The sequence below is a fragment of the Labeo rohita genome, chromosome 2 (assembly GCF_022985175.1).
Source record: "Labeo rohita strain BAU-BD-2019 chromosome 2, IGBB_LRoh.1.0, whole genome shotgun sequence".
Taxonomy (NCBI): Eukaryota; Metazoa; Chordata; class Actinopteri; order Cypriniformes; family Cyprinidae; genus Labeo; species Labeo rohita.
The window spans coordinates 24,156,831-24,285,932 of NC_066870.1; the positions used below are offsets into that span (position 1 = coordinate 24,156,831).

Below are 129,102 nucleotides of genomic sequence, written 5' to 3' on the forward strand. Positions count from 1 at the left end.
GTTGTGAGTAACAAAGTCAGAGTTGTGAGATATTGCCTCAAATCTGAGAAATGAAGTCAGTATTGCATGATATAAACTTGTTGTTGTGAGATAAAGTCAGAGCTGCGAGATATAAACTCAGAAATCTGACTTTTTCTCAGAATTGTGTGACAAACTCGCAATTGCGAATTTAAAATCACAATTCTGATGATAAAGTCAGAATTGCAAGATATGAACTCAATTCTGATTTTGTTTTCAGAGTTGCGAATTTATGTCATAATTGTGACTTTTTTTCTCAGAATCTTACTATTGTGATTTGTTTTCAGAATTTTAACTTTTTTTCTCAGAATTGTGAGTTATGATGTCAGAATTGTGAGATATAAACTCTCTATTCTGTTCTGAGAACATATCGGGTTTTCCTTCTTAAAACTAAACTTCATCTCACAATTCTAAGGAAAAAAAGTCAGAATTGCGTGAAAAAAGTCAGAATTGGGAGATATAAACTCGCAATTGTGAGAAAAAAAATCTGAATTCTGACTTTATAACTCGCAGCTGTGAGTTTGTATCATGCAATTCTGACAAAAAAGTTATAATTGTGAGATTAAAAATTCGCAATAACCTTTTTTTATTTTTTTTTTTTCAGTGGTGGAAACAGAATTCCATAGTAAACTTACCCATGTGTGACAATAATAAAAAGAACATTTTTAAGTGGCCATATTTATTTACCACTTGTGTACCAATGAACTATGCATAAGAATGATATATACTGTATGTTTGAAGTCAAAATCTGGCTACCGCATGTTTGCATCCTTGCTAAATAAAAGTATTCATTCCTTTCCGAAAAAAAAAAACACCTTGGAATGGTATACTTGTCAGTATACTTACCCATGTGTGACAATACTAAAAAGAACATTTTCAAGTGGTCGTATTTATTTACCACTTGTGTACCAATGAACTATGCATTAGAAATGATATATATGTTTGAAGCCAAAATCTGGCTACCGCATGTTTTACATTTTCCAGAGGGCTCTAAATCATTTACCCTTTGAGCGATACACATGTTTGAGGTCCCTACTGACACATCCTCAAATATATCATACCAGTTTCCTTTTGAATTATTGACTTATTTTCCAGTTTTTCAACACTAGTATTGAGATAATACCCGCAAATGAAATACAGCGTTCATCTGACACTCATTTTTCACCAACGGCCCTTTCTCTCTGTTTATTTGAGAAGAGGATCTTTGTACACTGATTAATGCGTTTGGCCGCCGGTTGTGTACAAGAATGCGGCAGAAATGTGGCGTGGCGTGAAGCAGACTTATGGCTTTCACCATGCATTTTATGAGGCAGAAGCTCAGCAAGAGTTCGTGCATTAAGGAAATAGGGAATATTTCAACAAAGACTACGTGAGAGGTCCACAGACTAAAAATTGGGGGGGGAAAGAAGAAGGAAAAATTTTGATTGCTGTGCTGGAGGTTTATGATGATGATAATTACTTAGCAATAACCCATAGCTTTAAAAACATACACATAATTAACTACATGTTAAGCAAACTCAGAGGTGTAAAAACCATCTCTCTTTGGTTGAAAGTTAAACTTATTACAGCGTGTTTGTTTTAAAGTCTACTGTAGAAACGAAGGGACTTGAGGCTACAAATACAAAGCCGCAAGGAAATCTATCAAAGAAAATTAAATCTCTGTACTTACACATATTTAGATGGAATGCTTCTGGGTTTTATTAGGCTGGTTTTGAAGGTCAGCCCCACCATAAGAGAACTAAGAAGGGAAAAAGACATTAAATCAAAGCCATAAGGTCTCAACTTTGCAAATAAACTTTCTAGCAACTCACATACATGTGAGACACATATCCAATATTCGATATCACACGCTCAACAGTAGGCTTTGGGTTATGTTATACATTCATCTGTCCGTCTCCAATGCAAGGATCATAATAAACCATAAGGAATGAAGGCTTTTCATATCAGAGGTAGAAAGCTAAGAGGAACCGAATGGGATGTGCTGCAATTCTGTTGTGCAGTTCTCTATTCACTGAACTGAGACATAGTTAACATTAACGATAGGAGAAAATGTGATCCTATACTAATAACAATTTGCTCTACATAAAGCTGACTGATGGCCTTAATCGCACAAACAGACTGAAGAAAGATTGTTGTTGTAACTCAAAGCAGGAATATGTATGGCAATAAACATACCAGCATGCAGGTGACCTTTAAGTTCAGCACAAAAGGCATTCTTCACATTTGTGCCATCTGACTGAATCAGACCTCTGTGATGCTGATGTACTTTAAACCCATGGCACGACTCTTTGGGACAACATGTTCCTAACCTGAAAAATATAAAAAAACTTTAAGTCAAAAGATTTTTCAAGGTACGTGACTTTTGATAGTCTTTCACTTCTTGAAATGAATACAGATGTGATGTAAATCCAGGAACAGACATCTGTATCTATAAAAAAAAAATCTCTGTTGAAGGGATACTTCACCCAAAAATTCAAATTCCGTCATCATTTATTCACCCTAAAGTTGTTCCATGCCTTTATACATTTCTTTCAGCTGTTGAAGACAAAAGAAGATATTTTGAAGAATGTTGGTAACCAGCTGTTGGCGGTAGCCATTGATTTCCATACTATGGAGCAAATACTATGGCTGCCGTCAACAATTTGATTACTAGGACCCTATGTAATCCATTTTATTTTTTGCAAGTTCCATTTTTTCCATTTTAATTTCTTTAGACTCTGTTTTAATGGTTAATTTTTTTAATTAAACTTACACAATTTAACAGCAATTTAACTTTAACAAAAATTACAAAAAATAATTTTAAGGCCCTGTAAAAATGTTTTTTTTTCTCAAATTCATTTTTATTTTTACCAAATTCTGTTTTAATTTAATTCCATTTTAATGGATTCCATTTTAATAGATCTCTAATTAATTAATTTTTTTTTTTAATTAAATATTACTACATTCCTTTTTTTCAGAAATACTAAAAGAAATACAAAAAAAAGTAATTAGAAGTATTATACATCATACATTAACATTACTTTTTTTCTCTCTCACCGTTTCTTCAAGTTAAACCGAACTTTTATTTTAACGGGTTGCTGTGAAGACCTCTAAGTTTCTGTTTGTATATGATACGATGGTAGTTTTTCTCATAATGTTTATGTGTTCGTGTACTCATATATTGAGGCAGCAAAGGATGACAATAGTAAATGAAACCGTGCGTCTGCGCCATTCATTCACACAGAGACACACAGAACATGCAGGATTCATATTTAAATAGGATTTTTGCAGCTTAATATTCACAGTTTTGATTTAAGTGTACTGACCTACTTTTGAGTTATTCTTCCAAAATCTGGCAAATTCCATGACATTCCGCGTTATAAAGCAAATGACTGGATTCCGCGAACCCATCCTAGGCCACTAGGGTTACCCCCATTCTTTAAAATAAATTACTTGTGTTTAGCAGAAGAAAGAAGGATGAGTAAATAATGACAGAATTGTAATTTTTGGGTGAACTATCCCATTAAGAGTATTGGAAATGCAAACAATAACAAATAAATCAATAAACTGCAAGGCAAAATACATTATGTGTAAAATATAAATGATAAATACATAAATTTAATTTTGACAAATGTTTTGGAAACAATTGTATGGACATAACACATTACTGTAATGTAAGGAAGCCCATTTCTGCCACTGAATAAAAAATAAAAAAAAACAAATTCTCAGAATTGCATGATACAGACTTGCAATTCTGACCTTTTTTCTCAGAATTGTGAGACATAAACTTGCGATTGCAGGTTATAAAGTCAGAATTGCGAGATACAAAGTCACAATTCTGATCTTTTTTCTCGCAATTGCGAGTTGTAACTCACAATACTGACTTTTTTCAATTGTGAGTTGTAAAGTCCAATTTTGAATTTTGAGTTTATATCTTACAATTCTGACTTAATAGCTCACAATTGCATGTTATAAATCAAAATGGTTACAAACTTGCAATTCTGAGAAAAAAGTCACAATTGCGAGATATAAAACGAGTTTATGTCTTGCCATTCTAACTTTATTTCTTAAAATTGCGAGTTTATATCACACAATGTTGAGAAAAAAAGTCAAAATTGTGTTTATATCTTGAAATTCTGACTTTATAACTCACAATTGAAAATGTTATATCATAATTCTGAGAAAAAAGTAAGAATTGCGAGTTTGTATCATGCAATTCTGAGAAAAAAGTCAGAATTGCAAGATGTAATTGCAAGAAAAAATCAGAATTGTAAGATAAACAGTCATAATTACTTTTTTTTGTAATTCAGTGGCAGAAATGGGCTTCCATAGTAATGGACCTTAGTCAAAGTAGACACCATATTTAATGAGAGCCTGAATTTGTTGTACATAGTCAGCCATGAATGAAACTACAGCACTGTTTACCCTTTGTCAAATGTAGTTCCATTATACTTGATTTAGCTGTAGTTGGACAGACAAAAAAGATCCTGATTGCATGTCTCCAGTCGGAAATCTGAGCTGAGCTCAGGGGCTGCTTAACAAGTAAAAGGAAAAGGTTTAATTAGTTGGAAAGAATATAGATCTTGAAAGGGATGTCAAAACTCTGCTTTAAACACTTACTGTTAAAAGCTTCTGACTCAATGTAAATGTATCATCTTAGCTAGACATGTTCAACAGATTCTACGTGGGTGGTATTCCTAGTAAATTTCACCAAGAATCGCAAAGAATGTTTTAACACTGTAATTACATGAGACAAACAAAACACCAACTTATTAGCAAAGGCCAGCAAAACATCATTCTACAGTAGCCCACAGGCATAAAAAGAGCTCAACCCTCTTCCAGAGAGCAACGCTTGTCTTTTCTCACCTGTTTCTCATTGGCCACCGAGGCTCTTTCCTCCTCAGATATAATGCAATCTAGACACTTGACTTGAAGCATGCTGTTTCAACCCTCACTGCGTGGCCCAAAAAAAAAAACATTCTTTCTTTATAGGCTAGCAGAGGTCAATTTTCTGTAAGAAGTGTCCCACATGGCGTTAGAAGCTGACAATGTTTGTGAACCGCTCGTTTTTCGTTGTTTTATGCGTTCCAGACAGACTGGAATCATTCATTGAAACGACTCTTACGAATACACTGATTCATTCAGAAAGCAAACAAATGATTCATTCGTTACTGATTCAGGAGGAACTGAATTACACTGACGTGTGTTACTCAGAGACTCATCGGTTAATTCTGCTTTGATTTTTTTTTTTTTAATAGACTATGATGTGATGACGCGTTTCAGCGGTCATCATCATCATAAATCCTTTAAAGTTTTTTATATTTTGATTTTTAAAAATATGTATGTACATTTATAACACCATAGTTGGCATTATATCTTCTTTTCATCAAGTTGCAAAAAAACTAGTTAACGCTATGCAAGGGTGATTCTAATGCCGCGTCTAGGGGAGGGACGGTAAATTTGACATTGTTCTCTCTTCTGACTGCCGATATCAGTCTAGCTCAATTTTTTTCCTTTGATTGAAAGTCGTGAAAACACTATCGTGTAGTTTTTCTTTTGCTATTTGAGCAAATGGGAATGCAAAAAAATATATTTGTGGTACTCTCACATTCACTGCTCTCGGATTTTACCCAACTATGACGGCTTCCACTATGAGAAACCCGGAAATGTGAGAAAGGTCCATTATGTTTGTTAATGGAGCAAAAATGTGAAATATCACGTCTAAAATGTACAATTTTTAACTACAGCTATTGATCAAAGACATAAATAAAAACATGTTAATGTGAAGGAAATATTGAATGTGACAGGACCACAAAACCAGTCATAAGAGTCAATTTTTCAAAAATACATCACCTGAAAGCTGAATAAATAAGCTTTCCATTGATGTATGGTTTGTTAGGACAGCACAATTTAGACTGAGATCCAACTACTGAAAATCTGGAATCTGAGGGTGCAAAAACAATCAAAATTTTGAGAAAACGCCTTTAATTTTGTCCAAATAGAGTTTTAGCAATGTATATTACTAATCAAAAATTAAGTTTTTATATATCTACAGTAGGAATACAATATAAAATATCTTAACAGAACATGATCTTTACTTAATATCCTAATGATTTTTGGCATAAAAGTAAAAATGATCATTCTGACCCATGCATGTATTTTTGGCTATTGCTACAAATATGAAGGAAGTTTAATTTGAAGCACAGAAGAGTGAGATATGATGAAGAGCTGCCCTGTCACTTCTAAAGATCAAAACACTGAGATCTGAATTCATTTATAATAATTGCAATGCACCACATCACAATGCCAACCATTTCTACTGACATTTATTAATCCTGTAACTATCTAACCTGTCCTCTAATCTGCTTTCCCAACAGACAATTATGACAACAACATCAACTTCAGATCACTGGCACTTCCTCAAAATTGAATAAATAAGCATGCAACACAATTAAATGTGTTTGCTGCCTCCTCCAGATTTGCCTTTACAATAAATGTTTTTTTTACTGTAACTGAAAGTTCTTTTGAACAACACTGTAGCCAGAGGATTGATTTCCATACAAGATCATGTGTGAAATGTTTCCAGAAGTCTAATCAAAAGAACTAAGTACTTCTCCAGTCACATTCTCCATGCTAAATTAGATATCCCCTACCCACCCACTCAGGTGGGTGCAGAAATACTACACTTCAGCTGTCCAGAACTCTACACATCCACATAGTTTAGATGTACCGTTGAAAATAATGCAGCATGGCATGAGCAAATCAGTCAAGCAATCTCGCCTCTAACGGCAGCCCTCCCCAAACGTCTATATATTAAATTTACCATCTTAGTTAAATGGTTAAAACAGGTCAGAAACACATGCTGACGTGCACACGTCAGGGCTGTTCTCTCTGCAGGCTATTCTCAATTACCTGACTCAATAAAAGAAGCTTTCGTCAAGTTTACAGACTCTGCTCTACAGTATTGTGTTGGGTTACTCTGCTCCACTGAGTGGAAAAGGGTAGTGGGTGCCCTGAGAGCACACTTCCTGTTAACCTTGGTGGTCCCTTTGAATGAATTCACAGATGGTCGTCCAAAAAAGAAAAAGAAAAAGAAAACTAAAGAGGCCTAATGTCCCAGTTATCATTTTATGTTTCATTTTGGATCCGTCTCGTCATAAACGTCCTTGTGCTGTGTTTGATGGGATTAACAGTTAGGTTTGGAAAGCGGGATCGCTTTGATTGTGATGGTTGGCCGTGCGAGGTTCATTCCCTCTGATGTCTCTATTTCTTAATCTAACGTCAAAACCAGACATGCATCGGGGACAAAAACGTTAATCAAATACTTGTCGAGCTTCTGTGCTGAAATTAGAGGTTGAACGTTCAATAAAAATGACACTGCTGGGAGTCGTTCTAGGAGCTCCTGTTTGTTTACCGAAATTGACGATCAACTTAAATGGGACTTCAGGATGGATGTTCACTCTTTTTCTATACATCAGCTTCAGCATCTGTTAAACAGAAGGACTGGAGTGTAAAACACAGATAAAACATGCACTGACCCATGGAGAGACAGAGGAAGAACAGGGGCTTCCGACAAAATATAGACTCATTCTGTGAGGGGTAGTCATCGGTCCCCAGCTATTTGATTGACACGGTCCTGAGGGAGCAATGCAGAACATTCCAAAATTCAAGAAGGCCTTGACCTCAAGTCCAAAAAAACTTTACCTTACAGCTGGAAGGCTGCCTGAAGTGTAAGCGCAGAAGAAACAAAAAATAATGTTAGGGGTTTACCACTTTCTAACCAACATTTTGCATAATAGAATGGTAGAATAGCAGTTCTCAATGATATGCTGTTGGAAAACTTTTAAAAAATCCGAAACTTTAAAAGCCAGTGGTCTAGAACGCTAGACCGTGGAAAACAAACAATCTTAAGGCTGCGTATGCAAATCACCTGTTACCACATATGGTAAAGAGCTCAGAACATGCATCTCCACACATGTGGAACATTTGAATTTCTTTAAGTGAAATTTGTGGGAACTTTTTGAAAGATGCTGCCTTTAAGTGCGCCTGGGGAGCTCCAAGTCGGGCATTCATTAGGACATGTCACGCATTCTAGTCAGAAGTAGCTTAAACAAAATCATTTATTATTTGAAAAATAAGTCCAAATACCAACATCTCAGCTCAAAAATACACATTCATATCATTTATTTATACATGGTTTCAATATTAAATGTTTGTGTTACATTGAGTAAACTGTGAAAGTTAATTTGTAGCCTCTTTTTACAGCTCGAATAATTAAACTTGTCATTTTAAGAATTAAGAACAGAGTCTTAAATTGTGTTTTAAAGTTTCAAGTTTTAAATGTGCATTACAGATATGCAGATATGCAGGACTACACTGTATACGCAAAGGATCTGTATTTCAAAGAGAATGAGTTCTAGCGAACATTAACCCTTTGTCACCGTCCCCTCTGTAGGACGCCTAAGTTTACTTCACTATATTACAAATAAATCCTAATCTAATCATGACAAACTATACATCGTTGGAAAGGTCTAAGACTCCTAAATAGATATTTTACCATATTTTTGTGTTAAAAATTATGTAGGAAAAGTAATAGATTAATATATGTCAAGAGTGCAACTTAAAAAAATCTACATCACAACATGAGTTCTGACCTCTGTCACAAAAGACTTTCTTCGTCGCCTTTTTCCCTATCACGTTTTAGAAATCATAAGAAATTATATATCAGTTCAAAACTTAAAATCTCAAAATCCTTCTTTTGAAAGGCATTTTAAAATCACCGAAAATGCACATTGAAATCATGTAACAAATTTTTTCTTTCATGAATAATAAAAATTTAAGTCTGGATAGTGCATTTTTATGTCTGTGTTCAAAAATGGGAGTGACAGTTAAAGGGTTAAATTGCTTTTGAGGTTCGAATGGCAGTACAATTAGAGATTAGAATGTACAGAAATTAAAATCTGCAAATAACAGAGTGTTTCCATGACACATCATCAATTGGCCATAGTGGTGGCACTGAACGTAAACGATGCCAGTGAACTGAACCAAACTCACATATTTAGCTGATTATTGCTGAAAATGATCAATTATTGTCTTGTTTTGGGCTGTACTAATCGGGAAACTGGGAAAAACATTTGGAGTACTATAGACTGACAAAAGTTCAAATCAAGGAGAAAAGTGCAAAAACTGTCTCAGGAACAAATGGTGTTTGTGGTTGGACTGAACCAGGATTCCAGGGCAATATGAATAAATATTGATATGAAATATGAAATATTAGGTTGATATCTTAATTAATACTGCTTGTACGTATCTTTACTACTTATAAACTTTGTCAAATTATTGCACCCTTTCCTGCTTACTAAGTCCTTCTCTATATGATTTAGCAGCTTCCACACGTTTTTTCCATGGTTTAGACAGCATAAATTAGAGTAACTGACCAAATCATTACGTAAGTGCAAACCCTATAAACCCTAAATAGAGTATACACTCTGAAAAATAAAGATGGTTCACGATGCCATAGAAGAACCTTTTATGTTTAAATGAAGAATAAATAATTTAATAATTTAAAGCACATTTATTTTTAAGAGTGTATGTCGAACATCACCTGACCAAACCCGGAAAACAGGTCTCATTGCTTCTGTTTGTCCTTCTGTTTGTCGAAGAACATATTAATAGCAATGATAAATAATGGTGATATCAATGGACTTTAAAGGTAATCAGTTGAATTAGCTAGCTGTTTTTATTGTTGACATTTTACTCTACTTTTATATAGCCTAGAAATGTTAGTGAAAAGAATAAAAATAAAAAAAATTATATATCAATCCACATATGTGACGCACATTGGTTATGATTATCTTTAGTGTCTACTTTTAAAAGAAGATCTCCGCTTCCAGAACAACAATTTACAAATAATTCACCCGTCATCCTTGTCATCCAAGATGTTCATGTCTTTCTTTCTTTAGTCGTAAAGAAATAATGTATTTTAAGGAAAACATTTCAGCATTTTTCTCCATATAATGGACTGATATGGTGCCCCGATTTTGAACTTCCAAAATGTAGTTTAAATGCGGCTTCAAACGATCCCAAATGCGGTTGTAAACGATCCCATCCGAGAAAGAATGGTCTTATCTAGCGTAACGATCAGTTATTTTAATAAAAATAATACAATTTATATATTTTTAATGTCAAACGCTCTTGTCTTTCAGTTGATTGATTCAGCTGATTAGTACAAAGTTGGCAGACATGTTACTTGCTTGTTCAAATGACATTTTCCAATGAAACTTCTTAGTTTGGACATACTTCCGAGACGTAATTCCGAAGTATGGTGAATATCAACACCGGTGCGTTGCCTGACAGCTCACACATACACAAACATTAGATTCATCCGCGCTGAGAAGGTATTTCCGCAAATAAATGCAATTGCAGGTTTCAAACAGAGGTGGCAACGAAGAGGCAAAACCTACCGACTTAAGCTTGATTAGGGCTGTCAGTCTTAATGACTGAGACACAGCATATAAATACCTTATAAAAGTATTCATCATAATTCACTACAGACTTGCTTTCCACTGTTTTCCGATTTTTATATAGAGATTTTACATATTTTACACCATGACAGCATGTATATTATGAATCAGTGTTCCCACAGTGTTTAAAAATTGCTTCATTCTCAACATGTATCATCTATAACTCTTGAGTTTCCCACTTGTAAATACGACTTTGCTCACGTCATTCATTTCCTCAGAACTTGTAATTACGATATTTCCAACTCTACATAAAAAAGGACATAAGAGAACTAACCAAAAGAAAAGAGAAAGTTACACATAGATGCTGAACAGCCATGTTTAGCACAAGGAGACTAAATCATTTTGCAAACGTTGCTCTATTTCACTTTCTCTGAGCTCATATTAAAACTAAAGTACCCACAAATGCTAGACTGCCAGCTTCTTTTCTGCAATGTGTTCAAATGCTGACTTTGCAAGGCCTAATATAGTGACGTCAGAACAAACAGCCCACACAAGTGGCTTATGAAAATGAAACAGGATATCGTAAAAGTGAAACGGATTAGAGCTCTTCATGATTTCATTTAAATGAACCAGTTTTGATGCTAATAAAGAGAATAGGCCTTTTGCATATGCAGATCTTTATTACAAAATGTCAGTTTCCAACTCATTTGGTTTCACATCATGCAAGTTTTCAGTTTTGTTTCTCATTTTCACATTCCAGTGAGAATCAATTGGAATGTCTGAATATGAATTCAGTGAAATTGAAGCCCTTCACACCAATATGTTTAATTCTTCATGTGTTAAAGAACAAAGCGCAGCCCGAATCTGCTTTGTTTTAGAAAGCATTGATCTCATTTAAAAGCAACTAGTGGGGTTCCGAGTGGCCTGTGAACAGCAGGAAATTTACTAAATATTTTTGAAGTCTATGCTTCAGAAATCTTTAGAAGATCAGAGTTGCAGATATTAGATTCAGCTTCAGATGAGTAGCACATGCATGACATTCTGCTTTATACTGGTAAGTTTAAAATAAACACAACTGTGCTGTTAAGTTTTTAGATCAACAACATTAATGCCCAGATATTTCCCAGGAATGTCCTAAATATACACTAGTCCAAAGTTTTTGAAAAGATTTTTAATGTTTTTTAAAGAAGTCTCATCTGCATTTATTTGATCCAAAATACAGCAAAAGCAGTAATATTGTGAAATAGTTTTACTATTTAAAATAACTGCTTTCTATTTGAATACCTTTTAAAATGCAATTTGTTCCTGTGATCAAACCTACATTTTCAGCATCATTATTCTAGTCTTCAATGTCACATGATCCTTCAGAAATCATTTGCTGTTTAAGAAACATTTATTATTATTTTTACCAATATTCAAAAGAGTTAAGCATTTTTTTAATATATATTTTTTAAAGAAATTATAGAAATGAATACCTGTATTTAGCAAGGATGCTTTAAATTGATCAAAAGTGATGATGAAGACATTTATAATGTTACAAAAGATTTATGTTTTAGATAAATGCTGTTCTTCTGAATTCAGAAACCTGAAAAAATTCTACTCAGCTGTTTTCAACATAAAAATAACAATACTAAATGTTTTGGGGTTTTTTGAGCAGCAAATCAGAATATTAGAATGCTTTTTGAAAGCTCATGTGAGTAACGATGCTAAAAATTCAGCTTTGAAATCACGGGAATAAATTACTAAATTATTTTAAAATATAAATAGTAAAAAAAAAAAAGAAAACATTTTTTTTTCAAATAGTACAAATATTTTGCTGTACTTTGGGTCAAATAAATGCAGACTTGGTGAGCAGAAGTGACTTCTTTAAAAAAAACATTAAAAATCGTACTGTTCAAAAACTTTTGACTGGTAGTGTAATTATTTGCGCAATGTTTTATATATTTGGTGTTCCTCAAAGTGTATTTTTCATGTGAAGATGGTTTAATTATGGTAAATTTAGCGATCTGTGGGATCTTTGTACATAGAAACTGCATTCCCAAAGATTCAAGGATTTTGATTTTTCTCTCTGGTCACTAAAGTTGCCAGGTAACCATCCAAAAAAATAGCTCATGAATTAAACATCACCACATGGCATTATTTCCAGCACGCTGTCAAAAGCTCTTCCTAAGATTGTCTGCTTGTACAGCAGGGGTTTTTGAAGTATTGTCACACCAAAAATATTTACAAAGGAAAAAAAAACATGGGTAGACCCTTCAGCAACTTTAATTGCCTGCAGGCTTAAATGGGTTAACATTATTTGTGCTCCTATTAATTTATTTACATTAACCTCATATCATAAAAGTTGGTTTATAGGGGCCTAACCTGGTGTCTAGACCTCATGAGATCTGTTTTCCATTTAAATTGCATAATGGATCTTTTTTGTAAAGTTGTGCAATTTGACATATGTTAGTATTTTTCTCAGAACACATCTCGTTGTATCTTTTAACAAAGGCAGATTGCTTGGGAAATTCTACAGGAATTTACTAGAACCATTTTTTATGAATGCCTCAGGGATGAACTCTAACCAATGTCATGCAGAGAAGTACATAACAAGCTGTTGGTTGTTATTTTGTTGTTGTCTGCTTTTTTTTTCTTTTTCAGTTGCATTGTTTTATTGGGGGGATTTATCCTGTGGTAATGACAGCATGGTAGATGAGTATAAAAAACGGCAAAGTAATCTTCATTTAGTATGTTATGGAGGCGCTGTCTTAAAAAAGAAAAAAATGTCAGCAGACACAAAATGAGCAAACTTACCTCTGACATCAAGCTGTGAGGGAGGAATATTAAAACAGAAGGTTCACTCTGTCCCCTGTTTATTCCTATAGTTTGTGGGCTTGTAATATGCTCAACAAATTTGCTGTCTTAACGTGCCCAGATTTCCTATTTGTACAGCCAGTCAACATTACAATCAGACAATTTTCTCGAAGAAAGCTTGTTTCACTTGTCTTAAACTGCTACTAACGCAATGCAGGTGCAGGATTCATGTGTCCAAAGCATTTCAGGTCTGAAAATGTAATTTGTGAAGAGGAGACTGTAAAATGTGAGTTTTCTGTTGCTGAATTAAAATGATTTGCCAATGATGCATGACAGGTTAATACCGGCAGGTCATCCTGCATCCTGATTGGTCAAAATGAAAGAAGACCAGGATGAGTATTACATATATCAGGTTGGAAAACCTAGTAAAAAAAACAGTGGAAACCCTGAAGAACATCCAGTTCCTTAAACTTCTGAAATAAAGGTTTTTTGGGGTTGTTTCCTGACGGACAATGTGAGGCCTTAGAATAACAAGGTTTTAAACTACTGCTTTAAATACATATGTAACCTATGTAACAGGGCTTTAAGGCTACACATCATACAGATTCTGTGTGACATTTCAAGCATGCTTGTTAGTTTAATCTTTTGAAATGTTTTATAGGTAATCTAGGGAATCTAGTGTTGTTGAATTAGTAGCGACATTCTGCCACTATCTGGCTAAGTACTGCAATTACACACAAACTCTTTTACGTTCTGATTTGTTTACAGATCATTGTGTCTTTTTTAGTTGGTGGCTGGTGATAATAGATGCTCAGAGTTACAATCCTCTGTGGACTTTTCAAAAATCATTCTGTAAATGTGACCTTTTTTTAAAAAAATATATCATCTGAAAGCTGAATAAATGCTTTCCATTGATGTGGTTTGTTAGGATAGAACAATATTTGGCTGAGATGCAACTATTTTAAAATCTGGAATCTCAGGTGTTTAAGAGTGTGGTTGGGGGGCGGGGGGGATTTATATACTGTACATATACGGTGATAAAAATGCAGATGAATGCCTTTCTTAGCACCATTTTTAACTTGGTTTAAATTAAATTGCTTGCATGTGTGTGTACTTACAGAAGTATCATTAAAGAAAGAATGTAAGTTATTAACTTTCACATGTAAAAATATAGTGTTTAATCATTTCTAAATATTTATTCAAATGAAAAACTTAGAAATAAGTAAGCAGGTATGACCTGCAATATTCTGGATACATGCATATTTAGTAAAGAGCCATACAGGTGCCTAGTGGGTAAACCATGGCATTACAAATGAAAATTATTTTTTTTCCAACCACAAAATGACTCTAATTTGCCTCTTTGCATTGGAACTTTTTTCTCTGTTTAACCTTAAATACTACACTAATTTTAATATAAGTAATAGAAATATTATATTATATATATATATATATACACACACTAATAAAGTCATTATTGGACCATAATTATTGGATATTTAGTACTAAATGATCACCTCAAAATATTAAATGAATATTACTGAACTAAAATATAGAACATTTATTTAACTGAAAAATAGCTGTATGGTCACTTTATAACTAAGCAATACCTGCGGGTTAAATACAAGAAAACCATATTAACCCTTACGAAAATTAACAATGGTTTTATTATAGTAAAAGTGTAGTAACCATGTTTTTGGCGCATTGATTTCCATTTGTATAACCATAGTTTTTCTAAATGGTTACACTATGGTTAGTGTAGCAAGACCGTGGTTAATTTGTGGTTACCATGGTTTAACTATAGTAACTATGGTTTTTCGGTTTTATTTGTAGTAAAACCATATTTAATTTTCGTAAGAGCTGCCTCTCCATCACTCTCCAGAATAAAATTATACTGTAAATGTCATCGACGTAAAAATCAATGCATAATATGCTGTCATGTTTACCAAAAATTGCTGCAAATACCTGTATAGTGAAGCTGTCGTCTCTGTCCTACTTAAACACATTCAAACGTACTGTCAACGCTAGTTTGTTTTGAGAGCTTCGTGAATCACGTGACCGCGTGGCGGTAAAAGCCGGCGAGATCAAAGCTTGTCGCAGCTCTGTTTTTCAACGGCTCTGGCGTTAACAGAAGCGGTACATTTTACGATTTACGCCACATTACGTGCGCCAAAACGGTATTTATCGTTTGAATTTTACTATTAAAACTTACAACATTTAAAAGCTGAAACTTTGTTTAGTTGCCAATTTGGCGTGAGCCTTAAATTGGGCAGAGTGAGAGCGTGAGACTGAGTCTGAAAGCGTGTGTCTCACCCCAAATGCATGAGACTTGGCAACCCTGGAATCTGAGGGTGGGAAAAAATCTAAATATTGAGAAAATCGCCTTTAAAGTTGTCCAAGTGAAATTCTTAGCAAAGCATGTTAATCAAAAATTAGCTTTTGATATTTACAGTAGCAGGAAATTTACAATCTTCATGAAACATGATCTTTACTTATCTTAACGATTTTTGGCATAAAAGAAAAAATAATCATTTTGACCCATACAGTGTATTTTTGGCTATTGCTACAAATATACCCGTGCTGTTTAAGACTAATTTTGTGGTCCAGGGTCACAAATATGATTGGCCATGAGAACCATCCAGATTCCATGCAAAGCCGAGAATATTGTCGGCTATAGCATATAATAAACAAGCATATTAAGCATATTATAAACAACAAAAACTATAGCATATCGTTTAAGACTACATATCTACTGTTTAAGAGTGAGGACAAAACTTAAATGCTTGAATGAACATTAATACGACCATTAGATGGCAGTAACGATATAGTCAACTCAATTCTTACCCTTCAAACCACCATCGAGGTTAGTGCTGGATCAACATGGCGGCGTGGAAGCTCCTCAGCACGGGGATGGGGTTTCTGCAGTCGTCCTTGCCGTTTTGTAGACAGGTAAAATCACCTTTAAAATTTCATATTTATAAATTAGAGCTCAGTTAGGACTTTGAATGCATTGTATTTGTGTTTGAATGGTGTTGTATTTAGATTGCGATCACGTTAAACACTGTAACATGTTAGACCGAGACACTCTGGTGACATTTATAGTTTACGTCAGTCAAAAAGCCTAATTTTTGTTTTATCATATGTCACCCTAGACCACAAAATCAGTCGTAAGTAGCACAGGTATATTTGTAGCAATAGCCAACAATACATTGTATGAGTCAAAATCGATTTTTCTATGCCAAATGTTATTAGGATATTAAGTAAAGATCATGTTCTATAAATATATTTTGTAAAATTTTCTACCGTAAATGTAAATATATAAGTAAGGCAGTTTTCTAAATAGTTGTGTCTTAGCCCAATATTGTTCTGTCATAACAAACCATAGAACAGTGGAAAGCTTATGTATTCATCTTTTCCATGGTGCATAAATCTCAATTTTTAAAAAGTTGACCGTTATGAATGGTTTTGTGGACCAGGGTCACATATGAGTTTTTGACTTGTAAAATCTCATCTGATGTTCTTCAGGCCTACAGGAATTCACTTGGAGTTGTGGAGCAGGTCAGGGGCTACTATGTTGACTGGAGGATGGTGCGGGATGTGAAAAGGAGACAAATGGCTTTTGAATATGCTGATACAAGACTGCGTATCAATGCCATTAGGAAGAATACTATTTTGCCAAAAGAGCTACAGGTATGTTTAAAGTCTTGCAGTTTCCATTTAGCGGAAGTTTATACTCTGTTGAGATTGTTTTCCATGTAAATAATTTTTTTCCCAGGATTTTAGATCCATTTACTTTGTTTTGACTTGCAATGAATGAATGAATGAATGAATGAAGTAATTAAATTTCTCTCATGATAATGTCTCTCATGTTTATTTTCACAGGAGATAGCTGATAAAGAAATAGCCGCACTACCTCGAGACAGTTGTCCCGTGCGCATTCGTAACAGGTGTGTGATGACGTCACGACCACGTGGAGTGAAGCGCAGGTGGCGTCTTAGTCGCATTGTTTTTCGCCATTTAGCGGACCACAACCAGATGTCTGGAATACAGAGATCAATGTGGTGATCAGCCATGGAATTGTGTAATGCTTGTTTTCTAAAACTTTGTCGGAAAAGAGGATATTCTTGCATAAAATGGAAAGACACTGAGCTGAAAAACCAACAAGCACCTGCTCAAATGCTGTATCTTTTTTTTTTTTTTTTTTTGTACTAAATTGAGTCAGATTACACTTTTTTTTTTTTTTGTCATCAACTGATGGTAAAATATGTAAGTTATTTTATTGCAGATACAATAAAAATGGTATAATGTGCTACACTTGTGTTTTGTGGGTTATTTTAGGTTTCTGGTACCTAACCTTTTTATGTTTTACTCTTTGTTTGGTGTCACACATTATAATATTTTATTTTTTGACCTTTTTTGAAAAATACAAAAAGAGGGATATATTATTTAAACTACACCTTTTATCAGCAGCACAAAGAACTTACAATTCATCATTTATTATAAATGCAAATGTAATTACTTGTTTGTGCATTGACAAATGAGCACTCCTTACATTAAGCAAGCAAAAACTAGTTCATTTTTCTTGTTAACTAGTAAATGTTCTGAGTATGTTAGAATATTTTCCTGTTGCTGAAATAAATATTGAAAGTTATGAGTGCGTTAAGATGTTTAAATTAAGTGTATATTTTTGTACTTTATTACACTACCGGTCAAAAGTTTGACCAGATTTTTAATGTTTTTAAAGAAGTCTCTTCTGTTCACCAAGCCTGCATTTATTTGATAAAGTTTTGAAATATTTTTACTATTTAAAACAACTTTTCTATTTGAATATATTTTAAAATGTAATTTATTCCTGTGATTTCAAAGCTAAATTTTTAGCATCATTTCTCTAGTCACATGATCCTTCAGAAATTCTACAATTCTGATTTGTTGCTCAAAAATTATTATTATGTTGAAAACAGCTAAATAGATTTTTTTTCAGGTTTCTTTGATGAAAAGAAAGTTCAGAAGAACAGCATTTATCTGAAACAGAAGTCTTTTGTATTAAAAAAAAAAAAAAAAACAAGTCAGGAATCTTGGTGTGATTCTGGAGTCAGACCTTAGTTTCAGTAGTCATGTCAAAGCAGTAACTAAATCAGCATACTATCATCTCAAAAACATTGCAAGAATTAGATGTTTTGTTTCCAGTCAAGACTTGGAGAAACTTGTTCATGCCTTTATCACAAGCAGGGTGGACTATTGTAATGGTCTCCTCACTGGCCTTCCCAAGAAAACCATTAGACAGCTGCAGCTCATCCAGAACGCTGCTGCCAGGGTTCTGACTAGAACCAGAAAATATGAGCATATCACACCAGTCCTCAGGTCCCTACACTGGCTTCCAGTTATATTTAGAATTGATTTTAAAGTACTTTTACACATAGGACCTAAATACATTGCAGATATGTTAACTGAATATAAACCTAACAAACCACTAAGATCATTAGGAACAAAACAAGTGGGAATCCGCCTTTAGCCATTATGCTGCCCGCAGTTGGAATCAGCTTCCAGAAGAGATCAAATGTGCTAAAACATTAGCTACATTTAAATCTAGACTCAAAACTCATCTGTTTAGCTGTGCACTTGCTGAATGAGCACTGTGCTACGTCCAAACTGATTGCACTAATGTATATCCTTTTTCCATTTTTAACTGTCTTAAATTTGTTTTAAATCAATTTTTAAATCATTTTAAAAGTTTTTATATTTTTTTTAGTTTTATTGTTGTGATTATTGTTTTTATGATTATTCTACTGCCTTTTTTTGTGAATTATTGTCTTTATTATTAGTTTTATGATTATTCTACTTCCTTTTATGTAAAGCACTTTGAATTACCTTTGTGTATGAAATGTGCTATATAAATAAACTTACCTTGCCTTGCCTTGCCTAAAAACATCTTTAACGTCACTTTTGATCAATTTAGAGCATTCTTGCTAAATAAAAGTATTATTTTCTATCATTTCTTTCCTTAAAAAATAAATAAATCAATCAAAAATTGTACTAATTAAGCTTTTGAATAGGACTGTATAATGTTACAAAAACTTTTTTATTTCAGATAAATGCTGATCTTTAATGCTTTTTGTTCATCAAATAATCCTGAAAAAATGTACTCAACTGTTTTAAATATTGATAATAATAATAATAATTAATAATAGAATGATTTCTGAAGAATCACGTGACACTGAAGACTGGAGTAATGATGCTGGAAATTTAGCTTTGATCACAGGAATAAATTAAATTTTAAAATATGTCACAATATTACTAATTTTTCTGTTTTTTGGAAAAAATGCAGGCTTGGTGAGCAGAAACAAATTCTTTAAAAAACATAAAAAATCTTTTGACTGGTAATGTACGTTAAGAATTATTTTACCCCAATAGGTAATGTAATACATTTGCAACAGTGTCATTTTTAGATTACTATTATTATGATTCCAAAGAATATTTAGCTTTTGTAAGAATTGCTTAGTCAAAGGTCACCAACATGCGGACTTTTATTTTGACATTACGTAACACGGAAGCAAGAATCCTTCTAGAAACAGCGCTTCATGCAGATCAACGGACACGCAGCGTCCGATTGAAAGCAAAGTTAATTTTCACCACTTAAATTAAAAACTACAGAAGACAGTTTCCTACGGTTTCCTCAAGGACAGCGATGGACATCAATGAACTGGTATAACAGACTGTTTTTTGTATGCTTTATTCATTTTAGTTCCATGTAATGAGTATATAGCAGTCCTGTTAGGTTTCGTTTTCATTGTACTGTAAAGCCTCTGATATAAAGAAACTACTAAATGTGAATGAAACGCATGTTTTACTAGAATGTTTAATGGGACAATATATAAATTGGGTGAATAAAGTAACACTCGGCTGTGAGATGACAGCTGCCTGCTGATCTCACCTGTGCTGCAATGAACAGGTAAACATGCTTCTTGATCTCAGATTTGACTTTGCGTCTTTAGATCACCGGTCTTGAGAGTGATCTTAAAGAGATCACGAGTCTGCTGGAGAAATGTGAACGCCAGCGCGTACGGGACGTGTTAACGCAAGAGCAGAAGAAAATAGAAAAAGAGCTGGCACAAAAACGACAGCAGAAACTGCAGCAAGCCAAGAAAGACTCTGGAGACAAAACGGACACAACACTCAAAGGATACACAGTCAAAATTAATAATTACGGTGCGTTTATATGTCATGATAATATAGTCTATTCCACAATGATATATGTATAGTCTAATACACCCGTCATTGTTTGTCTATCACTTAGGATGGGACCAGTCTGAGAAATTCGTCAAAATCTACATCACACTTAAAGGAGTACATACTATTCCAGCTGAAAATGTCGATGCCACCTTTACAGAGAGGTATGGTTTTGCATTGAATATTGGTTTATCATTTTTATTATGGTGATTTAGTGTTGTTTTTAATATGTGCATATTTAAATGTTTTGCTTTTCTGTTTTCACAGAGGTTTTAATGTTCTAGTCAAAGATCTGGATGGGAAGAACCATCAAATGACAGTCAACAATCTTTTATATCCCATTATTGTAGCTGACAGTAGTAAAAAGGTTTGTTACCTTTTTTGTTTTGGCGTATTTTGTTGGGAAAATGATTTGTTTTATAGATAAAATGGTATAGATAAAGAGCCTGTTGTGAAATTCATTCATTTACAGATAAAAACAGACATGGTCCTTGTTATGTGTAAGAAGAAGTCAACAAAAAAGTGGGACTGCTTGACACAAGTAGAAAAAAAGTCTAAGGATAAAGAGTGAGTGAAATGCACAAACTGTTAGTTATAAAAGTTATAAAAATGTATGTGTTAAAGCAAAACCTGTCTGTTTCAGCAAACCCAACTTGGATGAGAACGCCGACCCAAGCGAGGGGCTGATGAGCGTGCTGAAGAAGATTTACACTGATGGAGATGACGAGATGAAACGCACTATCAACAAGGCCTGGGTTGAGTCGCAAGAGAAGAAGGCCAAAGCAGATGATTTTGACTTTTGAGTCAGATTATTGATGCTTTCACACGAAGCACTAACCGTCAGCTGCTGCATACATGCCATTCCAATTTGTTTGAGTTGTTTTATGTATTTTTGTACTTTTTTTCTGTTAAATGCAGCTGTTACTGAAGGTTTTGTTTCATAATGTGTTTTCATTTCCATTGATATTTTGACTGTTCATACTTTAAAGTTGCTCCACATTGTAAACAAATGTTTGGTAAATGTTCAGTCAATGTTATTGCGTTTGATACCATGTACCTTAACTGCGAACAATGAAAAGAAATGAAAAAAAGTCATTTATTGCTTCTGGTGGTGAACAAATTAAATATTGCTGTCATGCAATATTACTATCATCATCATGGAGGTACCACAGTGTATCTAAGCTAAATAAACTGCGGATGTAATAAAAACCAGTGTTTGTTAATTATAATTTTAATATGGTCTAATAAATCTTTTAGATAACAGTTGTGCACATAAATGAGTTTTTGTTTATGGATAATAATTAGTCCCTGCAGTTTACCTATCAAGCCACAAGGAGGTGCATGTAACATCTATCGACACTACCAGTCAAACGTTTTTGAACAGTATTATTTTTAATGTTTTTTTTTTAAAGAAGTCTCTTCTGGTCTCCAAGCGTGCTTTTAATTGATCCAAAGTACAGCAAAAACTAAAATTTTGAAATATTTTGACTATTTAAGATAACTTTTTTCTATTTTCTACTTTATTCTATATATTTTAAAATGTTATTTATTCCTGTGATTTCAAAGCTGAATTTTTAGCATCATTACTCCAGTCTCTTGATCCTTCAGAAATCATTCTAATATTCTGATTTGCTGTTTAAAAAAACATTTATTAATAATATTATGTTGAAAACAGCTGAGTAGAATTTTTTTCAGGTTTCTTTGATGAAAAGAAAGTTCAGAAGAACAGCATTTATTTGAAATATACTACTATTTATAGTAGTACTATATTTTTTTTTTAAAGAAAAAAAAATTATATATATATATTTATATATAATACAAAATTTCAGATAAATGCTGATATTTGGGTCTTTCTATTCATTGAAGAATCCTGAAAAAAAGTACTCAACTGTTTTAAATAATAATAATAAATGTATCTTGAACAGCAAATCAGCATATTAGAATGATTTCAGAAGAATCATGTGGCACTGAAGACTGGAGTAATGATGCTGAAAATTTAGCTTTCATCACAGGAATAAATTACATTTTAAAATATATTCAAATGGAAAGCAGTCATTTTAAATACTGAAATATTTCACAGTATTACTGCTTTTTGCTGTATTTTTCGTCAAATAAATACAGGATCTATCTATCTATCATCTATCATCTATCTATCTATGTATCTATCTATCTATTTTATGGGTCTAAAGACTCATGTTCATAAAATGAAATATTGCTGTAAAGCAATATTAAGATGTATGAATGGAACTAAACTCAACTGTGAATTAGTGTTTGTCGATACAATCACGTTCACAGGATCATTTTCTAATCTAGCGAACATTATGTGCAAAAAAGTCCCCATAGTTTATTTCTTTAGCCACAAGGGTGCGCATGAAACCACGAGTTTATCATTTCACTTCTGTACAGCTGTATAGACAATGACGTAATTGGGCTCTATCCACATGATGTAAATACATCTGTGTATAGGCAATTCAAATATGTTTTAGTCTAATACATCTCTGAATGGTATGAAACACTATGATACGATAATATGATAACATGCATGACACAGTGTGATAAAGCGTAACTCAATCTGTAATATTTTGTTTTTACCCAGTAAGTGAATTTTTACAGTTAACCAATATGAACTAATGCAAAGCATATCTGATAATGCTAAACAAATGTTCGCATAAAAAAACCCTGCAATGGCATGTCGTCTCTTACACAAACCCTAAACAGAGGGGGGAAAAAGCAGCCAGTGCAAGTCATCCGGAGGTCCATAATCACGTCAACCATGATTGGATGATGCTCTTAGGTTTTCATTCACTTTTTCTCCAGCACTTTCATTTGCGTCTCTCTGATCTTTGATTGAATCTCCAGCAGCCAATGACGTTGTTTCTTTCCAGACGTCCCCGTTTTTCGCCCCGCCCACTGTCATGACGTCACGGAGAGTTTATATAGTGCAGGACTTCGGTGTGCGGGCATGTTTGACTCACAGGACTAGAGAACTTCGCCAGACTTTGGGACTTCGCATAAGGAGTTTATTTTCTAGGGCGAAGGATCTGTATTAATGAATGGATCCTACTTGTTTTACCTCAGCGCAGCGTCTTTCCTGTAAGATGATGAATCCGGATTTGTTCAAAGCGTCTCCAGCGGCTCAGCCGCCCGCCGCCAAGCCGAACCGGAGTAAATCAGAGCACGTTAAGACGGAGCTCGCCCAGGTGGTGGTTGACGCAAAGACCGGAAGATCGTACTGTAAAGGAAAGCTTTTGGGAAAGGTACCACTCTGATTTTACCAAGCTGGTCATTTTAATTATTTATGCGATTTGTCACTGTTGTCGCGTTTCCTGATGTGCTCAAACGTGGTCGCTGCGCAGTTTATCGGGTTCGGCTGGTTTTGGGAGATGGGTGCACCATAACCACTGGACCGCGGACCGCATTCCGCTCTGCCTGTGTTTTCCAGCACTGCGCCCTATGTTTCTTTCAAATATTATGCATTATGCATGATTTTCTGCAAAGACAGTATTTGCAGTTTACTATTGGATGGATGTTTAATGCGATTCCAGATTTGATTCGATGTCAGGAAAAGATGAATGGATGAATGAATCAGTGCATCAATGAAAATGATGCTGCATTGCCCAAGAGCATTGGAACCAATGATCACGGTCCCCGTTTTGTTACATTGTTTAGGAAACAAGGCTCTTCTTTTAATTAGACGATCGATTTAAGTCTAGTTAATCCTAATTCTAGTTTTAAAGTGCCGCATCATTGTGCGATGCTGTAAGGAGGGGTTGGTCAATTGGGAAAAGAATACGTCATTCCTTTGTACATGTGTTGGAACCAAAGTAAGAAATAAACTAAGGATTGGCGCAAAAACGCCCAAAATATTAGAAATGTGGAGACAAAGAAGTGATTTTTGGTGTTTCGATGCATGTTTGAAATTTCTTAAAGGAATCTGCTAACAAACATGTAGAATTTGGAATTTTTATTTTAGAGGATTTTCTGCAGATTTGTGATCCATCAAATGTGACCGATAAATCTTTATCAAAAGAAATAATGAATAAAAATAGCAGCTGCAAAACTTGAGGTGAATGGTAGATTGTTTTGCTTAAACAATTTTTTTTTTTTATAGACAATTGCCTTAATTTTGCTTCAGTTAAAGCACTTTAAAAATGGATGATACACTGTTTTTATGTGATGCAAGGGATAAAAATGCCCTTGAAAATCAATTACAGATACTAGTCTGGACGTATTGACGTGTCTGAACTCCATTTAAGCTGACTGTCTAGACTGCATTCTTGACATTAGTGATGCTGAAACGTGAATCAAATGGCTAACACGTTTGTGATGTCCAAATATGTTGACCTTATAAGCAACTAGCCAGTTTTTCAGTGAGTCGTTGAATTTTGAGACTGTTGTACAGTCACCTGCAGCCAGATGCTTGAGTTAATCATAACCTTCAGCATATTTTCCTGTTGAAACATTCTGAGTGACTGTACATGGCTTTTGTTTTAGGGTGGTTTTGCACGATGTTACGAGATGACCGATCTTGCCAACAACAAGATGTATGCTGTGAAAGTTATTCCCCAAAGCAGAGTCTCAAAGCCACACCAGAGAGAAAAGGTAAATTGACAATAGCCAAATACATGTGAATGTGAAAGTCATATTTCTAGCTGATTCAAGCTCTAATGTTTATTCATTGTGTCTCGCAGATCATCAATGAAATCGAGCTTCACAAAAGCCTCCAACACAAGCACGTGGTCAAGTTCTCCCATCATTTTGAGGACCAAGACAACATTTACATCTTCCTTGAACTCTGTAGCAGAAAGGTGAGTTGTACTGCCAACGACAGACTCCTCCCAGTCTGATTTGGTGAACGCAAGGCATTTACTCCAATCCTATGCTTACGTGTTTACAGTCTCTAGCACACATCTGGAAAGCAAGACATACGCTGACAGATCCAGAAGTACGTTACTACCTCAAACAGATCATATCTGCGCTCAAATACCTCCACAACAAAGGCATCCTCCACAGAGACCTCAAACTAGGTATTGTTTTTAAATGCTTGCTGTACTAGCATGACATGTCTAAGATGAGTGGTTTGCTAATGCTCAAATTTGTTTTTGCAGGTAATTTTTTTGTGAATGAAAACATGGATTTGAGATTAGGAGATTTTGGGCTGGCGGCAAAACTGGAGACCGTCGAACAGAGAAAGAAGTGAGTTTTCCTGCCTTCATCCTCATTAAGTTTGATTAAAATGCATTTGATCGGTGGGCTAAAGTGAAATACTTTCTTAAAGGACTATCTGCGGGACTCCAAACTACCTGGCACCAGAGGTCCTAAACAGACAAGGCCATGGGACCGAGTCAGATGTTTGGTCGCTGGGTTGTGTAATGTAAGTCTTATCAAATTTACTCTACAGTATGGTTTATGGTCATTGTGTATACCAGGGTTGGTTTGCGAGGCTGAGAATGAAATCATAATGTAATATTGAAGGTTTTAAAGTTAATATTTCAAGTAAATGTTTTTGAGCGAAGCGTTTCAGCTGACAAAAAAGATTGGGAATTCCTTGTGTACACTAATATAGGCCTATTATTAGAAGTATTTAAGGGGAAGTACGTAGTAAATATTTGATTTATGATGCATCAGATGTGACCGCCTTGATGACAAGTTCTTTTCTTGTCTGTTTAGGTACACACTCCTATGTGGGAATCCACCTTTTGAAACCTTAGACTTGAAAGAGACCTACAAGTGTATTAAGGAAGTGAGATACAGCCTTCCTCCTTCCCTCAATCCATCTGCACAGAAACTGATCTCTGCAATTCTTCAGAAAAACCCCTCTGACCGCCTTACGCTGGATCAGATACTGGCCCACGAGTATTTCACAAAGGTAAGCATATTAATAGCCTTGAGTTTAAGGGTTACTGGTCCCTAGGGTTGTAGATTCACGGATCAGTGATCTCCACGTAAAACTGATCGTACAGCGCAAAGCTTAAGTCATAGAGACTTGAAACTTGGAGGGATGGTACTCGCAACGCCTACAATGTGACCAAGGCTTGCCCCAGTCGATTCTCTGGAGAGTGAATCTCAATAATTATCAAAAAAAAATTTGAATTTGACTCACTGTTGCGTGCCAAAACTTTTGAAAGGGGCAGAGCTACTTTAAGTAATATGCCTATAACTCCTGAATGAAATGAGATCTCTCCACCAAACCCAGAACACTTATGTAAAGAGCTCAATCTGAGGTCACGGAAAAAAAAAATCAGAGCTTGGCCATTGGGTGGCGCTATAAAAAGGGAAAAAAAACATAAAAATGGCTATAACTATGCAACTGTTTGTCCTATCAACATGAAAATCACTGTGCATGGTCTTGGCCCGAAATGCCACAAGTGTCTACAAGGACATTTGTGTATCTCAAAAAACATGGTCGCCATTGGCTAGAGACAAATCGTAATGAAGCTCGTTGGCCTGTTCGACTTAAGGCCCCAAAGGTCTGAGAGAAATTTGAAAGAAGTCAGCCATTGGGGGCGATATCGCATTTTTCAAGGGCGTAAACAATTGTACGTTGCACGGTTCGAAGAGGGTCGTTTTGACAGGTGATTCTTAAAGTTTTGAGGAGATCGGACCACAGCTGGCGCTATAAAAGTTGTAAACGTTAAACATATTTTGATTGCCATGAATGCTTTAATTCATTCATTTGGTGGTTACAGTCATGCTAAACGATGTCTTTTTTTTTTTTGTGCTTAAATGCCTTATAGCGCTTGAACCCCGGCAATTGCTGCTTGCAGCTATATTCCTTTTAACTTGATTTAACTTGACAGATTTTTTTTATTTAAGTGTTTCCTTATTACTATCATTATTTTTCTCCTAAATTGACCTATTATTTCCTTCCCCTCAGGGCTTCACCCCAGAAAAACTTCCTCCTAGCAGCTGTGTGATGGTGCCTGAGCTTAATCCACCCAGCCCTGCCAAGAAGTTCTTCACCAAGATGGCTAAAAGCCTCTTTGGCAAGAAGAAATCAAAAGGTACGTACGTACTTCAATTACCAAAAACATTTTTTTTAATAGCTTTAGTTAACAATAACACCATTGGTTTGGATTAAAGCCTTAGCGTCTGACATTAGACATTGACATGTCATTGCAGCTGTTGAAAAGACACCTTGTGAGGAGAAAGATGACATTTCTAAACTGGTTTCTGGCATGGTGAAGCACTCCATCGGTCGGCAGATGAGCTACAAGACAATGGGAGTGAATGAGGTAATTCATCTTACATTTATGTGCATTGGCGTGTATTAATAGCTTCGCCTTAAACTTTCGCTCCACGGCTGACTCATGACTGTCGCAGAAAGCCAGTATGCGTGCTGTTTTTCAACATGGCTAAAGTGGGCTCTGTGGGGACGTGTTTTGAAAGCTGCTGTAGATGAATAATAGAGTGCAATAGTCCAGTCCAGCTATTGTGCTGAACCCAAAAATTGCAAAACATAACCCACGCAGTCGCTGAGTTAATCGCATGACAAATAGATCTTAAGCGTGAAACATTGTGCATTGCTTAAAACTGAGTATAAGGAAGTACTTGTGATTGTAAAAACAATATGACTTCCTCTTGATACTCAGGCCACTTCTCCAACGGTTCAACTGGCAAGCTCTGGCCCCCTGGACACCCCGGCAGAGGAGGAGTCCAGGAAGTCTGGGTCTCGTTCCTTCAAAGGCACCGTCGCCAGCAGCACTGATGGTAAGGAAGCGTAAAAGCGAATTCGCTCAGACATACAGCAAATAGTTTTGCATGCGTGTGGCCTATTTTAGGCTCAACCCCCCCGGCTTTTAAAAGCTGCTATTAGGAACAAGTTTGTCCAAAAACATCCTGGCCTAATTCGTTTGTTTTTTTTTTTTTTTTGCTGAATTTAGCAGCAAGGTGACTTGTCATTTCTACCCTTTGTAGATTTATATTTATACTACCAAAAATACTAAGCAGAACAACTTTTAAATATGAAATATTTTTTATGTCTTATTCAAGTAATTAAATCACTTTCAATTGCTCTCCACAAATAATTGACTTTGTCTCTCTTTTTTTCCCCCCTTCTCAGCTAGTGACGATATCCCAACCCCTGCTGCTGTGGCCGAATCTGCCATGAAGGTTCTCAACAGCTGCTTGTCTTCCATGCCAGCAGGTTTGTTCCCACACTCCAGTCACACTGAGGTGTTCAAGCAATGGCCATTTTCAAGGTTTGCTCTTAAGCCATTAATCATGTACTCAAATATTGTCCTTTCCTCTTCCAGCTTCAAGAAACCCACCCTGCCTTTCTAAAACCAAGCCTTTCATCTGGGTAACCAAGTGGGTCGACTACTCCAACAAATACGGCTTCGGTTACCAGCTCTCCAATCAAAACGTCGGCGTACTCTTCAACGAAGGCACTCATCTGAGCCTGTGTGACCAGCGGAGGTACGTCGGCTTACTTTCTATGCTCTGTAATGAGCGTCCAGTTTGGCATTTGGACTTGAGCTCTGATTGACCCATATAGGGTGCTTCGCTCTTTATAAAAGCTCTGCTTTGATTTATGTTCTAATTATTTTTTTTTCTTATTCTTCTGCAGGACTGTACGTTACTGTCTGACAAACAACAAACACTTTAGTTTTCCGGCTGATGCTTTACCAGAGAAGCTCCAGAGTCAAAAACACATAGTGGATTTGATGGCTAACTACATGGAGCAGAACTTAATGGAGGTAAGGCCAGAATTTAGCACTTAAAATGTATAATTTAAACATTTGTATTATAAGATTCTCTACCACTATTTTAAATGATATTTAAAATAGTTTATTTTCTAAAATGTATACAAGTAAAAAAAAAAATTAGTATTTAGTATATAAATATTTTTTCTTTGTATATAAAGCATTTTTATACAATATATATATTTATATAATATAATTTTTATATATATATTTTTTTTTTTACATATATTTTACATATATTTTTTAAATATATTTTATACAAAATATATTTATAGAAAAACTTATTTAATAAAAATGTAATTTTATTTTAAGTATAAAATGTAAATATATTGTATTTATTTACTTATATATAATGAATATAAATATAATGTATAATATTGTATAACTTTTTTTTTTAAACAAATATATATTTTAGAAATGTAAATGTATTGTATGTATAAATTATATACTATATTTTTATATAATTTTTATACATTAAATTTAATAAAAAAAAAAAATTATAATATAATATAATATCCCCCCCCAAATATTTTAAGTTTAGTTTATAAAACAAATTTTCTTTTTTGTAGGGTGGAGACGTCAACTGTGAGGACCAGCCACCTTCAAGCTCTTCTCCATTGCTTTTGCAGTGGATCAAAACTGATCACGCCTTAGTCATGCTCTTTGACAACCGAACTTTACAGGTAAGTCTCTGATCATGCAAAACCAACAGCTGAAACATTAACAATTTAAATTGCTTGGCCAAATCTTAACATTCCTTCTCTTTCCACTTCCTTTTCCAGGTTAATTTTTACACAGACCACACGAAAATCATCCTGTGCAAGAACTCTGACTCTTCGTACCTGCTGACATTCATCAGCAAGGATCGCGTCTCTTACTCCTACCCTCTGAACGTGCTTTCCGAATGGGGCTGCTCTACGGAGCTCCGGCAGCGGCTTCATTACGTGGTCCAGCTTCTCCAGCACTACACCAACGCATGAAGACTAAGAACTTCAATTCCAATTTGCTGCTTACCGCTTCCATTGAGAAGCAAAAAAGGACTATGACAAAAAAAAAATCAGGGGAAGCTTCCACGTTGCCACGAGGATCTCCTGTCCTTGGTCATCGGCTGGCCTCTTTGAACTATGGTGCACTATTTTTTTCTTTCGTTGTTTTTGCAACTGAGCCTACACCAACAGTATCACACTACCAGCTTGACTCACAGTGTGCACAACTAAAATTGGAGCCTGTTCGTTTTATTTCATTTTTTAATTAGCTGGACTGAAGTTGAGATGGCATAAAACTCACAGGGTTCTTAAGCATCTTGCTTTTGCTCGCGGTGTCCCGAACGCTGTGCGAGATGGGCTTGGCTTTTTATGCTCGATCACTTGGCTTTTTCTTTTAAAAAGAAGACATTTTATTTCACTAAATAGTACACAAGAGCTACGAACACCAAATGGTTATACTTTTAAAGAGATTAGTTTTAAAGACGGCAGAGGTGAATGGCTGAGGTGGAATTGTAATTCATGGAGGAGCAGTTAGGAGCGGGAGAGACTAAAGTGCCTTTCTGATGGATTCCTCTGTGCAATAATGGCCCTCAAGCTTAAGTCACAAAGGGAATGATATAGAGTCTTCATATTCGGTTTTCCAAGCCAATTAGGCAGGAGTTGGGGACGAAACACTACAAATACACACCTGATATAAGCTTTTTGCTGTTAAAAGTTATTATATCCTTAATGTCTGTACTTGAGGAGAAAAAAAAAAAGACTATGTATTCAGTGTGCCTCCAGCTTTGTTTACTTGACATGCTCCATCATAAGTAATCATAACGTCCTCAAAACTGTGACCATGGCTGTAAGTGTTACATAAGTGTTCAGAATACCAACATTGTGAAAGCCATTACCCTCAGACAAATCCTAACTAGTATTATTAATTAATTAATTGTGGCACGTGTTCTATTTATTTTTTTATTTATAGTTTTTTTTATTTATTGATGTAACATAATTGTACGGTGTCAACACTGGGAAATGTTCAGTATGATCACTTTTTATGTCTTGGGAGAGTGGGGGGGAATAAAGTTTATTGAAAATATACATTTTCTGTCTCTCGAGTTCATTTTATTATTATTTTTTTTCTTTCTGATTTGAAAGACAATTAAATGTTTTAATTTAAGTCTATAAAATGTGATTTCTATATACTATGGTTGAAAACTTTAGGCTTAGTAATTACTATTACTTTTTTTTTTTTTTTTTTTTTTTTTTTTACATGACTTGTTCAGTAAGACATAAATCAACACATTAAGTGAGTATTTAGAAAAAAAACTTAGACTTTTAGAAAAATTACGGCCCCGTTTATTTAATTTGAATATTTTACATATATAATAAAAACATGTTACTGCTTGTCTTAGCACTTTTTTGAATTCTAAAAACAAAGATATAAAATGACAATTTGTATATAAATTGTAATCCAGCTTTGCCATTACAGTATCGATGTACTGTTTAAGATGGATAAACTTTCTTTTACATTATTAGAGAATAAACCCTAATGACTTTGATTATTAAAAAATACTTTCTTTAAAAAATTGTAATGATATTTCTCTATATTGCTGTTTTTTTTTCTGTTTTTGATCAAATAAAGGCAGCCTAGGAGAGCATAAAAGACTTAATAAAATATATATACAGTTTAAGTCAAAAGTTAATTATTTTACCAAAATAACAGGGATCATACAAAATGCATGTTGTTTTTTTTATTTAGTACATATAGCCCACAAGAAAAAATAGTTGAATTCATAAAAATTACCCTGTTCAAAAGTTAAAACGGCTAAACTGCCCGCTGTTCTTGTTTTTAAACCCTTTTCAACAATGACTGTATGATTTTAAGATCCATCTTTTCACACTGAGGACAACTGAGGGACTCATATACAACTATTACAGAAGGTTAAATCGCTCACAGATGCTTCAGAAGGAAAAACTGTGCATTAAGAGCTGGGGGGTGTAAACTTTTGAACTTTTGCCTAAAAATCATATTTTTTTCATTTAGTACTGCCATTCAGAAGCTACAAAAGATGCTTACATGTTTCCCGGAAGACAAAATAAGTTAAATTTACCCTGATCTTCAAATTCCAAAAGTTTTCACCCCCCCCCCCACCTTAATGGATTGTTTTTCCTTCTGGAGCATCAGTGAGCGATTTAACCTTCTGTAATAGTTGTATATGAGTCCCTCAGTTGTCCTCAGTGTGAAAAGATGGATCTCAAAATCATACAGTCATCATTGGAAAGGGTTCAAATACACAAAAATGCTGAAAAACCAAAGAATTTGGTTTTTAGTTTTGGAAAAGAACAGCGGGCAGTTTAACTGACTCATGAACAATTATCACTAAACAACAACAACAACAACAACAAAACAGCTGTGGATCATTCAGATAACAACAGTATTAAAAATCATGTATGAAAACTTTTGCACAGGGTCATTTTTATAAATTCTTAAAACTATTTTCTCTTGTGGACTATATATAATGATATTTTATATCAAATATCTTATTCAGTTCAGTACTAAATACAAAAACTAAAAAAATAACATTTTACAAATTCTACAAGGTGTATGTAAACTTTTGACTTCAAATGTATATGTTTTGATGGTCGTAGTATATTATATGTGTTTGTCTCTTTAAGCATGTATTTTGTATACACATATTAAATGCATAATTAACCCAAAAATTAAAATTCCCTCATTAGTTACTCCTATGTCGTTCCAAACCCATAAGACCTTCGTTCTGATGTCACATTTCAACAATGTCCTTACTACCTTTCTTGGTCTTAAACATGTCAGTTGTGTTGCTGTCTATGCAGGGTCAGAAAGTTCTTGGATTTCTCGAATTTGTGTTCCGAAGATGAACGAAGGTCTTATGTTTTTGGAACGACACGAGAGTGAGTAATTCATGACAGAGTTTCTTTTTTGGGTGAACTATGCCTTTAAGAGCTGTTAATTTAGCCTTCATTCAAAGTACATCCCGTGCACTAAAGCCACAGCAAACAGTGAGTGATTTTGGAAAACAGCAGATGTGTAGTTGTCAGTGTTGGGGTTCATCAGGCTACGGCTGGCCACCCTTATGCCTTGTTTACCACTCTGCCCAACCACCACCTGGCACACGAGTTTATATCGTGGTGGATTGACATCTTTTAGCTTACTGAGAACTAGATCTGCTAACATTTGACACAGCTGGCTACAACTATCAGGGCTGTAACACACACCTTCCAAATAACTATCCAAAGTGGCCTGTAAGATCTGCTGGGTCCTGCTGGCACTGAAGTGGCACCCTGGTTCTGGTCCCATTCTGTAGGTGTTCTCCACATAAACCTCTTGAATAGGTTGTTGAAAGTACAGTCCAGAGAAGCTCACTCGTCCTCCCTGGTGCCAGCCTGCGAATGAGAATCGCTTTCCTATGGAAATGTGAGAATGACTGACGTTGGGGCTCAAGAATGATGACTCGGATGAAGGAACCGTCATGGATCTGAGGAACAGGGGTCTGTGGTGGGGATGGTCCTTGGATTGGTCTTTGGAACTTTGCCGAGTGGAGATGGAGCCCAAACGTCGCCTCGGAGGCCCTGAGGCACCTGGTTCTGTGGCCATGGAGCGATTGAACTGAGCTAAGGTCTCCTGAGATAGTGGTAGAGGCTGATTGGCCATGATGAAGAAGATCTGTGAGGACACACAACACATTGTATTTATCAATATGGCCTCGTTCAAAAAGATACAGTTTACAAATAAATACAATTAATTTAAAATATCTTTATCTATACAGTTGAAGTCAAAAGTTTACATACACCTTGCAGAATCAGTAAAATGTTAATTATTTTACCAAATACTGATATTTTACATAAAAAGACGTTTACATACAGTCCACTAGAGAAAATAATACTTAAATTTATAAAAAATGACCCTGTTCAAAAGTTTACATACACTTGATTCTTAACACTGTGTTGTTACCTGAATGATCCACAGCTGTTTTTTTGTTTAGTGATAGTTGTTCATGAGTCTTGTTTGTCCTGAACAGCTAAACTACCCACTGTTCTTCAGAAAAATCCTTCATGTCACACAAATTCTTTGGTTTTTCAGCATTTTTGTGTATTTGAACCCTTTCCAACAACGACTGTATGATTTTGAAAACTTTTTGAATTTGAAGATCAGGGTAAATTTAACTTATTTTGTCTTCTGGGAAACATGTTAAGTATTTAATGTAGCTTCTAAAGGGCAGTGCTAAATGAAAAAAAATATGATATTTAGGCAAAATAAGAAAAAAGTACACATCTTCATTCTGTTCAAAAGTTTTCACCCCCCGGCTCTTAATGCATGTTTTTTCCTTCTGGAGCATCAGTGAGCGTTTGAACCTTCTGTAATAGTTGCATATGAGCCCCTCAGTTGTCTTTAGTGTGAAAAGATGGATCTCAAAATCATACAATCATTGTTGGAAAGGGTTCAAATGCACAAAAATGCTGAAAAACCAAAGAATCTGTGGGACCTGAAGGATTTTTCTGAAGAACAGCTGACAGTTTAACTGTTCAGAACAAACAAAAGACTCATAAACAACTATCACTGAAAAAAAAAAAAAAACACAGCTGTGGATCATTCAGATAACAACACAGTATTAAGAATCAAGTGTATGCATACTTTTGAACAGGGTCATTTTTATAAATTCTTATGTTATTTTCTCTTGTGGACAATATGTAAACCTCTTTTATGTATTCAGGTCAGTACTACATAAAAAATAACATGCATTTTGTATGATCCCTCTTATTTTGGTAAAATAACATTTTGCTGCAAGCTATATATATTACACTAAACTATATATATATTACAATTTCAATTACAATTAAACAGTGATAAATAAGGATAAGCTTATTGACTGATACTTCAATGAAAAACACAGGTATGTTTTTTTTTTTTTCACACTACAGTTATCAGTGTGAAAACTGCTAAATAAAGTTAAGTACTATTCATTATATCAGTAGTAAGTCATTTAGGCACAAATGAGATCATTTCCTTGGAATTACCCACATTGTATATGTTAAAAAAAAATATGTGCACTTACAGGATGGTCAACTCTGTAAAAGAGGTCATGCGAGTTCAGTGGTTAAATTCATACAGTCACAATCAGGTAGGTATGAGACTAAGGGCCTTTCCCAGTAACACAAACTGAAATTATACTATTGTTTCCTCAATTGCACAGGTTTCTGAATTAGATAGTTATCTCGACTCAAAAACATTTATCTGAATCTAATTTAAAAGGTAATTGAGATTTATTAGTTATAGACCACAGTGCAAGAATTTGGCCCTCATAAATCTGTGCTTATAGAGTGTGGTACTGTTACTAGTTACTCTTTGTTATAGCCTGAGCTGCCATCAGGGGGGAACAACCAGGAGCATTGTCCCAGGCCCTGGGACTAGAGGGGGGCCTACTAAATCAATGCTTCTGAGTGTATGGGAGCTGTCTGGCCCTGTGAATTCAGCTCTGTGTCCAACAAAATCATTTCATAAGGTGTTAACTACATTGGTAAGACTAAGGAATTGTGAGAGTGACAATATGACGAGTCACAAATCCAACATAAGGAAAACAATAGTGTGTCAGCTTAAAGGAGAAGTTCACTTCCAGAATAAAAATTTGACAAAATTTTTACATAATGAGTGAAGATGTGCATGCACATTGCAGAGCTAGTGTAAGACGAGGGTTTGTGGTTAAAAAGTATATAAATTTCCATGGCTGGGATTATGTAGGGCCCTTTGTAGCTGCATTGAAACTTCAACACTTCAAACTCCTCTACGTGGAGAAAAATCCAAAGTTTTCCTCAAAAACCTTAATTTCTTTGCGAATGAAGAAAGAAAGACATGAACAATTTGGATGACATGGGGGTGAGTAAATTATCGGGAATTTTTCATTCTGGAAGTGAACTTCTCCTTCAAGAGGCTATAACACAGAATAAAGCTTATGTTATAAAAGAAAAGGTCCAGCTAAAGACCTGAATTTGAACATAACTGAGCCTAAAAATCAATGACCTGAGGTTGTTTGTGAAGAAAAAATGGGCCAAAATGGCATCAAGCTACCATTTGGAACTAATCCACTTGAATTTTAGATACATCCAATAAAATGACAGAGAAAAGGTTATAAATGCAATGATAAATACATTTTTATGAATCTCTTTGGCTGAGATTCTTATGCTAACATTTTATTATCAAGAGGATATAAATTTCAGTTTGAGCAGTTTATTTGGCCAGATTCACACAGCATGAATCCAGACCTAGATTAAGCTGCAGTTGATGATAATTCAAAACTGTTTTTAGCCTGGGCACCTGGTTCTTGGAAGCCAACCCAAAGAGTTTCTTTAAGAGAATGCGGTTCTTTTTAATATATGAAACTCTTCTTAAACAACACAGTCAGGGAAGTTCCCACCTGTCTGTGCAAGTTAGTTGTTGTTAAAGTCCTCAGACTGAGTCAACAGTGTACCGCACCTCAGGTTCAGTTCACCACTCTTTTTTCATCCCCATTCTTTGCCTCCACACCACTCTTGAGAGATGTTAATTTACATACCAAAACATTCACCAGAGTTTACCGGTCTACACACATGTAGAACAGTAACGGCAAGTGACGAGAGCACATGAAACATGTAAAAGTACAAGTATGGGTAGGACAGACAGTAAGAATGAGTCTTTCACAACTGAGTCACTAGAAAAGAACAGCAAGCGATTGTACATCCTCACTCAGATAAAATCATTTAATGAGCACATCCTTACTGTCATCTTCCACGCCATAGGCAGCAAGAACGAACAAGCTCAACTCTTGAGTCAGAGGTTTTACATATGCTTCAAAAATGAACAACATCTTCCCAGGTTTCTCTAAGGAGCACATGTGTTTTAATAGGCTTGTTTAAAATATATATTTAAAAGGATATTTGTGACCATGGACCACAAAACCAGTCATAAGTAGCACGGGTATATTTGTAGCAATAGCCAACAATACATTGTATGAGTCAAAATTAATTTCAAAATTATTTTCTTTTATGCCAAAAATCATGTTCCATGAATATATTTTGTAAATTTCCTACAGTAAATATATCAAAACTTAAGTTTTGATAATTTTTTGTTACTTTTTAATAAGAAACAAAGTCTCATCTTTCAAATTCAGGAAATCCAAACAAAATGAACAGAATTTGAACCTCAGTTCAACCGGAATGTGAGTAAATGCAATCATTTCCTTCCTCTTTTCTGCTGTTTATTACTAGTTACAGCATGAAATAAACATGAATGTACATCTCAAAGGAGAGGTCCACTTTCAGAACAACAATTTACAAATAATTTACTCACCCCCTTGTCATCCAAGATGTTCATGTCTTTCTGTTTTCAGTCGTGAAGAAATTATGTTTTTTGAAGAAAAAATTTCAGGATTTTTCTCCATATAATAGAATTCATTGGTGCCCTGATTTTGAACTTTCAAAATATAGTTTAAATGCAGCTTCAAAGGGCTCTAAATGATCCCAGCCGAGAAAAAAGGGTCTTATCTAGCACAACAATCGGTCATTTTTTTCTGAAAATAAAAATTTGTATACTTTTTAAGCACAAAAGCTCGTGTAGCACAGGCTCTGGGATGCGCGTTCACGTACTATTGAATCACGTCGAAAGGTCACGTGGAAAGTAGGCAGAACCACAGACCCAGTGTTTGCAAAGCGAACGCGCAAACACTAAGAAAGAGCAAGTAAGTCAAACGCTGTTTACAAACAAAAAGGTAAAACGATGTCAGATGATTCTGAAGTTGAGTTTTTCGACATACTCTACCTTTCTGAGCCGGAGTACACAGACGATGAACTTGTGGTGATTCAAAGACGTGATTCATAATAGTGATGGGAAGTTCAGATCCTTTTACTGACTCGGACCTTTGAGTCTCGTTCAGCAAAATGAACAAATCTTTTTTTGAGTCATTTTGTTCATTTTAGCAAAATCAGCATCACGTGACAGCCCCATAAGATGAACGAACGACTCGAAAAACTCAAAGACTCGAAACAGGTGAACTAATTCCAGTACAGAACCTAATAGGTTGTTGCGCATGCACGACTGAACGAATCACTCCCCGAGACGACTCGTTCTTCCCGAGTCACATTAAAGATTCGTTCAAAATGAACGAAACATTCAAGAACGACCCGTAGACGCACATTCCAGAGCCTGTGCTACACAAGCTTTTGTGCTTAAAAAGTATACAAATTTTTATTTTTCAAAAAAAATGACAGATCGTTTCGCTAGATAAGACCCTTCTTCCTGGGCTGGGATCGTTTAGAGCCCTTTGAAGCTGCATTTAAACTGCATTTTGGAAGCACCAATGAAGTCCATTATATGGACAAAAATCTTGAAAAGTTTTCCTCAAAAAACAAAATTTATTTTACGAATGAAGACAGAAAGACATGAACATCTTGGATGACAAGGGGGTGAGTAAATTATTTGTAAACTGTTGTTCTGGAAGTGGACTTCTCCTTTAAGGTAAGTTGAAAGATCTTGTGTAATTGCTTAATCAGTGTTTTAACCACAGAAAGACGCGGTTTCACTAAATATAGGCTATGCTCTATAAAGTGTTTTCACATCGTGTCCTCAATCAGCCATACTGGCGGCACTGAATGTAAACAATGCCACTAAACTGAACAAAACTTGCATATTTTGCTAATTATTGCTGCTGAAAATGGTTAATTATTGTCATGTTTTGGGCTGTACTAATCGGTCGGACCAGGAAAAAACATTTGGTGTACTATAGACTGCCAAAAGTTATAACAAATCAAGGAGAAGAGTGCAAAAAAAACTGCCTGAGGAACAAAAGACGTTTGTGGTTGGCTGAACTAAACCAGGATTTCCAGGGCAAGAATCTTGACAACATTAATGTTTGTTCTTATAATTTCTGGTCAGGCAGGTGAAATACTAGGCTAATATCTTAATTAATATTCGTCGTACGTATCTTTACCACCTATTAACTTTATTTTGTCAAAATATAACCTTTTTCTGCTTACTAAGTCCTATATGATTTAGCAGCTTCCAAACATTTCTTCCATGGTTTATACAGCATAAATTAGCAGAAAAACATATTCTGTAGTACATTAACCGTGCAATCCATACTGTTGTTTACATCCGAGTATCTCCAATATGGCCGCACATTCGGGTTACTGACCAAATCGTGATGTAAGTGCAAACCCTCTATATTTTACTTAACCTACAGCGATGTCTTGATTATTTAATGTGTTTAAAAAAAATTGTCATCAGAACAAGTTATGACAGCCACTGTGTAAATTATTATATTTCAACAAGGAACTAGAGTAGAAACATAATTTTATAATTGGATTTAGAAGTTTAGAAAACTGCCTTAAATGCAATTTACATGTTTGCTTAAAATCTTTGATTTAAGTGTTTATTATAATCAAGGTTGCCAGATTTTCACAACAAAACCCGCCCAATTGCTAATGAAAAGTAACCTAATCGTGTTTTGAGTAAAAACTTCTGGGGGATAAAATACACATTTTTGGCGGGGTTCCCCTGGTAAAAATACCATTCCAGAGGCTTAATATTACATTATTGGGGTCACTTCAACCCAAGGACATGAAAAACAACCCACGGCAACAGTGTTAAAGAAGCTCAAATCCGTGGGAAAATCGCAGACTTGGCAACCCTGATTATTATATCTAAAAATAAACAGCAACTGAATTGACTAGCTTTGGCTCTGTCGTTTGTAACCTTTAATATTACAACAATATGCAAGTTAAGGGCTCCAGTTTAAAGCATATAGATTTTTGTATCTTTAAGTAAATTGTAATTGTGTTTATTTAAAGACCAAGATGCAATTTGTTCAGTAAACCACTGTATAACAAAAAAATACAGTTTATACTGTTACACCCCTAATAGATAGATAGATAAATAGATAGATAGACAGACAGACAGATAGATAAAGATGATGTTATAAATTGTTTAAAAAAATGGTCAAATTGACACCAAACAGAAACCAACGTTACTAAACTAGACAGTAATGGCATTACTAAATAAGTGCATGCCAACATTGTAAGGATTTAAACTTTAATAGCAGCTGTCAAATAAGTTTGGAATAGGTTAGAGTCAACTAAATAAAACATTTAGAGTCAAATAAAACATTTTAAAGGGAAAGTAGTATTTATTAATATTATTTTTACCCTTACATCATTGAGATCTCTAAGACCTCAACAAGCCATGAGTGTTAATATGACTTCCAAAACCATTTTAAAAAATCACCAAAAATGTATTTAGTACATAGTATTTGGTATCGCCATGATGACAGGTTACCCCAAATTTCCTTACCCGTTTAGGAGCTAAATTAAATCTGAATATTGTTGTATTCCAGTGAGGCTCTTCTCAACTCTCTTCTAATGTTGTCACTAAGTGGTCCACGCTCACTGTTGCGAGTGCATCTCTAAGTAAAGAGCGGCCCTGTAAATTATTGTCAAAATGGGCTACATGGGCAGACACACTAAACAATGCCCCGCAAGCCAGGCAATCATTCACACAGGGCATTGAACAACCTGGATATCTGCCACGAACTTGCTTGTAGTCATGGAAAGCCTTTTATTTTGGCCTTCCACAGCAGCCTGATTGGCTTATCAACAATTATGGCTGACATCCAGTGCAGTCAAGGGTAATCAAGTAAAATATAATTTTTTTGGACACATGTTTTGGTCATTTTTGTATTTCAAACGGTGCTTTAGAGGTTCATCGCAAAGGGCATTAGTGTGTCACACTAATCTCTCGTACTTGAAAGAGAAAAGGTGCTGATCTCTGGTTGCCAGTGGGCGGTATCAGGCAGAGCCATCTGTTTCCACTGCAATCAAGAGGAAAAGGAGCACTGCAGTCACGTCCAAACACAAGCAGCTCATGAAACGCACCTCTGTGTTGAACCTCTGACTCACTAAACCAGTCTTAGCAATATCGGGGCAATCTGAAAAAAGAACAACTTGATAATCCATATGACAGAACATCACTGACAAATGCTTTATATCTAATGGAACATTTGATGTTTATAATGATGATAAAGTTTCCACCTCAAACTCTTCCCTTCTCTGTATTGTTTTTAGTCATGCGAAACATAAGGACATTTGTGAGGAAGTTGGAAATAAATGACAGATGCAGAAAGGTCAACAAGTTCCAGCATGTCTGGACATGCCTGGAGATGTATCAATAAACTAGTGGAGTTTAAAAAAGTGCTGTCAAGACAAAAACACAAACAGTGGAGGCAGTTGAAAAGGCAAGACCTTTGAGAGGGGAAAACCATAAATGGTGTTTTCATATAGACGAAGAACTCTCGGTTTTCCATAAATCAGTAGATAGCTGCAGTGCAGAACCGAAACTTTTACTTTCTGATGAAAAAGTAAGGTTTGCCGCGAAATGCTAACTGGAGATTTATAATCATGTTTTGGGTGGTTGCTAGATGTTGCTATGCAGTAGTTAGGGTTGGAACAGAGCTGTTGAAAGACATTTTGGAGTACTAACTTTCAAGCAACGCTGTGATTGTTTACTGAAAAGCTAAAACTGTTAAAAGTGGGGTTTTTTTGTCAGTTGAAATAGACTGACGTAAAGGATCAACCTGATCTAGTTCAATATGTGATTTTGATGCAGAAGGAGTTAGTAGCACACAACAGTACGAAATACAGCACCAAGGTTAACTTTTTTTTATCTGTACTCAAGCCTGAGGGCTCTAGTGTTACACAATTTAAATACTATGTACTTCAGGTCTAATGATGTCACCCATCTGAAACATTTAGAGGAGCACTTGATCAGCCTGTACTCAATCTGGAGCTGAGATAACAGAGACCTTTTCTTGTCAGGACACAAAGAATGAACTCGAACAAATCATTCTTTCTGAATTATAAATCGTTCACTTTTGAAACTTAATAGTCCCTTTAAACTGTCAGTGAGTGACATTATCTCATTAAAATAAAAGGTCAAAATTTTTGTTCCACGGAAGAAAGAATATCATACACCACCAGTCAAAAGTTTTTGAACAGTAAGATTTTTACTGTCTTCTGCTCACCAAGCCTGCATTTATTTGATCCAAAGTACAGCAATAACAGTACAATTTTGAAATATTTTTACTATTTAAAATAACTGTTGTCTATTTCAGTATATTTTAAAATGGAATTCATTTCTGTGATCAAAGCTACATTTTCAGCATCATTACTCCAGTCTTCACTGTTACATAATCCTTCAGAAATCATTCTAATATGCTGATTTGATGTTCAAGAAACATTTATTATTTTTATTATTATTATCAATACTTAAAACAGTTTAGTATTAGATTCTTTGATGAATAGAAAGATCCAAAGATCAGCATTTATCTGAAATAAAAAGCTTTTTTATTATACGGTATACCAGTCAGTATAATTTATTTAGCATGGATGCATTAAATTGATCAAAGGTGATGATAAAGACATTTCTAATGTTACAAAAGATTTCTATTTCAGATAAATGCTGTTCTTCTGAACTTCCTATTAATCAAAGAAAACTGAAAAAATTCTACTCAGCTGTTTTTAACATAATAATAATAATAGTAAATGTTTATAAGCAGCAAATCAGAATATCAGAATGATTTCTGAAGAACCATGTGACTGGAGTAATGATGATAAAAACAGAAAACAGTTATTTTAAATAGTAAAAATATTTTGACATTTTTACAGTTTTTGGATTAATAAATGCAGGCTTGGTGAGCAGAAGAGACTTCTTTATAAAACATTAAAAATCTTACTGTTCAAAAACTTTTCACTGGTAGTGTATGTTTGGAATGACATGAATATGCACTACAAAATATGAGACTGTAAAAATATAAGAAAGCCTTTTAAAGACATTGATCGCATACTTTAAAAAAAAGATGCGTATTCAGACCTGAATTGATATTTTGACCTATTATCATATCAAAGTATTCTGTTTCTCTGCATTATTCATCGAGATCTACACTGATGCATTTTTCATTGACTTTAATCACGGTGTCAGATTAACTTCTTTTCTGAATCACAAATAAATGCACAATGTTTCACACACAAAACATGTGGGTGTGCGTCGTATGGCACGCAGATGACACGACACAGAGATATAAGGTTTAGTAGATTTCATTGTTTTCAAAAGTGACAGTAAAGACTTTTATTATTAAAAAAAGATTTCTATTTCAAACAAATGCTCTTTTGAACATTCTATTCATGAAAGAATTCAGAAAAAAATTAAGCAGTACAACTATTTTCACCAAATAGTTTCTTGAGCACCAAATCAGCATATTATAATTACTTCTAAAGGATCATCTGACAATGAAGACTGGAGTAATGATACTAAAATACCGGAATAAATAAAAACTTAAAATCTATTAAAATAATAATCATGTGACATTGAAGAGTAAAGTAGTGATGCTGAAAATTCAGCTTTGCCTTTACAGAAATTAAAAAAAAAAACGTAAAATAAATTAAATATAAAAGAGTTTATTGTATTTCTGATCAAATACATAAAAGCCTGATGAGCATTTGAGACATTTTTCAAAAATATTTAAAATATGAAAAAATAAAAATAAAATAAAATCTGACTAAGTGTATCCAAATGTAGTCTAATTGTTAATCAAACTCTTTCCTAACTTGTTAACTGTGGTGAAAGTAAGAAATGAAACGCCTGCTTTTTAACCTAAACATAAGACTTTGTCTCATAAATATCCCACAGCTCTCATATCCTGACGTTGCAGTTGTTTGATGTTTTGAGTAAGCCTGCGTGAGTACAAAGTAACAGTAAAAAGCTGGGGTGCGTTTCTCACTCTGACTGAGCAATCCGCCGTCACCCACTTGCCAGTATTTCCAGAGGCAGTCTTAGAACCAGTGAATCACATTCGGGAACCACAACAAAATGGAGTCTGACGGGAGTTTCGTTTCCTTTTGACAGCTTCCTCCATTTCCTTAATACAAACTCATAGCACCCTGCTGTTCAGCTGGTGGGCTGAGCTGAGAGTCACTGCTGAGTAACACAAACTGTGACACTGTTGGCCAGGTCATATTACTTAGATGCTCTAGTGTAAATAAGCTGAGAGACCCTTATACAAACAAACGTGAATGAAACGGTCATCCCTTATTTTTAGACTTTAGTTTCGTCAAAATAATTAAAGGGGCAGGTCACCAAAAAAATTTAAATTCGGTCCTCATGTTGTTCCAAACCTGTATGACTTTCAAGCTTCTATTTTTGTCCATACCAGTGTTCATTTTGACAGCAAATTTTGATTTAGTCTTAGTCACAGTCTTCTGACTAAAATGCCATTTAGTTTTAGTTACAATTTAGACATCTGAACTGCTTTAGTTTTATTCTAGTGTTAGTCGACTAAATATCATAAAAATTTAGGCTAAAATTGAATGGGTTTATTTTAGCGCTGTCAAACGATTAATCGCGATTAATCGCAATTAATCGCATATAAAATAACAGTTTGAGTTTGTGTAATATATGTGTATGTACTGTGTGTAATTATTATGTATATATAAATACACACAAATTAATGTATATATTTAAACAAAATATTTTATTTATATATAAATGATGTAAAAATTATAATAAATACACATGCTTGTAAATATTTCTTAAATATATACATGTATGTGTTTGTATGTATATATACAGTACATAATAATTACACATAGTACACACACATATATTAGGCAAACTCAAACTTTTATTTTATATGCAATTGATTGGGATTAATCGTTTGACAGCCCTAGACAGCATAATGCATTTATTAAGCATTTCTCTAAAATGACCAAACTCATTGTAAAGGTTTGATATTAAGGTTGATATTTCTCTGCTCATGTGAATTTATCCATATATTGACATTTTTGAACGTTTTATGAGAGTTTATGAGTTCAAATGTACGCATGTAACCTCGTGACCACGCAGCAGATTCGTTCTGAATGAATCTCTTCCCAAATCATCCCTCCCTAACATTTTCGTCTCGTTTTTATTCGTTGACGAAAATGTCAATAGATTTGCATCCTAGTTTTTGTTTCGTTATCCCCTCATTTTTCAGCTGTGAAAAATTGTTGACGAAAATGATGAAAATTATTAATCAAAAAATTAACACTAGTCCATACAATGAAAGTCAATGGGGTCCAAAGTTATTTTGACTCTACAGAAGAAAGTCATATAGGTTTGAAATAACATGAGGGTGAATAATTCATAATTTTTCTGGAAAAGGGATAGTTCACCAAAAAAAATAAAAATTCAGTCATTAATTACTCACCCTCATGTTGTTCCAAACCTGTAAGACCTTTGTTCATCTTCAGAACACAAATTAAGCTTTCTAACCATGCAATAGACAGCAACGCAACTACCATGTTCAAGGCCCAGAAAGGTAGTAAGAACATCATTAAAATAGTCCATGTGACTGTGATTCAAACTTAATTTTATGAAGCTACGAGAATACTTTTTGTGTGCAAAGACTTTCTTTCAACAATTTCTTCTTCCGAAGATGAACAAAGGCCTTACAGGATTGGAACAACATGAGGGTGAGTAATTAATGACAGGATTTTCATTTTTGGGTGAACCATCCTTTTAAACTATCCTTTTAACTATTATTTGCTACTTACTATTGCAGGTTGTGTCAGGGGGCGGGGCATTCTCAAACTAGAGAGCATTTGATTAGAGCAAATCAGAGTCATCTGATGAGTCATCAAAACTTTTGGTCTGTTTTCCTATAAGACAAAAACACATATATCAAATACAGATATCTCATAAAGATTGAGTTTGTCAGATTTTCTGAGCGCATAGATCAGTGGTTCTCAATCTTTTTTGCTTCCAAGGGCTCATTTTGTCCAAGATGACTAAAATGTGTACTTCTGGTACTTGTTACAAAACTGAAACTCAATTATCAGTCTTTTTAGCATTTTGATGAAGATTATGTTATATAACTAATTTAAATAATTCGAAGACTTATTTAGGCCCCATTTTGAGGCCTTGTTGTGAACCCTGTCCCAAACCACTGGTATTGATGACTTTTAGAGTTAACAGAAGTGATTAAAATGCCACAAAACTCCATTTGGGATTTTATATGGTCTTTAAAGAAAACCTCATGGTAATCTACACAAAGAGGAAGTGGTCAAACCTATTGAAAGAGCGATTGCTTATGTTTAGCGACTGGTTTGAATTAGCAACTTCCTCAGTCCCACCACATGGCAACACTCTGAAGACCAAACAAGGCCTTGTCCGCTGGCTTGTTCAGTGTTTCCTGACAAAAGCGGGGATTGTATGGGTGGCGGATGGTGGGAGACTGTTGTGGACTTCCTCTGGACACCGGTACAGGCCCAGGGCAGGGCCAGATAAGCAAAGCTTTGTGTGTAGAAGTATTTTCAGGGAAAGCCCCCTAGTTTGCCTCAGCACAAAAATAATGAGGGTGTATTCGTTTGTGAAAGGGGTCTGTCATTAAAACAGAAACATTTACAACAAAGTGTGAATGAACTGATTCATGCGAAACTGGTTAAGGGTGGAATGGCGACTTCCTTTTCAGTCTGCTTATTCTTTATTGCACATGTGATGAAAGTCACACTGTGGTAAGGCAGACTGTTGTTTTGACTTTTAACACTGTTTTCTCAGTTTTTGGGTCAATACTATCAGCCTGAAGACCGATTTGTCTTACTGCATAGTTCTGCTTCGACTTTCAAGATGTGATGTGTCAGCAGCAGGCCAATTCGACAAAAACATTAACTAATAGGATCAATATTGCAGGCAGGATGTCTCTACAACAGCCAAGGATATGGACACCTCTTATTACTTGTTGTGTGTTGCTGCCAAAGTTTTCATCTGATTTTGTAAACTGAATGTCATATTATATCTGGTGTTAATTTACTTGATTAGTTTCCATTCCTGGCCAATATATAAGATAAACATACTGTAAACTATTCCCTTTAAATACCTAAATGTACTCAAAAATGTACCTCAAGGGGCAATACAATACATTTCCAATCTTAAAACACATTTTTGGTCAATGCAAAATGTACTTTTTAAAATATATTTAGGGCAACATAAATATATTTAGATGGAAAAAGGGAAAACTGATTTCTCATATGCAGATAGCTGACACAGTCCACCCATTAATAATAACATGTAATATGACACATGGATGGCTGATCTTTGCTTAAACTGTGAATTATTAATAACTTATGGTCAGTATGACCCGCTCTCCCTGCTCATTCACCATCTGGACTGGAAATGTATCATTGTGAAATAGAAATGGAATTAATATACAAAAACGCTTTTTAAAAATGAACATTTTGCCTTGTCCTTGTACTGTGCAAACAATCCAAAACCAGAGTTGGATTAACATAAATGAAAGAGGACAAATATACAGCTTTGAAAGATTTCAGACTAAAGTACAACATCTGTCCTTTGACTTAAAAGCTTTTTCATTCTCATTTTCTGTTTCTTTGAACTTTCTCTTTTTCTTTTTACAGGCCCGAATATTATGCCAGACTAATAAGACATTCCAAAGTAACAGATAGGGGGAATTCCCACAACATTCCCTGCTGATTATTATGGCAGCCTGGATCCCAGATGCACCTCACAGCAGCACTGAAGCCAAAGGCTTGAAGTCTAAGTATAAACACATCAGTGGATTTATGTATCTCCTACGTGTTTAGACAAAGAGATTTACTTCTGTTAGACACCACGTTGTACTTTCCCTCAAAGTTAAAGTACAAAGTTTTTGTCTGGCATACATATTTTATCAGTAAAATGCAGGATATCTTTTTAGGTGACCCAAAGCCAGGATAATCATATTGAATTTGTGTGAATAATAACAAATATTTTTTTCTAATCAGAAGCAGTGACGTTCAAGATAATAATAGTTTTCCAATTACTTCTAGAACAGATAACTCAAAAAAAAAAAAAAAAAGTTAAATAATCTGATTTCTATGGAAACCTTCTATGAAAACTTTTTATCTCACAATTCAGACATTTTTTTCTTGCAATTTTGAGTTTATATCTTGCAATTCTCACTTTTTGTTCTCAAAATTATTTGTTCTCAAAATTATTATTATAAATTATCTAAATAAATTCTTACTTTATTTCTCATAATTCTGACTTTATTTCTCAGAAATCTTACTTTATTTTTCAGAATTGCGACTTTATATTACATCATTTTGAAATAAAACTCTCAATTCTGACTTTATAACTCGCAACTGCGAGTTTATCTCACAATTCTGCGAAAAAAGTCAGAATTTAGAGTTTATATATCACAATTTCTCAGAATTGCGACTTAATTTCACAAAATTGCAGGTTTATATATCACAACTCTGACTTTATTTTTTAGTTTAGTTGTCGCAATTCTGACTTTGACTCGCAAATGGAAGCTTTTTATCTCGCAATTATTTTTTTCTCAAAATTGCAAGTTTATATCTCACAATCCTTACGAAAAAAGTCAGAATTTAGAGTTTATATATCACAATTCTGACTTTATTTTTCAGAACTGTGACTTTATTTCACAGACTATATAACTCGCAATTGCGAGTTTATATCTCGCAGTTCTTTTTTTCTCACATTTGCAAGTTTATATCTCACAATTCTGAGAAAAAAAGTCAGAATTTAGAGTTTATATATTACAATTCTGACTTTATTTCTCAGAACTGTGACTTTATTCCACAGAATTGCGAGTTTAGTTCTTGCAATTCTGACTTTATAACTCGCAATTGCGAGTTTATATCTCGTAATTCTTTTTTTCTCGCAATTTCTTAGAACTGTTACTTTATTTCACACAGTTCTGAGTTTATATCTCGCAATTCTGACTTTATTTCTCAAAACTGCAAGTTTATATCTCACAATTCAGACTTTATCATTTGCAATTGTGTTTAGATCATGCAACTCTGAGAAAAGAAGTCCAAATGTTGAGTTAATATCGTAATTCTGACTTCTCAGAATTGTAAGTTTTTAATACACAATTTCAACTTATAACTCTTCATTCTGACTTTATATCTCAGAATTCAGACTCTATATCTCTAATTCAGAGAAGCACAACTGTATATAATATATAATGTATACATATATACATATATCTTATCTTAAGAGACCAGACTCAATCTTCTGACCTCTATGAAATCTTACAAATTATGATCTCATTTTCATCTGTTTAATTAGAAAATATCTTAATCTGGATATCAATTTGAACTCAAAATTCTGAAGAAATTCAACCCATTCTTAAGGTGTTTCATCTCAAAATCATCTCAGCTTCTCTACCTCATGCTGAAAGCCGTTGGCTCAGTTCTAAATGAGACATGTTACTGTTATTAGCTATATGCTGTCAGTCAACTCTGAGTTGTTCAGTTCTGAACTTTTCTTTCACAGAAACATGTGGGTGTTTATGCTTGATTAGTTGACAGGGTTTTTCAGAGGTGACATTCAGAGCAGTAGGAGGTTAGAGTTTTGAAGGTGTGCAGCGCTGACGACAGTGTAATCGAGGGAGACGAGAGCATCACGCGCTTCACGCAGAAGCTGAAACAGAAAGACACCGAGGGAGGTGAGACGAAGGTGGGCGAAGAACAAGTGCTTCACTCAGTCAGAGGAAAACCCAAAATGGGCCTTTCCTAACAATAACAATAATAATAGAGACAAAGATGATGAAGACAATTGTGAGTATAAAGAATGTGAAGACTACAGTAAACCTAAAGATAGTGAAGATTACAGTAAACCAGTATTAAATCATTTGTTTTTCTAAAGAAACATCATCCAAAAGTGACATGATTGGATATGACTGGTAATGTTTTCGCTGTGGCTGGTTCATGCGATAAATGAACAATACAAAGGTGTTAATGCAAGGACCAATTTGAAAAAGTCATACTTAGATATAACCACGTTGTTACACCAAAATAAGACATAAAATGGCATGACAACATGACCTGTGGCAGATTTCAAAGAGTAATCCGCTTGGTAAAATCTAAAGTAAATCTTAGTGTCAGCAACCAATATTTACAGAGCTTTGAGGACTGATGATCCAAAAAAAAAAAAAAACTCTAAAAGTTCATTATTAAAAAGAATAGCTGAACATAAGTTCACACACAAAATATATTGTGTGTGAACTATTTTAATAAATGTAAAATGCTTAAAAACACTAACTCAATAAGATTCATACTTGGCTTTAACAAATAGAATATTGATTACATTGGTAATGTAAATATATGAAATAGAATTGTCTTTTTCTGATACTGGTACATACGTTTACATTTGATGTACAGTTTACAATTTCAATCAAAATTATTCAACCCCCCAGAGACTGCAGTACTTTACAAATACAAGCTTTTCTGAAGATCCAGCACTTTATAAAAATTGCATTTACAACAGTTTAATGGCATTTTAAAAGTGATAATGTCAATATATAATGTAATGTTTTTGAGTTATAGGATTTTTTAATAAAACAGCTATGTCACAGTGATTCAACCCCTATTCAACATTGCTGTTTTAAGTCACTTAATTTTATGGTGTGGGAACAAAATTGTCCTAAAACACAATTAAGACTTTAGAAACTCTATTAAAAATAGAATTAGCTTGGGGTGTTACACATACAGTTAGCCCATGCATGTGCTGAAGTTGATTAGCAAATATGGCAAAGTCAACAGAGCTCTCAGAAAAGCAATAGAGAAGAAATAGTTTTATAATATCAGAAAGTTTAAGGCTACATATAGATTTTCAAGACATTAAAAGTTTCTAGAGACACAGCTGGCAGCCTTATTCCTTAGTTTAAAGTGTGTTGTACCAGAAAACCTTTGAGGGTGTTGAACAAAAAAAGCACAATATCATAAAATGTTTGATCAGAGCAACTGAGAAAAACCTGCAATGTACAGCCAAAGACTTACAAGATGACCCGACAAAAGGGGGGAAAACATTTCAAAACAATGTATAAGAAGAACACGTAAGACAAGTATGGCCTTCATGTTGGGGCATCTTGCAGAATACCACTCTTGACCAAAAAGAACAAAAAAGGCCGACTTGAACATGCTAATATTCATTTAGATGAACCTGTGGAGTTCTGGAAGAATGTTTTAGGGAGTGAAGAACCAAACTTGAACTTTTTGGACCTATGGATCAGCAGTATGTCTGGAGCAAAAAAGGCTAAGCTTATAAGCAGAAGAACACCATCTCCACTGTCAAACATGGAGGTGGGCCAGTCCTGTTATGGGATTGTTTTACTGTAGCAGGAAATGGAAAACATGACTGTATGAAGGATATCATGGATTCTTTGAAGTATCAGGCCATTTTGGCAAGACAAACTGAAGCTAATGATCAATGGACTTTATGCAGGACAATCATTCTAAAGTATACATCCAAATTTACTTATGCTTGGTTCAGAGATCAGTCCTGGAATGTTCTTGAGTGGCCTGTTCAGTCTCCAGATTTAATTCTCATTGAAAATATTTAGTTGAATTTGTCAGTGCCGACATACAATGCCATTGCGCTCCGGTCATCCCGTGTTCGAATCCCAACTCAAGGACTTTTCCCGATGCCCCTCCCCCTCTTTCCCACTTCACTTCCTGTCAATTCTGATCTGTCCTGTCTCGATAAAAGGCAAAAAAAAATATATCTTTAAAAAAAATATTGAAATATTTAGTTGAATTTGATTTAAGCAGTGTCAAAATGAAAACCAAAGATTATCAGTGATCTGAAAGCTTTTTCAAGCGAGGAATAAGCCAAGATTACAGTAGCGAGATGACAGAAGCTTTTAAATGGTTTATCGGACGCATTTTCCACAAGCTGATATGGTTCTTTAAGGTATTAATGAGAAGTCTATAACATACTTTGGTTAAAATTTCTCAGTGGTAGTGTAAAAAACACCCATTTTACCTTATTAAAATCAGCTCTGTTCAGAGCGAGCCATTCTGTTGCATGTTTCTTTAAATGCTAATGAGCTCTGCTCACCCCGCCCCTCTCTTCCATGGGGTGATGACAAGCGGCAATCTCCCACTCTCTCTATTGAAAGCAACACGGGAGTGACTTAAACTGCTTTTCATCGACTGGCCGCTAGAGACTGGCTCCCATAGACACCCCATGTTAAAATGCCCAACTTTACAGCAGAAAAAAATATGTCTACAGCCTAGTACAAAAAGTGGTTTTGGTCTAGCTAATTATGCTCTTCATGTCAACTGTGAGGGGGGCGGGGGAGTTATAATTTGTCCGTTTAACTTATATTAAGCCTTAAAGTTCTGCATAATTTATGGTGTGGCCACTTGAGTGACAGGTGGCTTGCCGCTGCTGTTACCACCGTCTAGGCGGGCGTGGTTTCAGCAACCAGCTCCACCCATGTCCCGCCTCTTTGCCCATTTTCGATTACCCAGGAGTGACATGCAGTGACGCGATTCCAAGATGGCGACAGCCGATTCCCGCCCACTAAGAGTTTCAAATGCTATTCAGAAACCTACAGGTGACGTCACAGGCACTACGTCCATATTTTTTACAGTCTATGGGTGACAAGCCAGTCTGTTTACATCAGCCACGAAACTTGCTTACTAGCACATTATTAAGAAAGGCAATTTGCAAAGAAGCCTAAAAAACCCTTATACTCACTTCTGCTGTAGGTGAAGCTGCATCACGAATGATTCACGTGAACATAGATGCATTTACGTAGATCACAGGGTGCATTTCCTTCAAAAACAAAAGTAACGTTAATCCTCTGCATCTTCAGTGGCTCAGACGTCGGGAGTAAATGACAACTGCTATGATCATTATTACATCCAACAATAAAACATCTCAATCGCTCAATCAGAGACATTCTTGTCTTCCCCTGCACCGACGTTGAAACAATGGCGGTCGGACTGTTCACAGCTCAGTCAGGGCGGGTCTAAAGTAAGACGCTCGTGTCTTGTGTGGGAGCGGCCTTTGTCTGTGTGACGTCACACCGACTGATTTGAAAAAGGGGATATTTCTTATAAAGATAACATAAATACCACTGGGTGGATTTTTATCATAATAGGGTGGTTGTGTACACACACTCCCAACACACATTTTTGCTCAAACAACATGTAAAAGTGAGTTTTGCATCCGATGACTCCTTTATTGGAGGTTTTAAAGAATATAAGATTCTGCTCCAGATTTTACTTTTGGGGGTTGAATAATTTTGAACATGTACGTTTAGAACCAATTTAATGTTTTTTTTTTTTTTTTTATTTATCAACTTACATTCTCAGAATTACTCAAATGTGTATTAATAAACTTTCTCCAATAGTGTACTGATGCCTTTGTTGAATTGTTTTCATAAAATTTTGTTCTCCGCAGCAAAATGTCTTGCAGGTCAAGGGGGTTGAATAATTATGATTGCAACTGTATAAGAAGCGCCTCAGAAGCGTGGAATGCAAGACGCTTGCCATTCATCTGTCAGGCCGGGACAGCCCCGTGCCTGTCTCTCCAAAAACTCCCCTATTCTTCAGAGTCATAAACCAGACTTCTCTTAACTATCTGCTGCTCATTTTTCTAGAGTAAAGAAAGGAGTAAAAAAAAAAAAAAAAAACAACAACAAAAGAGAACAAGAAACTAGCTGGGGAATTTATTGCACTTTCTATTGTCCCAGACTGCTTATGAATAAAGCATGATAATGATGGGATATTCTCTGTCTGCTAATTTTTAAAAAACTACCACCACAGACTACTGTCGAAACCCAAACTAAAGTGGATGACCGATTAATGGATGTAATTTCCATAAACGCAGTGTACTAAATAGGTTACATGGGTTTTCCATGTGTATATTTCCCCTTATTAATTCCACTCCCACATTATGCAAAGCTATAAATGTTAGTATGGGTTTGTTTGCATGCGTTTGCATGAGAGTAAATACAAAACCCTGCGTAATTTTATCAAGCTGATAAGAATCGCAAAACTATTTATATTACAAATATAAGCCCACAGTAAACTAAAACTGAAACAACAGTACAACCCCCTGGTCCCACACAGTGGAAATGTCCATCCACTGACTGCACTGTCACCACACTTACCAAGGGGTGTTACTACACCCTGACGTGACATTTATGTGTGTGTCCCCTGACCTTATTACATTTAGTTTTTTTTTTTCTTAGGACGGTAGCTTTATGCTAAGCTAACAAAAATTCATAAAAGAAAGCATAATACCAAGGCCTAGTATTTTATACGTTTGCTGTCTAGACTCACTAGGTTATTGAGTTAATGTTTGAGTGAGACTGTCTATGCCTACACAATAACACTAGCAGCGTTAGTTCATTTCAGTAGGAGGTAGGTGGTACGTCTGGATTGTTGATGTCCTTGTAGTTGACCTTTTTGAGTAGATTAACCCAGCGTGAGGAGGCTCTGAGGTCAAAAACTGATTCCTACCACTAAGGGTCAACTGAACAACAACAAGGAAGTGTGTTTTTAGGTTATTTCCAAAGTTCTCAGGCGATGTGTGGTGAGAGTTATTACTTCAGGGGATTATCTTTGAAATACAAGAGCTCTTAAAACCGGCCAACAGATAAAATTAGTTTTTATGGGAGTGACAAGCGAAACTCCCTGATGTCTGTCTGTTGTAAAAACATAAAAATTGGCGGCATGCCTTGAGAGGGAATGTTTCATAGGAGGAACGATATAGCAGGAATTCGACTTATCTGTGCTATTACTCAGATATATTTTGTCTGATATGTCTGGACTCTCTCTGCGTTTGTTACTCAAGTTTGTAAAAGACACACCACACCTTTAATACATATAAATCACTGTCTTTCTCAAATCTACGCAGAGCGGTGTGCTTTCTCGCCTGGTACATAGGCAGGGTATGTGCTGTGATATGTGAGCACAGCTGAGATTTTATTCATTCAGGGATTGCATGAGTGCTCTGCTGATGGGAAGGACTCAAATGAGTCCAAACTCCCTCAAGAGAGTATCTCAGAGCCAGCCAACCACAGCCAAAAATGCTGCTGTGTGAAATAAGCTGCATTTCTGTTAAGAGGACACTGTTTCTTTTAGGTTTGCCGCCTGATAGAAGAGGATCTTATCTGTTCAAAATACAAAGTCAATAAACCACATGAGACACATGACATGTGAATGATTAGTGAATAAATCACGTTTGTGCAAAACATCATCATCAGCAACAAAATAATTCATGATTCAGTCTATGCGCATGCCAAATCTGTGTCTGAAGTTATCATGAGCTACAAAACGACAGGGTTGAAATGGATTCTTCATGGATTGCTGGTTATTTGAATTGCCTAGATCAATCCTGGTTCTGGAAAAACATTGGCAAACAGGGATGTTCCTGAAGCCTGTAGAATCATATTTGTTAGGATGATTACCCAACAAGCACAAATGTAATGCAAGATTTCACAATTGTGAGTCTGTGAAGCAAATATGATTCCTATTGCCTTTATACTTCCAGTTAAAGGGATAGTTAACCCAAAACTGAAAATTCTGCCATTAATTACTTACTCTCACCTCGTTCCAAACACGTAAGACCTTTGTTCATCTTTAGAACACAAATTAAGATATTTTTGATGAAACCTGACCTTTCTGACCTTGCATAGACAGCAACGCAAATGACACGGTCAAGGCCCAGAAAGTTAGCAAGGACATCATTGGTTCAATTGTAGCTATGAAGCTACAATAATGTGTAAAACAAAACAAAAATACCAATTTTATTAAACAATTTCTTCTCTTCCTTGTCAGTCTTTGACATGTGAATGTTGAACGAAGGTCTTACAGGTTTGGAATGACATTGGGGTGAGTAATTAATGACAATTTTTAATTTTTTTGAACTATCCCTTTAATAATTTAATTCTATTATACTAATATACCTCTCTTACTATTTCGGACATATCTTTAAATCACGACAAATGGCATGGCAATATGCTATTCCAAAAATCAGTCTTCGTTGCACAGCCCTAATGTAGTGGTTCTCATTTTCTTTACTTAAAAATAAACATTTCTACCTTTAAAAATTGTTTAGAGCTTGACATAACTAGAAAAAATATATGTATAAAAATATATAGATATAACATAATAAAATTGGCTATGACTTCATAGGATTTTATTAATTTCCATGACTTTCCTTGGTCTAGAGGTCACAATTTTCAAGTTTTTTAATGTGGGGATCTTGGTTTTTGAATAAAAAATGATAGTTCTTGTTGTAACGATTTAAATATATATATTTTTAAAATTTTTATAGAAAATTATAAAAATTATTTTAATTTTTATTTTAATTATTTTCAAAGAATTAAATTAATTAATTATCATTTTGTATCTTGATTTTAATATTTTATGTGCTAGATTAGTTCACTCCTGAATTAAAATTTCCTGACAATTTACTTACCCCCATGTCATCCAAGACGTTCATGTCTTTCTTTCTTCAGTCGAAAACAAATTAAGGTTTTTGAGGATTTTTCCAGGATTTTTCTCTATATAGTGGCCTTCAGTGGTGGCCAACGGGTTGAAGATCCAAACTGCAGGTTCAATGCAGCTTCAAACGGGCTGTATACAATCCCAGCTACGGAATAAGGACCTTATCTAGTGAAACAATTGGTTGTTTTCTAAAAAAAAAAAACAATGTAGGCCTATATACTTTTTTACCAAAAATGCACATGAACATCTTGGATGACATAGGGGTGAATAGGGGGTCTATTTAAAATCATTTTAAGTCACTTTGGATGTATGCTGAGGGCTCTACTACACACTATGTGAAATGACAAATGAGAAGTGTGTGTGAAGTCTCCAGTAGGCAAACAATATAAAGATGAAGTGCTGCACATGTTGAGATTCTGAAGTGTGCAACAAGTGTGAAACCATGGGAGCCATCGCTTAAAAATTAGCAGAAAGTGCCATAGATACCAAGAAAATTTCCTGAGGTAACACTGGACATGTGTAACAACACTAAAAACAATCATTTTTGTGGTCAATAGTATCATAGGTCAAAAAAACACACAGGTCAAAGAACTACGCCAACATGGAAGGTAACTGGGAGTGTGTTTCACAAGAAAACACTAATTCAGTGTCACTTTTAGTCTGTGAAATTTACCAGCCATTTCTGATTGAAAACTGCTTCTGCTTCTGTTTAGCAATGTACTCCTGCATAAAAAGCCAAGAAGCTCTTCATCAAATTCAGTACACAACATCAAAGCACGAGAATTTGGACGCATTCGCACGCCAAGATCGATCGTCCTGCTGATGGCATGCACAGGTGCAGCAATCAGTGCTTGAAAAATGGAGCATTGGCCCCCCACCGTGTACTGTGTGTTTGCTTCGTGTTTACTTCCCGAAGCTAACCAAGCTGCTCTCTGTATTAATCTTACAACATTACAGCAGTGATTAATCAGGGTACAGTCTGGCAGAGGGGCTTCCCAGCGAGAGAGACAGAAAGGGAAAGAGACTGAGACGTTCTCATTGTATTTCCAGTCACACATTATCTCCTCAGGCAGCTGCCCCCACCCTTCTCTTTTTTTCTTTTTCTCTGTCTTTTCTGCCTCTCCCCCTCACATCTGTTTCCTGGGGTGATGTTCATGTCGCTACTTACTTTCCAGAGCACATTTAACTCCATCCAGGGGAAAAGTCGGTGTGCTGGAATGTCCAGACACCAGGTGCATCAGCGCGCTCTGTTATTCACATCTGAGAGGCTTCGTGATCTCTCTGCCAAAAAGAGACAGAATAATTAGTGTGCGCACTAAACAGTACTTTCTACTGGAAAAAATGGCTTTATGTAACTATTAAACACAGATGGTTTGATATACTTCACCATGCTCTGATAACTACTGATTAGGGGTTGTTTACTGTTGTTAACTGGCTGTGAAAATGGAATAAAAACTCCATTTACGTAATTAGGCATCAGTTGTGATCAACCCATCTACGCAGTTAGATGGGACCCCTGTATGGAACTGTGCTTGTTGCTATGGGAAACCTCCAAACCTATCATCACATCAAGGATATGATGAGTCATCCACAGGCAGATCCATATTTATACTCCGTCACTCCCCCCACCCCCACCCCACTCTCTTTCCATATATGTTTATGAGCCGGATGTGAGATCTTAGCACCAAAGCAAAAGCACAACTGTGAGTCATTGGTATGTTACTTTCTTTGGTATGATTAATGAGTAGATTCAGTTATATACTGCTCTAATTCTTTATGAATACTAAAGAACATGTTAGATTAAAGTTTATTGTTACATTAATGGGTCACAGCTCATATATAATGATATTTAATATAATTCAAAATACGTTTTATATATCAAAATTTATTTGATAAAAAATACAGTAAACAGTAATATTTTAAAATCTTACTTTAAGGTAAAATAGCTGTTTACAATTTTTTTAAGGATTCATTGATGAATAGAAAGTATTTACATTTAAAGAAAAGAAAATAGTCTTACATATATATACAGAACTGAAATAAAAAAAATATATTATAAAATATTATATTGAAAATGAAATAGTAACATTTAAATGGCTTTAATTCATGTCAAAAATATTGTTTAGCATAACTGAATCAACCTAAATACATTTAGTTACACCAACAAAAGTTAATTTAATTTACAGATGCAGCTTGCTGAACTGCAGCTTAACAATAAAATAAAAAACAATAAAAAAAAATACAATAAAAATGGAATAAAATAAAAAACTAAAATAAATAGAAAATATAGAAATTTAAACAGTAACATTTGAATAGGTTGTATTCATGTCAGAAATATTATTTAACATCATTGAATCAACCTAAATACATTAAGTTACACCAACAAAAGTTCATTTAATTTGCAGATGCAGCTTGCTGAACTGCAGCTTAACAATAAAATAAAAAATACAATAAAAAAATACAATAAAATAAAAAATAAAATAAATAGAAAATCTAGAGAATGAAACAGCAACTTTTAAATGGATTTTATTCATGTCAAAAGTATTATTTAACACTACTGAATCAACCTAAATACATTAAGTTACACCAACAAAATGTGCAGATGCAGCAAACTGCAACTTTCAAATAAAATAAAATAAAATAAAATTGGCTGGATGGATGTTTTTTCATGTAATTATTCATCCATTCTAAATGACTGCACACATGCGTGGTAATCACAATGCCAGACATAAAAAAAAGAACACAGGACAAAATCAGGAGGCTGTCGGATAATGTAGCTGAAAGAAAATACCGTGCAATTATGCTCTAAATCACCAGCCTCTTTGAGCAGAGGGTAATGCTGTTTTGGTGTCAGACACACAGGGTGATTTCCCATGCTGTGTGAGAGAGGAATGTAAACAGTGGGGTGAGAGGGCTGACACCATGGGTGTCTGAGAGTGTTTTCCTAAGCCCAGTCTCTCCTAGCTTTACAGCACGGAGGTGTGAGATGCTGCACAGTTAATAGCACCCTTCGAGTGAAATAGCGCACCACGCAAGCTTCTCACACAGACAGCTGACACCTTTCTAAACACTGCATCCCTCTTATAGAGGACCATAAAGGCCAGTTTCTCTGTGTGCGTCAGCAGGAGGGACGACTATAATCTGGACTGGTTTTAATATAGATTCCACATGTCGAAATGGCTCCGGCCCTCCCAACTACACATCAAAGCAAAGAAGTGCGCTCATGAGCTCAAGATGTCTAGTAGTGGATATTCTAAACTTTGACCCTTGAGTATAAATGGTAAGGGTGGATGTTTACAATTGAAGGTAGTCACTGCATTTATTCATCAGTAGCTGATGTTCACTTGAACCTCATGGTTGAAGATCGCAGAATCACGCAGTGGTGCTTTGTCATAAACTTCGTATGCACTAAACAAGTGATTCAGAGAGTGAGAAATATACAGTGAGAGGTGTTTTATGAGAAAGTCTGAAAAAGTGTGAGAAGTGATGCATTGGTATTGAAACTTGTGAGAAAAACAGTGACAGCCTTGAGTAGAAATGGTCAGGGATTTTAAACATCGATATGACGATTTCCTTCTTCCGATACAGAGGTGTTTATATCATCTTGTGTAAAGAATCATTTACTGTGTAAAATAAATGAAAAAAGTGATTGTGAAACAAGACAGTGTAACATGTCTCCAAAACTAAAAAAAAATTAATTACTAAAGCCAGACAAAATGAATACTCACGTTTTTTTTTCTTTATACATAATAAATAAACATGATTATGTAGAAAAATATTTAGTTTGTATTATTTAACAGAGTACTCTGGAAGCCCGTTTCCGCCACTTGCGGGTTATAAAGTCAGAATTGTGAAACATCAGTCTTTTTTTCAAAATTGTACTGCAAGTTTATATCACACAATTCTTAGAAAAAATTCAGCATTGCATAAAAAAAGTCAAGATACAAACTCACATTTGCGAGAGAAAAAGTATAATGTTTAATTCTCACCATCGTGAGTTTATATGATGCAATTCTTAGAAAAAAAGTCTGAATTTTTAATTAATATCACGCAACTCTGACTATATAACTTGCAACTGCAAGTTTATATAATGCAATCCTGAGGTGAAAAAAGTCAAAATTGTAAATTTATATCTTGCAATTCTGACTTAATTTTTTTAATATTGCGAGTTTATATCTCGCAATTCTTATAAAAAAGTCAGAACTGCGAGATATAAATTCACAATTGCACTGAAAATTCAGAATTGCAAGATACAAACTCGCATTTGCACGAAAAAAATTTATAATATTTATTTCTCGCAATTGTGAGTTTATATCACGCAATTTTGAGAAAAAAAATTCTGAATTTTGAGTTCATTTCATGCAATTCTGACTATATAACTTACAATCACGAGTTTATATTTCACAATACTTATAAAAAGTCAGCATTGTGTGAAAAAAGTCAGAACTGCAAAATATAAACTCACAATTGCAAGAAAAGGTCAGAATTGCGAGATACAAATTTGTTAGAATTTCAGAAAAAGCTGCAATAAACTTTTTTATTCTGCGGAAACGGGTTTTCATAGTGTACACAACAATTCAAACATTTAGTAAATTTTTTTTTTTTTTTGGAAAAAAAATAATTATTTTATCGATTTTATTAAATTCTTCTTTATTGAAATTCTACTTTCAAAATTCTTCTTTTAACAAACATTTTTTATAAATATTTCAGACCCCAAATTTTAAATGTGAAGTGAACTCTGGAAGGTGAATATGGATTATTGAATCTTTAATTATGAAAATGTATGTGAAATGTTTTGAATTAAAATATTCACAGGTTAAATATACAAATAATCTGAATTAAGCCCCTAAAATTGCAAGCACTGAAAATACAAGGCTAAAAATCTAATTACTGTCAATGCAATTTTTAGTTGCAATTTAACATGCTAGTTTGTATCAAAGACATCTCATTTTTCTAACATAATTTTTAATCATTTTTTTTTTATCATTTTCACATTTTTTAATATTTTTTTTAATGTTTTTGTTCATTATTACAACAAATAGTGATCCACAGCCTTGCAGAAAATAATGACCTTCAACCAGTAAAGAAGCAGCAACAACATGCATGCAAAATATGCATACAACACAATTGTACATAAATTATAAACTAGTATGTTACAAAACTCTATGTAGATTGCTATTGTTTCATTTTAAATCACTTTACATTCTTTCAAATTTCCCCCCGGCACGCACTTGCGGCCTTCTGGAGGGGTTCATATTTGGACAGTTGGATAAAATGATTATAACAATATTTAATGCTTTACATTTAATTTTGGTGATACTAGAGAAAGGACAGGACATGATTCAAACCCACACTGTCCACATCAGCACCATGGCACAACATGTCAGAATATGTGTGCCTGTATGTCCCTGCTTATGACACAAGCTTGATCTTTACTTAAAGCACTTATTCACCACTTATTATTACGCCTAAAGCTTGCGTACACAATGTCTCGAAATCAGGGAGTTGAACTTGGTTTCCCTGACAACAGCAGCAGCCAGGTTCCCTGGTCTCTGGCCATACGTCAGCCACACAGAGTAATCATAGGATGAGCTCACTTAAATCTGAGCCGGAAACAAATACACGTCTATATGAGTCTCCCAGCATCACCACACAAAATGACGTGTGACATGTGGCCCCTCACGTCCTCCTTGACGACAACACACGGCTGTTTCATTATCTTGGATCTGATCTCATGTCTGTTATTCTTGTTATTGGTGTTTTGCAATGCCCTAATTTGCTACTGAATGACCTGATTACACAGACTGTTCTTAAAAACAAAAACAAGGTCTCGTAAATACAGTATCTCAATTGTTTTTCTTAAAGGATTAGTTCAGTTCCAGAATAAAAAAAATCCTGATAATCTACTCACTCCTATGTCATCCAAGACGTTCATGTCTCTTCAGTCAAAAATAAATGTTTTTGAAAAAAAAGGTTTTTGGGGAAAACATTCCAGAAGATAATAAAAACTGCAGCTTCAATGTGGTTTCAAAGGGCTCTACGTGATCCCAAACAAGTAATAAGGGTCTTATCTAGCAAAACTATTTGTCATTTTCTAAAAAACATAAAAATGCACAGGTTCATCTCAATAAATTAGAATGTTGTGGAAAAGTTCATTTATTTCAGTAATTCAACTCAAATTGTGAAACTCGTGTTTCACAGACTGTGGAAACTTAACACTGGACTTCAAGCAACTTGGGCTATGAGCTTCTCCACCCTACCTCTAGACTCTAGGACCTTGGTTTCCAAATGAAAACTTGCTCTCATCTGAAAAGAGGACTTTGGACCTCTGGCCAACAAGAGGAATACGACAACTGTAGCCAAATTCCTTGACACGTCTGTGTGTGGTGGCTCTTGATGCCTTGACCCCAGCCTCAGTCCATTCCTTGTGAAGTTCAACCAAATTCTTGAATCGAGAAGGCCTGACAAGCCTCTCAAGGCTGCGGTTCTCTCGGTTGGTTGTGCATCTTTTTCTTCCACACTTTTTCCTTCCACTCAATTTTCTGTTACCATGCTTGGATACAGCACTCTGTGAACAGCCAGCTCCTTTGGCAATCTTGTGGCTTACCCTCCTTGTGAAGGGTGTCAATGATTGTCTTCTGGACAACTGTCAGATCAGCAGTCTTCCCCATGATTGTGTAGCCTAGTGAACCAAACTAAGAGATCATTTGAAGGCTCAGGAAACCTTTGCAGGTGTTTTGAGTTGATTAGCTGATTGGCATGTCACCATATTCTAATTTGCTGAGATAGTGAATTGGTGGGTTTTTGTTAAATGTGAGCCAAAATCATCACAATTAAAAGAACCAAAGACTTAAACTACTTCAGTCTGTGTGCACTGAATTTATTTAATACACGAGTTTAACAATTTGAGTTGAATTACTGAAATAAACTTTTCCACGACATTTTATTTTATTGAGATGTACCTGTTTATACATTTTAACCACAAATGCTCGTCTTGCACCAGCTCACTTCATGCTCTATGTAGTCACATTGGAAAGTTCATTCATGACATAGGAGGAAGTACCGATCCAGTGTTTACAAAGTGAACATGCAAAGAAAGTCAAACGCCATTTACAAAAAATGGTAAAACAACAATCTTGAACGATTTTGAAGTTGGAGGAGAAAATGAGATTACATAGACAAAAAACTAACCAGTTGTGATATAAATTGTGATTTTTTTTTAGAAATTGACCAATCATTTCAGGAGATAAGACCCTTATTCCTAGGCTGGGATCGTGTAGAACCCTTTGAAGCTGCATTAAAACTGCATTTTGTACCTTCAACCCATGGCTCCCATTGAAGTCCACTATATGGAGAAACATCCTGGAATGTTTTCCTTAAAAACCTTAATTTCTTTTTTCCTAGACTTTCAGAAGAGATTTCAAAGAGGTCTCAAACTGTGCTCAGATTTAGTATCAGAAGATACTATAACTTGCAATTAAACCCAAAGATTTTGGACTCAAAAATTCAAAATAGACATATAATCTGATATACATCAATTTTATAGCTCACTGTATGTCAACAACTGCCACATTTCTGTTTTTATTCCTAAGAATAAAGTTTATACCTACAGTTGAGAGCATAACTGAGAACCGAGAAGCAATGAAAACCAAAGAATGAGCAATAAAATTCTCCTCTGGGTTTCTATGTACTGTAAATAACCAAAACCATAAAGTCTACGAACATAAGTTCAGATATGACAAAACATTAGCTTTTAGTAGCACATCTGAAACACCATTTCCCGGAAACTAACACTCACCAAAGTGAGCTTTTAATCAGAGGAAAGCATCTGAATAGGTCAGAACAGCTGATGTTGAAGAAGGTTCACATGGGCCTCATAAGCACTGAGGCAGGAAGGCATGTAGCCCGAGCTTCATTAAATTAAGTGAGCAAAGCAATGCAGCCCAAATGATGAATCACGCCTGCCAGCAAATGCGCACCTCTCCAGAGCACAACTAAGTGAGAGAAAGGCATATAATTATGTAAGTGAGCAGAAAATAATCTAGGGAATAAAAAACAAAACTTGAATAAATCATCAGCTATGAGATTGCCTGGTTTCTGCCTATTTCGCCAACAAAGAGACACACACAGACTACAGGTAGGAAAATGTGTAGTACACATATACTTGCATTTATAATTCAAGAGATCAACTTTGCAATGAGCCTGTGGCTTCCTGTCCTGGTGATCTAGGAAAATCAATAGAGTTTTCCATACAACAAGATGACAGCAATAAAAGATTTACAGTTGAAGGATGGGACCATTGCCGATACCGTCATAGCTTATTTTATATGGAGGCCAATTAAAAATGTGAAGATATAAAAATACCCTTGAGATTTTGCTGAGGTTTTGATTTCACACTTTTTCCAGATAGGAATCAGTGACAGAAAGTCACACCATGTCTGATGGAATATATTAGTGAGGTTTACCACATACAGCATAGCATGTAAACTAAATATGAAATAAAAAATAATAATAACTAACTTGGGAGGGTGGGGAAAAAGAAACCGATATGTCAACTGTGTCATTTGTTAACACTGTATTAACTAATATGAACAAACAATGAACAATACATTTATTACACTATTTATTCATCTTTGATGATGTTAGTTAATAAAAATACAGTTGTTCATTTATTGTTCATATTAGTTCACAGTGCATTAACTAATGTTAACAAACACAACTTGTAATTATAATAACGCATTAGTAAATGCTTAAATTAACATTAACTAAGATTAATAAATGTAGACGTATTGTTTATTCTTAGTTCATGTTAATATAGTTAACTAATGAACCTTATTGTAAAGTGTTACCAGGAAACTAAACTAAAATACACTTTATGTTTCAAACTAACTAAACTAAAATAAAAATGCACACAACAACTCACCATTAAACATAAAATGACATCAGATAGGAATAACTATCTATTTTCTCATTTTAAAATGAAACTATTTTGCACATTAACTTTGACAACCCTAAAACAGCAAAACAAACTAAAATCAATACAAAAATTAATGAAATAAAATAAATATGAAAATGACAGCATGAAGACAAAAAACTAAATTAAAAAGACAATGAAATTCTAAGAAAACCGCTGCCTAAGGAATGCTTACACAGATCTATCATTACACATAACTATCATTTTTGTTTTTGGTTTTGTCTGACAGTGTATCATAATATGCACTTAAGTCTCAACCAATTATATGTCAGATATGTCTACCATCACATGCATCTATTATCAGACACAGACGCTGATGTACAGCCTTGGGGTTTCAGGAATGCCTAGAGATTTGTCTTTCTCCCACAGTCATGGAATGTTTTCTCAGGGAGAAGCAAATACCTGCTTATTGTTTGCTTGAACTATGATCAGCCTTTGGGCACCTGAAAGTATTCATTGTATTAAACTGACAAAACCACTCACGGTTACGTAACTGCCTGCACACGTTGCATAGGTACATGTGAGCGTTAGAGTCCTTTGCAGGGTAGCTTTACATAATGTGGAATTATTATTATTTTCTGATTTGTAAAATCTACACAGAATATATTGATGAATTAAAAGAGAAGTTCACTTCCAGAACAAAAATTTACAGATAATTTACTCACCCCCTTTGTGTATTCCAGTTAAAAATACACAAGTTAGGGTAGGTTGAAAAACTCCCATCTCATTTTCTCCTCCAACTTCAAAATCACCCTACATGCAGAAGTACCAACCCAGTGTTTACAAAGTGATCATGCAAAGAACATCAAACGCCCTTTACCAAAAAAGGTAAAACAGCCATTGTAACTGCATGGAAAAAAAAAGGTTACACCAGGGTTTGTGGCAAAAAAAACACCAAAATTAGCAAAAATGCCCCATAAATTCAAGACAAAGGGACAAAAATTAAACAACATATTATGACTGTCGATTAAAAATTAAATGTGACAATGAATGAAAAGTGTCAGTTCGCAGAATTACATTTAGATTCGCTCACATTGCATCAGAATGCTTTAACGTTGAGACTTATAACCAATCAAACGCGATCCTGTTGAACTTAGGAATGCATTGGCTAATCAGAGTTGCTTAGGGTCTTAATGAAAAGTCTATAATATACTTTGGTTAAAAATTCTCAATGGTTGTGTAAAACACCCTTTTTACCTTGTCAAAATGAGCTCTGCAAAAATCATCTCATTCTGGTCAAGGCTGCTTTAAATGTTAATGAGCTCTGCTCGCCCCGCCCCTCTATTCTCTCTGTGGAGTGACGAGCCTGTTTACTTCAGCCGCATTTAGCCACGTTTAGCCACTAAACTTGCTAACTAGCATGTTATTAGGAAAGGTGATTGCAGAGATTCATAAAAAAACCCTTATACTCACTTCTGCTGTAGGTGATGCTGGATCACGAATTATTTGCGCGAACATAGACGCATTTATGTAGATCGGGAGCCACATTCCCTTCACATACAAATGTCGGGAGATGTCGGGAGTAAATGACGACCACTATGTTCATTATTACATCCAACAACACAACACCTCAATCGCTCAATCGGAGATATTCTTGTCTAACTTACATCCCTGCTCTGGCATCGAAACAATGGAGGTTGGACTGTGACAGCTGATCTGAGGTAAGACGCTCATGTCAATCAACTATCATGGGAGCATTATAGGGTGGATTTGTACAAACACTGCCAACACACATTAATGTTCAAACAACATTGCATCTGATGACCCCTTTAAATTTGATTTTTTTTGCACCCTCAGATTCCAGTTTTTTTAAATATTGTCCTATGAAAATTGACCCTTATGACTAGTTTTGTGGCCCAGGGTTACATATGATGTAAATACAAAAATTAATTTTTTATCTCCAGTGATTATAACGGGAGTTTTTGCACAACTTTTGCTAGACTTGGCCAAAGGCAGACATGTTTGTCTATGAAGCCAGAATGTGACATAACCAAAACCAAACAAAAACTTTTTATATTGTTTTTATATCGATATTAATAACCAATATTACAAAAGAAAGAGTAATAATCTACAATAATGATTTTTATCATAATACTGCAGCTCTATGAGTACTTGTATAATTAAGAGGCTACAATTTTAAACAGTCTATTGTTACTGACTACAGTTTAAAATTTTAATTAAAGTAAATGGGTGAATTTAAGTATTTGACATTAAAGACAACATAGTATGGCTTTTATAATAATAAGGTAATAATAAAAATGCCCCCACAAATGTAAAATAAATAAATAAGTTAACATGCAAAAGAGGCAAATATTGACCCCTATTGAGAAGTTAATTTTTGACCCTGAATTACACATCAGATCTCTCTAATAAACTGAAACTACAAAGCTGAAAAAAACACTCATCTCCTTAAGCCAGCATTACATCAGTGTACCCGACAGAAGATCAATGCTTGGCGTCATTTCTCGGTTTGCTGTGTGGCAATCTGTACGGTAAGGAATTAGGTTACACATCACATCCTTCAGTGTACTTCCTGTTGCCTGCCCGCTCATTTGCCTCCGTGCTCTCTCCAACACAGCTTAAATTACTTCCATTCAATTCATCCTCTAAGTATTATTTTTCAATCCATTCATTCGGTCATGAAGTTGCATATAATGCATGTGAAAACAGCAGTGTTTGAACAACAGTTCAAAGCTGAAATACTCAGAATGCTTACGCAGAATTATGCAGAGTCCTTGAGCGTTTGCGTGGAAGGGTAATTGATTGCTTTGATATGCTGCTGGAGCGTACAGCTGTAGCGCTGAAGTCTGAGACCGATTGCAATTTCTATGCTAGTGCTGTAAATGAGGCCAGTGTAATACAGTGCATCTGCATGCACTGACAAGTTTAATGGTTGACGGCAGTGAACAGCTATTTGCCACTGAAAGTGTGAATTTTAGAGGGTGTTTCAGTTTGGGCTCTTTTGAGTAATGTAATCCTCTAGAGAGGAATGCCATCTCAAAAACAGATTACAAAAGAATTTGCCACTGACACTTAAAAATGAACTTTCTCATGTTACAAACCAGAGTTATTAGTTAACTAGAACAACAGAAAAAAGATTCTTGCTGCTTAAAATAAAATAAACATTAAGCAAAATAAAAATATTCAAAAAAGCAAAGTTCAACTAGTTTTACTTGATGGACTAAAATAACTAAAACAGAAATGTTATTTAAAAACTATAAAGAAATAAAAAAAATAAAACTGATAAAACGCACAACATTACTAAAGCTTTATTTATTTTTAATTTTTAATTTATTATTATTTAATTTTAATTATTATTATTTTTTATTAATTATTTTGATTATTTATTTTATTTATTATAAAATATTAATAAAAAATATAATAGTCTCTCACTAAAGGAAACGATTATTGTTACGTGAAATAAAATAATTATTACCCAAAATTATATATTTAAAAAAGCCTTTAACTTATTTTATTTTAGCTATAGTTGCCAATACAAGATTTCTCATATTCTATTAGTTTAAATTGATGTACTAAAATAACTAAAACTGAAATAAGTATTATTTAAAAACATATATAAATATATTAAAAAAATGACAAAACATACAACAACATTAGGCAAAAAAATAACTAATATTAATATAAAATTATTTGTATTTTTAGAGTTTATTTATATATAAAATATTAATAAAAACTATAAAAGTATCAAAGAAAAAAAAAACAATAACTAATATTAATATAATATTATTTGTATTTTTAGATTTTATTTGTATATAAAATATTAATAAAAACTATAAAAGTATCAAAGAAAAAAATCTTGTTACTTGAATTAAAAAACAATAACCAAAATAAAATATTCAAAAAAGCCTTCAGCTTATTTTATTTCAGCTAGTTGCCAATACAAGATTTCTCATTTTCAATTAGTTTGATTTGATGTACTAAAATACCTAAAACTGAAATAAATATTGAAAAACTATATAAAATATAAAAACTAAAATAAAAAAACACAACTTTACTAAAACTATAACTAAAATAAAAAATAAAATAAACTAATATTAATACAAAATAATTTTAAAAATATTTTAAAAAACAATAAAAATGACTAAACACACAAGATTACTAAACTTTTAACTAAAACTAAAATGAAAACATAAAAATGAACTAATATTAATATAAAATTATTTAACTATAATAACTATAATTAACTATAATAGTATCTAGTAGGAAAACGATTATTGTTACTTGAAATAAAATAAACGTAAACCAAAATACAATATTTTAAAAAGCCTTAAGTTAGTTGCCAATACAAGATTTTTCATTTTCATTTAGTTTTACTTGTGGTACTAAAACAACTAAAATTGAAATAAATATTGTTAAAAAACTATATAAATACAACTTTACTAAAACAATAACTAAAAAAATTAAATTAAATAAAATAATAATACTACAAAACAATTTATATTTTTTCATTTTTAATTTATATATAAAATAAAAATTATAATAGCATCTCAGTAAAATAGTATCCACTAAAATAACATCATTTCAAACCAAATTTTTCTTAATTTTTCTGTGAAACACCAAAGAAGAAATTTCTAATAATGTGCTAGTATCTCTTCCCCATGCAGTTACAATGTCTAATCAGACATTACTAGCTAGAGCAAATTTGAATACTTTCAGTGAATAATAAATCAAAACTCGGTTTGTCTTTGGAGTTCGACATGTGCTTTCATTATACTGAAAAGGTCATGATATACTAAGAAAGAAGTCACACATGAGAGCAGGCTAATGCTGACAAAAATTTCCTTTGTAGGTGGACTATCCCTTTAACATCAAATATGCATTGAGGACACAGTGTGATTGTTGCAGGTCCTTGCTGAATTCCTCTCCTCACTTGCCTCAGTGTGGAAACTGTGCTAAAATAACCCTTAAAACATTCAGCAGCAGGTGCAGAAATCAATCACAGGAATCAACATGAAGCACCATCATCAGAGCAATTAGCATTGCTTCACAAGGAGAGGATCTGAGGAGAGGGAGAGGAGAGATGCGAGCATAGAAAATTCGAGAAGCAGAGAGAGAGCGAGAGAGTACATATAATTGCAGGGCTCAGACTATGACTGGCAGAGACTGTCTGATGCTCCTAAAGGAGCTCCATGAATATGCTGCAGCCCACACACAGATGAAGAGGGGCAAACACAGTCAGACAGTACTGTGACACAGCACAATGATGTCATCTCATTGTAGACGTGCCCTCCATTCTTAATCGCATCAGACAAATGCCCAATTACATAATGCATGCATTCACCTACAGCCAGTGTACAAGTAATTGTTAAGTAAGTGCTTGTTATGTACTGATTATAGAGTCATTTGCAAGGTCTACATAATAAACATACTTGGAACTACATAGAAAATGTATAATTTTAAATAGACAACAAAATAAGTGTACACAACAGAAAGAGAGGACAAGTAGGTTATAGGTGAAATAAGTACTATACATTGTTTAAAAGTTTTAAAATGTAAGGGTTGATGTTGATGATACAAGTCATGTAGCCTTTTAGCAGACTAGATCTCTTATGAGTACAAATCCAAGCTGTAAGGAATTCCACAGGCAACAATCCAGCTCTAAGTACATTTTCATGTTCTCTAAAACTGTCAAAACATGTTAACCTACTGATAGGACGCTTGAGACAGAAAACAGAGGCGGAAGTGTAGCTTAAGAAGCTAATTGTTTTTCTTCAGAACTAGTGTTGAAACGTTTTTTTTAAATATTCAAACAGAAAGATTTTAATTATGTTTGCTTTTGTTTTACGTTCCGTGATCATGATCTGACTCTAATCGATTCTCATTTTTACGAAACAATATTGATTCTTAAAGAGGTCCTATTATGTTCTTTAACAGAGTCCTGATTTTGTTTTGGGGGTGTACACTAGAACATGCTTTCATGATTGGTGGTTCGAAAAACGCATTATTTTTAACATAATTTACGGTAATACAATGCATTTCTCCCAGCCTGGCACAAATGGCTCGATTAGTTCCGGGTTCTGCCTTCTGAAAAACGAAATGTGTTGTGATTGGTTAGCTGTCCCACTGCGTTGCGATTGCCGAACATCTTAGTGTTTCAGTACTGCCACGCCCCTTGTTAAAGAAGCAAGTTCTGTGTACAACTGTTAGCGCAAGTTAAAGTGATTCTTACATTTTAAATGTGGATATTTTTCTTACAAAAACACATTGATTCACTACAGGAGGCCTTTATTAACCCCCCGGAGCCATGTGAGGCAAATATATATAATAAGATAACTCTGATTGCATTCTTCTGAAGAAGGAAGTCATATACACCTAGGATGCATGGAGGGTGAGTAAATAATACGCTACAGTAGTGTTGGGTACCATCATCAGCCTGCAAGATCACCAATACGTGATATTATCGTGCTAATGTATTTAATTGTTTACATACTTAGTTTCATTGCCTGAAACCAGCTCCAGCATAAGGCTAAAAGCAGCCTAACATTATCAAAGAGCATCATCATTGATCAGCCTAGCCTATTGTAGTGCAAGTTTATGCATTTAAAAAAACACTTGTGTTATAAGTGAAGCTAGCATTATCTACACTGTATGATAAATAAATCTCTTACAACACATTGCACACATCTGCGGCGCGTTATGGCTCCGACGTGGCAACCGGAGTAGATCGCAGCTTCTGCATGTGTTTTGACCCCCTGTACTGCACACGTCTGCGGCGCGTTACTGCTCTGATCTGGGAACTCTAGTAAATGCTTGTGTTTACACCCGCCACGCTGCGGTTCGTTGAAGTGGCTCTCCACGCTGCATTGTTAGGGTAATCCCCCACCTCGTCCCTACAGTTCGAATTTCAGTGGCCGGGATTTAATTTAATAATATTCTAATGGACCGCGTTGTGACATCGTTGCATGCGGAAAACAAAAGTTGTAGTCCAAAGGAGCCGTTTTTTGTAGTTCTTGAAAAGGGATTTTTAAAAAACAAAATATCTCCCTTTGAAGTGGACTTTGAGATTTGTAACTTTGTAGATCTTTTTATGCCCACAGATACACACCACACACTGACTAAAATTCAAAAAGTGAAAAAACATAATAGTACCCCTTTAAACCAGAAGAATCCAGCTAGTTTTCATATAACGAAGGGATCATTGTAGCACACCTCCCATCCAATAAATCGCAATAGCTCGTCTCTTCCGCTTTGACCAGTTACAGCACTAAGTAAACATGAATGAACGTCCAAACAAAGGTATGTTAAAAGAAAGAGTACAACTTACTGAAATCCGTTAAAAAAAAATCCGAAAAAATATTGTAACTGGAGAAGTCTGATTCATGACTCATATGAGCCAGTTCTTTTTAGTAAATCAAAAACATAGCGTTACCAGAGATTTCTGAATCATGAGCGATTTGACTCTTATGAATCGGTTCTTTTTAATGACTCAAAAACAGACAGCGCATCAAGAGCTATAATTCCTGAGGAACGATTCTACAAGCCGCTTCTTTTCTAAACTTCTGAGCCTATTCTTTTAGGTAAATCAAAATCATACAGCATGGTCTAACAAGTCTGATTGCAGCACAAAAAACTTTTTTTTTTAAATAAAGGCCATACATAAGAACAGTATGATTAATATTCAAATGTAAAAGAAAAACAGAAAAAAATGAAAACATTAATATAATGAAACAGTGTCAGAGGACAGTAACAAAACAGACCAAAAAAGGGCGTTGCTTTATACAATAGCATACCTGCTTACAATATTATGAGTTCTAATAGCCTTTTTACTTATGCAGTTAAATACAAAAGACGCTTATGAATGGTTCTTTTTAGTGACTCACAAAACTTATGAATCAGTTGTCAGTTTCTGTATAAACCAAAAAGAGATATATTGTGTTTTCTTGTTCTAAAGGTTTGCGAAGATCAGCACTTAAATTATTGTAGCTTCTGGCGTGGTATTCATATGACAATAATTAAAGTTGCACAATATGATTTTTATTATAAATACCACAATGTGGTATTTACAAAAAGAATAGCATGAAATATGTTAATATACCACATGTCACATCTTTTGTTGTTGTTTGAAATTTATTTCGGGATTGAAATGATCCCAGCATTTGGCAATAGAATTGTTTTCTAAGTATTTGTGACCCTGGACCACAAAACTAGTCATAGGCGTCTTTTTAAAAAACAAACAAAAAAAAAAAAAAAACAAAAAGAGATTTATACATCATCTGAAACCTGAATAAATAGGATTCCAATTGATGTATGGTTTGTTAAAATAGGACTTTGGCCAAGATTTGAAAATCTGGAATCTGCAGGTGCAAAAAATAGAACATGATCTTTACTTAATATCCTAATGATTTTGGCATAAAAGAAAAATCATTTTAACCCATAAAATGTATTTTTGGCTATTGCTGCAAATATACCCGTGCTACTTATGACTGGTTTTGTGGTCCAGGGTCACATTTTGGAAAGGATAGAAGGAGGACGAGAAGAATCAATGGCAGATGTGTGTTGTTAGTATTCATGTGACCCCCTACAAGACCCGTTTTAAATATCAGTATGTTCCATGTTTACACGCTTGACGCTGCATGAAAAGCGGCTTTGGGTCCTGCAGTCTGCAGACTCATCTTGGGCTTTGTGACGTAGCGGTCTGGCTTTTGTGTGGTCTTGACAGGTGGGGTAGACACCCTCTGTCCGGAGGTTCGGCGCAGCGAGTGGGGTTCATCCCCCATCTGCTGCTGTGAAACTGGGGCACGCGACCCTGCTAGCAGCCCCCACCGCCGCAGCCTCCGGCGGTAGAGAGAAAGAGGCCCAGTGGCGTTGCGCACACAATAGGGGAGTCTGCACGTCTGTCACTCTGGGCGTATAATGCAGACCGGAGGCCCCAAACAGCCCTTTTAGCTTTTCACTTAATGAAATGGAGTGTGTGTGTGTCTGTACACCTGTCACTGCATTGCCTTGGTTACTCCTTAAAGGAATGCTATTTCATGGTGTCTTTCTGTTCTTATGTGTTCGTGCAACCATTTGTAATATAGCCAGAGGGCTCAGCACATTTCTAAAAGCACAACTGCAAGGAACACCTGATACAGGCCTGACCAGTAACAAATCCTTTGGCCTTTCATTAGGAGCTGAACCTGGTTTTACACATTTAACAAGCCGGCAGAGCACTGAAGTCTGTGTCTGCTTTCCGGAGGGCTTTTTCTTAGTGTAATTTTGAGAGAAAACATGTAATATGCACCTAAAACTTTTTTTTAATAATGTCAAACAATTACAGAGTTTGCCAAGACACCACTTTAAAAAGAATGAAAAAAAGGTACGTAACATAAGAAAGAAACTTTTCAGCATGCAGAGATTATTTGAAAAACATATTGACAATTAAATGTTATGCAATTTTATGTAATGCTATTTGGATCATTATATATAGTATACACATTTTACACACACACACACAAAAAAAAATATATATATATATATATTTATATATAGAGAGAGAGAGAGAGAGAGAGAGAATTAAATTATAGAAATTACGTTTATTTAGCAGAATATTAGAATGATTTCTGAAGGATCATGTGACTGGAGTAATGATGCTAAAAACTCAGCTTTGAAATCACAGGAATAAATTATCTTTTTAAATCATATATTCAAATAGAAGACTTAAATAGTAAAAAATATTAAAAAATGTTACTCTTTTTGCTGTACTTTGGATCAAATAAATGCAGGTTTGGTGAGCAGAAGAGACTTCTTTAAAAAAATATTAAAATCTTACTGTTCAAAAACTTTTGACTGGTAGCGTATGTGTGTGTCTTAATGTTATGTTAAAAACAACTTTAAAACTGTAATGAATATACATAATTTTTTACATTTATATTTTAATAAATAATGTACATTTTATTATTCTCATTATTCATTCTATTAGAAAATTGTTTAACATTCATAATCAAGGCACCTCATGTCAAAAAGCACCTCAATATATCTTTTTCTCCTTCTCTGTCCTCCATCTCCCTCCCACACCTGTAAAATGATTGGCCACAACCTAGTTTAAAATGATTATGTCTGCAGACCAGTGGATTGAGTTTTAGCTTGGAGGAAGTTGTGGTTTGACCTGTGCTACTTTTTTTTACTTTGACCCTAATGATTTCAGTTGAGCACCTGGCATTAAGTTTTTTTTATTTTTTTTGTTTTTTTCAGTCTTTTACACATGTTTGACATGAAGCAGCAAAATGAACTACTCATCTGTGTCTTTAGTCACTGATTTATTGGAAATGCCACTGGGTGTTCATTAGCAAGTTTATGATACACTGTGAAGAAAGTGTCAAACTGATAAATCAAAAACACTGATAGGCCATGTCAGATTCTATCACTGATGCTGTCACTTTTAGCTCATACTTAAAAATACTTTGTGTAAATGCATTTTGAAAACACCCCCTCACATCCACAGGAAGGATATCCTTTACTGGCAGAGCAACAGTGACAGACTGTGCTCACGTTGTGTACAAATGCTGGAGTAAAAAGGAAAAACTTGTTAGAGTATCTCTTGGAAAAGGCTAATCAGCTAGAACAACATCCCCTTCACCCACCACAAACAACCACAGTCATACGTGCCCCATTCATACTCATACCTGAATCCCACATGCAACATGATTTATGAGGACAGCAGCTGAAGCGACAGCCCCCACATAAGATCAAAAGCAGAGTAAAACTCTCTTTGGGACAGTTTTAATCTACTTTGACAGTGGGTCTGCAGCAAGTCTGACTGTCAGGCCATCAGTGTGTGCAATGTAGGGATCTGCAGTCTAAAAGAGCTGACCTTTAACATTTCACCCCCAAACCCTGGCAGCTGTCTGTGAAGCCAGTTCAGAGCTGCCCCCATCTGTCACTGACCTCCCGTAGGTGCAGGGGGAGGGATGTCTCTTTATTTCATTAGACTGAAAGGGAAGAATGCCATTCTCTTTGTTAGTGCACTTGTTTGTTGTATAGTGCTATATAATGTGTAGTATACAGCAGTTTTATAATCCTAGATAGATGTAGGATGGACGGACAGACAGACGGATAGACAGACAGATAGATAGATAGATAGATAGATAGATAGATTAGAAGTCTGTCAAACATACGGATGCATAGATGAATGGAGGACAGATGGACGGATGGACAGACAAACAGATAGATTAGATGGCTGTCAAACATACCGTATAGATGCATGGATGAATGGAGGATGGATGGACAGACAGACAGATAGACAGACAGACAGACAGATAGATTAGATGGCTGTCAAACATACGGATACATAGATGAATGGAGGACAGACGGACGGACGGACAGAGAGACAGATAGATAAATTAGATGACAGTCAAATATACAAATGCATGGATGGATGGAGGACGGATGGACAGACAGATAGATTAGATGGCTGTCAAACATATGGATGGATGGATGGAGGATGGACAGACAGACAGAGAGACAGATAGATAGATTAGATGGCAGTCAAATATACAAATGCATGGATGGATGGAGGACGGACGGACAGATAGATTAGATGGCTGTCAAACATATGGATGGCTGGAGGACAGACGGATAGATGGACAGACAGATAGAGTAGATAGCTGTCAAACATATGAATGCATAGATGGATGGAGGACAAACGGACAGAGATGGCAGTCAAACATACAAATGCATGGACAGACGGATGGACAGACAGATAGATTAGATGGCTGTCAATCATACGGATACATGAATGGATGGAGGATGGACAGACGGAAGGACGGATGGACAGACAGATAGATTAGATGGCTGTCAAACATACAGATGCATGGATGGACGGAGGACGGATGGATGGACAGACAGATAGATTAGATGGCTGTCAAACATATGGATATATGGATAAATGGAGGACAGACGGACGGACAGACAGATAGTTTAGATGGCTGTCAAACATACAGATGCATGGATGGATGGAGGACGGACGGATGGACAGACAGATAGTTTAGATGGCTGTCAAACATACAGATGCATGGATGGATGGAGGACGGACGGATGGACAGACAGATAGATTAGATGGCTGTCAAACATATGGATATATGGATAAATGGAGGACAGACGGACGGACAGACAGATAGTTTAGATGGCTGTCAAACATACGGATACATGGATGGATGGAGGACGGACGGATGGACAGACAGATAGATTAGATGGCTGTCAAACATATGGATAAATGGAGGACAGACGGACGGACAGACAGATAGTTTAGATGGCTGTCAAACATACAGATGCATGGATGGATGGAGGACGGACGGATGGACAGACAGATAGATTAGATGGCTGTCAAACATACAGATGCATGGATGGATGGAGGACGGACGGATGGACAGACAGATAGATTAGATGGCTGTCAAACATATGGATATATGGATAAATGGAGGACAGACGGACGGACAGACAGATAGTTTAGATGGCTGTCAAACATACGGATACAGGGATGGATGGAGGATGGATGGACATACTGATAGATAGATTAGATTGCTGTCAAACATACAGATGCATGAATGGATGGAGGACGGATGGATGGATGGATGGACGGACAGACAGACAGACAGATAGATTAGATGGCTGTCAAATATACGGACGCATAGATGAATGGAGGACACACAAACGGACAGACGGACAGAGATGGCAGTCAAACATAAGAATGCATGGACAGACAAAGAGATTAGATGGCTGTGAAACGGATGCATGGATGGATGGAGGACCAACACATGGACGGATGGACAGACAGACAGATAGATTAGATGGCTGTCAAACATACTGATGCATAGATGAATGGAGGACAGACAGACGGACAGAGATGGCTGTCAAACATAAGGATGCATGGATGGATGGACAGACAGATGAATAGATAGATAGATAGATAGATAGATAGATAGATAGATAGATAGATAGATAGATAGATAGATAGATAGATAGATAGATAGATAGATAGATAGACAGATCTACTTTTTTCACAAAAAAGTAGAATTTTCAGACAGACAGACAGATAGATCGATTGGTCAACAGACAGACAAACACAATTTTCACAACCATTATATATAATACGTATATATACTGGATGGCAGACATGCATTTGGGGGTTAACAGACATGGACAGATGGATGAATGGCTAGATAGACAGATATTTGCACACACAAAAGAAGAATTTTCAGGCTAACTCTGAAGTAAAAAGTGAACCTTGACATCTGGCCAAGACATTAGTCAGAGATCCAGGTCATGCCTTAGAAAATTATTCCAATTTCCTCATGCCAGACCTATTTCTACATCTCTATTTCTTTGGTTACATAAACTGATTTGTGCACAAAACAGCTGAAAATAGAAGGGGGTTAAACTTGATTATTTAGAGGCGCACTACACAAAGACTCAATTGAGAAGAAACTCTCTAAGCTCTATAAATCCCTAATGCTAACTGTGCTGTAAGAAAGCTTAGCGTGAACTCTCACTGGAGGTAACAAAATATGCCATTTTTTTTTTGAGAGGCAGCACACGAAGTACAAGGATACAATATGTCATTTCTATTTTATGCGTCAAAGAATACAACAGAGGTCAATCCAGTAGACAAATGCATTCATTTACTTATCAGTAGACAAAAATATGAAGAGAACTCGAGTGTCGGCAGTCTCAGAACTTCATGAGCAATTAGTCATTTCTGATATCACACGTTGTAAACCGTAGATGTTACACTGCCCAAAGGCTGTTTGCGCTCTGTCTCATTGATTGCCGGAAGTGACTCTTTAAGGTGTGGAGAAGTCTCTCGTACACTGCCGTGAGACGAGAACGAAAAGATCTCAGGGAGCTGTGGGCGTTTGTGAAACGCCAGGAGAACACTTGCCGTGACGCACAAGCGGCTGCTGTCACAGACAGGATCATACACGGGCTCTGCAAACGCAAGGTGTGAGAGGAAACCCCGTTCTGGGATCGTTTGTCTAGCTTGTGTGGGTGTTAAGGTGCTTGCTGTTGCCTTGGAAACAAAGATGATCCGGCTGCCACCGAGTTCCTGTCTTGTTCACACATGCAGCATGCACACAAGCATAGTTACAGACGCATACATTATAAATAGCAGCTTTATCTTTACTGTACCTGAAAGGAGTGTCTGTTTGCAGTATCCATGTGTACTGTATTGTGTTGAGTAATAATCATTTATGTATCGTTTATGTCTGTGAGGCGCAGACTTTGACAAGGTGTGGTGAAAGTCATTTGGCTTTGAGTGTTTATTAGGGCTCTGCTGACACTGATAAGACAACAAACAAACATGCGACCAGATAAAATGTGTATTTAATAAGATACTGTACACATTTACTTTCATCATCGCTATCATGACAACCTTGATTCACCTTACATAAATAGTGAAGGCATTGTTCAGTATGTTTCGAATGAAACTGAAAAACATTCAAGCGTGAACTCATCATTTGCACATCAAATAGGCTGCAGTTAAAGGGACAGTTCACACAAAAATAAATATTTAGTCATCATTTACTCACCCTCATGTTGTTTCAAAACTTTGCATTTTTTTTTAAAGAAATTTGCTAAAACAATTTAAATGTTTTTTTTTTTTTCACTTGCTCATCAATAGATCCTCTGCAGTGAATGGGTGCCGTCAGAATGAGAGTCCAAACAGCTATTAAAAACATCATAATAATGCACAACATGACTACAGTTAGTCATTTATGGATAGAGGACTCATATTTTACCCAAAAGCAAAGATTTGAAGATAAATTCTTAATTATGCATTTGTTTATTACAAACAGCTTTAATGTTAATTAGTGTTGGGTTCGAGTCCACCTAAGTCGAGTCTGAGACGAGTCCGAGTACAAAATGGGCCGAGTCCGAGTCCAAGAAAACACTACTGTTTGTCAGTATCTTAACATTGTTTTAACCCAGAGGTGCCTAAACTCGGTCCTGGAGGGCCGGTGTCCTACAGAGTTTAGCTCCAGCCCTATTTAGACACACCTTAACCAGCTAATCAAGCTCTTTCTAGGCATACTAGAAACCCCTGGCAGGGTAAAGGCCAGAAGGGGTACAGCTCTGGCTACTGGGCATGTGCACATCAACCAAAAACCATTCGGTTAACAACGTTGGGAACATTATTAAAGCAAATAACGTTATTTTTGTCACACTGTACAACAATAATACTGTTTTTGTATTATAGAAAGGGCTAAGTTTAGGGTTGGGGTAGGTGTACATGTTAACAAAACACAATCTAATAGGTAAAACAATTAATTTTATTGTTAGCTTCCAGGAATTCAAGGGTGGTGGTAAAGTAGTAGGTAGGAGTAGGCTAACTATTCAGCTACATGTCTGCATAGTTGAAATCTGAAGTTAAAAAAGAAAAGCAATTTCATTCCTAATAAGAATATTTGTTGTTGTCAGAACTTTAACACTGTAAATACATAGTTTGAACATTTACAATGCACAGTGCTTACAAACAGGTAAATAAAAAATGTAAATAATGATTAAATTAAAATGTGTTGTAACTAAAACTTAAATAGAAATGGTACTGCACAATAAATGTTAAAAAAAAAAAAAAACTTTACTCAAATAATGATTACATTAAAATGTTTTAACATTGATTTATATTTAATTTAGTGATTCCTCTGAGTAACAATAGTGGTACTCGTACCGCACTTTGAGAACCAGAATAAGTGTTATTCTAACAGTCATAATATTCAAAATCATGTTATTATCTCTCTCTCTCTCTGATTGTTTTTAGATATCAGACTTAGATAGCCAAAGAAAAAGCATTAAGTACAAATCTGTCACGTTCTCTCTCCTGCTTTATATTAGCAATCGGCACTGCGGCAGAAACATTCCCTTCATATTATTGATACTAAAATTAACATAGCAAAACTTTTGCTTCATTTAAATTCCATTAATATTTGATTGTTTGAAATGCAAGTGCAAATATTATGTAACCAAAACTAAACTGGTTCTAGCGTATCACACACATTTGAACTTTCATGTTTACTCTGTATCGCATCTTGTTAATAAAAGTTAATTAAAACTGAATTTATGAATGATGAATAATGCACTCACCTGTCAATCTCTAAATTCAAGTTAAAGATCAGGATGAGCAAGTGACAAATTACAAATGCTTGGCAAGATTTGATTTATAGCTCCTGTGGCAACACATGATTTATAGAAAAGCTTGCATACAGGTGCAGTATGGTCAGCTCGTTCACCTTTATCATCTGTTTTGTATGCAAAATAATGCTATATTTCACTTCTGCTGTTGTCTTTATTTACTAGTTTCAAGCACGTTGATGGAGTTTCATCTGTTTGATGATCCATCGTGTTGTTCTGTTGTCACGTTTACCTGTTTTGCAGCAATTTGGAAAGCACTTCGGAACAACAGGGTATAAAATACTGAATTGATCAAAATGATAGTATCAAACCGTTTGAAATAAAATATATATCTGTATTTTTCCAGTACCGGAATACCGCACATCTAATATAAACGTGCAATTTCTCTCTCAGCTGTTTACCTTCACAAACATAACCGACTGTGTTTTTGTAACTTATGTGAGTTTTTAACATAACCTTGTGTGTATTTGACAGTTTAAGCGCAATAAGACGTGAAAGAAAATTTAGTTTAGTACTCACATGGCGTGTTAAAACCGCTTTGTGTGTGCGTGCTTTTGGATGCACTTTTTTGGAAGAGTATCTGAGGTTCGAGACGTAAAGGCACAGCCTTATTTTGGAAAAGGGGTCGAGGAGCAGCAGCTCATTTGCATTTAAAGAGACATGCACGAAAACAGTGCATGTGTTACTGCTTCCACCCAAAATAGGCATTTTCAAAATGATATAATAAATTATGTGTGGGGTATTTTGCACTGAAACTTCACAGACACATTCTGGGGACATCTGAGATTTTACATTTAGTAAAAATGGGCATAATAGGTGCCCTTTAAAATCAGTTCTAGCTCTTTTTGGCATTTTCTTTTGAGTCAGATCTTTTATTGATTCAGTTGACAAAACTGACAGTTCTTCAGTCCCCATTTATCGTAAATGTGAACTGTTCCTTTAAACTCTTTTGTAGCTTATCATTCCATCTTGCTAAATTTGTTCTGATATTACATAACACATCATTGCACAGGCAGCGGTGACAGTGATGATCTATAACGCTGATTGTTCAGATTAGGACAATGTTCTCGCTGTGCGCTTACGTCACTTTGTTATGGTTACAGCGCAACGTTTCCATGTGCTATTATTTTGCTCAAACTCACTTATTTGGAACTAAGCTCTGAATTTTATTTACTTCTGGTTGCCCAACTAAACCAAGGCAAAGTGTCATTTAATAAGTCACTTTTAAATGTGTTGGGTAATTTGTATATGTTTGTTTGGTTGATTTTCACTGAACAGTTCAATCTACAGACCTTCTAAATTTTAATTTTGACAAATTCAGACTTGACAAAGAACAACAACTTATTGCACCACTGTGACGTATATATCACAATGTGTTGATTTCATTCTCTTGACCTTAAACACCATATATGACACTCCTCTTGTGGTGTCTGAAATATCTTGTGGTTGCTATTGGCGTTGAAAACATGCACAAGAGAGGTGTGAGTCTAAGTATATATGTGTAAAAACTGAAAACAAGTTTGACCTAACTGCGTCAAGTAGCTGTTTTGTTTGTGCCAACATAACTGTGACATTTCTCAAGAGATTCATGCCGCATTTATGTAATCAACCAATTTTTTTTCTGAGAACTGCCGCAGGTACCTCTGTGTAGAACAAGTCAACAAATAACCACAGCTGCTATATTTTGGGGTTTAGACTAGAACACTCAGTTTTGTTAGCAACACGTTTTACTGATTAAAATGAATTTCATATGCACGTCAACACGATCATCAATTAAAGTGATTATGCAACAACATTTGCACAAAATAAAGAATTTTTGTAAAACGCTTAACCCTATAACCACATTTTAACACGTAAGAACCATCCACCAAACTGAAATACTGTAGAAAGACTCCAAAAAGCGAGAATATAGGACAGCCACAATCAGGACAAGCACAATTTTAAAATGGCTTGCTGCCTGCCACCCAGATAATCAGCCACCCAGGCAGCAGAGCTGCTACTGCCTGTCAAGCTACAAAAAAAACAGCTGTATGTCCTCCACTCAGCAGGACAAAAACATATTAGGAGCTCTAACCTGAAAACTAGAGCAGCTTACAAACTCCCAAATGGAGAGAAAGACTTTCTCCAGTATCTGAGAGTATATTGAGCTTGAGTTATCGTACCCTAGAGGCAAATGTTCACACAATGTGTTCTGAGAGGGAAAGTTTTTGTGTCTTTAGAAAGTGCTGTGACTGAGTTCTGTGATAACTAGGATAGTTGAGAGAGGTTCAAGAATTATAATTGGTCAATTGTTCACACTGAATCTAGAAAATGTTCCACTCTTTCTTCCAGATAATCAATCCTCGTGCCAAAATGCCAGGCACTAACTTGCTTCCCCTTGAACCAACATAAATCAGGCAGGAACTTTCCACTGCACTACGGCTCCAACAGTAGTACTTATTTATAAAAATAATTACTTACGTCAACTGCAACTATACACTATACAACTATACATGTTATTTCTAAATTTGTTAAATAAGCAAGAGAGAATAAGTATTTAATTTAAAGTCCCCATGGAATCAAAATCAAAGTTTTTTTAGTATGAATATGTTAGCCTTAAAGTTATCTTTAAGCTAGTGTGCTTCAAAACAATGACAAAATTTGCATTGAGAACATATAAGCGATCAGTCTCGCACTTTCGCCAATATGGATTAATAATTTGACATCTCCCTGCTTCAGCTTCTTATCAAAATTTCTGTCCAATCAAATGCTTTCTAGAATCCGAAGTGTCCCGCCCCCTACATTATAAATAGACGCTGAAGCTACGGCTGAATTCGGTTCACAGAATTAGTATTTTCTGTACAGTGAATGGTATGTAGTGCACAAAATGGGGATACAAAATGATTCAGACAGTAAAAATATGCTTTCTGTTGGGGCAAATGAAGTCTGGTTTCACACACAGTCTGCTCCGGTCCAGAGACACGATTATGGAAGGCCAAAAGGTTCAAAACACACAAATTTTAACATGTAAACAACATGTAAAATGTATGATAGCAAGCAGTGGATCATACATGTAAGTTGGTGCAGACCACAAAATGTGTTGTACCCATCTAAATTCTATACAGAATGCTATATTTTATTACGATATAGATAAGACTGTGGCTGTCAAATGCAGCTTTATCGAGCTTAACAGCTCTGGCCCAAGCTGTGAAATAAACAATACACTCTTGGTTATTTAAAAAAAGGGGGCGGGACTGCCTGATATGTCCAGTTTCAGTTGAAATTACGTCAACACACAAAATAATGCTGCGTGTTTCAAAGCACTTCAGTATGGAAGGCCGTTTCCACCACTGAATAAAAAAAATAGAAAAAAGGTTATTGAGACTTTTTGTCTCACTAGTCTGACTTTTTTCTCTGAATTGCATGATACAAATTTGAAATTCAGATTTTTTTGTCAGAATGGCAAGATATAAACTCAGAATTCAGGCTTTTTTTTCCAGAATTGTGAGATATAAACTTGAAATTCTGATATTTTCTTTTGAATTGCGTCATACAAACTCAAAATTCAGATTTTTTTTTTCTCAGAATTGCAAGATATAAACTCAAAATTCTGGCTTTTTTCTTAAAATTGCTTGATACAAACGCAAAATTCAGATTTTTTTTTTCTCAGAATTGCAAGATATAAACTCGAATTTCTGGCTTTTTTTCTTAAAATTGCATGCTACAAACTCAAAATTCTGATTTGTGATATAAACTCACAATTGCGAATTATAATGTCAGAATTACAAATTACAGACTTACAATTCTGACTTTTTTCCTCAGAATTCTGTGACATAAACTTACAATTGCGAAAAATAAACTTGCATTTGCAAGAAAAAAAATCAGCATGGCGAGTTATCTTGCAACGCTGACTTTTCTTGCAAATATATCTCACAATTCTGACCCGCGATTGCGATATATAAACTCAAAATTGCGATATATAAACTCGCAATTCTAAGAAATAAAAACAATTACTTAGAATTGTGATTTTATTTCTTGCAATTTTGACTTTATAACTCTCAATTGGGAGTTTATATCTCACAATTCTGCCAAAAAATGTAAGAATTGTGAGATAAAAAGTCGCAATACATTTTTTACATTTTTATTTAGCGGCGGAAATGGGCTTCCATATTTCAGTGCATCCTTAATTTAATATTCTTATTATTGCAAAAATCATGCATTTATTCTATTATTGCAAAAAATCATGGCATTGTCATGTGTCTTTGCTAGGCCCAGATCGAATTTGCTGGGTTTTTAATTTCTGCACCAATTTTGCAGAAAAATCTGCAAAATTCTGCAAAATGGAATTTATGCACATGATAAAATATGTTATTTGAAAATGAGAGCACTACTCATTTATTAGTATCTGAAAGGATAATCAAATTAAGAAAATATTTACTAAACATACACTTGAAGGGAAGGGGGTTTGATCATTTTAGAACTCACAGAAGGCCCAATTTAACAGAAACTTGTGGTGTTTTGCCGATGTAGATTCTGTGTGGGCCTAGCTGTCAGCATAAACATACACAAACAGGAAGTGCTGGCTGTTATGTTTAAAAGGAAGTCCACCCTAGACAGTTATAGACTGCTGATGAACACCCATATCTATTTATACCAGATAAAGTTTGATTGGTTTCTGAGTCACTGTGAAAACATAAAGTCAAACCTACTTAATAAAACCCCAAAAGTTTTAGTTCTCCATCAGAAATGACATTATCCTTGACAGGAATGCTTTTTGAATCTTTTCAGAGGAAGTGTCTTCCACCTGACCCAGCATGACTTTTACTCTGAAGTGAAAGAAAGATGCAGATGCATAGAGCAAAAATAAAACAGAACAAAAGGAAACAGATTAGCATAACCGCAAAAACCCTCTTGCACAGGCACCAGCTCACACATAACAAGCTGATCAGTAAACAACATTCTCCAGTTCTAATAAGTAGTCACTATTTACCACAATGCGTGCAGACCTGTTTCATAACCATCTTGCACACGGCCAAGAAGAGCCAGAGGTGCAACTGTGCAAACTGCATCAGAAATAACTGGCACAACCTTGTGATTCTATATGTCTCATTCTGTAGAGCTGCAGAAATTTTGTGGAAATTTTAAAACTAGGTGACAAAGGCAAGTTTGTTTGGTACTTTCCTTTGTAGGGTATTATTACCGTGCACGTCAAGAGCAGCAGAACTTAGCAGCGGTACACAATAGAACAGAGCGTCATGCAGAACTAACATTGATTGCTGACGGCAGTCAGCGGCACTCAATTGTCCTAAGTTCTGTTTTTGCGTAAATACCCACGTTTCACTTATTGGATCGTCATCAAAAGCTGTCAGTGTGATGTAAAAGAGGTCATGCATGACCTTAAAGGCCTGAAAAGACAAAACACTGATCAAGGACAATGCTTCAATTCAATTTTTGGCATGTTTTCTGATTCAAATGTTGATGTAGTCTGATAAGCCACACAGACTCATTATACTGTCAAAGTACAGATTTGCATCCAGATAAGAATTTAACCCATAAGAACTGTACAGTCACTGAGATCCCTTCCTCCCATCACTGTTCCTGTGAAAGAAAGTGTGCTGCTCCAAAGGGACCGTCCCTGCAATCAGCATATGCGTCACTTTGGTTAAAAAGCATCTGGTAAACAAGAAACAAGTTGCACAGAACAGAACAGCAGCATTTGGTTGAATGCTATTCATTCGAAATCCTTCACTTGATTAGAAAGAAAGTTTATTTTACCTGAACTTTAATGCAACTTTTTAAGGTTTATTGGTTGGTTATGCCAAGAGTGGGGAAAAAAATGTATTTATTTATTTAATCCCCTCCGCCCAGCGCCCCCCCAGAAGGCCTTTTAAATAAAATTAAATAAAATTAAATTAAAAAATGGCCAGAACAAAAACTAGGCAAAAATTAAATTAAATTAAATTAAATTAAATTAAATTAAATTAAATTAAATTAAATTAAATTAAATTAAATTAAATTATTAAATAAAATTGCCAGAACAACAACAAGGCAAAATAAAATGAAATGAAATTACAATAAATTTAAAAAAAAAATGAAATGAAATGAAATGAAATGAAATGAAATAATAAAGCAAAACATTTGGCCAGAACAAAATAAAATAAAATAAAATAAAATAATAACAAAATAAAATGGCCAGAACAACAACGTGGCAAAGTAGAATAATAAAATAAAATAAAATAAAATAAAATAAAATAAAATAAAATAAAATAAAATAAAATAAAATAAAATAAAATAATAAAAAGCAAAACATTTGGCCAGAACAAAATAAAATAAAATAAAATAAATAAAATAATACATTTGGCCAGAACAAAAACAAGTCAAATAAACTAAAATAAAATAAAATACAATATAAAATACATTTGGCTTGAACAAAAACATGGCAAAGCAAAACAAAACAAAACAAAATAGCAAAATTAAATTAAACTAAATTAAATGTAAAAAAAAAAAAAAAAAAAAAAAAAAAAAAGAAATGAAATGAAATGAAATAAAATAATAAAGCAAAACATTTGGCCAGAACAAAATAAAATAATAACAAAATAAAATGGCCAGAACAACAACAAGGCAAAATAAAATAAAATAAAATAAAATAAAATAAAATAAAATAAAATAAAATAAAATAAAATAAAATAAAATAAAATATATTTGGCCAGAACAAAAACAAAGCAAAATAAAAATAAAATAAAAATAAATAAACAAATAAATAAAATAAAATAATTTGGCCAGAATCAGCCATAACAAAAAAAAACGTGACAGAATGCAGAACTCTTCTGACTCCGTAATGTTCTCTCTCTACTCTTAAAACAAAGCAAAACAAAAAAGAGCAACAAATGAGATGTGCCAGAACAAAAACAAGGCTAAATAAACTATAAATAAAATAATTTTAAAAAAAAAACAAAAACAAAGGACATTTGGCCAGAATGTGCCAGAACCAAAAAAGAATGTTTGAAGTGGCAGAATGCAGAACTCTCTAGACTCCATAATGTTCTCTCTTCCCTTCTGGCAGAGCTCATTGAAGCAATATGTCTGAGATGTGGGGCACTGGACCTCACCCAAACAGACATCAAGGTGATGAATCTGTGCCCACTGCAGCTAGATTGCAGCACTGCAATCCTCATGACAGAGAATGGGAACAGAGAGCAACAAAAACTGTTCCTGTATTATCTAAATCTTCTTGTGATAATTATGCCTGATGGTGCCATAAACACCACCCAGAACATGAGCCTGTGTAATTAAAAAAATGCATCTTATCTTGCTGCTGCAATATTTAGTCAAAAAGTCATATTGCTGCTGCTTAAATAGCACTTTTAGCAACTGCAAAAGCATAATATTCAAAATGAGACCGCAGGTGTACCACACCAGAGTAGGCCTCAGAGTTCACTGGAAGGAACTTATAATGTATGTCAACTACGTTAGTTGAATGCACAACCCAATTATAGATGCATCCTGTGGAAATGTATCTCAACATAGACACCTGTGTTTGTGACACACAATGTTTGTTTACAGCATTTCTTTGTATATTGTTGTTTCCTTGCGTTGGATTGTTTCTATGCAGCATGCCCTTTTTCTGATATGTCAGCTTCCTGTTGACTTTTGTGGTTAACATACAAACTGCAAAGTGAGATCATCATCATTCAAGACTAAAATAGCTGAACTGTTTTTCCAACCACTTTCTTTTCCATCGAGCAGGTCACATGGTTTGAACTTGTGAGACAGAACAGACAGAAGTCACAACTTGTGACTTTCACACTTTTCAACTACCCCCACAACAACTGGCTCTAATTATTTCTAGACTGATTTTATGTGATGTTTTTCTTTTTGTAACACTCATAGACATTTAGTGTTAAATACTAAATATTCTATGTAATATTCTTAAACACGTCCTGAGAAAATCTGACCTTTTGTACAAAGAACATAAATGAAAATTTGTATAAAATTTCTAAATGTTTCTTTATATGTCATAACTTTACTTGTTCAAAAAACGTTCAAAATTCAGAAATCTTTTGTTTATCGCCAAAAAGCAATTTAAATGTAGCTCCTGCTGTTTGGTTACAGGAATACACATTATGGTAATTAATACAATGCAAATCACTTAGTAAAACATCAACTAAGAAAGACACTGAACAAATGTAACTAAAGTCATCACCTCACCAAAACCAGACTGATGATCAAAGGATACCGAGGTAGAAAACCAAAGAATTTCCTACCCTCTTGAAAGGCATCACAAGGCATGACTCTGACTTATGAAAATGACAAATCAAAATCTCATGTGATACACTAAAAGACTTACAATACTTAGTGTTTTGTTGCTTAGAGTTTATAAATAGTTTATACAGTGTAAATAAAGGGTACATTATGTTTCGAAAGTTGTCAAAAGTGATCAAAAATGATATATCCTTCTAGAATACTGAGTAAAAAGTATCATGGTTTGCACAAAAAAAAAAAAAAAAAAAAAAAAAAAAAGCACCACAACTGTTTTTAACACTGATAATAATCTGAAATGTTTCTTAAGCATGTAAATCAGCAAATTAGAATGACTTCTGAAGGATCATGTGACGCTGGAGTAATGGCTGCTGAAAATTCAGCTTTGCCTTCACAGGAATCAATTTTAAATTCATTTTAAATATTAAAAGGCAGGGTAGGTGATAGAGTTCAAAAACAGTCTTGTTATGATGGTTTCACAATCTCTTCACATCTCCATAGCAATCAGTAGGTTAAGTGGTTGAAATGGCAGGTTTCACAACAAAGCCCACCCAATTGCCACTCAAAACTAGCCCAATCATATTTAGTTGGGGTTCCACCGGTAAAAAACATTCTGGGGAATACATGTTTCTTGGTAAATTTGGCATTCTAGGGACTACATATCATGCTATTGGGGTCACTTTAACCTGCAGACATAAAAAAACAACCCACAGCAACAGTGTTAAAGCAGCCCAATTCTGCAGGAAAACTGCAGACCTCGCAACACTGTCTAAATGCATTTATATGCATTTATCCACTTTATTTTTCAACGCGGAAGTAAGCCGTTGTCTGTGAATGTGCATGACTTCCAGTTCATTACCTGCTGTAGGAAAATAACAATGTGTATAGAAAACCAACGTGCAGTAAACAGTAAAACTGTTTGCATTACAAACCACTATGTTTATAATTAGGATAATACATTAAAAAAATATGGTAAGGCACACGAGTTTGCAATATCAAGTAGCAAAATGACAGCTAAAAATAGTTGAAAATGGACGAGACCGGAGGCTTCGCACATTAAATTTACAAATGGCTGCATGTGCTCTTAGGAGAAAGCCCTGTTCTATTACACTATTGCAGACCGAGAGTGGAAGGCGTTTTATTTTAATATTACACGCTTTGTACTGTAACGTTTTCTCACCAGTGAATGAGACATGAGGAAATCTGACAACGTTGCATTCAATCCTACACCAAAGCCGTCTCAAAACGTGTTGCTGATTAGCCTCCGTTCTGTCCAGGTTTCCCAGGTTTTCATAACAAAACCTGGCCAGGCCAACTGATAGTCAAAACTAGCCCAAAAGTAGCTCAATGGCGTTTCGAGGGGGGCTCTGCCGGTAAAAATCGCGTTCAGTGGGATAGAATACACATTTTTAGGCAAGATGCCCTGGGTGAAATTTGCATTCCAAAGGCCAAATATCATATTATTAGGGTTATGTAAACCCGTGGACATAAAAAACAACCGCATCAATCCACGGAAATACCGCAGACTTGGCAACCCTGGTTCTGGCTGTGGGCGTCCATGTGTTTTGGAGGGGGTGTGGCTTATTTGGTTTTTAGTATTAACAGATTATCTATAAGCTAGTGTGCTCCAAAACAACAACAAAATTCACATTTACAAGATATGAGCATTCAAAACTTACAGTCTCTAACTTCCACCAATATGGATCAGCGATTTTGATGACATCACCCTGCACTTCAGCTTTCTATCAAACATTCGGTCCAATCAAATGCTCTCTAGAATCCGAAGTGCCCCGCCCCCTACACTATAAATAGATGTTGAACCGCCGGCTGAAATGGGTCTCTTGTTCACAAAATGTACGGTGGGTGGCACGTAGTGCGCTATATAGGGGATAGGGAACGATTCAGATAAATATGTAAATATGCTTTATTTTTTATAGAGATATGGGTGAAATTGTGGCTGTCATACACTGTCAAATGCAGCTTTACCAAGCTCAACAGCTCAAGCTGTAACACGCGTCATAATCTGAAAACCACGCCCACCAGGGGGGAAAACAATCCAACGCTCTCCATTGACTTTGTGTTGTGGGAAGCTGCATCCTTGTCATTTCTGATTTATAACAAAAAACAGTATAATGTCTAAAAGCTGACAAGCTGTGACAAGGTGTACAATAAACAAGCTAAAAAGCCCAGAACTACGTTTTCATAAGCCGTCGACCCAAAAAACGAGCATTTAAGGACACAAAAGTTGAGCTCAACATGTCATATTACGGTGAGAACTACGCCCACTGGAGGGAAACTTAATCGTGACAGGACACAATCATTATTTTTATGTCAAAGGATTATTTCACCACCCTATGTAAAGGGAGATATATTGAGAAACTAAATTTTATTGGTCTGTGTTAGTGCTCCTTTTCCTTACCTTCCTTTTGCTGGAGAAATTATCCGACTGAATGGCTCAATGTGAAATACCCTGACATTCACAGCTATTTGTGTCCTTAAACGCTCATTTTTTGGTCGATTGAGAGCTTACAAAACAAAGTTGTGGGTTTTTTGAAGACCAACAGCCACAAATGCCTTTGTTAAACTTGATTTAATTTGGTATGTGTTTGTGAACTTTAAATCACACCTAATGCTCACTATTAAACCACACACATAGTACTACAATGCATTCAGTCATGTTAATGTCATTCCAAACTTAACAGTAATACAAAAAGCAAGTTATATGGGTGAGTGTAACTGTCAAACTGGTTGCATCGTGGCCTAAAACTGATGAAATGCTTTAAAGAATGTGAAAACCAAACATACAAAGTGGTTAAACCTGTCAGACCTTCAACAGGTGTGGCTAAGGTTTTAGGATGAAAGGAAATCCAATATCATGAGTCAGCAGAAACAAACTTACAGACTGAAACTACCACATTATCAGCCTTACAGCTTAAGGAAACATCTGTTTCTCTTTGGATCTCCTGCAGTGGAAGACGTCACCTAGACGTCAGGCTGTAATCCAGTGAAGAGGGGTCAGCGTAAAGCGGAGGACATCACTGGATTCTCAGGACCCGAAAGCCTTTTACTCATTTCCTGAGTCCGGTCTTCTAACGGGGTTATTTTTAGTGTGCTGTGATTCACTTGTAAGTGCAGTTTGAGAATTCAGGGCAAGCTGTGACCGATTACTAATTTCAAAGCAGAAATGGAAAACAGCCACGGACGTACGAGGAATATGGCGTCAGAAAGAGATTATTCTAGATTAACAGGGCGGAAGGTCGGCTCTTCATTTAAGATGAAGCAAAATGAAAGTTTTCAGCCCTAATCAAAGGCCTTTCGTTCAGTTGCTGTTAACAGCTTTAGCCTAAATGACATTCTAGGACAGATTGGCAGAAATGGAGCTCAGCGACTCTAATAAGATGATGTAATGGACTTACACAGCAATACAACACCATGTTGATTCTCAATCCACCATGATTAGCCTTGGGACCAGGCTGGTCAATGTAAACTCGTAATTAAAACATTCATCACTTACAAAAGCAGTCCTGGATAAAGAAAGGCTGATGTAAGCAGGCATGGCCTACATAAATGCTACATAAAACGACTGTACTGTTTACTATATTATGGCACCTATCAGTGAAATCTCTTAGGCTTCTGACAGCCCCAGGCATATTAGCACTCCTTGGACAAGCACAGATGTTGTTTTGGTGTTTGAGAGAATTGAAGCATGACTGCATGGGCTTTAACGGCTCTGAGGACAGATGATGACAGCCCGCACTTAAAATGGTAAAAACAGCCAGATGCATATTCGTCTCACCACAACGCAGGGCTGTGAGTGTGAAATGGTGGTGAAAGTGGTCTGTTGAACTAGTATTTGATGGTTCTAATAACTATTTTAGTAACTGTTAAAATCTAAAATTAGTCATGGACTCACAAGAGAGCACCTATTCTGGTTTCATACATGTAATGTTGTAAAAATAAATAAATAAAAGGGTTTTAGGATTTAGAAGGTTTTTTTTGTTTGTTTGTTTTTTAAATGTATTTAAGACATGTTATGACAAATAAAATAAAATAACAACTCCCTAGGACATAAAGTTTGGTATGGAGAATGTTCTCAGAATTGTGCCTTAATTTTTTAGAATTACGAGTTTGTATCACGCAATTCTGACTTTTTTCTCACAATTGTGAGTTTATATAATGCAGTTCTGAGCATTTTTCTCCCAATTGCAGCTTTTCTCAAACTTGCGACTTTATTTCTCAGAATTTATATCACGCAATTTTGACTTTTTTTTAATGCAATTGCAACTTTTTCTCTCACAATTCAGATTTTTTTTCCTGCAATTGCGTGTTTATATCACGCAATTGTGAGTTATATCGCAGTTGTGACTTTTCTCAGAATTGCGACATTATTTTTCAGAATTGTGAGTTTTTTTTTAAATTGCAACTTTATTTTTCAGAATTGCAAGTTTATATCACATATTTCTGACCTTTTTAATGCAACTGCGAATTTTTCTTTCACAGCTCTGATTTTTTTCTTGCAGTTGCGAATTGTGAGTTTATTTTTCAGAATTTCGAGTTTATATCACGCAATTCTGACTTTTTTTCTCGCAATTGTGAGTTTTTCTCAAAAATGCGATTTTATTTAAGTTTATATCACACAGTTATGATTTTTTTCACGAAATTGCAACTTTTTTTCACAAGTCTGATTTTTTTTCTTGCATTTGTGAGTTTACGTCACGCAATTATGACTTTTTTCATGCAATTGTCCATTATGTCATGCAATTATGAGTTTTTTCCTCTCAATTGCAACTTTTCTTAGAATTTTTTATCATCACGCAGTTTTGACTTTCACGCAGTTCTGACTTTTTCCCTCACAATTGCGACTTTTCTCAAAATTACGACTTTATTTTTCGGAATTGCGAGTTTTTCTCAATTGCAACTTTACTTTTTTTAAACTCAGTTGCAAGTTTATATCATGCAATTCTCAGATTTGCAACTTTATTTTTATCACACATTTTTTTAGCACATTTTTATCTCACAATTCTGACATGTTTATCTCTCACAGTTCTGAGAATAAAATCAGAACTGAGATAAAAAGTCACAATTACCTTTTTGTATGTTTTATTCAGTGGCGGAAATGGGCTTCCGTAGTTTGGAGAATGGATAGGTGAAAAATAATAAATAAAAATCATACAATTTAAAAAAAAAATAAAACAATGTACTTTTAATGATAAAAAAGATCAAGAGCATTTCACTAGATCCCACCTTGGCACACATATCTACATAATTGAAACCTACTGTAATATTAATGTCAGTCGTCCATATCTCTCTCCAGCTGACATCTCTCCATGTTTGATACTGCCATTCCTCTCCTTTGGTTTGCCTGCTCCCAATTTTCCTATAATTACAGACCCACATCATAAAAAGTTTCCTCCTTTGGCCTAAAATAGAGCAACTGGAAATATAGTCATGTCATTCATTGAACACACACATGCTACAAATAGTCTCCAATGACAGAGCAGGAGTTATGGGCAGGTCAGGAGTGAACACTTGAAAGCAGAGCAATGACATGAGTAAAACCCTTTGACACGAATCCACTCATTCCACATTCTTTACACACCATCATTACACACACTCTCTCTCTCTGTAATGTGATCGTTTCATGCCTTGAGCAACGCGACTATCAGTGTTGCATGACATGATGTCACTAATATCCAAAAGTAAATGATGCTTTCTTTGTAATAAACTGAACTCTACCACATAATTCCCTGTCATTTTTGTGACAACAAATATGGTTTCAGTTAATAGAGGAAGTTGTTTTGTGGAATGTACAATGACATTACGTGATGACAAAAGTGAATTTGCACTCACAAATTTCCCTGTCAGTTGACTTTCCTTTCTTATCATCATGACAGAAATGACCTTTAAAACATCAAATGACTTTTTTCCCTTTTAAATTAAATATATTGCATAAATTCACCACAAGAAATGTCCCTAGTTCCTAATAATTTTCCCCTCTTCCTTTCATTGAAAAACATCTATACTAAATAAAGTAGATAGTACATTTACTCACATACTGTACTAATATATCATTGATTTTGGTTTACTTTTCAGCTTCTCATTTCAAAAGAATCAAAATATATGACTTTACGTATTTTATCTTGATTATTATCTTTCTTTTCGGTGTCAGTCCTTTTCCTAGATATCAGATGATAATGTAAATTCCATTGAAAGTCTGAAGCTTTCAGGGACTTTCTGGGACTATTTAGCCTAAATGATATCTTCATAGGTAATTATCCAACATAAGTTTGTTCTACATACATAAATATTCTTGTCTGAGATTGCAGCTGCAAAATAAAATAAGCGTTTTTTTTTATTTATTTATTTTTTTATTACATTTAGTTATTTTCACACTTGTTTATTTCCACAGAAATAAATAAGGGTTGACGCTAAGTGCTTCTTTTGTTCTTCTGAGAATCTACTTTCTATCAACAAGATATGTAACTACTTACTTCAGCTCAAGACTATCAGCTCTTCTTATTTCATAAAATAGACAACAGCGACATCTCGTGGCCAGTGAAAGTAATGCCCAAAATGTTTGCCTGGTTGCCATAGAGACTGAGAAACAAAACATCACTTTTCCGCAAGTCACAATGCGGTCAACTGAGGTGAAAACTGTATTTATATGTGCGTTAGATAACGACGTAGAGGGACTTAAGAGTATTTTGGAAAGCAAGAGTGCCAACGATACTGAGCAACCGGAGAATATTTTGTGGGAAAAAGATGAGGTGGGAAGAAACGCGCTGTTTGCTGCTTGTATTTTTGGACGGAGCGGCATCGTGCGCGAACTCGTGCAGAACGGCGCTGACGTCAATGAACCCACGCCCCGCGGTAATTAGCGAGCAAAATTATTTCTAATTAAAAATACTTATAGCTTGTCCTCTTTAACAACTAAAGTAAAAGTTGTGCAGTTATTTAGCATAATAAGACACCACTACTAAAAATAAAGCCTGAACCAGTGTTATCCTTGGTGGTCAAAACAGACCGATGACAATCAGCCCAACATATTTTCATAAAAAAGTGAACTAGATTTTGTTTCAGTAATATTGTTTCTTTAATATTTTTGCATTTTCGTCTCTAAATTATGCACCATCTGTTTCTATACCCACTTTATTTTTCCATAAGTGCGGGCGCGGCCATTTAAATTTTATGGGTCTGGCTTCCGGTCTCATCTGAGTCCAGCTATTTGTAACTGTACAAAACAGCTTGTTTTGCTGCTTGATAGTGCAAATTGGTGTGTCTTATTATTTTAATATATTATCTTAATTATGAACACGCTGGTTTATAGTGCGAACAGTTTTACTGTTTACTGTATGTTATTCTTCACATTATTTCTCCATAGTGGCTAATGAACTGAAAGTCTCGCCCATAGGCTTACTTCCGTGTTGAAGAATAAGGTGGATAAAAATACAAATATTAGAAAAATTCATATACCAAGTTCACCAAATGTTTTTGGTATAAAATGTCAGAAGACCACCAGGGGGTTAAGATGATTTTTTAAACTCAGTTTCAAGTTTATATCATGCAATTCTCAGATTTGCAACTTTATTTCTCAGAATTGCAAATTTATATCTCGCAATTCTGACTTTATAACTCGCAATTGCGAGTTTATATCTGACAGTTCTGAGAATAAAATCAGAACTGAGATAAAAAGTCGCAATTACCTTTTTGTATTTTTTATTCAGTGGCGGAAACAGGCTTCCATAGTTTGGAGAATGGATGGGTGAAAAATAAATGAATAGATAAATAAAAATCATACAATTTAAAATAAAAAAAATAAAACAATGTACTATTAATGTAAAAAAATAAAAAATAAATAAGAGCATTTCACATGAGTTTAAAATAGTTTTTAATGTTTTTTAAATAATTCTCTTCTGCTCACCAAGCCTGCATTTAGGCTATCTGATCCAAAATATATAGCAAAAGCAGTAATATCGTGAAATATTTTTTACTATTTAAAATAACTGCTTTCTATTTTAAGATATTTTAAAAATTTCTGTGATCAAAGCTACATTTTCAGCATCATTGCTCTCATTACAGTCTTTAGTAATGTCTTTATAACATCATTACAGTCTTCAGTGTCACATGATCCTTCAGAAATCATTCTAATATGCTAACTTGCTGTTAAAGAAACATTTATTATTATTATTATTATTATTATTATTATTATCAATATTTAAAACAGTTGAGTGCATTTTTTTTTTGATTCTTTGATGAATAGAAAGATCCAAAGATCAGCATTTATCTGAAATAAAAAGCGTTTGTAACATTAAACACTATACCATTTAAAAGCTTGCAGTCAGCAAATTAGAATATTAGAATGATTCTAAAAAGTCAGCTTTGAAATCATGGGAATAAATTACATTTTAAAATATATTCAAGTAAAAAAACAGTTATTTTAAATAGTAAAAAACAAATATTTCACAATTTTGCTGTACTTTAGATTAAATAAATGCAGGCTTGGTGAGCAGAAGAGTCTTCTTTAAAAAAAAAAACAAAAAAAAAACATTGAAAATCTTACTTTTTAAATACTTTTGGCTGGTAGTGTATAGTAACAGAATTTACAAGCTGTTGCACTGAAAAAGTAATCAATATGGTTCACTGTTACGGTAGGCTACTCACCACTGCATTACTCTGCCATGTGGGGTCAACTGGACACGTTAAAAACTTTGGTTGAGCTTAACGCTGATTTCCAAGCTATCAATTTCCGTGGAGAGAAAGCAGTTGATGTGGCCCGGCGTTATGGCAAACTGGACTGTGCAGAGTATCTGGCATGGGCTGGTGAGACAGTGAAACATTTTAGCACATATGCTAGAGTCAAATCTTGTTATGATTAAAGCAAATTATTTTTTCCTTCTTAACAGAGGCCAAACAAAGTTTGCAAGCATTTATACAAGATGTCAGAGATGTTATAGCTGATCCAGAAAAAGTTCAAGGAAAGCTCAGTAAGGAGGACAAGGTAATTAATTGTTCATTGTATCCATAGGGAAAAATTTGGGGATTTTTAGCAAACTCAGAAATACACACTCTAATCATTGTTTTGTGCCGCTATAGACTGTGTGTATAAACACCTGTTCTGCAAAATCTGACTGGATACACAACACCAAAAATGCAACAATTCAGGACTTCAGTGAACAGAAGAAGCACCTTGAAGATGTACTGGCACCTATTCTGCTCAAGCTTAACACACAATGTGAGAACTGATATCTGATTTATCCTATTTGTCACCCTGGACCACAAAACCAGCCATAAGAGTCAATTTTTTAAAATTCAGATTTAATCATCTGAAAGTTGATAAATAAGCTTTCAATTGATGTATGGTTTGTAAGATATGACAATATTAGGCTGAGATACAACTATTTGAAAATCTGGAATCGAAGGGTGCCAAAAAGAATCTAAATGTTGAGAAAATTGCCTGTAAAGTTGTCCAAAAGTTCTTAGCAATGCATATTACTAATAAAAAATTAAGTTTTGATATATCTACAGTTGGAAATTTACTCAATATCTTCACGGAACATGATCACTTAATATCTTAATGATTTTTGGCATAAAGGAAAATAGATTTTGACCCATACAGTGTATTGTTGGCTATTGCTACAAATATACCTGTGCTACTTACAACTGGTTTTGTGATCCAGGGTCACATTTGTATTTTACTTCACTCAGTATCAACAGTGCATAATTAATGCATACTTTTTTATTTAAACCAGGACATTTCTGCCAAAAAGTTTGATATTTGTGTTTGCGTTTTGTTTCTTATTTATTCACAGCTGAAGCCACAACGAAGACAAGAAAGCCTTAGAACTACTTTGCACAGAGGCATTATATTTTTTGAAATGACAATAAATATATTCACAAAAATTGGTTACATTTACTCAATACATGTTCTGCGTTGAGTCTTTTTAAAGATTAATAATTATACCTTTAGATGAGCCTGTATGATTCCTGACACAGAATTGTAATATGATTTTATATGAAAGAAAAACATAAATAAATAAATTGAAAACGTACTTTTAATTGCTGTTTAATTTAAAACATGCAATGTGCATTTTTTTTATTCACTAATAAAGAGAATCGAGTTCATATAATCAAGCAAAAAAAATGTATTATGACAAATTCATACATTTTTTATAGTCTAAAACCATAGCTATTGCCTGATGTTCTTGTGATGAGCTTAATGAACACTAGATGGAGACAGAAGCCGTCTTTCATGCTCAACTATTATCTCTCAATATCTTCAAAACTGTATATTACATGTATTTTTAGTCAGGGTATGTCTAGAAATTATATAATGAAAGTATTAAATGCAACGCCTATTAATGTAAAATCAAATTAAAATATATGTTAGGACATTTTTGCACAAGGGTTAACCAGCAGATAATCAGTTAACATCTATCTTACAGTGTTGATCGATGCTGTCAGTTTGTCCTCATTTAACTTCAAATTTGAGTTTTAACTGATATGTAAACCCTAGTAAACCCTGTCTGAAGCGGTTTAAAACATAACTATGTGTTAATCGAGTGACTCGGTCATCGTCTAGTTTCCCCTGATTCCCAGCGCACAGGCTGGCAATGGCATGTGATTGAGGTGGAAAAGCGGTCTGGATTTTGAAGTGTGAAAAGGGCTGTCTGTCCTCACCACAGGACCGGGAGAAAGGGAGGGAGGCAGTCCCAAACAACGAGTCACACTTAAAGTGGACGACAGAACAATAAACTGATACTTGCTGCTATTTTGATGCTTTTTGCCGCAAGGACAATGCAGTAAACTCCTGCCGACGATCCAGGAAAACCGACGCCTGGATTCATTCAATTACTCCTGCTGTTTCCACGACCTGACTCATGGACACAGACAAGAAACAGCAGTCCATCCGAATATAACTTCAAGAACTGCTGCTTGTTGCTTCTGTTTTAACTTTTGGCTGCTGATTCTGTTTAAGAAAACCAGGGTGATCAGAAACTTTGCACTTTCGTATTTTTTTAGGATTTGATAAGTGTTTAAATACACTATCAAAGCTTTTTAATACGTATTTTATTGCCGACTACGTAGCTACAGTGCTCAGTAATGTAAACAGAGATTAGATTCGCGCGTGCATAATTTATATTCCAACTGTGAAACAAAGAAAATATGGGAAACTCCAAACGTTTAATTTTAGTTTGAATATTGTCGTCACTACTGCCGCTAGTTTATCCGGGTTTATTTAAACTCTTTGTTAGCTGTATAGTTTGATACCAAACCGACACAAACCAACGGAAAACATTGTGACTGAGGCTCTCCTGCCACACGCGTGGAAATCCACCGGACTGGAGTATTTACCTGGACGTTACCGTGGAGGTGTATCGAGCATGGAGACGGATATAGTAACCGGTGGCGACGTGGATTCGGTTCAGGGAGGCATGATTTCTTTAGACCCAGTGGTCGATGGGATTTTGATGGACTCGTTTTGCCAGCAGCAGGGATGGGTGCGGGTCTACGGTAAGTGATATTCAGTGGCCGCGCTGGCTTCAGATCTGTTCACCTTAGCACCTCGGTGATATAAAGGACAAACAGACGCTTTAAAATGTAACTCTGAGCTTAAATACTTTAAATAACCAAATTATTTGGGGTTTTATTTTTTATCACCCTTTAACACCGAAGGGATTTTAGAGTCTTGTGTTTACCGAAGCATTGTCAGTCAGGACTGTTTATGGCAAGCCGGATTAACATTTAGCTTGTTTCTTATCAGGGAAATTTCTATCCCTTCATTAGCCCCCACCTCCATTAATTGGCCCAATGTTTAGATTTTATTAAAATACTGTTATGGATATATTTATATAAGTTCATATGAATAAAAACTGAGTCAAGCTACCCACACACAATAAAGTGCTTCTTTGCTGACAGAGAGAAGACAACTGCAAGTTGATTGTAGGTCAATATCTACATTAATCAGCGCTCCATTTTTTTATTTTAAAACATTTTTATAAGATTAGATCAAAACAGTGATACATTTTTGGATCTGGCATGGCCAGTTATGATTCTAAACTGCTGATAGAAAAAACAGCATGCTGATATATTTTCAGGAAAAAAATGGTCAAGTCAGTATATCTCTAGTATTAGACAAAGATTTATAATTAGGGCTGGGTATCGATTCAGATGTTCCGATTCGATTTCGATTTTCAAGTTTTTTATTCGATTCGATTTTCGATTCGATTTCGATTTCAATTCTTGATTTGACAATATGAATGAATATAGATTTAATACAAATCCTACATTTATAAAATAATAAATCTTCGGTTGTCTGTTAGGCTGCGGGGGTGCTAGAATCTGCACGTCTGGGTGATGTCTTGTCAAATGGCTCCGCAGATTTGTAGTATTACTACAGCATTTCACCTCAGAGTTACAAGTCAGGCATATAGCTGTGTTCTTGTCCACTGTAACTTTATCTTTCTTGCGCAATGTGAAATGCTTCCATACCTCTGACTTTTTATTTAAAGGTGTGGTTGGTATCGGAAACGCACCTGAATCCGCCATTTTATGAATGAATGAATAACGGACTCTCCATTGTAACATAGCGCAAGGTAAATAAGGGGATGACACCTAGTGGATTAGACTAGTAATAAGATTAGCGTAAATCTTATGTTTAATGCATGTGTAAATAAATATAGAAAAAATCAATACATGTCCATTGAGAATCGATTTTGAATCGACTACATTTTAAAAAACGATACATCCAAAAATCGATTTTTTTGCCCAGCCCTATTTATAATGTTCTTTAGACACAGCAGTCTTGCATTGGTTCTTGTTCCTCAGGTAAAAGTGTCTAGCGACGCCCCATTCCTTATAACTAAAGTGTAAAGTATGTGTTCATTATGCTCTAGTAATTATGCCAGTAGTGACTAGTACATGTTCAGTTAGTCACTATTACTTGAACATTATGTAATAGTATTTTTCTGCTCCTGCCCAAACCTGATGCTAGTAACTATGACACTGAAAGTTTAATTATATAGGGATCTGTTCGTCAGATATCGACTATTCACTTTCAGCTCAAATGTATACTAATTGCTAGCTCTCATTCCAGTTTTTCTACGTATTCCTAAATTTCTTGTAGCTACTCAAATAATCATATATTTAGCTTTTATTTTTAGTAACAATTAGTTTACTTTTTATTCGTTTAATTAGTAGCAATATATCCTTGCTGGAATTTAATAGAGGGTTTGCACTTAGGTAACTGTTTGGTCAGTTAACCGGATGCGTGGCCATATTGAAGATACTTGTATGTAAAGAACAGCATGGATTGCACAGTCAGTGCACTACTGAATATGTCATTTTGCTAATTTATGCTGTCTAAACCACAGAAAAAAATGTGTGAAAGCTGCTAAATCATATAGAGGAGGACTTAGCAGGAAAGGGCGTAATATTTTGACAAACTGAAGTTAATAGGTGGTAAAGATACATACAAGCAGTATTAATTAAGATGTTATCCTAATATTTCACCTACCTAACTGGAAATCTGGAAATGATAAGAACAAACAAGAATGTTGTCAAAATTCTTACCCTGGGAATCCTGGTTCAGTTTGGCCATCCACAATTGCCGCCTTTCCTCAGACAGTTTTTTGCACTCTTCACCTTGATTTGTTATAACTTTTGGCAGTCTATAGTACTCCAAATGTTTTTCCCAGTCTGACGATTAGTACAACCCAAAACATGACAACAATTAAACATTTTCAGCAGCAACAATCAGCAAAATTTGCAAGTTCTGTTCAGTTTAGTGGCATTGTTTACGTTCAGTGCCGCCAATATGCCCGATTAATGCCGTATTGTAAAAGCAATTTATTGTTGGTTTATGAATCGCAGTTGTTAGTTGAACAAATACTTTAAGTATGAATAACATAAAAAATGGCTGCTTGTTAGTTGTTTGGAATATTACATTTTACATTGAAATGTTAAAGTGGCTTGCCATAGTACCACAGCTCTAATACAAACATGTTGGCTTAATGGTTTATTTTTCCTTTCTGTTTTTGACTTACACTATACATTTTCAACTTGAAAAGATACTAGTTAGATCCTTGTACATTGTACAGTGTGTGTGTCTAATGGTACAATTAATTGTGTGCCTTTACTGTGATTGTTTTAACAGTAGTATTATTTGTAAAGAAACAATGGCATGAATATATGATAGATTCCAATGTGTGTATTACGATTTGTGGTTAAGGGAAGGGCTGTGTGGAAAATCCTGGCTAGCTACACATAATAGGTTTGAATGTTGATCTGGTTGTGGATGATTATGTCTCCTAGAGTAGTTGTAATACGAGATGGGGTGCAACAGGGAATAGAAAAGGTTTTATCACATTGTTGACAAACATGAAAATGCGTTCTTGTCACGGTTTCAATTAGGGTTTTAATGGGGGATTGTTAATGCACATGCACAATTTTACAAGACTCAGTAGTAGTAAGCCATGGTTACTGATTGTGTTTCCAGATTTGTGTTGTTAAATAAAGCTTCTTTAAGGCTGTGCGCACCCTATAGACATGTTGCCAGGGGCTGTTGTCATGGCAGCCTGTTGTCTTCTTATTTAAGGATGTAAGTCGAAACCAGGGACTTCACATGAAAGACAGGACATCCAGTTCTGTCCACCCACTGCCACTGACTCCTCATCTCATTTTCCATCCCCACTAATTCTAAGCTAAACCAACTGAAATCAAGCTCAAAAATTATAATATAGATCAACCAACAAATTAAAGGTTAAGTTCCCTTAAAAATAAAAAGCGTCATAATTGACTCTCACCCTCATGTCATTCCAAACCCATATTATTTTCTTTCTCCTGTGGAACACGTGGAAAAATTGAGAAATTTGACAGGTTTTTTTTTATTCCATGCACTTAAAATAAATGCAAACCATTACAAGCTAAAAAAAAGACGCAAAAACACCCGAAATATATAAGGAAATTAGTCCATATGACTTGTGGACATATTACATGTTTTCTGAAATCATATAATGAATAATCTTGACGTCCTCCATAAGTAGCAATTCCTAATTTGTTCAATAATCATTCTTTTGAGACAAAACAAATCTAGATTTTGAATCAGACTGATTGAGTGAGTGAACTCACTGGATACAATGAATAGTAAACAATCAATCAATTAGAAATGTAATAGGTTACCCTATTTAAAATGTAATAAGTAGTGTAACTATTTTAATTACTTCATTAAAGTAATGTAACTGATTACATTTGATTACTTTTCTTATTAGTACTCAACACTGATTACTGTCAGACTTTCAAAATCCTTTATCCACTGGATTAAGAATATAATAATTCAGTTTTAAAGCACACCCACCACAAAAGACTTGTAACATATCTTTTTACTTTGAGGTCAATCTGAGGTTAAATACTGATTTAAAATCATAACACGATATAGTTTAATAGCTATGATACTATTTTGAAGTCACATCTTTACAAAGCTATGACAGGAAACACTGGCACTGGCAACAAAGCCTTTGGGAAAAAAAGTTAATCTTTAAAAAATAAAGCATATGTATAAATCCATGTAAGAAATAAAACAGTTGTCGAATAGGCAACTTAGGTCCTGAAACATTAATGTCTCATGTTTTAGATCAGTCAATGCAATTTGGGAAAGAAATCAATCAAATCTGTATACATGTGAAAATATTCAGATGTAACCCCCCTTGTAATTATTAACATTTTCATAAGCAACTAATTTAATCACACACAACAAATTAGTTACATTTATTCTGTGATTAAGTTATTTAATTCTGTTACATGTACACTACCAGTTAAAAGTTTTTGAACAGTAAGATTTTGAATCAAAAAGATATTTTTGATGAAATCTGAGAGCTTTCTGACCCTGCATAGACAGCAACGCAACTGACACGTTCAAGACCCAGAAAGGTAGTAAGGCCATTGCTAAAATAGTTCATGTGGCACCTGTGGTTCAACCTCAGTTTTATTTAATTTGCATACAAAATGTATTGTGATAGCTTCACAATGTTGTGGTTGTACGGCAGCGTTTTAGTGCCACGTTAAAAAATTTAAAAATCAATTAAACGTAAAAGATTTTGAATACTTTTTAAATAAGTCTCTTTTGCATTTATTTGATCCAAAGAACAGCAAACAGTAAAATTTAGAAATAATCGTACTTTTTTAAATAACTGTTTTTTTTATTTGAATACATTGAAAATGTAATTTATTCCTGTGATTTCAAACCTGAACTTTTAGCATCATAAACCCAGTCACATGATCCTTCAGAAATCATTGTAATATTCTGATTTGCTGCTCAAAAATATTTATTATTATTATTATGTTGAAAACAGCTGAGTAGAATTTTTTTCAGGTTTCTTTGATGAATAGAAAGTTCAGAAGAACAGCATTTATCTGAAATAGAAATCTTTTGTAACATTTTAAATGTATTGTTCATTACTTTTGATCAATTTAAATCATCCTTGCTAAATAAAAGTATTAATTTCTTTAATTTCATTCCAAGCTTTTGAATGGTATTGCGTATAATGTTACAAAAAGTTTTTATTTCAGGTCAATGCTGATCTTTTATTTTTTAAAAATACTGATAAAAATTATAATAAAAATGTTTTTTGATCAGCACTTCAGCATATTAGAATAATTTCTGAAGGATCATGTGACACTGAAGACTGGAGTAATAATGCTGAAAATTCAGCTTTGATCACAGGAATAATTACATTTTCAAATATACTTAAATAGAAACCAGTTATTTTAAATAGTAAAAATCTTTATGAATTTTTGCTGTACTTTGGATTAAATAAATGCCAGCTTGGTGAGCAGAATAGACTTCTTCAAAAAACATTAAAAAATCTTACTGTTCAAAAACTTTTGACTGGTGGTGTTACTAGTTACTCCCCAACACTGACAATCAATGAATAGTCAAGCTATTATATGAGATCACAAGACTTGGACAATAGTCATACAGACGACCCTTTATGATACTTTTATAGCATTTGGAATTCAGCGACCGTCACAGTCTTCCGAATAACTCCTTTTGTGCTCCACGGAACAAATAAAGTCATTTGGTTTTGGAACGACATGAGGATGAGTAAACTATGACACGATTCTCGTTTTGAGTGAACTATCCCTTTGTTTTGAAACACAGAGCAGTTTAATCTTATTTTCCAGGCCTCCACTGGGAAAAAGTTAAAATCCAGATGATGTGTCGTAATGTGTAAAGAATTCACGTTTTCTCTGTTCATGTCCAGTTCAACACCCTATGACATAATTTTCACTTCTTTGGTATTTGTCTTTAAGTCGCTCCCACTGGTGTAAGCTCAAACTCACAGCGAGACAGAAATGAGTCATTGCTGACAGTCAGAGAGCAGTCAGACCTCTCACATTAAAGATGGCTTCAGCATGGATGTCATATCATCCATAATTAAATGACCACGGTAGCTACACGCTCATCATGTTAAACATCACTTCCTCAGATGGAGTGGAAGTGAATCATGGATTTTAAAATAATTAGTGTAGCAGGGGCTTTAGTTTCTGTGTTATTCATACCTCTGTTATATACTTGTTTTTACTAGGAAGTCTTTTTTTCTGTTTATGGATGTATGGGAAAATTAATGACGTAACTGTTCTGTTATAGTTGATGTTCCCCTCACAGGCTTATTCAAGAGCCATTTTTGTGTTAATGTGCTTTAAATAGGGTTAGTATTGCATTATGCGGCCTGTGCACTTTTTGGGTTTGTTGTTGCCTGGAGTGAAATTTTGGAAATGTCTAAATGTACTTCCTCCAGTCGTTTACACAAAGCCCGGGGTTGGTGGGTGTGTAGGTAGCCCTGTCAGATTTGGCATCTGTTTGGGCCTGCTGGTTCAAAAAGTTCGCCTACATCCACCGAGCGTTTTGCTTCATGCCCCTCATATTGGAATGGAAAGGTACGGGACGGTTCTGCCATGGTGGATGAAAGTGAATGCTGTCGAATGTTTGCGAAGCTGCTGCTTAGATGTGTTTAATCTTGTAGAGGAAGCCGAGAGAGGGTGGGGAGAGGTGGGTGTGAATGGTGGAATTGTGTTAGCGGTGGACGGCTCAGGATGTGCACCCCGCTGCACCATCTCCCCTCCGCCCAACGTGAGTCGTTCATTCGTTCGTTCATTGTAACCGTCAGCAGACAGGGCCGGGACTATGATGTAAGCAGACCGTTCCCGAGAATGACCTCAGTGGACTGGATTCCAAAATTCCAGAGCAACCGGCACCAGTGCATTCATCGTGGCATTCCAGAGCTGAAATAGCTCAATAAGGATGCTGTCCGGCTTCGCTCCCACTCACTTCCCTTATGTATCCGTTAAGAATAATATTGTTCCATGCCAACTTGTCTATTAATGGACTTGTTTTGGCCACGGCTGTTCTTATCAGTGATGATTACAAAATATTTCAGGATTTTCAATCAAAAAGAGCTGCTTTTGAGTTTTAGCAAGTTAGGCTGGAAACATCACAGTTTTCTGTGCTTCTGATCTGTATTTTCAAGTTTTTTTATTGTTCAGTTTAAAGGAAAAATTCACTCAAAAATGCAAATTCTGTCATTAATTACTCACCCTCATGTCGTTCCAAACCCATAATACCTTCGTTTATCTTCGGAACTCTAAATAAGGTAATTCTGATGAAATCTGAGAACTTTCTGACCCTGCATAGACAGCAACGCAACTGACACGTTCAAGACCCAGAAAGGTAGTAAGGACATTCATGTGGCATCTGTGGTTCAACCTCAATTTTATTTTCTTTCTGCGCAAAAAGTATTGTCATAGCTTCATAAAGTTGCAGTTGTACATTGCCATTTTAGTGCCACGTTAAAAAAAAAAAAAAATCTAAAATCAATAAAAAAATAAAAAATTAAAGTCGAAATATTTTGAGAATAAAGTCAAAAAGTTTTGAGAATAAAGTCAAAATTACAAAAATAAAGTCTAAATGTTTTAAGAATAAAGTCAAAATTACGATAATTAAATTGTAGCAATTAAAGTTATAATATTTTTAGAGAATAGCCTGCGCATGCAGGATTGGGAGCACCGGTAGAAGTTGCCAGGCCATCGGAATTTATTTGATTATATATGGGGGTAATTAGCAGAAATCACACCATGTGTTATATTCGCAGAGACAGTATGCTTGGAAATAATATTTCACGTCTTTGACTGCATTTATTAGGCCTATTTGTAGTGCTCCAGCCACCCAATAATAGCAATAAGCTTTGTGTTTTTGGTACTTTTAATATAAAACAAAGCCTCAGCTTTCAAAATCTGTCAGTTTTAATAGCCAAATACAAACAGTTTGTCTTGCAATAATGTGTTTTTCACACTCTTTAATGTGGCAGGACAGATTGCTGTATTCATATGAATCAATTGTCTTTTTGTTTACAAATGAGATATTTGTTTCTTTAAATTATACTGTTTTCTTTGTGAAAATTCCACCACCTACTCACCTACTGCAAAAATGTATGTGGCATCCAACCTTTCATTCCTTACATGTATTTAATTAAAAACAACAATAAAATGTTCTAAAGGTTGGACTCCAACTTATTAACATAAGTCTTTTCTGAGGTATATAGGTGACTATTCACAAGCTGTTTTATTAATGATATAATACAATAAATGATTGGAAATAATATTGTAGAAAGATTATTGAGTCACATGCTGCTTAAACTAAAACATATACAGCGATCTGTCACGCCACATTAAAGAGAGTGAAAAACACATTATTGTAATAGACATATTGTTTGTATTTTGCTATAAAACTGACCGTTTTTGAAAGCCGAGACTTTGGAATATCTCGTGGTGCTCCCAATCCGGGCCGTTTGCATGCGCAATAGGCTAGAATGTATTCTCTAAATATTATAACTTTAATCTCATAATTGCTACAAATTAATTCTCATAATTTTGACTTTATTCTCAAAACATTTTGGCTTTATTGTATCATAATATTTAAACTTTATTGTTGTAATATTTAGAGAATCGACTTTATTCTCTAAATATTTCAACTTTATTCTCTAAATATTTAGACTTTATTCTTGTAATCTTAGAATTTTTTATTTTATTTTATTTTTTTTTTATGTGACACTAAGGCGGCATTGTACGGATGAACCACTGATGTCACATGGACTTTTTTTTTTTTAAGATTTATTTTTGGCATTTTTGCCTTTGTGATAGGACAGATCAGATATGACAGGATCAGGAGAGGTCCTTGAGTCAGGACTCGAACACGGGACACCCGAAGCGCAATGGCGCTGTATTGTATGTCGGCGCACTGCCCACAAGGGTATCGGTGCCGACCACATGGACTATTTTAAGTATGTCCTTACTACCTTTCTGGGCCTTGAACGTTTCAGTTGCGTTGCTGTCTATGCAGGGTCAGAAAGCTCTCAGATTTCATCAAAAATATCTTAATTTGCGTTCCAAAGATGAACAAAGGTCTTATGGGTTTAGAGCAACATGAGGGTGAGTAATTCATAACAGATTTTTCATTTTTGGGTGAACTATCCCTTTAATATATCTTTTCTGTTTATTTATGCTTTGAAATGACGTTGTCACATGACATCTCAGAAATGTCAAAAAAAAAAAGTCACATGACCCTTCAGAAATCATTGTATTATGCTGCTTTGGTGCTCAAGAAACATTGATTATCACTGTTGAAAACTGAAAAAATGCATCCTTGCTGAATAAAAGTATAAATTGCTTACCCAAGATTTGGATCAGTAGAGTTTCGGCACCCAGGGTTCTGACTAAAATTCAATTGCAAAGTCAGATTTAATTGAGTTTAAATGACTAAATGTGTCCTTGACTTGCCTCTTCATTAATCCCTGATTTTCAGTCTATTAAGCACCTTATAGATGAGGATTAGGCCCTGTTTAATGCGGATTGTGGATGCTCACTTTGTCATTTACTTGGAGAAAGACTCTCATGTCTAAGCTTATTAAAGGTTTGCTGGAAACAGGGAAATGAGGAGCTTATCTTCTCGCTCTAACTCTTGAGAAACCGACTGGGATAATGACAGTTTTGCAGTGATTTCTGTCACAAAGAGTGATGAGTTGTGTGGAACGCATGCTGCCTAGTCAAGTTCCTCATCAGGTTTGATGCAGTGCCCAGGTACTCCACACCAGCATGCTGGTGAGTTGCCTGCGGTGCTGAACGTTCAGTTTGAAAAGCCCCTTAATTGGAGAGTCCTGAATTGAGTTCACTGTAGTCACAAGAGTTTCACATGCTTGACTCTGATGCACCAGGCTGCCTGCTTTGCTTCCGTTCCCAAGGCTGGTTCAAAGGTGCCTTTGTCTCCTTAGATCTTTCAAAAGAACATGCTGATGGTTCTGGGCAAGTCATCTGTGTTAAATTAATAAATAAATAAACCCTTTTTTTTGGATTGATGCTTCAGTTTTAAGTGTGAATGTTTTGTGCCTCTCTGAGGGGTCAGTAGAGTACGGCAGTCCGGTTTTCCCTGGAGACGAAGGCAGGTATCTGTCAGTTCTCCACCCTTTCCTTTCACTCATGGAGACTGAGTGGCTGGAAGACAATGTCCTGGGATTCCAGGCGTTACCTGAAAACACAGGAAGCCCCCTTTCCTGTTTTCTGGCCCATGCCTGATCGTTCTTGGATAAATATTTTGGTCTTCATCTTGCAGTAGAACTTTATAGTGCCCTCTATGTTTTTATTTCTTTTGTTGTGGCATGTGAATATTACTACATGACTTTCTGGCATACTTGATACTTATTTGTCAATCACAGCATTCTGTGGTCAAATATGTTTCTGTAATGACTGCTGTCATGTGTTCTGTGTTCATCTGTTCTCTTCTCACAAAGTAAGGTCAATTGAAATCAGTATTTCATGTTCATTTTTGATTTATTTGCTAAGTAGTCATGCAATAAGCATGGTAATGTAAAGTAAGGTGGTCATTATCATGAAAGTAACCCTTCAGGATGATACAAAACCCCTCTGTTTCATTTTGAGATTCCAATTGGGGCTTATTTTTATAATGACAACCCGATTGTACAATATCACTTACACAGTAATGGACTAAATTAAACATTTATTTTTTATTTTATAAAATTACATTTATTTATATGAAGTAATAGTCTAAATTTTAGTAAAAATATATTGTTTTTTACCTGTACACATTTTAGAATTTCTGTCTTGTGTTATTTATAATTATATAGGTGAAATAGCAATAGGATTCTATTAAAACTAAGTGAAAATAGCAGTATTTTAAGCCTGATCTCATGACGAAAACATGACGTTCAGCATGTATCTTTTGTAATATTGTTTAGCCCAACCACGTTCGTGGGCGGGGTTAGTGTAAATAGCCTCTGCCAACAAGGCAGACTATTTGCAATGGAGTAGTTCATTTCCAGAACAAAAATTTACAGATAATGTACTCACTAGGGTTGTGACGATGAGGAAATTTCCCCACCGGTTAATCGACATGTGACAACACCGGTAATACCGGTATCACCGTGGGGGTGGGGGTTTCCTCTTTTCCTCTTTTTTCTGCGTTTAAATAGCTTATAAATGCGTGCGTATTATACTTTCACTTTCAGTTTTGCGGGAATTGGCAATTCGGCGTCAATTGTTTGAATGGACGACAACGAAAGTACAAAAAAAAAAAAAAAAAATCACTGATATTAAACAGAACTTTTATTAACATAACGAGAAAAAAAAAACACAACGCCATTCTCTTTCTGTAAATTCGACTCCTCTCGTTCTCCTCACGTGATAAATGAAACATGACGCATTGTAGCCATGTTCAGTTTTTAATTATAGTGCATGCTCTCGTCTTAAGTAAATTTAGAATTATATTTTCCATTTAATTCAAATAAATATTTAATAAAAAAACGAATACTTAAAAAAAAAAATGTGGGGACGGTGTCACGGTGGAAAAGTGATGTCACCGGTGTTGCGTCTTAAAACCGGTAACACCATCAACACCGTCTATGGTGGCAAGCCTAGTACTCACTCCCTTGTCATCCAAGATGTTCATGTCTTTCTTTCTTCATTCGTAAAGAAATTATGTGTTTTGAAGAAAACATTTCAGAATTCTTCTTTATATAATGGACTTCTATGGTGCCCCTGACTTTGAACTTGCAGAATGCAGTTTAAATGCAGCTTCAAAGGGCTCTAAATGATCCCAGCCGAGGAATAAGGGTCTTGGTTATTTTCTAAAAGAATTGTACAATTTATATACTTTTTAACCTCAAACGCTCGTCTTGTCTAGGTCTGTGTGAACTCCCATCTCATTTTCTACTCCAACTTTAAAATCGTCTTAAATTGCTGCAGAAGTACCGACCCATTGTTTATAAAGTGAACATGCAAAGAAGGTTAAACGCCCTTTACAAAAAAGGGTAAAACAGCAATGTAGATTTTGAAATTGGAGGATAAAAAGAGATGGGAGTTGTTCGACCTACCCTAACTGTATTGAACCGGAAAAACCAGAGTTCACGCAGAGCTAGACAAAACGAGCGTTTGAGGTTAAAAAGTATGTAAATTGTGTGTGTATATATATATATATATATATATATTTTTTATTTTTATTTTTTTTTTTTTTCCAGAAAATAACCAATCATTTCGCTAGATAAGACCCTTCTTCTTTGTCGCGGATCTTTTAGAGCCCTTCGAATCTGCATTTAAACTGCATTTTGGAACTCAGGGGCACCATAAGTAGTCCATTATATGGAGAGAAATCCTGCAATTTCTTTACAATTGAAGAAAGAAAGACATGAACGTCTTGGATGACAAGGGGGTGAGTACATTATCTGTACATTTTTGTTCTAGAAGTGACCTACTCGTTTAACGTCCTTGCACACTAGTGAAGTTCTGATCAGAAATATTCACACATTAAAAAATAAAGACACATTGTTTCAATCACATTTACATACTTCATCCCATTTTTCGCATCCGTAGTGAGCACTTTGACTGGTGTTTTGACAATTCAGAGCCACTGTGACATTGAATTATGACGAATACAAAAAAAACCCTTTAGTATAAACTGACACTCTGAATTTTAATTCCATTAATTAATGTGACATTTTGCTTATAGTTTTCAGCCTAAAATGTACAGGCGGCAATATGCTGTGCAGTGCTACTTTTAAAATTATTGCAACTGTTTAATTAGCTTGGTTTTGATTCCTAAATTTAGTTTATAAATCTGGCTTGTTTCCAGCAGCTAATGATTTTGTCATAGGTCTTAAAAATAGCTAATTATAATTGATACAACTCAACTCTGCTTTAACTTTTTCTTTATAAATGCCTTAGGAATGTCTGTTTTAGCACCCAGATAACCTTTGCAGCTTGTGCTCCGCCATCTGAACATTAATTCCACGTGCAAGAGATCTCATGAAAGAGTTCCTGCCACTCTGGGCTATCGATTAGAGCGTGTCAGCAGACTGGTGGCATGTGCTTCCTGCCTGCTCTTTTAAAGACTAGTTTAAGAGTGTTACTTCCCCCCTAGGACTCATGGATTGTCAGAATTGATTGGCTTAATTGGTTTGATTGTGATAACACCCCTAAGGTTAAACAACATCCACTTGTTAACCCACTCATGTCTTCGCATTAGAAATGCACTGAGGATTTGGTGCCTTTGAATTCCTACAGTAGGAATGAGACTCATCTGTGCCTGTAAGTAGGCCAATCCAATTATAATATTCCTCAATTTGTATTTATCCAGTGTAGCTGCGCATTCGGCGATAATTCATTAGAAGTTGCTCAAGGTCGGGTTGTATCCTCCGAGTGGCGTATTCTATTAATTAAATGCTCTCTTGCCCCGGGTTAATGTAACTCATGTGTTTTATCACAGCCCTTTGATGGATGTGATTCATTACGGGTGAGCAGGTCGAATGCAAAAACGCATCAATAAAGCTTCCGCTCATCTGGAATCATCTGAGCCAGGCTGTCAAGAGGGACGTATATCTTCTCTAGCCTGTATGGTACACCTGCCATTGATAAAGATACACATGGTTGACAGATACGAGGGAGAAAATGAGCAAGATATCCAAAGGGAACATGAGAAAGACGAGGCGGTCTGATTGAAGATAAACCTTCAGGTTCTTTTGTTTAACATTCAGCGCTGCTGTAATTGATGACTGGTAGCCACTTCCTCATCGTAAAAGCCTAGATGGTAATTTTCCACCTGTCTGCTCTGATTCACCATGACCACTCAGAGGAAAAATGCTTGAATAAAATGGATAATAAAAGCCACGCTGCACTCGGACTTCCACAATCTCATATTACTGGCAGAGACTCATGTGACGCCAAGGTTATTTGATATGCTCTCACAGGAACCAGAGCCCTCAGCGTTTGGTTTTCACCCTCAGCAGCACCTTCGTGTTAGGCTGCTCTGAAGCTTTTACCGTTTGGCTTTGTAGGCACACTTAAGGCAACCGCATTTATTTAGTAAGGCTTGGCGTATGTAAACATTGAGCTTGGAGGGATTTCAACATCTTTGTTGGAATAAATTTGGAGCTCCGGTGTACCCGGTGTTCAGCGAATGGTTTGCTCAGTCCACTAAGCACATATAACGCAATGTCTGTCATACACAATGCTCCAGTTTAGCTGTGTTGTTTGAGGAAAGCATGAGGGACTGAATGACATCATGATGCATAACAAGGCCCCTCCCATTAGCAGAGCTAGCGTTTGATTGGTTGACACCAGCTGTGTGTGTCCGTGTGTGCTCTCTTGCATATCTTACTCTGGAAGATGGACGGTTGGTAGGTGTAGCTGCTGTTTTGTAGTGGGCTTGACAGCAGCAGTGGCATTATACAAAGCAATCCTTTTGTCCTTTGTTGAATTTTTCCTACTGATTATCATTCCTAAAAAAAAAAAAAAAAAAAAAAAAAATCTTGCAGTGCAGTAGTGAAAATCACTTTTTTTTTTTTTTTTTTTATAGCACATAACATGGTGCATATTACAAACACATCAAATATGTATGATATATATATATATATATATATATATATATATATATATATATATATATATATATATATATATATATATATATATATATATATATATATATATATATATATATACAGTAGTCAACATTTGAAGTGGATCAAAACCTTTCATTAAATTTGTCCTAAAACCAAAAAGAATACCCGTTCTTGTCTTAGGACAACTTTGATTAACTTTTTTTGATCCACTTCAAATGTTGACTACTGTATATATATATATATATATATATATATATAATTTTTTTTTTTTTTTTTTTTTTTCCACATTACAGTTTTTTTTAATGTCATAGTAGGTGGCCTGTAGTTGGAAAGGGGAAGTGTTAATAATAAAGCCTCTCCAAAATAATGGTCTTAAAAATAAGCTTTATTTCCTGTAATATGTTATTATATTTATACATATTACCATTTAAATGTTTGGGGTTGTTAAGAGTTTTGATGTTTTTAAAAGAAGTCTCTTATGCTCACCAAGGCTTCATTTTTTACAAAAACATTTTTAAACAAAAATATAGTAAAACAGTAATATTGTGAGATATTATGATTTAAAATGACACTTTTCTATTTTACATCATTTAAAATGGAATTTATTTATGAGATGGCAAAGCTGAATTTTCAGCATCCATTACTCCAGTTTTCAGTGCTAAATGTTCCTTCAAAAATCATTGTAATATAATGATTTGGTGCGCAAGCAACATTTCTTATTGTCAGTGTTGAAAATGGTTGTGCTGCTTTATTTTGTGAAAACCATGATTCATATTTTTTGATTTTTAAGTTTAAAAATTAAATATTTTTGAAGTTTAACACACCCTTGCTGAATAAATGTTCATTTATTTAAAAAAAATAAAACTTACTAACTTACTGACCCCAAACTTTTGAAGTGTAGTGTACTTTTTTTTTCATATACTTGACAGTTTTTGCAAGATGTTTTTAAACATTTATATTTTTGCTGCACAGTTCTTAATTTAAAAATGAACAGGGGTAATTGCGTTTTTTTTTAAGTGGGTTGTTTTGACCCAGTGGTTGGGTTAAATGTTTAACTCAAACTTCTGGGTAGTTTTATTTAACTTTTAGTATTGTTTAAACATTACTAAAAATTACTATATACCTGGCTTGAAATTTTTTTAACTTATTAATAAAAAGTTGACATTGGAATCATTTGCAAAAATTGCTATGTGTTCAAAAAAAAAAATATTTCATTGTGCTTTCCAATTAATCTCAATCAAATTGCAGTTGTTTTTCTTTTTTTGTTTTGTTTTGTTGTTTTTTTTTAAAGTAAAAACAAAAAATAAAATAAAAAGTAAAAAATAACTAAAACACTAACAAAATAAAAACGTAACATTATAAAAAAAAAATGTTTTTGCAAATAAACCCTTCAAATGTCTATTTATTGAATATATTAATAAATGTTAGTTTCCAACCTATTTTAGGTTCATTTTAAGCAAGAAATATAGTAATTTTTAAGTAATAGTTAAGTTAAATAAAACTACACAGAAAACAACCCAGTCACTGGGTTTGTCCATATTTTACCCAGCACTGGGTTGTTATTAACCCAGCATGTTTAGAGTGTCAGACGTTTTCCATGCATAAAACACAGATCTGACCGATCGTTTAATGAAATTAATTGATTGTTCTGAAGAAATCTATTTTTGATAAATAATTTAAAGAGGTCATCAGATGCAAAACTCACTTTTACAAGGTGAAAACAAGTTACAAGTTGATTGAAATGACCGTCTTACCTTAGACCCGCCCTAAACGAGCTGAGTGAGCTGAGAACAGTCCGACCGACAGTCCTTCTCTCTGTGGAGTGACGAGCCTGTTTACTTTAGCTGTGTTTAGCCGCTAAACTTAAAAATTAGGAAATTGCAGAGATTCTATAAAAAAAAACCTTACAATCATTTCTGCTGTAAGTGAAGCTGGATCATGAATGATTTGCACGAACATAGACGCATTTATGTAGATCGGGAGGTGCATTCCCTTCACAAACAAACTTAATCCACTGCATCTTCGGCGGCTCAAATGTCGGGAGTAAATGACGACCACTATGTTCATTATTACATCCAGCAACACAACACCTCAATCGCTCAATCGGAGATATTCTTGTCTAATTTACATTCCTGCTCCAGCATCGAAGCAGTGGAGGTCGGACTGTTACAGCTGATCCGAGGTAAGACGCTCATGTCAACCAACTATTGTGGGAGCGGCCTCTGTCGGTGTGATGCCACAACGACAGGCATCTGAGAATGGCTCGTTTTGAAAAAGGGGATATTATTTTTACAGATTAATTAAAAACCACTACATGGATTTTTATCATTATAGGGTAGATTTGTACATACACTGCCAACACACATTGTTCAAACAACATGAAAAAGTGAACTGTTTAGTCTGACTTATTTTGTATGCCTTATCAAAATAATTAATTTTTAGTATTCAGCCCATGTTATGTTCATTTGGCATATTTTGGGGCTGTTCAGTTCATTATAATATGAATTATTTTGATGGTTGTGGTTTTTTATAAGGTTCAATTTTGGAGCAATTTTGGTTCTTTGTTTGGGTCGCCAATTTTATTTAGTATAAAATCTGGGTTGGAAAGCAAAAGCAGTTGAAAACCACTGTTCCTTTACTTTAATAGCGAGCCATTACAGTTATTATCTCTAATGTGGGTTCCAGGCAATTCTGTCAGATATGATGGTCAGATCTTGGTCTTTGAATCTTAAAATTACGTGTTTCAGCCTGACGGTTGTTATAGAGTGTCTTGTTGATGTAGAGGTTCATGTTGTGCGCTGTTTGCTCTGCAAATGACTAGTAAGAGTCACAGATCACACTTCACTGCTTAGCAATGCGGTACAAAGTGCCAAAAAAGAGCAGATCGCGAATGAAAGGCTAAAGAAAATCAGACTTTCCTTAGTGCGTTTCATGCACTTTGCAGCTTTGCAGACCCTAAGGATATTAGGCAACTCTGAAAGCCCCATTTGATTCGTTGATCGAGGACGGCTAAATGGGGTCAGGCGCTGCGGGCTCCTCCGAGTCTGACAGGCTGAAGTCTACTGTGGGAAGCATCTAGAGTTCTACCATGCTAATGTACAGCTACAGTACCACAACTGAAAAAGCTCTACGGTTACTTCATGAAAGATTTCAGATGGCTATCACTTAGTCCGAGATAAGCCCTGTTGATGTGGCGCCTTCGCGTAAATAGACGTCTGCATCATTAAGACATTGAAGGTGTGTGTACAGGGTGTGTTCGGTTTGCTTTCAACATTATCTGTTTTGTAAATGCATTGTCAGTCTTGTTTTGTGCGTGTGCATCGCCGTGAAATGTCTTTCCAGGTTTTGTTTGGGCCATCTCATCTATTTTGCACAAGACCTTTAGTCTTGTGTTTCCACTCAGTCTGTTACTATCTTATCAGGGCTTTGCAGTGAACGGCTTTAGAAATCGGCTCAGCTGGAGTGGACGCGTACAGCGAGGCAGGTGAAGCTGAGCTCTTGTTCCTGACATCCTTTTCCCATCTTAAAGAGTCCTTTGAGGCACAAACAATAGGACATCAGTGCTCAAATGTAAAGGGCTATTCTTAGTAAGATAAAAATAATAATGTACATGTGATTGTTCACATAGAAATTAAAATTCTGTCATTGTAGAGTGCTGCAGTGATTACAGGCTTTTAGAGGGCAACCCAAAAGTTCAATCTGGTTCCCTCGACAAAAAATGTGGATCATTTTTTTAAGAAATTTTTTCCCAGATTCTGTTTTTTTTTTTTTTTTTTTTTTTGTGTAAATTTTTCTAGACTGTTTTAATGGTTAATTAAAAAAAAAATCATCAAAAAAGTTTATTAAGTTAAACAAAAAACACTTTTAAGGCCCTATGAGATCTGTTTTATTTTTTCCCTAAATTCTGTTTTGTTTTATTTTATTTTTTTATTCATTTTTTTTTCCATTTTAATTTTTCTGGTTTCCGTTTTTTTCAGATGTAATTTTTGTAGACTCTGTTTGGTTAAATTAATGGTTCAATTAAATTAAAAAAGGTTAAGCATGTCTATTTAACTGAAATCAAGAAACTTATACGATTTAACAGCAATTTATTAAAAGTTGAACAAAAATTACATTTTAAGCCCCTAAGAAACACATTTTCTTTTTTGTTTTAAGTTCTGTTATATTTTTTTTTCCAAGTTCCATTTTTTCCATTTAAATTCTTTTAGATTCTTTTTTTTTTTTTTTTTTTTTTTTTTTTTACGTTTTAATTTTTCTGGATTTCATTTTTTCAGATTTACTTTTTTTTATATTAAGTAAATAAATAAATAAAAAATTAAACTGCAATTTATTAAAATATTAATAAAAATTACTTTTTTAAGACCCTATGTTTTATTTTTTGAAAAATGTTTAATTTATGCCAAATTCTGTGATTTCCATTAATTTTTAATTTTCCATTAATTAATAATCAAAAGCTAAACATGGCTTTAAACAATCCTATGAAAAACTTTTTTTTTATTAAATTCCTTTTTAATTTTTCCAAATTCCATTTTTCCAATTTTATTTAACTTTTCTAGACTGTAGACTCTGTTTTAATGGTTAAATTAAAAAAAATCATCAAAAAGTATGCCTACTTCACTGAAATCATGAAACTTGAAAAAATGACATTTTTAGGGGCCTATGAAATCAGTTTTATTTTTTCCCAAATTCATTCATTTTTTTTTTTTTTTTTTTTTTAAATTCAGTTTTTCCCTTTTTTTTTGGATTCAGTTTTTTCAGATTTCATTTTTCTAGACTGTTTTAATGGTTAAATTAAAAACACATTTATCAAAAAGCATGTCTACTTAACTGAAATACATTTTTTTTTTTTGTCTCAAATTCAGTTAGATTTTTCCATTAATTTCCATTTTAATATGATATGAACATAGTTTTTCTCACAAGAAATAGCCGAAAAGATCATGAAGTAAAAGTTAAAGTTATAAAGTTAAAAAAAAAAAAAAAAGGGATTTTCATTTTATGTCATAGAATAAAACGGGAAAATATCTTGAGCTTGTGTTAACCACAGACCTTATTTCAATTAACCAAACGCCCATACAAAAAAAAAAAACCCATGGAACCGAAAGTGCCAAAATGCGAACTTGTTTTCGGATTTCTTTCCAGCAAAAGTATGTCATCCCTGCAGCATTCAGTTTGCTCAGCCTCATGTTATTCCAAGCTTGCATGAACACCAAGGGAGAAAAAAAGGAGGATATTTAAAAAAAAAGTTGGGGTCTAAACAACATTGGAGTCCAATAACTTTCACCGTGTGGACAAAACACTAAGTCACTAAACCTCAGTTTTGTTCCACAGAAGAGTGTCATACATGACAGAAGTTTCATTTTTGGCTAAACTATCCCTTTACATGTCTTCTCCTCCTGAGGGTTGTTTTTTAGGATCTGCTTTATGCACTGGGGTTTCAAATTCTAAGCAGCTATTTCTTATACTCCCCACTTTTAACTTTCTTTATAAGCAACATTAGGTTCAGGCTGTTGTTGCCTAAACCCGTGTGGGTCTGCTGTGCTGAGGTGGAGATGGAAAGTTTTTTTTCAGCCTCTGCACTGGGTCTGGGGGTGGCAGGATTTCCCCTACTTAAGAGCCAAAGCAAGAGCACTAACCTATGTGTGGGTTAAAAATAAACACTCCTCTGTTTCTGGGGGGTCTGTCCTGGCTGAGAGCAACAAAAATGTGTGGAAGAATTTGTCCATGTCTGTATGTTTACTGTACTAATGGGATGTTGCCAGGAACAAGGGCTGGGTGTTCCATCAGATATTCACAACAACAGTTAGCAGCATCATAAATATCATTATTATTCTGAAGCGCTTCTTCATGAAATTTTTGCCATTCATTCCCGATGGTTTTATTGTAAATTTGCAAGGGTGAGAGCATTTTGATAGATATGCATTATGCTTCATGGCTTCATAATATGATTCATGATCTTAGTCTTATCTTTATCATCAGTGACCTTCAAAGGTTACAGTGCATTCTAACCACTGGTGTAACTTTCATACCCTGTGGGTGATGTGGCCTTTTGTCCCCTTTGCCCCCCCTCCTGATACTTTTCTGACAGATTTGTAGGACCTAATTCTTGGGAGGTGCTATTTTTAGGAGAGGGGTGTGCGTGCATGCCCTGTCCCTCCTGGTTTCCTTCTGCACTAAATGGTACAGAGCTAAAAAAAAAGTCACTCCGACAAAGTGGCGGTAGGTGTAGCTGGGGGCCTTGTGTCATTACTTCCTGTGGTCATAAGTGTAGACAATGTGTCCTCCTTTGCTGCGGAGGCTGGTGTTTTTTTTTTTTTTTCGTTTTGTTTTAAAGAGAAGAAAGGGCATCAAATGTTATCAATCCTACATTAGCACTTCTTTCAAGCAGTCATAATGTCCTATATGTCGAACCTTATTTGCTTTGTAGAATAATTACTGAAAAACTGAAAGGAAATGTGACCTTTGCTCTTTTTCAGATCAGATTGTGGCGATAGATAAAGGCGTTTATCTGAATCTCACCCTCGCAGCGGTGGAGAGAGGGATACTGGTGTTTAATGATTGCTTTCATGGGTTGCCTCCAGGCACAGAGCTTGTTTGAAGGCTGTAACAGGGTGCTAATTGCTACTGTCCAGACTGGACTCTCGCAGGGCGTCAAAAGACAGGAAATTACTTCACCGACTTCAGAACATAGTGTAATAATAGAAGCTCATGGATGTTGGATGTAGTACGAACGTGACTTTATCTCAGTGCTCTTATAGTTCACCCAAAAATGCTAATTTTTCTCATTAATTACTCACCCTCTTCTCATTCCAAACCCATAAGACCTTCGTTCATCTTTGCAGTGTTTCCCCTCCCATTATATTAGGGGGGCGGCCCGCCTTAAAGGTCAAATAAACTTTATTTTCTATAGCGCCAGATCACAACAGAAGTCGTTTAAGGTTACCTTTTGTTATAGAACAGGTCTATATCTTGTTCTTTTATTAAACAAACAAAATAGTCTTGTGTCTGTAAAAATTAAAACGCAAAAAGACGGTTTAAATATGAATCCTCCATGTTCCGCTTGGCTCTCTATGAATGAATGGCGGAGACGCGCTTTTGTTTACTAGACGAATAGTAAAGCACATGTGAGGCTCGCGATGGTTTTCGGCATTTGGGTCTCATTATATGACAACATAAACAAATGAACTTAATCTCCAGAGCTGCTGTGAGAGTCACTTCATGTGAATTTTACCGTTTCATGTGAGAAAATGAGCATCATATCATAGTGTATACACACAAAAACTAACCGGCAACTTGTCAAAACAAAAGTAGAGAAATGTATTAGTCTTGTATTACTTTAGTACAGTATAATGTAGGTGTTTATATATTCCTATTTCTGGAAATTTAAATAAAACAATTAAATGCTAAAAAATAAATATTACAACAAGATTAACCACCTAACTGTAGAAAAAAAAAATCTACAGTTTTTATAAAAAAAATTTTAAACAGAATATTCACACAATTTTTCTTCCATTTATTAATTTTTACAGAAAAACCTCTGTTTGTTTGGCAGCAAATAAAAGGGTTTAATTTTAATTTTATTAAAAATAAATGAATGTTTAATGCCTTATTTTATTATCAGAAAAATTAAAACACACAAGAATTTCTGAAAAAAAAAGAAAAGAAAACGATTGTAGGGCCCTGTTGTTCAAAACGTTGAAATAGTTTTCTTTTTACTTATTTTTTCACTGAAATAAATGTACAGAGAGTAAAGAGTAAAATAACTGTTACCGAAAAAAGTACTGTACCGTACCATTGGTACAGCTGCCCTCCCAAAAAAACGGAATCCTAGGGGAAACACTGCTAAGATATTTTTGATGACCATTTCTTTTTTTCTGTGTCAGTCTTCGATGCATGTTTTTATAAACTATTTTAACAATGTCCTTTACTACCTTTTTGGGCCTTGAATGTTTGAGTTACTGTCTATGTCATAAAGCCCTTGGATTTCATCAGAAAAATCTTTATTTGTGTTCCGAAGATGAACAGGAGGTTTTACGGGTTTGGAACGACTTGAGGGTGAGTAATTACTGACAGAATTTGCATTTTTGGGTGAACTATCCCTTTAATGCTTTGCCTTGTAGGAAAAAAGACTTTTGTGGATGACCTGCATCGACCAGATGAATGATGTGAAGTTTAATAGCACACAGATGTTGTCAAGTTGGACGTCTGTTCTCCACCTGACGTTTATTCGGGCATCTTTTATACCATGTTAAAATACTTGCACTGGGCAACAAGGAGACCAGACCTGAGTTTCATTTACCAGTCAAAAGTTTTTGAACGGCACAGATTTTTAATGTTTTTTTAAAGAAGTCTCTTTTGCTCACCAGCCCTGCATTTATTTGATCCAAAGTACAGCAAAAAGTCAAATTTTGATGTTTTTACAAACAGTCACATGATCCTTCAGAAATCATTCTAATATTCTGATTTGCTTCTAAAAAAAACATTTATTGTTATTATTAATATTAAATAATTATTATTATGTTGAAAAGGTTTCTTTGATGAATGCAAAGTTCAGAAGAACAGCATTTATCTGAAATAGAAATCTTTTGTAACATTACAAATATCTTTATCATTACGTTTGATCAATAATCATTTTTGATCAATTGCTAAATAAAAAAATATACTGACTCTAAGCTTTTGAATGGTGTAGTATATAATATTACAAAAGCTTTTTATTTCAAATAAATGCTGATCTTTGGGTCCTTCTATTCATCAAAGAATCCTAAAAGAAATTCTACACAGCTGTTTTCAACATCATCATAAAGTTTTTTTGAGCAGCAAATCAGCACATTAGAATGATTTCTGAAGGATCATGTGACACTGAAGACTGGCGTAATGATGCTGAAAATGTAGCTTTGATCACAGGAATAAATTACATTTTACAATACATTTAAATAGAAAGCAGTTATTTTAAATAATAAAAATATTTCACAATATTACTCTTTTTGATGGTGAGCAGAAGAGACTTCTTTAAAAAACAATAAAAATCTTACTGTTTAAAAGCATTTGACCGGTAGAGTATGTGGTACAGTTTACGGTAAATTTAGATGGACGTTCAGTTATCATCTAATGCCAGTATACTAGTTTGTGATATAGAAGACCTGCTTCATTTTCTTTGCTTTTCATAAATCTGTATGCTATTTGTAAATCTTTATGTCAAGGTTTATTCATAATCTACAGAAGACAGTGTCAGTAATGCATTGGGTAAATCTCAGCAGAGATTGTCGAATTCAGTATTCACAGCTTTGACCTTCTGTACTAAATCCGTTGCTCTGGAAATGCACTGCCCAATCCCAAAATCTGGCATATGATCGAGAGTCCTGCTGACCAACTGTATGTTTCTTTTTAACGTCACACAAGGATGTAAGCCTAGTATTTGCGATGGGTTGGTCATTCAAAAGTATGGGAATGAAAACCTGTTTCTGATTCACTTTAAAAACCTTGTTGAATTGAAAACCTTTTTGGTTATCAGCATTGAAAGGATCAGACTTGGAAGGAATTTTCTTCTTTGACATCGTTTCATTGGTTGTTCTTGAAGTCATTGGGCTTTTGTGCTAAAGCGGCGCCGACATGCCGTTGACCGCAAATGTTTAAAAAGCATATGATTATCAGTCTGTACATGCAATCAAGATCAAAATGACATTCGTTGTCTCTATTTGTTCAATGCTTTTGATCTTCACACCATCAAATTGCTGTTGTACTTGATATCTGCCGTGATTCATCGTGAATCTAGACAAGAGGAATGATAAAAATCCTTATGCTGGTATACTTAACATCAATTCTAATATTCTAACAATCAGAGCCATTTTGTTATCCAGAATGTGAAACTTCCATAGTTGTTCTGTTTTTCAGAGATGTTTTTTCCCTCTATTGCGTAACGGATTGCAGGGAAATCCCTTCAAGTTACTTTTCAGTTTCTGTTTAATTTAGTGAAAGCATTTCTGTTTTCTTTACAACTTACTCTTTGCTATTATTTTTAAAACAGTTACTTTCATCACTACCTTAAATTTATTCTTGTAGCTCTACAGAAGTCGTTTGATGTACGCTCTCTATGTCTGACGCTGACGAACCAGATTGGCTGAAGTCAGGCTTTTTTTCTGTTCTTCTTCTGATTTTACTTTCACAAAACGGTTGGTGTTACGCCAACCACAGTGTGGGGCCACTAAATGGGCAGTACATGTGCTGATTGGATAGTGAGGCAAAGCGTTTCTGCACGCTTACATGTCTGACACCTATTTCCTCCCAGAAAGCCTAGCAGCAACCCAGAATCCAGGAAGTGGTTGCTCACCAGTGGATATCTTGCTCTCTCGCTCAGAGACATTTGCTCAGCATGTTTCTTCAAGGAGTTCTCAGGGATGCTGTTATCCGCTATGTCAGGCATCAAATTTAGAGTATTATGTTTGGATAACTCGGTTACATGCAGCCTAGCTCATCGAGATGAGACTATGATGCAATTGTTAGCATTTGAAACGGACTGAAATTGATTTTTGGCTTCCTGATTCTTGATATTGTTAAGCTTTTTTTAAGCTCATCAGCCATGAGTTTAGCAAGGAAGGCCACCCCGGAGGGGCAAACGGGGTCAAACGGGAGTCCATCACGCTGTTCGTCTGGCAGGGAGAGCGCACGTCGTTGGCGTCTCCTCAGCAGGCCTTGGCTAAAGCACCGTTCAAATTCAGCCCCCGAGGAGCCCTTGGACATACATGACAGAAGGAACCTGACTGGACGGGACATGCGCACACAGAGCTTGACTTGGTCCCAAAGCAGCTGCGCTGCGGCTCGATTCAATCCTCCTATATCCAGGGTTCACAGTCTCCCGGACCCTCACAGGGTCACCAGCCGTGGTGTCCTCCTGGAGCATCCTAATCTTCAAAGGGACTGGTTATCTCGCAGCTCGACCCCATTTTTAAGATCTACATCTGAACTGGGGAGCGAAATTCGTACTGAGACTCCACCGCTCAGACGGGGGCTGAGCTCTCACACGTTTTCAGGGATTCTGATGTCCATGTCAAGACGAATTAGCCAGATTTTAAATACCTCTCCTGAGCCAGCTGCTGGAGAACCTTCAGAAGACGGTAGGAGGTTTGATTAATGTTTGAAGGCATCAGGGAGGCAACCACTCTGACATTTAGACTAGATTTTGTTTGAAAACTTAAGTATTTTTATTCCGAAATGGTGAAAGTGTAAGTGTTCTCACTTGATAGTTGATTTGAATGAAGGGGATGGTTGACCAAGAGTGTAAATTCTGTCATTGTTTACTTTACTTAAAGTGATAGTTCACCCAAAAATGAAAATTACCCCATGGTTGACTCACCCTTAAGCCATCCTACAATGGGAGTTATATTGAAGAATGTCCTGGCTTTCCAAGCTTAATAATGGCAGTGAATGGGTGTTGAGATTTTAAAGTCCAATAAAGTGCAGCCATCAATCATAAAAAGTACTCCACACAGCTCTGGGTGTTAATAAAGGCCTTCTGAAGCAAATCAATGCATTCTCTATGAAAAATAACCATAAACTCTAGCTTCAACTAACTGTTTTACGTGTGTTTACAAGAGAGTGGCGTTCCGGCGGATGACGTTGAATGTATGTGTAGCTTTCTTTTTTGTTTAACATTTACATCATGTTGACCGCTTCATGTGTGGTGCAAGAAAATGTTACTTGAATCATGTTGTAGCTACATTTTCAAGTTGACTAGTTAAAAATCGTAAAAAATTGTCAAACATTCTGAAAAAATCAATTTTATTTTTTTGCGATATCGCCCGACCCTAGGCATAGCATAATATGCTAGTTTTGCGAGAACAAAGTTTTGTTTACAGGAGCAAAGGAAGCAAATTTTTCTTTAGCAAAGGAAAACCAGTCTCCTCTTGGCTTGTATCAAAATCCTCCAACATTTTTCTTTATAAATCCTCGTTTTGTACTTATAAATCGTGACCGGGGTTTTGTTTTGCACTCTCCTCTTCCCTTTCGTTCGTCACTTCACACTGGAGCTTACGCTACGTCTACGTCCTACGTCATTCGCTGGACGCCGCTCTCTCGTGAACATACATACAACAGTTAGCGGAAGCTAGATGTTACGCTTTATAAAGTTTTAAATATGGATATTTTTCTTACAAAACACGTCACTTTGCTTCAGGAGGCCTTTATTAAGCCCCAGAGCCATGTAGAGTACTTTTTATGATGGATGGATGCACTTTATTTATTTACTTCACTGCCATTATAAAGCTTGGAACATGGACATGGACATTTTTAAATATAACTCTGATGATATTTATCTGAAAGAAGAAAGCCATATACATCTAGGATGGCTTGAGGGTGAGTGAATAATGGGGTAATTTTCAATTTTGGGTGAACTGTCCCTTTAACCCTCTTGTTGTTCCAATCTGTATGACTTTCTTCTGCAAAACACCAAATATGATATTTTGAAGTATGATGGCAGCCAAACAGTTTTGGCTACTATGGCCACGTACACACTGCAGATAAATTCGGTTGTCAGTTCACCTTTTACTAATCTGCGTTCTGTGCACATGTAGTTCGCTAAAATACAGGTAGTGACAACCGCATTTGCAGAAATTCTACGCAGTGTGCACGGTACTTAACTGAACAACTAGTTATTGATGACGTATTAAATGCGTATCTCAAATGAGTCTTCATCTGTATGTAAGATCGATGTAAGAAAATAACAGTTAAAAAAGTCTTAACCTTAGCACTAGACACGGGCCTAGTTGCACTCATGAGCCCTGCGGTAAAGTGTCAGTATTGCCAGATCTTCATAGAAAAAAAAAACAACCCCAAATGCTTATGTTCTATAATTCCAAATAAAAATCATATCTCATATCCGCAACAGATAACTTTATTACATTCACGAAGTGCCTAGCTTTACGAGTTAACACCAAACAACATGCCTAAAAGTGCTTGTAAATATGAGGACATGGCAACACTGCGCTCTCTAAGCAGCCACCCGAGCATAAACAAAACACAGCACATCTATCAACAGTAGTTTAGTTAAAATCAACAGACAAAAAGAGTCTTTAGCCAAAAAATGGCAAACACCAAACAGCTAAATTCTTATTCACTCTCGCAAGACCCCAAAATGTTGATGCAGTTACAAATGCAGGAGTGACTGCGGTTGCGTACACACATGGAGCGATAATTTACCAGACTTACTCTAGCATTTAAATGTGGTTGTCACTCCTGAAACACTCCTGAAAACACTAAGATGTTTCTCTAAACATCATTTTTCACGCTTCA

The 129,102-nt window shown here is 35.2% G+C and overlaps 6 protein-coding genes across 10 annotated transcripts in view; 5 read left to right on the forward strand and 1 right to left on the reverse strand.

Moving 5' to 3' along the window:
- Positions 1-16,080: 16,080 nt before the first annotated feature.
- mrps14 (mitochondrial ribosomal protein S14) lies at positions 16,081-17,548 on the forward strand. Its single transcript, XM_051130788.1, has 3 exons — positions 16,081-16,202; positions 16,779-16,943; positions 17,136-17,548. The coding sequence occupies exons 1-3, from the start codon at positions 16,134-16,136 to the stop codon at positions 17,316-17,318; spliced, it is 417 nt and encodes a 138-aa protein (XP_050986745.1). The 5' UTR covers positions 16,081-16,133; the 3' UTR covers positions 17,319-17,548.
- Positions 17,549-19,802: 2,254 nt separating this feature from the next.
- On the forward strand, positions 19,803-21,715 carry cacybp (calcyclin binding protein). Its single transcript, XM_051130761.1, has 6 exons — positions 19,803-19,956; positions 20,246-20,459; positions 20,548-20,644; positions 20,748-20,847; positions 20,953-21,047; positions 21,124-21,715. Exons 1-6 carry the CDS (start codon positions 19,939-19,941, stop codon positions 21,281-21,283), a joined length of 684 nt encoding a protein of 227 aa, XP_050986718.1. The 5' UTR covers positions 19,803-19,938; the 3' UTR covers positions 21,284-21,715.
- Positions 21,716-23,443: 1,728 nt separating this feature from the next.
- On the forward strand, positions 23,444-31,257 carry plk3 (polo-like kinase 3 (Drosophila)). Its single transcript, XM_051130717.1, has 15 exons — positions 23,444-23,737; positions 24,975-25,082; positions 25,172-25,288; positions 25,378-25,507; positions 25,589-25,676; positions 25,759-25,854; positions 26,151-26,349; positions 27,358-27,484; positions 27,603-27,715; positions 28,073-28,190; positions 28,543-28,626; positions 28,736-28,898; positions 29,050-29,179; positions 29,755-29,868; positions 29,968-31,257. Exons 1-15 carry the CDS (start codon positions 23,534-23,536, stop codon positions 30,163-30,165), a joined length of 1,989 nt encoding a protein of 662 aa, XP_050986674.1. The 5' UTR covers positions 23,444-23,533; the 3' UTR covers positions 30,166-31,257.
- Positions 31,258-32,421: 1,164 nt separating this feature from the next.
- LOC127178088 (dynein light chain Tctex-type 5-B) lies at positions 32,422-95,212 on the reverse strand. 3 transcript variants are annotated; one of them, XM_051130741.1, is made up of 3 exons: positions 95,141-95,212; positions 57,692-57,804; positions 32,422-33,862 (listed from the first exon to the last, which is right to left on the reverse strand). In XM_051130741.1, the coding sequence occupies exons 2-3, from the start codon at positions 57,713-57,715 to the stop codon at positions 33,158-33,160; spliced, it is 729 nt and encodes a 242-aa protein (XP_050986698.1). In that variant the 5' UTR covers positions 57,716-57,804; positions 95,141-95,212; the 3' UTR covers positions 32,422-33,157. The 3 variants fall into 3 exon arrangements, with proteins under 3 accessions (XP_050986698.1, XP_050986711.1, XP_050986705.1); XM_051130754.1 differs by lacking the exons at positions 57,692-57,804; positions 95,141-95,212 and adding an exon at positions 45,805-45,824; XM_051130748.1 differs by lacking the exons at positions 57,692-57,804; positions 95,141-95,212 and adding an exon at positions 40,514-40,609.
- A 1,277-nt stretch (positions 95,213-96,489) lies between these two features.
- ankrd45 (ankyrin repeat domain 45) lies at positions 96,490-99,871 on the forward strand. The gene is made up of 5 exons (XM_051130775.1): positions 96,490-96,733; positions 98,516-98,683; positions 98,767-98,861; positions 98,957-99,095; positions 99,673-99,871. The coding sequence occupies exons 1-5, from the start codon at positions 96,496-96,498 to the stop codon at positions 99,702-99,704; spliced, it is 672 nt and encodes a 223-aa protein (XP_050986732.1). The 5' UTR covers positions 96,490-96,495; the 3' UTR covers positions 99,705-99,871.
- A 599-nt stretch (positions 99,872-100,470) lies between these two features.
- rasal2 (RAS protein activator like 2) overlaps positions 100,471-129,102 on the forward strand; it is a 103,197-nt gene continuing 74,565 nt past the window's right edge. For 2 of the 3 annotated variants that reach the window (XM_051130622.1, XM_051130631.1), the window contains exon 1: positions 126,108-126,929. In XM_051130622.1, the coding sequence (XP_050986579.1) occupies positions 126,395-126,929 (535 nt within the window). In that variant the 5' untranslated portion in view covers positions 126,108-126,394. Of the gene's footprint in view, positions 101,375-126,107; positions 126,930-129,102 lie in introns of those variants that run through there. The other variant, XM_051130640.1, reaches the window with a different exon arrangement.

Excerpts from the sequence above, each read along its gene's own strand:
- mrps14 (XM_051130788.1), top strand. The coding sequence starts at position 16,134 with ATGGCGGCGTGGAAGCTCCTCAGCACGGGGATGGGGTTTCTGCAGTCG. Across the intron at positions 16,203-16,778 it reads CCTTGCCGTTTTGTAGACAG|GCCTACAGGAATTCACTTGG; the intron begins GTAAAATCACCT and ends GATGTTCTTCAG. Across the intron at positions 16,944-17,135 it reads TTTTGCCAAAAGAGCTACAG|GAGATAGCTGATAAAGAAAT; the intron begins GTATGTTTAAAG and ends TTATTTTCACAG.
- cacybp (XM_051130761.1), top strand. Across the intron at positions 20,645-20,747 it reads GATGCCACCTTTACAGAGAG|AGGTTTTAATGTTCTAGTCA; the intron begins GTATGGTTTTGC and ends CTGTTTTCACAG. Across the intron at positions 20,848-20,952 it reads TAGCTGACAGTAGTAAAAAG|ATAAAAACAGACATGGTCCT; the intron begins GTTTGTTACCTT and ends ATTCATTTACAG.
- plk3 (XM_051130717.1), top strand. The coding sequence starts at position 23,534 with ATGGATCCTACTTGTTTTACCTCAGCGCAGCGTCTTTCCTGTAAGATG. Across the intron at positions 25,508-25,588 it reads CCACAGAGACCTCAAACTAG|GTAATTTTTTTGTGAATGAA; the intron begins GTATTGTTTTTA and ends TTGTTTTTGCAG. Across the intron at positions 29,180-29,754 it reads TGGAGCAGAACTTAATGGAG|GGTGGAGACGTCAACTGTGA; the intron begins GTAAGGCCAGAA and ends TCTTTTTTGTAG.
- LOC127178088 (XM_051130741.1), bottom strand. The coding sequence starts at position 57,715 with ATGGAGTTAAATGTGCTCTGGAAA. Across the intron at positions 33,863-57,691 it reads AGTTAAATGTGCTCTGGAAA|ATCTTCTTCATCATGGCCAA; the intron begins GTAAGTAGCGAC and ends GTGTCCTCACAG.
- ankrd45 (XM_051130775.1), top strand. The coding sequence starts at position 96,496 with ATGCGGTCAACTGAGGTGAAAACTGTATTTATATGTGCGTTAGATAAC. Across the intron at positions 96,734-98,515 it reads CAATGAACCCACGCCCCGCG|GCTACTCACCACTGCATTAC; the intron begins GTAATTAGCGAG and ends CTGTTACGGTAG. Across the intron at positions 98,684-98,766 it reads AGAGTATCTGGCATGGGCTG|AGGCCAAACAAAGTTTGCAA; the intron begins GTGAGACAGTGA and ends CCTTCTTAACAG.